This window comes from Podarcis muralis, chromosome 2 (assembly GCF_964188315.1).
Source record: "Podarcis muralis chromosome 2, rPodMur119.hap1.1, whole genome shotgun sequence".
NCBI classification, from domain to species: domain Eukaryota; kingdom Metazoa; phylum Chordata; class Lepidosauria; order Squamata; family Lacertidae; genus Podarcis; species Podarcis muralis.
In genome coordinates, this window is record NC_135656.1 from 86,394,730 (window position 1) to 86,504,449 (window position 109,720).

General features: G+C 43.7%; 3 protein-coding genes across 6 annotated transcripts; 1 reads left to right on the plus strand and 2 right to left on the minus strand.

The window, feature by feature from the left end:
* Positions 1-14,711: 14,711 nt before the first annotated feature.
* Positions 14,712-36,768, plus strand: CFAP100 (cilia and flagella associated protein 100). Of its 2 annotated transcripts, XM_028719232.2 has the most exons (16): positions 14,712-14,942; positions 16,740-16,892; positions 17,298-17,372; positions 19,355-19,461; positions 21,164-21,356; positions 22,412-22,479; positions 23,881-24,044; positions 25,489-25,569; positions 26,541-26,707; positions 27,932-28,112; positions 28,790-28,850; positions 30,421-30,572; positions 31,468-31,603; positions 32,436-32,638; positions 34,206-34,299; positions 36,446-36,768. In XM_028719232.2, exons 2-16 carry the CDS (start codon positions 16,826-16,828, stop codon positions 36,557-36,559), a joined length of 1,863 nt encoding a protein of 620 aa, XP_028575065.2. In that variant the 5' UTR covers positions 14,712-14,942; positions 16,740-16,825; the 3' UTR covers positions 36,560-36,768. The 2 variants fall into 2 exon arrangements, with proteins under 2 accessions (XP_028575065.2, XP_028575067.2); XM_028719234.2 differs by lacking the exons at positions 14,712-14,942; positions 16,740-16,892; positions 19,355-19,461.
* A 197-nt stretch (positions 36,769-36,965) lies between these two features.
* ZXDC (ZXD family zinc finger C) lies at positions 36,966-54,405 on the minus strand. 3 transcript variants are annotated; one of them, XM_028719230.2, is made up of 10 exons: positions 51,277-52,583; positions 49,688-49,840; positions 47,993-48,071; positions 47,458-47,588; positions 46,721-46,891; positions 45,196-45,881; positions 44,273-44,357; positions 41,831-41,985; positions 40,352-40,453; positions 36,966-40,037 (listed from the first exon to the last, which is right to left on the minus strand). In XM_028719230.2, the coding sequence occupies exons 1-10, from the start codon at positions 52,535-52,537 to the stop codon at positions 39,951-39,953; spliced, it is 2,910 nt and encodes a 969-aa protein (XP_028575063.2). In that variant the 5' UTR covers positions 52,538-52,583; the 3' UTR covers positions 36,966-39,950. The 3 variants fall into 3 exon arrangements, 2 of the variants coding, with proteins under 2 accessions (XP_028575063.2, XP_028575064.2); XM_028719231.2 differs by lacking the exon at positions 46,721-46,891 and having other exon boundaries at positions 51,277-54,398; XR_003705348.2 differs by lacking the exons at positions 36,966-40,037; positions 40,352-40,453 and having other exon boundaries at positions 41,845-41,985; positions 45,047-45,881; positions 51,277-54,405.
* Positions 54,406-57,440: 3,035 nt separating this feature from the next.
* On the minus strand, positions 57,441-107,081 carry UROC1 (urocanate hydratase 1). Its single transcript, XM_028719235.2, has 20 exons — positions 106,596-107,081; positions 98,997-99,127; positions 96,439-96,532; positions 93,989-94,048; positions 91,211-91,339; positions 89,953-90,014; positions 89,483-89,549; positions 88,349-88,492; positions 86,753-86,841; positions 85,131-85,193; positions 84,621-84,800; positions 80,957-81,054; positions 80,361-80,433; positions 78,385-78,506; positions 72,548-72,618; positions 70,077-70,175; positions 67,679-67,778; positions 65,280-65,361; positions 58,942-59,041; positions 57,441-57,711 (listed from the first exon to the last, which is right to left on the minus strand). The coding sequence occupies exons 1-20, from the start codon at positions 106,719-106,721 to the stop codon at positions 57,571-57,573; spliced, it is 2,031 nt and encodes a 676-aa protein (XP_028575068.2). The 5' UTR covers positions 106,722-107,081; the 3' UTR covers positions 57,441-57,570.
* Between the last annotated feature and the right edge of the window lie 2,639 nt (positions 107,082-109,720).

Here is a 109,720-nt window from a genome sequence, read left to right on the forward strand (position 1 = left end):
ACCTGAAGCGTACGTAACCCGAGGTACCACTGTACTAGTGGCTCACCAACCCCTCTGTCTCTCCCCCCCCCCCCGCCACTAACACTATTCCTACCCCATGGAACTACTAAATTTGCTTTTCACCTTCCCAGTCCCATTGCTGATGCCACTTCTCTCATCTATTCTTCAGCCCTGCTTTGCACCCCTGTTTTCACCTTCTCTCCATGTCTATTTCTCTCCCCCCCCTTCTTTTTTTACAATTCCCCTTGCACACAAATCACCCCCAAGGCAACCTCTGCATCTTCCTCCACCCACACATTGCAACTATTACAAATCCTTTTCACCTTCTCCCCAGTTATGAAGTCACAATCCCCTCTCTAAATCTTCCAGGGCAGGATTACAGCTTTACATTTTTATGTATCTAGGAAGAAACAAAACAAATCCTTCTGCCTAATCTACCTCATAAGGCTGTTGTGAAGGTATAATGACTTGACTCCATATATATGTCACCTTTGAAGGAAGGGCTTAGAAGTTAGGGTCTGGTTTTTGTCTAGGGCACTCAAATGATTTTCGGAGATTGACTTGCAGAATCCCTTTCCAATGGGCTAAGGGGTTTGCAGGCTTCAGCATCCTTCTGATAGGAAAACTCTCTGCTCTGGGTCCACAAGGAAGATTGCAGGCAGGTCCCTTGGCTATTACGCAAGACTGAAATAACAGATCTGTCCAGGCAGGTTATTAATCAACTTTCACTTGCTTGAAAGGAGAAATGTAACTACAATTGCATGCACTTTTGTATAGTGCAAGTTAATGCTATGCACCTGGTTTTATGGGCTTGGAAATCCCATTTGGCCCCCTGATAACAAGGCCTAGAATAGATGACGGAAATCCTCAGTCTGGCACCTCAGAAGTAAATGACATATATGTGGAGGCACACCTTGCAGTAATTCAGTTCAGCTCTCAACAGCCTTGCAGAGAAGGCCTTATTCCCCCACTCTTGCATAACATCGCTGTTGTTTTAAGACATCTGCCTGCAATCCCCACTTTGGACAAACACACCCGAGTGTTCTTCTATTGGGATGACGTCAAAACCTGCAATCTCCCCCACATATGTCATTTCAACACCAGCAGAGATCACAGCTTGCCTGGCAAGCTCTCCCTTGCTGTCACCGAATGACAGAAATCCCATAAAGGCAGCTTCGATCCAGGCAGCATGGTTAATCGGTTACCAAATGGCAGCACGTGCGGTCCAGATCGCTTTGCCAGAGGAATCATATCTGCTTGCATTGTTAGCTGTCCCTGGTAGATTCTTTCAGCAGCAGGGGTCAGAAAACCTGTGGTCAAAAGAGAAAATTGCTTCCAAGCAGGAACATGTTCTGAACAGGGCAACTAAAAGATCAAGGGGATGGAGCAGCTCCCCGATGAAGAAAGGATGCAATGTTTGGGGGGGGGGTTAGCTTAGATCAGGCTAATGGCCCATCTCTACAGTATCCTGTTCACACAGTCGCGAGCTAGATGCTTGTGGGAGACAGCAAGCAGGATTCAAGTACAAGAGCAGCTTCCCTTCCTGTGGGTTCCAGCAACTGCTATTCAGAAGCCCTGCGCTTTCAATTGTGGAGGACAGAGCTGGTGGCCATGGACAGACCTGTAGTTCTCCAGCCAGGCAATGTGAGCAAAAATACACATACTAGAGTAAGAATGCACAGATTCATGAAAAATGCGCACAAAAGGCATTTTATTAGGGGAAATGACTTTGGGGGGGTGTCCCTATTAGGGGAAAATGCACACAAAAAGTGTGCACTGGGAGAGATTTGCTCTAAAGTGCTGGTGCATTTTCACGAGGACCTTAAAAAAGAAAAAATTGCACTGAAGTTATCATATTCACCCATCTCTACCTGTCACCCATCAGCCAGGACTGATGGGAGAGGGAGTCCAATAACAACTGGAGGGCAGCAGGTTCCCCATCTCTGCTGCAAGTTATACTTTTTCTCAGCTTCTAATAAGTTACTGGGTTGGGGGCTGCGGGACGATGACGGTGGCACAACTCTGCATCCTCTCCTGGTAATGGTTCCGTGACAGTTTGATATCAAGCATTTACAACAGCCTTTCTTTTTCAAAACCAACATATCGACTGAATATAAGGAACTTGCTTGGTGCCCAGTTGCCCAAGGGCAAACCCAGATTCCACAAAATCAGTAAAGACCCAGTTCCCAGCTCTCAGGCATCCATATTTTGGTACTGTGTTGAAGGACAACATTGCAGAACTGAATATCAGACTAGACAAAACTTTTTTGCGGCATCCCATCCCTAAGCAAAGTCTAACGCTTTAAGGACATTTTGCTGCAGCCAGTGGAGCTGCAGGACTACAGCAGGTGCTGCCATTCTATTTATAGGCTTATCAGATGTCAGCTAAAACTGTTTGCACTTTCTATAGATTATACATCAAGTACAACAAGAAAACACTTCAGAGTCCGTGCTGTTGGAGGGGCAGGTGCATTAGCCCAGGTTAAAGGCATCTGCTTAATTGAATGCATCTGGGAAAGGACACATGCTCTGGCCCTCTGCCCAGAACTTCTCTCAAGCTCCCAGAAAGCCAAGCTGATTGCTTTACAAACAATATTGTGTCGGGAGGAAAATTGGAGGTATGTGTGTGCACACTTTTAAAAAAGAGGTGACATTATTGGGCAGAAAGTCGTTTTCAGGCCCAAGTCCATTTACAGATGCCTTAAAATAATACCCTCTTACACGTGGATTTTGCTGAAGATATTCCAACAGCAGCCTATTGCAGTCTTGCATGTGACTCAACAACACCTCTGAATTTTGGAGCTTGCACCTGTGTGGCTATTCTGAAACCCAATCTGAGTCTGTTATTTCCAAGCAGCAGAATGAATGAGCTGAAATATGTGAGCTTCTCAATACGTTCAGCTCCATAGGGGTAGTTTTTCTTCATTACATACGCATAAGATATTCAAGTGTGCATATTATCCCTGATACTGAATACGCATGAGCTCAGTGTTAACAGGGCTGGAAGCATCCACAGATTTATTTCAGTTGTCAAACCACTACCAGCTCCCTGTCAATGGATCCAGTTTCTCCCTGACATTCTGAGTGACCATTTTATGACAAAGGAAAGAAGAATGGGAGACTCTGCCATATAATCAGGGGCAATTTTGCTCAGCTACCTGCAATGGCCAGTAGAAATGATTGTGTCTAGATCAGGGGTATGCAGTAACCACAAGATTCAGTAAAGACCCCAAATTGCTGCTTCAGTCTGAAGCACTGCCTGTTTGCTTCATAAGGCTGCCTGATTTGGCTTGGGCCCCAAGGTCAAATCTGCTTTGGAAGGAAAACACAGCTTCATTTCCCCATCCCATTCATTATTATGGGGAAATCAAAACACCTATTCCCCCCCCCCTTTTGGCAGAAGTAGGTAAAATTTGTGGGCATGGTAACCTCTCTCAGAGTAGACAAATTACAGGCAGATAGGTCCAGTGGTTCTTATGCTGGACACCTTTAAAATATATTGTTTGGTTTAAAAAGGGAATAGTCTATAACTTTATTCTTTGGTGGAGCTTTATGAAATTTGCAAGCCTAGTGCATCCTCCTGATGCGGTGAATTCAGAAAAGTCCATGTAGTGGTTTTCCTACAAGAGCAACTTCTACTGCTGGGATGGTTGGAAAAAGGATTCCCTTAAATCTCCCCTGGTGTTTAATTATCGGCATGACCTGTCAGCCATAGCCAGCATGGTGTAGTGGTTAAGAGCGGTAGACTCGTAATCTGGGGAATCAGGTTCGGGTCTCCGCTCCTCCACATGCAGCTGTTGGGTGACCTTGGGCTAGTCACACTTCTTTGAATCCAAACTCTTCTTCTTCTTCTCTCTCAGGGGTACTCTGGCATTTGTTCTATTTCCCTTCTCCTTCCCTTCTTCCCCTCACAGTTTCCTTAAACGATGAGATGAAATACAGTGGCTTAGCTTTCCGCAGACTCTTACCTGGAGGGATTTTTTGGCACCTGAGTCGCCAAGGCACCATGAGATGCTTCAGCGGGCCCCCATTTTGAATGAAGGCACCTCAGGTGCAGATCCCTCTTTGCCTCAGACAAGCTGAGAATCCCACTGAAGCACTCCACATTCGGTTGGGAGTCATCAAAATCTGCTGCACACCTTTATTCAGTACTATTTTTCTTGACAAAGAGGTGCTGAAACTCCCCATGAACATCACCCTCATTCTCTTAGAATGGCAATGGCGCCTACCTGAGAGGTGCCAGAACTGAGTTCCGGCGAGTTCCATCTGGAAAAAAAAAGTCCTGTATGTATACCCTCCAGAATCTGAGGCAGTGTGCTTCTGAATATCAATTGCTGAGGGGCAATAGCAGGAGAGAGCTATTATGCTCATGTCCTGTTTGTTGGCTTCCCACAGGCCTCTAGTTGGCCTCTGTGAAAGCAGGATGCTGGACTAGCCTTTGTTATGATCCACCAAGACCCTTCTCATGTTTGTAAGCAGCACACAAGTCCATAGACATGTATATTTTCTGCAGCGATGCCTAGTGGTCCACCATCAATCCTAGTTGCAGGGGTTTTTTTTAATTAATCTGCATTTGCCACCATAAACCTAATGAATAGAGTTGTAAATCACACCCCAACATGGGTTGGGCGGGGAAAATGCTCCCCTCAAATATAGGATGGCTATTTTTAAAATCACATCTTCCCCACCAAGAAGCGCTGGATAATGGTAGGTAGGATTTAGTGCAACCACATTTGGGATATATTGAGGATTAGTCTGTCAAAGAGATTCTGCGATGCTGAGAGACAAAGATCCTTATAGGTATAAGAATTATTAAACTACAAATGAGAAGGGAGGACAGATTAAAGTTATAGTGGCAAAACCCTCTCTGGTAGCAATTATTCCTCTTATCACTATCCAGGGCGATGACCTGCTGTACAAGCTGCAGATAGGGAAAACTCAGGCAGAGCAATGCTAAATGCAATATTGACACAAGAGGCCGTTTTTTCTGGAAAACAGCCTTCAGGGTTTGCTGACATCCTGGTTCACGGAACTCTGTACTTCTAAGCAGGTGTGGCCTTGAGGAGTTCAAACAATTGGCCATGGAGTTGTATCCTTCCCACTAAATATTACTTCAGATCGAATCAAGGTTTTTGGCTGCTTAGAGGTCTGTGTAAAGAAACAGGGGGGGAAACACCTCATTTATTCCTGAGCAAATGACCCAAAGAACCAGCATAGGCTGTTCTTGTGCTTCTAGCATCACCTTGATCTGCCGAAATCAGCAGATGACACTATCCTGCAAGGAGATAAATATTAGCACCTGCAAATATTTGAACTTGGAGGATAACTGAGTGCAGAGCTGGCAAGTTAATTATATAGATGCTCCTGAAAAATAATCTAATCATGGAATCTGAAGGTGGGGTGCAAAGGCCTCCTCCCACAACCCCTAAAAGGTGCCTCTTAAATGGAGCTTCTCTAACTCAGCTTCCCACATGGCTAAGAAATTAGGATTCAATGTTTTCCCAGCATTCCATATTTCACTGCACAGACATACTGCCCTTATATTTACCACTTTAAGCATTTTACTCATTCCAGCAATGAGCCTACAAGGAATTAAGAAAGAACAGAACAAATTAAAGGTAAGTTACATTCTCTTTCAGGGTGCCAACTTGACTAAAATATGGGGGGCAGATAAGCCCTGCCCCACATGGTGGGGTGCACACACACCATTTGAATGACAATGTCCATCAACTGGGGGGCAGGGGCAAAGAAAGAAGAAGAGTTTGGATTTGATATCCCACTTTATCAATACCCTAAGGAGTCTCAAAGCGGCTAACATTCTCCTTTCCCTTCCTCCCCCACAACAAACACTCTGTGAGGTGAGTGGGGCTGAGAGACTTCAGAGAAGTGTGACTGGCCCAAGGTCACCCAGCAGCTGCCTGTGGAGGAGCAGAGACGCGAACCCGGTTCCCCAGATTATAGATTTCTTAAGTTTCCACAAATCCTAACATCACTGGATGCAAGAATTTTGACCTATGGCAAGAAGAGATAATTCAGCACGTATTATCTTCGTGAAGCCACTATGAGCATACAGGATAGCAGAGGTTTTTTCTTGTTTCATCACATCTGCAGAACACTGAGGGTTCCACAAAACAATTAAAAAACCCCATAGTTCAGTGGAACCTTTAAAAACCTTTAAAAACCTTTAAAAACTAATAAATGTTTGCTGCATCAGGATTTGTAAGCCAAAGCCCTCTGCATCAGATGCATGGAATATTATAGTCACCTGGCTTTTCCATCTTTGTGTGTATCTTAATAGACAGAAGGGGAATGTTATTATGAAGGAAAAGCAGAAGATCCAGCAATTCAACAGATAGGTGTCCCAACACTACACTGAGCAGAAATACAAACAAGAGTAAAAGATTTATTCAGAGTGGTGAGTGTAGCCCACTTCCAATTGACGTTGCTTTAACCCTAGCCCTTTCCCCTGGAATTTAGATATTTTGTTTTCTCACTTTCTACTGAGAATTCAGAAAACATTGCCAAATTGTTGCCTTTCTGTGTTTTGCTTTGTTTTAGCTGACTTGTGTGACCTTTCTTCCAAAAGTAAAAGAAATGTGATTGCAGCACCAGCCTTCCCATTGTGGAGTGACAATGTGCTTTTGAGGCTTTTAAGGGCTACTATACTTTTACAAAAACCTACTAGTTCTGCCTCTTTTAGTCTTTCTGTTCACTTCAGCTGGGATGAGTGATTAACGATACCACACCTCTGTGTTACTTCCAGGTGTTAATCAGGAAGGGGAGGACATATTTCCTAAAATAAAAAATAAAAAATTGAAAAGCACCCTTTGCTACAAAGGAAATAAAAAATGGAGGGGGCTCATAATTAAAGCACCATTTTCTTGTGGGAAGCAGGAGTTGGTTGATAACGGGACATTTCATTTGTATTTCCCCAACCATACCAAACAGAGAACTATGAAAAGAGATGAAGCTGCAAGAGAAAACATTTAATTAACATAGTAGTAGGGTTTTCTGAGAAGGCATCCTTGTGAGTAAATGCAGAAGGATCTTGGCTGGTGCTAGAAGGATTGATATAGCACTATATCAAGTGTTGAGAGTAATCCCTGTTTTACTTCCCTTTGCAGATAATTGTGGGGAAATGCCCCTTAATTGTGAAAAGCCTTTAAGTAAGGAAGCAACCCAATTATCAATTGGCAAAGCAATATGATTAATGCCCAAGACATAACCTTAAGAAGGGACAATAGCTTTCTGTGGGGAGCGTGCCACTATTAGCTGAAAGGCATTACTTATGGTTTGCAAGGGGGGCGGGACAAGAGCTGTTAAAATAATAATTATGTCATATAAGGCGTCTTGGTTCTCACTGACTCACTCATTTGGTCTGATTATTAGGAAGAGGAATGACATTTTTGTACAGCTCATAATCAGAAAATAGAAGATTCCTGCTTAGTGTGTGTGTCTATTTTTTTAAAAAAAAAAGATACCTTAAATGTTTAAGATAACCTTTGTGGAAAAAAACCGAGGCTTTTTTATTAGGAATTATAGGTGCAGAAATACCAAAGGAGCAGAAAAGACTATTTAAGTACGCAGTGATGGCTACGCAGATGCTTTTTGCCCAGAGATGGAAGAAAGATAAAGTTCCAACCAGAGAAGAATGGATAATAAAGGACTACACCAAAATGGCAAAAATGACCGGGAAGATCAGAAACCAAGAAGATATAAACTTTAATAAGGAATGGGGAAAATTTACAGAATATTTAGGAGAACACTGTAAACAATTAAAAACTTTGCAGGGTTTTAATAACACTTGTAATGTAACAAAAACTAGGGTATAAAAAGGAAGTTAAAGAAAAGATAGATGACATTATGTGATGCAGTTGACAATGATAAACCATGGAAACCATGGAGTGGCATAGGGAAGTCCAAGGATTCAGGGAATCCTATATAATATGTATGATTTTGATTTATATTTGAATGCAAATGTTATTTGTAAAGCTGAATAAAGATATATATTAAACATGCAATAAATGAATAGTAGAAGAAATTTTAAAAAGGAACCGTAATTGCATACTCATTATCTCTGCTGCCTTATACAAGTCAGACCATTGGTCCATCTAGCTCAGTATTGTCTACATGGGACTGGCAGTGGCTTTCCAGGGATTCAGGCAGGAAATCTTTCCCAGCCCTACCTGGAGACAACAGAGATTGAACCCAGGACCTTTGACATGCAAAGCAGATGCCCTACCTCTGAACTACAACCCTTCCACAGTGAGCTATGGCCACCCTAACCCTTAGGAAGATACAGGTGAAACTTGAAAAATTAGAATATCATGGAAAAGTTCATTTATTTCAGTAATTGAACTTAAAAGGTGAAAAACTTAAAAGGTGAAACTAATATATGAGATAGACTTATGACATGCAAAGCGAGATATGTCAAGCCTTTATTTGTTATAATTGTGATGATTATGGCATACAGCTGATTTAAACTCCAAATTAACAATCTCAGAAAACTAGAATATTGTGAAAAGGTGCAGTAGCTATTCAATCCATAACACCTGCAATGGGTTCCTGAGCCTTTAAATGGTCTCTCGGTCTGGTTCAGTAGGAAGCACAATCATGGGGAAGGCTGCTGACCTGACAGTTGTGCAGAAAGCCATCATTGAGACCCTCCATAAGTAGGGAAAGCCTCAAAAGGTAATTGCAGAAGTTGGATGTTCCCAAAGTGCTGTATCGAAGCACATTAATGGAAAGTTATGCGGAAGGGGAAAGTGTGGAAGAGAAAGGTGCACAAGCAGCAGGGGAGGATTGTCAGGAAAAGACCATTCAAATGTGTTGGGGACTTTCACAAGGAGTGGACTGCGGCTGGAGTTAGTGCATCAAGAGCCACCACACACAGACGGATCCTGGAGATGGGCTTCAAATGTCTGAATTACTGAAATAAATGAACTTTTCCACGATATTCTAATTTTTTGAGTTTCACCTGTAGGAAGCTGCCCTATGCTGAGTCTGACCATTGGTCCATCTAGCCTCAGTATTGCCTACACTGGCTGGCAGCAGCTCTCCAGGGTTTCAGGCTGGGTTCTCTGCGGGATTGAGCCTGGGATCTGATGCATGCAAAGGAGATGCTCTACTGTTTGGCTATGGCTGTTCCCCTAAAATAGGAGGCTGCCTTATACCAAGTCAGGCCTGTGCTCCATCCAGTTCAGTGTTGTCTGGGGTTTGATGCAGGTAATAATTCCCAGCCCTGCCTGGAAATACTGGGGATTGAAACTGGGACCTTCTGTGTGCAAAGCAGATGTATCTTACTTTTGAACTTGTCTCCTTTACAGATCTTCTTTAATGAGATTTTAACTTCCATGATGATGATGATGATGATGATGATGATGCCGCCTTACTGGATCAGGCCAATGGCCCATCCTGTCCAGCACCTTGTCAGCGCTTGTCAAATTCAGCCTAAGGAATAAGAAGCCACAGAAGCAGCCCTAGCCTGGCCTCACTGAACTCCCTTGAAGCTTACGAAGAATACACTCTTATGTGGGCTCAGTGCAGTCAGGAGCCTGGGCTGTTCACAGTTATGTTCAGCAGCATCCCTGTCCATTTAGGTCCCCAAAATTCTGTAAATTAGATTCCAGCCCAGAATAGTCTGGCCTGGCCTGAACCCTACAAGAGTCAAAGTGTCCTGTGTAACCTCTAGAGAGGACAATCGAGCATAGGAGCGTGCAGTTAGTAGTCCTTTCAGCCCAGTTCTCTGTTTATTTTTAACTGCTGAAAAATGGCTGGAAGAAAATAAACACCCAGAGTGTTCATTGGAAGAGATGCGGTAATTCACTGACAACCATCTCAAGCTCACACTCTCTACCCTACCAGCTTAGTGGGCTGTTCTATACACAGAAAAGAGAGGAGAGGAGTTCTGTTCTATTCCAGGTATACAAGCTGGGTTTGCAACAAGCAGCTGCTTTGTGGAGTGCTCCTGAACATGTTTTTTTAGCCAGACATGCCCTTTTCCAGAATACTCCATTCCGTCCCTAATAGCCATGATGGCTGTGCACTGTTATCCACTGCCAGAGGCAGTAATGCATGCCAGATTTAGGGCAGTGCCGGCACTTCCCCTGCACAGGGTGCTGAGCTGAGGGGACACAAAATAATAAAACCTATATTTATAAGGGTACCTACTGAGAAGATCCACAAGAAAGCCATTGTACCAAAAGAATTATTGTGAAAATGAGAAATATTGGGGGGGGGGGTGGCAGGCACCAAATTTTGTCCTCATTCAGGGCGCCATATTACCAAAGTCCACCCCCCGTGCAATAATCTTTCTGAATACCAGTTGCTGGAAGAGAAGGCTCTTGTGGTCAGATCCTGCTTGTGGGTTTCCTACAAGCATCAATGCTGGAATAATAATAATACCTTTATTGTCAATGTACAACCTGTGTACAATGAAATTAACCAAGCCTAAGCGAGCCTCCCTCCCTCCCCACCCAAACACTCAATCTCATTGCACTCTGTGTGCTTATCACACAACACACCACCTCGCAAGTCAGCTGCACTATGTTATTTTCCGTTCAACATCCTAACAGCCCACGGACAGAAGCTATTTTTTAGCCTGCTGGTACAACTGATTATACTTCTATATCTCCTGCCCGAGGGTAGAAGATTAAAGAGGTGATGTCCGGGGTGTGAGTCATCCCTGAGAATTTTTCTCACTCTCCTAAGGCAACGATCCGTTGAGATGTCATCTAGCGGACTCAAGGGACAGGCTATGATATCATCTGCTGTATTCACCACCCTCTGTAGAGACTTTCTGTCCGTGGCCGTCAAGTCAGCATATGCAATGCTGGAGAGCCACTGCCAGTCGGTTTAGAGTCCAGGCATGGCCACACTTGGCCCTCCAGCTGTTTGGGGACTACAATTCCCATCATCCCTGACCACTGGTCCTGTTAGCTAGGGATGATGGGAGTTGTAGTCCCAAAACATCTGGAGGGCTGAGCTTGGCCATGAGTGGTTAGACAATAGTGAGCAGCGGCTCTCCAGGATTTCCCACCTCTACCTGCCGAAGCCGGGGATCGAACCTGCAACCTTCTGCTTGCAAAGCAGATGCTCCCACACTGAGCTCTGGCCCTTCCCTGTGGACCAGAAGTCAAAAGCCTGCGAGAGACTCCCTACATGACTAAGTATATCACCAGAAAGGATGCTTCTAGCAGGGCCGCATGCCACTTCTCTGTGGTGACATGAAGCAGGACCTTTCATGTAGCAGCACAAGTGTTACTGAATGCCATCCCAGCAGATACCACACAAGCCTTCGGGATTTTGGTGCCTGTTGAATGTATTTTTTTTTTTATCCCATCATTTTTATTCCACCTGACTTGGTCACTGTTCATTTTGGAACAGTAGAAAGTTAGTGAAAGTGTTTTTTGTCTGATGGCGATATTGCATTGTATTGAGATTCTTTTTAATACAAAACTATTAAGACGTTTTGAATTAAGACGATTGAATATAGAGTTGCCTCATCATGCAGAAACTCAATCCAGAGTAACTAAGCTGTGGCCCTCCAGAGGCGGCTGGACTCCCAACTCCTTCAGCCCCGGCCAGCATGCCCAATGGTAGGAAATAATGGGAGCTGTAGTTCAGCAATACTGGGAGCGCCACAACTTAGCCACCCTGATCTAAATCTTTAAATGTCCACACACACACCAAACAAAACACCGAGCTAATGTTCTCTCCGCCTCTCTCTTTCCTCATCTCTCTCCTTTTCTCTCTCCCCCTCTCTCTGCTAAGAGGAGACTACATCCCAACATCAGATGACATCCTGTGGCAAATTTTGGCAGTGCACTTGTTAGATGTGGAACAGCTTTTCTGAAATCCACTGAGGGAGGTTTCCGCAACAAAACAGCAAGGTCCCTTCCTGTGTCACACACCCCTATTGACATTTCAGGAACAAAGTTTAGGAAGCTGCCAGAAAATGACTTTGAACCAAGGACAGGGATTGTTTTTGGTGCCTACTGAAGACCTTTCTCTCCCAACAAGACTTTTAGGTGGGCATCTTTCTCAGTCTGCATCTATACTTGAATTGTTTTTAGATTTTAAAAAAATTGTTTAGTTTTGTGTGTTTGCTGCCCTGGGCTCCTTCAAGAGGAAAGGTGGGGTATTATTTTTAATGATGATTAAGCTGTCCAAAGGGTCAGATGTCAGTATGAGATACACCCCACGTCACCATGGTTTTTATGCATTTATTCTATTTTTGTTAAGCTTATCTGATGTTATAAATATGCACACTTGGTCAGTTTGCTTGCCCACCCTTCAATATTGCCCTGGCCCCTGCCTTATGCACACATTGGGGGTAAATCTTTATTTAAATAAACATTCCTAATTTGACCCTTAAAGATATTTCAGACTTTAGTGCCCTATCAAAGGACTGATGTCACTGAAGATTTATTCCCATGTTATGATAAATGGTTTATTTATACATATATAGCATACCTGGAGGTTTCACAGTTTAAACCCATTCCAACAAATACTGCTACCCCATTATGTTTCAGAGGCAGCACACAGCGCCTCCTTCAGACCTCCCAGAAAACCCTACAGTCTTCTGACCTTGTTCTCAAACCATCTCAAGTGGTAACTACCAACTGCCTGCTTTGTTCATATCGTCTATAGACCAAATTAGCACATTCCTTAGGATGTGCTGGGGCATCCCATTTTCCTGGCCATGGATGCAGTCCATCAATAATCTTCATAACAGAAGAGAATCTATCAGGCTAACCGTGTGACCAGTTTGGCCATTTTAGCAGTCTTGTCTTAAACACACAAGAATCACTGGATGAGAAGGGAGCCTGGGAGTCATTTAGATCTACCCCCAAACCCATAACAATATTGTGTTGGCCTTGTTTTTTGTTTTTTAAAGCTAAGATTCCCAACAATCTTCATCAGATTTCAGAGCGTCCATCATCCGTCAGGAACTGCAGCTTTATACTATTATTCTTCAATTCCTAGTCCTCTTGAGTTTAAACATTTTTAAAGCATTTCCTACATTTATAGGATCATTTTTTTATTGTTATTTCTGCATTGGAAACCCTCACCATGACAAAGTAGTGATGTATGTGCACTTGGATGAATCTCTTTAATTCTCACTGATGAATGCCACGGGACGTCTGTGCAGCCTAAACAGATGTTTGGTGTGTTGTTGTTTTCAGAGTTCCACAATCAGCCTCTTTTCTCTCCTTGTGTGTTCCATTCACTCGCTTCACAGTTTGCTGGCTCTAGTATCTGAGTAACCAGCAATTACAGGAAGCGATGCCTCTGTGACAACTAAATGGAAGCTTAGAGTTTTGTTTTGATTTTTCAAAGAACAAATTGTGCCATTTATTTTATACCATACTGAGCTTCTGCAGGGTCTCCACAAAATCATCTGGAACATAATTGGCATATGACAGGAAGTGTTGTTTTGAAAAGCTCAGGCACCAGCCTCCGCAATATGAAGGGGGAGGAATGCGGGGCTAGGAATAAATAACAAGGACTTGGGGCTTCAAATACATAGATCTAGCAGCACAGCCAGACTTCTGTTTCCTCTCCTCACTCACACCGCAAATTTGTTCCAGAGAGTCCCCCAACTCTCTAAAACTGAATTTGACAGCACACAGGAGAGGGGCTGGAAGGGACAGGAAAGTCATCGCCAACATGCGCATGGGTATCTGCTGCACCACTGAATATGGCTCACAATTACTGCCTTGAACTTGAGCCCTTTCTTTGTGCCATTTATTGCAGGACTTTAAAGGTAAAGGATCCCTGGATGGTTGTTGTTGTTGTTTAGTCGTGTCTGACTCTTTGTGACCCCATGGACCAGAGCACGCCAGGCACTCCTGTCTTCCACTGCCTCCCGCAGTTTGGTCAAACTCATGCTGGTAACCTCGAGAACACTATCCAACCATCTCGTCCTCTGTCATCCCCTTCTCCTTGTGCCCTCCATCTTTCCCAGCATCAGGGTCTTCTCCAGGGAGTCTTCTCTTCTCATGAGGTGGCCATGGTCCATGGGGTCACGAAGAGTCGGACATGACTAAACAACAACAACAAATATGCTATATGGTAATTTATGGACCTAATAGGTATCTAAAGCCATTTGCACATGGAGAATGTAGGCACCCTATATATAGAAATGAGCAAACCATTGATATTTTAGGGAGCAGGCCTGCAGGCGGGGCCCATTACTTACATCAAAGGAGCCTACACAACACAAAAAACTGTTGCTATATGTAGGTTTTATTTTATTTCTTTTTTATCTTATATTTTGGAAATGTACACCCATTTTTTCCCTTTAATTTTTTTGAGGGGCCCCAAGAGAGTGGGGCTCTAAGCTACAGACTGTTTAGCTTATACGTAAATCCGGCTCTCATTGCATCTTCTGGGGGACCGGATTTCACAGGTTACGTACCTATTGAATAAAAAGGTAGCTTTGTTTTGTCTAGCCTGCGTCTACCGCCCCTCTCAATTCACTGAATGACACACACAGAGACCGAGTTCTAGTATTACCAGTTTATTATTATAACAAAAAAGGGGCTGTTAAAATTCGAAGCAAGGAAAGCCTGCCTCTCCACTGCTGCGCCCCTCTGCGCAGTGCCCAGGTTGGCCAACCATCCCTCCGGAACGACGCGGCGCTTCTTCCTTTTATGACGTCAGCATCTCCCGGCAACGGGAGAGAATGGTTGCCTTGGCGACGTAAACAATATAGGAGAACAATGGCAAAGGCAGAACGTCGAGACACCAAATCGTGTCTCTGGTGCAGAAGTGCAGCTGCGTTTGAACGCAGGTGGCCGAAGGGGCTTTCCAGACGCCGAGATTCTTGCTTGCAGTTAAATGAAGCGTTTAAATGGGGCACATCTGAACTTTGTTTTCCTTCCTTGTATTTTTCACTTACGGTGTTGTTGTTTTCCAGTCGCAACTGAGAATTCAGGGTGAGCTATGCGCTTTGTTAAACCTTATATGCATTGGTGAGAGATAGGTCTCTGAGTTGTCTGAAAGCAGGGAAGTCGACAGGCTAAATGGATGTTTTTTAGGGGAGAATTACTGTGACTTTCGCGGAAGCATACCATATCCTCAAAAGAAACTAAAGTCTTGTGGACTTTACTCAGCGGTAGCATTACACAGGCACACACATCCGCAAATATTTAAAGTTGAAGATCCAGCTGCCTGTGGAATAAGTTTCCCTTCCAAAATATTTACATCTATGGTCATTCATCTGCCTCTTAAATTCCCGTCAGGGGGTTTAAAAATATTTCCAGTGTTTTCTCAGCCCAGTTGCTGTTTTTGCTCTTGACAGCTGATTTATATATTTGTACTTTTAAGGACAATCTGCTCATTCAAAGCACCAATATTTTAATGTTTATGTTTTGTGTGTGTAACCTTTCTGAGGGAGGGAGAAATTATAGACCTCGGGGGTTCAGGTTGCTCTTGACATTTGTCAGTTTGGCCTTTAGAAGGCAATGCAATCTGTTTCATTTCTTAAGATTTTTACATTGTAACCTGGGCTCAGCTTTTGGGAAAGAGCAGGCCATACTGAATAAGCATCTTTAATCTCTCTGCTCTGCAACTGGTTACGGTAAATATAATTAGTTTCCTTTTTTAAAAAGGAAGTTAGCAGGCTGTGACTGTATACGGACTTAACTTGCAAGAAAAGCTGCACCCTATGCACATTTACTTAGCAGTATGCCCTAAGTGACATTTGTGGAGAAGGGCTGTAGCTCAATGGTAGATTAAATCCTTTACCTGTAGAAAATCCCCAATTCTATCTTCTGCATTTCCAGGTAGGGCTGCGAATATCCCTCGCCTGAAAACCTAGAGAGCTGCTGCCAGTCACTGTCAACCATACTGAACTAGCTGGATCAATTTTCTCACTCAGCATAAGGCAGCTTCTATGATCGCATGCCTAATGAACATGACTACCCATGGCCCCTACCTAACCATTGAAACCAAATCTCTGTTGCAGTGCATCAGGTCCTTTTAAGCTTGTCATTAACATGTCTAAAATGATTATTCAGGCTTTTTGTGATTAATGTTTTTGGGTGCTTCCAGACAGTCACTATTTTGGGGTGGGATTCAATCACATATCTGCAAATTCAGGCTGCACAATTGTAGTTGTTTGGGAGGTCTTGGGCGACAAACCCTCTTACCCAAAAGATCAGACATGTTGAAATAAGAGAAGCAATGAGGAAATGCACAGAAATATGAGGGATAATACATGCTTCCATGCAATGCCATCTAACTTCCCCACAAACTCATCCAAATGAATGCTCCTTAAATAGCCAATGCCATTTAATCTCCCTGCAAACTAATTAGGGTGAATGCTCAATAAGCAGATTGTCTGGAAGTGCCCTTGTGTAAGTTATGTACCTTTAAAGCACATTAAAAAACATTTTCTCTCTCAAGAAACTGGGCACTAAAGTTTGTAAAGGGTTCTTGTTGTTGTTCATTTCATTTCTAGACCGCTTTATATTTTTAAAGGCTGCTTGGAATTGCAATTCTCTGAGAGGTAAGCTGCAGTGGCCAGAATTCTTTGATGTGGGAAAATGAGCTTTGAATAAGCTTTAAATGTATAGTGTGCACACAGCCTCAGTAGTAGTTTTTACTTGTCCCTCTGAATATTTATATATCAATTTTATTTTATTTTCCTACAGAGACTGAGCAACATAGGTGCAGTTGGCTCTTCCCCACTCGCCTGGCGCATCAATTCTGTTTTTCTGCTTATGTTCTAGGAAGTGAACGCAGCATACGGTTTGGGGGAAGCCAACGTCCAGTGTAAGCCTTACCCTGTATTTTATTAAGGCAGAACGTCGCCAACATGTCTGTAGTCTCTTTTGCTCATTCAGATACATCTCTGAATGCAGAGAGCTCTGAAGCAACTTACAGTAAGTTTTCTCTTTCTTTCTCACCACCTTAGTTAACTGGCTTGGCCCGTTTGGTTTGAAAACTCATGTCGTAATCTGAGGAGCTTCTGAAGAATACAGAAATCTCCAGGACGTAGACATTTGTGGGATATATATTTTTATATGTCTGTACATTTTGCCTCATATCTAAGGTTCTATCGAGGCTTACTTAAAAAAAAAGAGACGGAATAGAAAGTAAGCTGGAAATCTGGGGCACTAAATAAAGCCCACGGGGACTTGGTTGGCCATTCCTGATCTGAACAGTCCTCATGGTGCAGGTCCTATCACTTGAGCATTAGTTCCAAAATGTGAAGCATTGCCCTCGCTTCCTGAAACCTCAAGTCTTTTTTCCATGACTAAGAGTGGGATTGATTTTTATTGTTCCAGGAGAAAGACTGACATCTCGGCAAGTTGGGGATGTGTTTACAATTCCCTCAGTTCAGTCAGGTGAATCAAAACTAGGTAAGACAATCTTGCAGATTTTTATTATTTCTGTTTTATAATTGCATATATGTTCCAGTTTTCCTATTAAGTTATTCAAGCTGGCGTAGCTCCCCTTCTGCCTTTTATCCCAGGGAACTCTGGGAACTGTAGCTCTGGGAGGTGGACATAAGGGTCTACTAAGAACTCTTAGCACCCTTAACAAACTACAGCTCCCAGAGTTCTTTGCAGGAAGCCATGGCCATTTAAAGCAACACCACAGTGCTTTAAATGCATGGTGTGAGTGTGACCTTTGATTACACAACCTGAATCCCATCTGCAAAATGGAGACAAGTCCGGAAGCAGCCTGGAGAGAAAGAGAGAGTGAAGGTGGAGATACCCTAATGCAGGTGTGTCCAACCTCAAGTAGGCTGCGATCTATTATTCAGCATTAAAAACTGGCAGCAATCTACCACACTCTCCCATTGTCATTGGGGGCAAGGGGTAAGCTGTTGGTGGCCAGAAAAAAACCCTTTCTTTCATTAGCACGGATTCACGATTGATTCCATCACCGCCTTCTATGTATTGCCCAAATGGAGGCGACAGCTGATTAAGCCACAGGTCGCTCTATATTGAGGAGGAAGAAAAGGTGCTCTCATTTTATCCAGCCTCATCTCGAATTCAGAACATCACCACCCCGCACCCCAATTTCCGTTGCTCTCTAGGGGGAACGCTGCACCCTCTCCCTGTCACACAGTGCAGTCCTGCAGGGCCGCCCAGCCGAAGGCGGCCTCCTTAGTAGAGTGACATGAGAGAGGCGCATGCTCCAGAGCTCATGGGACCGCAAACGAAGGCACAAGTCTGGCCTGGGAGTGCTGAGTGCTGACTGACTCCAGCTACAAAAACAGAGGCAGTTGAACATTGATATTATTGTTGTATCTTTGGTCTTAGATCTTGTGATTTATGTGGAAATTGTTTCCATTTGGTTGTGTACTTTTTGATATGTTTTATTTATTGTTTAGGACTTATGTTTGTAATTATGTAAATCTTGTCATGTTGTAAGCCGCCTTGGGCATGGTCCAACTATGGAAAGTTGGCATACAAATAAAATGATGATGAAGAAGAAGAAGTCTCTCCCTCCTGCCGCAGCTTTGCAAGCCCCATTCAGCCCGCCGGCTCATGGGATCACAGAAGCAGAGGCACAGCTTATTCCCTCCCACAGCCGAGCCCCGGCTGTGAGGGAGGAGCAAAGGCTGCCTCCCCATTCAAGGATCGATCTGTTGATCCCGATTGACGCCTTGAACATGTCTGCCCTAATGCATCTCCATCAGCATGCCTGATGTGGTCCTGAATTGCACTGGACTTGAGGACGGTCAGGATCAATCTCATTCTGGCCTGCAAAGAAAGCTTAGGCACCAACTTTGCAGCAAATATAAAGCAAAACAAGAACACTACTCAGTTGCCTTAAAAGGGATGATGGGAATTGTAGTTCCGAAACAGCTGGAGGGCCAAGTTTGGCCATGCCTGCAAAGAGCCATTAATAATTTTGGGGTTTTTTGTTGTTTTTTTAAAAAAGATTAATCTTCCTGAAATGGGGAGAAACAATACTTGTGAAGGGGGGAAATACTTTGTTTTTATATGCTACATGCATATAAAATACAAATATTAGAATGTTGTATGTGAGAGAAGGGGAAGTCTCTTCTCAGGTGGTTCTTACCACCTGATATTCTTATATTTTTTAAAGTTGCCATTTTAAAATAAAACCTGCTGCTTTGTTAATTGGGGGTGTATGCAGTTCTACTCCATCAAATGTTGCTGTGTTTAAATTGATTTAATCCAAGCAATCGATCAGCTAAACATTGCAGCATTGCAATTAAATACAGAATCTTTCAGGTGTTGGGGTGCCATCCATCTGTGGTGGCTGTTCCACACATGCAGATCACCAATTAGCACCATGCAAACTTTCCCCCCCTGAAGGGCAGCTGTTCCCCCCGCCCCCGCTTATAACTTCCTGTTTCTTGCAGCTTCTAGTCGCGCCACAGACTTTCAGTTAGACAAGAACCCGTTTAAAATCCCTTCGGATATTGATATCTTCTTGCTGCGAGACAGGCAGAAGGAAAAGGCAAAAGCGGTATGTACCAATCACAGGAGGTTCCTGGAGGAAATCTTTCTTGACCACAAGCAGTGTAGCATTATTGTTATTGTTTATTACATTTCTGTCTCGCCCAGAGGCAGCAAGGAGCAAAGCAATGCATTTTTAAAAAATTAAAATAAATTAACACAATTATAGACCATAGGGTCAGGAAGCAAGTTGCGGGAACAATGCGTTCACATGCTGCGATTTTGCATATATCCAGGGAAATCTCTAAAATGAGGCTCTGAGCTCCTTGGAAAGTGAGCTGGACACAAATGTTATAAATAAAAAGTGCTCATAAAAATACAGAAAAGAGCAATCCAACTGATGAAATACTCTTCTTTTTTTAGGGCAGATAAAATAAAGTACCTCTCTGTGCAGTACGAAATTAGATTCTAGAATATGCTGCCCTAAAATGTAGCGATAGCCATTCATTTATAGTACTTTTAAAAAGGGCATTAGCTGAATTCATTGAGGATAAATCTCTCATCAATTAGCCGTGAGAGCCAAGTAGAACCTCCATGTTCAAAAGCAGTATACCTCAGAATACCCAACATGTTGGGGAGAAACTATGGGAGAGGGCTGTTTCCGAATCTGGAAGTCAACAGCGCTGAGGTAGCCTGAAGTGCTGGTCTTGGGACTAGAAGCTCAGTGCTGAGTTCTGAGATCATCTTTGGGCTTGCTGGATGACTTTAGGAGATGGACTGTGGCTCTGTGTCTTGGATGCAAAAGATCTCAAGGTTCGATCCCCAGAATCTCCAGGTAGGACTAGAAAAGCCCCTGGTAAGCAGCTGCCATTCAGTGCTGACATTATTCTGGCTTATTATAAGACAGCTTCCCACGTCCCTATGACTTTGCAAGTAGAGCTATAGGCATGTGAGAATCCATATGAGCCATCACCTCTGGGACATCTTTCCTCCTTTACATTGTCACAATCGGCTCAGGCTTGAGCCCACAACCAATTTATGCTGTCTGGACATTCCTTTCCCCTCCGTAAATAGTTTTTAATTTAATTTTAGAAGTATAAAATTATAACAATATCAAATACATACTCAGATTTAGAGATTTCTATGAATCTCCAGACTTCCCACCATCCCCTGCAAGGGTTTTATTGTCACCATTTTATTATTTCATCATATTATTTCATCATCCATATTTTAGGTCTATCCACATTATCCAAAGTCTTTGGTACATTACGAGTGGTGCTAAAATCCTGCTAATGTTTTCATTTGTTTACAGTGGTCTCTTAGATAAATTATAAATCTTTCCTGTTCTTTCTTGAAGCTTTTGTCTTCTTGGTTCCTGAACTTTCCGGTCAGTTTTGCCATTTCGTCATATTCCAACAGCTTAATTTGCCTTTCTTCTCTGGTAGGGACTCTTATCTTCTTTCCATCTCTGGGCTAACAGCATCCGTTAGGTGGTCGTTGCATACATAAAGAGTCTTTTCTGCTCCTTTGGAATCTCGGTACTTACAGTTCCTAATAAAATTTGCTGTCTGGACATTCCTTATCAAAATAGGCATTGGCTGTTAGAGGATGGGCAGTCAGATCTGATTTCAGCAGAGGGTCCATTCATACCTGTCCCCCTAGTTGGTCACCATTGGCCACCACCACCCATTCAATATATATATATTCGAAGCAATCTTGGAGGTTTCTGAAAACTGGATGGAGCTATAAGCCTACCCCCTTTTTACCCTTAGGAGCGAGAGCGAAGGAAGACTTTGAAGGTTCACGAGAAGATGACCTGCTCCACCCTGCAAGGTGCCAAACAATCTGGGTTCAAGAAAGAAATCCAAATGGAAGAGGAAGCGGAAGACAAAGAGTTGGCTGCAGAAGCAGAGCGCCTGAAAGCTCTCCGAGAAAGCATCTCTTGGAAGATAGCAGTCACTAAAGGTAGGGATCTTTACAGAAAGTGTCCAGATCAGGACACAACCAAGAGACTGACAGCAGTTTGAGTTACAGAACACACACTGCTTCAGGCTCCAGGCTCAGTTGCTGACACATCTCCAGTAATAAAAGACCTCAGGCAAAAACAACCCATGATGTGCAATTGTGTGCATGTTTCTCCAGTATGTTTCATTTTTCAAACCGAAAGCAGCCATAGGATGTTGCAGTCTTTTGTAAAGGAGTGCCCCAGGGTTTGGGCGTGCGTACACACATGTGCTTGACCCTTTCCCTTCCAGCTTTTTTTCCATTCAGAATTGTGGGCACCTGCTTCCACAGAGAGAAAAGCAACAGTGGGTTAGGGGGCAGACGCTCTGTGGGGGAAATATCCATGAAGCTCAGGGGTGAGGAACTTTTGTTTTAATTCCGAGGGCCACATTCCTTTCTGGGCAACCTTTGGGGGGCCACATGAGGGTGGGCAGGGCTAGATGTCAAAGCAGGCAGAATGCTGAATGTGTGTTTAATCCAGGCATCCCCAACCTGTGGCCCTCCAGATGTTTTGGCCTACAGCTCCCATGATCCCTAGCTAACAGGACCAGTGGTCAGGGATGATGGGAATTGTAGTCCAAAACATCTGGAGGGCCCAAGGTTGGGGGTGCCTGGTTTAATGTTTACGCAGCAAGCTGATTTAAACGGGTACTTACCCACAACCCTCTCTGTCCTCCATCCAGAAAGAAGCAGGTTCAGAGTTCAAGGGCATATTCCCACCTTGGCAAAAATACTCATGGAGGTTGTGAAGCTGCTCCAGTGAGGGGTGTAGCCTTGGGAAATTCTCAAAGGTCAAATCTAGAGGCCAGGGCCTGAGTTCCTCCACCTCTGATGTAGCTGGTTGTAGACTCTTAGTTGGAAGTACATCTCAACTTCTTGGGGAATTGATACTGATTCTTGAAACTCTCTGAACACAGCTTTTTTTTAACATGGTCTGCCTTTGCTTCGCAGCTGCTTGTTCTGTCTCTACTTTGCACAATTGTCTCTCTCCCTCCTGCCTTTTTTTCTTTTTCTAGACCAGGTCGTCGAAAGAGAGACCATGCACGACTACATCAATCAGAAACGGCAAATGTTCTTGCTGCAGGTATATGGCTTCAGCTTGGGTGGAATTTGATTCTGAGCCAGTGGAGGGCAGCAGTCGAAGCAATGGGCTTGGCTCGGGACAGCTGGCTTCAGGTCCCTGCTCAGTCATGGCGCTCAGTGAGTGGACCTGGACAGGCCAACTTTAGAATGTTGTGAAGGTATAATGGAGGGAGACTGCATACATCATTGTAGGAGGAAGAGCAGGTTACAGTTGGGATCATACATGTTCTTGCTAGCTTTTTTCCTACAGGGAGACTTTCATGAGAGAATAGAGTTAGATATAGTGGCTACTGCTGGCATCTTATAGTGGTACGATCCCGAAAGGACTGTAAGGTAAAGGTAAAGGTACCCCTGCCTGTACAGGCCAGTCTTGACAGACTCTAGGGTTGTGCGCCCATCTCACTTAAGAGGCCGAGGGCCAGCGCTGTCCGGAGACACTTCCGGGTCACGTGGCCAGCGTGACATCGCTACTCTGGCGAGCCAGAGCTGCACACGGAAACGCCGTTTACCTTTCCGCCAGTAAGCGGTCCCTATTTATCTACTTGCACCCGGGGGTGCTTTCGAACTACTAGGTTGGCAGGCGCTGGGACCGAACAACGGGAGCGCACCCCGCCGCGGGGAATCGAACTGCCGACCTTTCGATCGGCAAGCCCTAGGCGCTGAGGCTTTTACCCACAGCACCACCCGCGTCCCGAAAGGACTGTACCGTGTGCTTATTTAATTAGCTAGGGTTGTCATACACCCGGAATTTCCCAGACATATCTGGAATACTGCAGTTGGAATTAGTGTCAAGATGGAAATCGCTAAAAAAAATGTCTGGGGAAATCCGGACATATGGCAACCACTGTCGGAGGAATAGGGGTGCGAGGGGATACGCCTGCTCTGGATGCCATCCCGGGGAGGTGTGACATTTGATTTATTTTGCATGTATATGCCGCCTTTATCTTCCAAGAATCTCAAGGCGGTGTATATGGTTCTCCTCCTTCCCATTTCATCCTCACAACAACCCTGTGAGGTAGGTTAGGCTAAGAGATGGTGACTGACCCAAAGTCACCCAGTGAGCTTCATGCCTAAGTGTTGTTTCGAACCCTATCCTATGTCATTATCTGCTGTTCCCTATGACCTCTCCTTTGCAGGCCCAGACAGAATTGATCCAGCTCTAGGAAGCAATTATTTTATCTTGAAGAAAATGTATTTGATTGGGACTCAGTAGACTTGGGGTATAGACTATGGACTCCCTACATGACTTTGGGGAAGATAATGCAATCTTTTTGCATTGCATTTCTTTTCATATGCGACTTTAAAGGGTTGCTGAGCTGAGTCAAGAATCGTAGCAAACACAATTCAGCAAGTCTCCAGTGTGGGCCAGTAATTTTTCTCTTCTTTTTGGCCTAAATTGCAGTATGCTGTAACGGTAAAGAAAGATGAGATCCAGAAGCTGGAAAACTTGGCCATTGAAGAAGAAGCAAAGCTGGAAAGAGCTGAGGAAGACCTTGAGAAGGATGCCGCCATGTTTGATGAGTTCCTGAAGGAGAATGATAGGAATTCTGCACAAGCCTTGAAAATGTAATGCTGGAATTTGGACTCCATTAGATTGTGTGTGTGTGTGTGTGTGTGTGTGTGTTTTCCAATATACCCCCAGTGTTTCCCTCCCCAGAATAATATGGGAGAATGGTGGGAATCAAATTGGGATTTAGAAACTGAGGAAGACGTATGGAATAGACTGTGGATCAAAGCCCCGTATAAATCTATTCCGGCATTGACAAGAGAAAGAGCCCTCAAAATTGCACATGGCTGGTATTTAACACCTAGATGTCTAGCTTGTATAAAACCCAGCAGCTCTCCTTTGTGTTGGAGAAGGTGTCCCACTATTGGGACATACAGAAATATGTGGTGGGAGTGTTCAAAAATAGAAAAATTCTGGGAAAATGTCTTTGCAGAGATATCTTTGATTACATGGCAGACAGTTCCTATGTCTCCAGGACTGGCATTGCTTAATTTGTACAGCCAGGACTCACCAAGAACTAGAAATAAATATCTTATAACCCATTTACTGACCACGGGAAGAATGACCATAGCCAGAACATGGAAAACATTGCAATGTTGACCATGGATAAGTGGTATGATGCGGTCTGGCAGACAGCTTTGTTGGAAAATCTAACATGGAAACTGCAGGTAGAAAGAGGCTAAAAGAAAAACTCCTACACAGTAGGGGACAATTTTATTGAACACACAGCAAGTGAGGAACATGGGGGGGGGGGGTAGTGTTTGGGGTGGGTAACATAGTTTGGAATACTTGACGTATACAATTTAACCTTTCAAATCGTTGCAGATATAATGTTTTCCGTCCTTTCAATGAGATTAGAGCACATGGTGTGTTTTTTTACGGTTTTTTAAGATCATGAGAATGTTTGAAATATATGCTGTGGCAAATAAACTATTTTTAAATGAAAACAAAGAAACCAAAAACCAGGGACTAAACTACACATCAAGACTGAAGATGCCTGGAAAGGTGCATGTGGGTGGGATTTTAAAAGGCCCCCAATGACTGCACACTCAATGGCAGCACAAGCTTATTATGGACTCCGTCCTGCTCATGCCTGCACGTTTTTTCACAGTGTCCACATGACAGCATTCTCATGCAAATGCCACCCCATTCCCACCCTACCCCACAATTTAATCCAGATTTATCAGATTTCCTGTGGAAACTAAATCTGAATTAAATGGAGACTATGGGGTGAGATTCTGAAGATGCAACTGCAAACTTACATACATGAGGAGTGCTGAGTCCAGATAAGGCTGCCATGCAGAAGAGCCCTGTATGGACAAGGCTGAGCTGGGAGGTCACAGAGGCAAGGAAGCTGGAAGAAGCTTCTCCCTCTGTCTCTCTGTCTCTCTCTCTGAGCAGCTGCATCTGGCTTTTAAGGGAGAAGGACCTTTAGTCCCACTGCTTGCGTCATCCCCTGCTGCTGTTCTTCAGGTAACTGTTGTTTTGATGCCTTTTTCTTAGCGCCGAAAAGGAAACCAAAGCCAAGCTGGAAAAGATCCTTGAGATCCGAGAACTGACCGCGCAAATGATGAACATCCAAAGGTCAGAATTGTTTGGAAAATATTTGGAATTATTGTCAGTTATAGTAATTTTTTGTAATACTCCAGAGGCTATTTCTCCAATCCTGCAAAGAGTTCTGCACTGGTTGCTGATTTGCTACCAGGCCGAGGTGTTACTATCACTATACATACTTGGGGACCATCTTACCTGTGCGATCGCCTTGCCCTCTCAACCACTACAGTCTGTGGAACTGGTACCACGTAATACCCATTCCACATCTGTGAGAAATCAACTTTGACATGACACGAGGCAGACAATAATTTGATTAATCTGAAAAACTTTATTTAGGGAGAGTTTTGTTCCCCCGCCTTTATACGCGGGAGGTCCAACTCTGGCTGTTCCACAGCTTTCCCTGTTGGGAAACAGCAGCAGTGTGATGTAACAGTCTTCTTTTGAGGTAGAAAGTTTAGTAGTTGCTGAAATGAAGCAGACCCCTCTGTGGCTTTGCCTCTGCCAAGAGACAAAATACATGGGTTGAAATGGTCCAACCCTGGAAGCTTTTCCTCTGGGCAGTGGTGGAGCAAGCTGATTGGGTGCTTGGGGCGGGGTGCATGCCCTGTGCCCAGGGGCAGGGCCAGCCGTCCATGGGGTTGGGTCCAGCCGCCCACAGGGCAGGGCGAGCTGGGGCAGGACATTCCACGGGGCCTCTGAGGAGACTGCCTGCCTCCTCCCACTAGCTGCCCTACTGCTGAGGGGGAGGCAGAGGGAGGACTGTTTGGGGCAGCATGGAGCCTGTGGGTGCCCAAGCCACTGCGTCACTCCCAGGAGAGACGAGTGGCTCAGGTGCGCTGCAGGCCCTGCGGTGAGTGCCGCCCACCATTTTGTCACCCCCCTCAGTGGTGACACCCGGGGCGGCCCACCCCCCCTTCCTCCGCCCCTGCCTCTGGGCAGAGAAGACTGCAAATGACTCTGTTCACGGTGACTGGAACCTGATGGAACTTCTCCTCCTCTAGCGAGATCGCCAGGTTTGAAGACACTATGCAGGAGTACGTGGTATTCAAGGACTTCCTCTTCCAGCTGTCCCCCAAAGAGTGGCGGGAGGAATATGAAAGAAAGCGAATGAAGGACAAAGAAAAAACGGTGAAACTTGTACCTGACAAAGATTTCGCACCTTCCAAAAGTAAGAGCTCCCAGCAAAGGACTGTCCATTGTTTGGGCACATGTGCACCTCCCATTTTATGGTTGTTTATGACAGATTAGCATAAAGGAATTGGGGAATAAGGAAAATAATCAAGCCAAGGCTAGATACTTCTCTGCTTTTCTTTGAGGGGGTTCTTATTTTATGCTGGCAGTTTTAAATTGGTAACACTTCCTTTTCTAATTAAATACTAAATGCTGCATTTTAGCTGTCTGAAAGCCTTTTGTTAGAGACCAATATTGTCAGGAGAAGCACCGCTGTCTTCAGTGGTGCTTTCCCCCATCTTTTTCTGCAGAGAATTTAATAAATGATACATGGTTGATTAAGGATGTAGAAGCAGCTCTCCTGATCCCATGCTATCCACAAGACCACCCTTTGCTAGTCTGCTATCCTTATATGGTCAGATGATCCGAATAAATTTGGTATTATTTAGTACTCTTCTTGTGGGCATGGCTGTAGGAGCCCTTTTGCTGAGCTCCTGTACTTCAACATTTACCACCACTGCACATAGCAGAACAAGGAGGATTTAACAGCAGACGGAAACCAGTAAAGGAGAGTCGATTTGCTATCCAGGGGCAGGCAGTTTCACAGTCTGGGTGCCACAACTGGTGAGGCACTGGCAGGGCTGGTGTGTACATTGAACAACAGGGACATAGGTGGCACTGTGGTCTAAACCACTGAGCCTCTTGGGCTTGCCGATTGGAAGGTCGGCGGTTCGAATCCGCATGATAGGGTGAGCTCCCATTGCTCTGTCCCAGCTCCTGCCAACCAAGCAGTTCAGAAGCAAGCCAGTGCAAGTAGATAAATAGGTACTGCTGCGGCAGGAAGGTAAACAGCATTTCCGTGCGCTCTGGTTTCCGTCACGGTGTTCAGTTGCGCCAGAAGCGGTTTAGTCATGCTGACCACATGACCCAGAAAGCTGTCTGTGGACAAATACCGGCTCCCTTGGCCTGAAGTGAGATGAGTGCTGCAACTCCATAGTCACCTTTGACTGGACTTAACCATCAAGGGGTCCTTTTTACCTTTACCTACATAAAAGCTCTCTCATGACACACCATTAGGCTCACCTACCTGTCAGAAAGTCCTGTGAACTGTAGGGGTAAAATATGTATACACCTCTACTCAGAAGGAATCCCCATTGAGTTCAATTGCATGAAATGTATTTGTCTGTATAACTTAAGGCGCATTTTCCCTTCTCCTGCTCAGGCCGGGATTGGCAGCAAAGGAGGAAAAGCCGATCACTGCCAAAGCATTCCAGTTTTGACCTGTCTGGAACAGATTTGAGCTCCTCCAGGACTCAAAGCCAAGTTTTTGCTAGAAGGGACTCTATTAGGCTCAGCCAGGTGTCTTCAAGGCAGAACCTCAGATCCCAGCTTGGCAAAAGATCGTAAGTGCAAAAGGGGAAAGAATTATAAAGGCAACATCATTGGCCCACATACAATCATGCCTGTGATTTTAAAAAGAAATTAAAAAATAAAGCTCAGTCTGGAGGCCCTGCCCAGAGGTGCCAGGTTGGCAACTCTTGGTGAAGTGATGAGGCTGGTAAAAAGTGGCACGCAGGACAAAAGAGAACTTCTGTAGTGACAAAATAGCTAAGGGATCTAACCAATTTACTCTACAATCCTACACTCACTTACCTGTAAGTCTAATTGAACTTAATGAGACTTACTTTTGAGTAAGCTAGTATAGGCTTGCAGTTAATTGTGACACAGTAGAACCTCGACTTACATTACCCTCGGGTAACGTAAACTTTGGGTTGCGAAAGTGGCAAACCCGGAAGTATTTTTATGGGTTTCACCTCTCGCGCATGTGCAGAAGCGCTCTACCGCCATGCATGCACAGAAGTGAGATGCAGCTGGACCTCTGGAACGGATCCTGCCCGCAACCGTAGGTACCCCTGTATTTTGTTTTCATTGTGTACTTTATTTTCCGCTGTTATCGCTTGCCACAAGCTCTTGAAAGGGACAGGGCTAGAAACTGATTTCTATTGTATTTTTAAATCTCAAGTTATCCATTGTTATGGTCACGTTGTGCAAGCATCTAACTTAGAAATAACCTTTGCAGGAGCATTGCAGGAGACAGGGAAACTCCAGAGATTCCATCTGATGACGATGACGACGACGAGGTTAGTAACCTTTAAACCAACATATTGAACGTATTCTTTTTGATTTACAAAATGGGGGTTTGTTGCTTGTGGTTTGTTTGGCTTACTCAAAAGTAAGTCTCATTAAGCTCAGTTAGACTTACTCACAGGTAAGTAAGTGAGCGTAGGATTGTAGTGTAAATCAGTGTTCCCCAACCTTGGGCCTCCAGCTGTTTTTGGACTACAACTCCCATCATCCCTTGCTAGCAAGACCAGTGGTCAAGGATGATGGGAATTGTAGTCCAAAAACAGCTGGAGGCCCAAGGTTGGGGAACACTGGTGTAAATTAATTAGAGCCCTGAACTATTTTGTCCTTGAGCTAAATAAAGCCTAGCGAGACTAAATAAGGCATAATACTACAGTCTGTATTACTTGGTAAAGAGTTAAGCACAGTAAAGAATAAGGTTACCAAGCAAGACCCTTGGACAACAATGGACACGGCCTCTGACAGCCCAGGTGCAGCATCGCAGGTCTGAGTTTCAGGGTCTGAGCTTGCGGGGGGCCAGACTATATTTGGGGGGGGGGGATGAACCAATTCCTATGCCCCACAAATAACCCAGAAATGCATTTTAACTGGCCTTAACATTCCTTGACTATCCTGATGACCGTGGCACAAAAGCAGCAGTGTGAGAAATGGACTCGGCCTATTTTAAAAGGATATTCAGCCAGCTGGTCAGCTTCTCATTTTGGTCAGCTTCTTATTTTGATCCTCCCTTTTAGCCCACCACTCGTTTCTGCTAATTACCGTATTTTTCGCTCTGTAAGACGCATCAGACCATAAGGCGCACCTAGTTTTTGGAGGGGGAAACCAGAAAAAAATATTCTGAATCTCAGAAGCCAGAACAACAAGAGGGATCGCTGCGCAGTGAAAGCAGCGATCCATCTTGCTGTTCTGGCTTCTGGGATAGCTATGCAGCCTGCATTCACTCCATAAGACGCACACACATTTCCCCTTACTTTTTAGGAGAGAAAAAGTGAGTCTTATAGAGCAAAAAATACGGTAAATGCTGACTACAAAGAAGCCATACTAACTCCTGCAAGGGTAGATTACAATAGGATAATAGCAATGCAAGACTAGGGCCCAGGCCTAGGCATCAGACCGAAGCAGGCATCAGTGTAATTCAGGGGTCAGCAAACTTTTTCAGCAGGGGGTCCCTCAGACCTTGTGGGGGGCCAGACTGTATTTTTTTTTGGGGGGGGGGAATGGACGAATTCCTATGCCCCATAAATAACCCAGAGATGCATTTTAAATAAAAGCACACATTCTACTCATGTAAAAACACGCTGATTCCCAGACCGTCCACGGGCCGGATTTAGAAGGTGAGTGGGCCAGATCCGGCCCCTGGGCCTTTGTTTGCCTACCCCTGATGTAACTCCTCAATATATCAAAGGTGTATTGGGATACACGTTTTATTTGCAGCAAAGGAGAACATGCATGCTGTAGTTAACCGTATAGTATCAAGGTATCAATACACTCAATCTCTCCTGCCGTGCATATTCTCCTGTGTGCGTAACAGAAAGGACTCCTTGATGCTAACACTTTCCTTTGCAGGAGCCGGTGTTGTACTTCACAGATCCACACCAACTGCTGAATCTGTTCACTGAGTTGGAAGAACAAAACTTGTCCCTAATTCAGAATTCTCAGGAAACAGAGGAAACCCTGGATGAACTTCGGCATACCTTGGCTAATACGCGGAATAAAATGTAAGTGATGAAAGGACACTGCCCACAGTGAATTTGCACAATACATAGATGTTTTTGCATCGTGAGTGGTTTCCAATTTATATCATCAAAATCTATTCTGAGAAGCATAGACAGGAAAAAGAGACATTTCATAGGACATATGACCAGTTTCCCCATTAAACTTTGGAGAGGGGGTGTTTCTCTATGATAGAATCCACGCAACATTCATTCATCCAGTGCCGGATTTATGTATAAGCTAAACAAGCTAGGGCCCCACTCTCTTGGGGGCCCCCAAAAAAATTAAAGAAAAAAACAACGTACATTTCCAAAATATAAGATTAAAAAAACCCAAATAAAATAAAACCTACATACACCAACAGTGTTTTGTGTTGTGTAGGCTCCTATGATGCAAGTAATGGGCCCCGCCTGCTAGCCTGCTCCCTAAAATATCACTGGTGTGCTCATTTCTATATATAGGGTGCCTACATTCTGCATGGACTGGTTGCATGGCAACATGGGCAAATGGCTTTAGATACCTATTAGGTCCATAAATTACCATATAGTGTATATTCAACAACAAGAAACAGCAACAATTTGTTGTTGACAAAGGACAGCTGGACATATGAAGGGCCCCATTACTTTCAGTAGCTTAGGGCCTCATCAAACCTAAATCTGGATCTGCATTCATCTCATGAAGACCTTGTATTAGGATTCCCATGCTTGAATAATAGAGACGTCATTTCCCCATGCCAAAAGAATCCAGATTATCTAATACCTGTTTGCTAGGAAGCTGAATGTAAGTGAAGTTTCATAGTTAACCTGCCTACAGTTGTTGCACATGATTAGCACATGGTGTGAAAATAAAACATATCAAAACTCCTTTTTTTTATAAAAAAAATGTTTTCTTCTGGACCAGGGACCGTGAAATAGAGCAACTGAAGCAGCTTACAGTCACTCTTCAAGCCAACATTGTCAAAGAGGAGGAGACTGCAGCAGACCTCGAACTCAAATCCCGAGTCTTTTCCTTTGGAGAATACAAAGCTGACGTTCAGGTATGTATCTGAATGAAATCGATGACTAAACAACCTTGGCCAGGAGAAGAACAGATAACATGTGCCTGGAGATTGTCGCTGACAGGAGCTTGACACGGCAGCTAAAAAAGCCAATGCAATTCTGGGCTGCATCAATAGGAGTATAGCATCTAGATCAAGGGAAGTAATAGTGCCACTGTATTCTGCTCTGGTCAGACCTCACCTGGAGTACTGTGTCCAGTTCTGGGCACCACAGTTCAAGAAGGACACTGACAAACTGGAACGTGTCCAGAGGAGGGCAACCAAAATGGTCAAAGGCCTGGAAACGATGCCTTATGAGGAACGGCTAAGGGAGCTGGGCATGTTTAGCCTGGAGAAGAGGAGGTTAAGGGGTGATATGATAGCCATGTTCAAATATATAAAAGGATGTCATATAGAGGAGGGAGAAAGGTTGTTTTCTGCTGCTCCAGAGAAGCGGACACAGAGCAATGGATCCAAACTACAAGAAAGAAGATTCCACCTAAACATTAGGAAGAACTTCCTGACAGTAAGAGCTGTTCGACAGTGGAATTTGCTGCCAGGGAGTGTGGTGGAGTCTCCTTCTTTGGAGGTCTTTAAGCAGAGGCTTGACAACCATATGTCAGGAGTGCTCTGATGGTGTTTCCTGCTTGGCAGGGGGTTGGACTCGATGGCCCTTGTGGTCTATTCCAACTCTATGATTCTATGATTCTACCTTTTTCTCTGGTGTGGGGGGAATAATACCGGAAGTGTCACTCCGGAGGAATTGCTGCGGAAGGAATGTGGTTGTTCCAGTCCCAGGTTCGTGGAGGTTAATACTGACTCCTGCCCGCAGGACAAAATGTTGGTGAGCTTGCATCGAAAGGTGCTGGAAGTCTACCGGCGCTGCATTGGGGAAAACGAGGCCAACCTGGGAACCCTGCAGATGCTAACTGTGATTGAGCACCAGCTGGACGACTTACTGGAGTGCCTGGAGAGGATCCCTCCGGCCAAGATAGAACAAGCTGAGAAGGCCAAGGAGAAGGAGCGAAGGATGAGGTCTGACAGGGGCCGCCCACTTCTTCGGGGAAGGGGCAGAGGGCACATTTGGAGGTTGGGGGAGGAAAGTGCTGTGGGCACCAGTCACAAAATGGCTGCCAAGGCATAATACAAAACAGCTGGGGAAACAAACCCAGCCAGATGGGCGGGGTATAAGTAATAAATTATTATTACTGTTATTTAAAGAAGAGAGACAGCACCATCACTTCCAAGGGGAAAAGGGCACCTCATCACCATGCTCACTCGAGAGAGAGAAGCTCTTTGTTCTTCAGAACAGGAGCGTAGCTGATGGTGGTGGTGGTATTATTATTATTAATAATTATTATTATTGACCCAGCCACTCTGAGCGGCTCCCAACATATATAAAAACATAAGAAAACATGAAATATTAAAATGCTACCCTGTACAGAGTTGCCTTCAGTTGTCTTCTAAAGGTTTTTTAGTTATTCATCTCCTTGACATCTGATGGGAGGGTATTCCACAGGGCGGGCGCCACTACTGAGAAGGCCCTCTGCCTGGTTCCCTGTAGCTCCACTTCTCACAATAAATATGGGCATGTTTAAGGAGGTGGGTTCAATGTAGGAGAAACTGAGCCAGTGCAAATAAGATCTGAGCAGGAATAGCACACCTTCAGTCTTCTGCATTGTGGATTTACGAGGGCGTATTTCCTGGGTACCATTCACGGATGCTATTGCAGGTACTAGTGAGCACCCTGGCACCTGCAGGCACCATACTGCCTTATTGTCTCCAGTCCAAGTGAGAACATATAGAAAACTTGACCTGTGATGGAACCTGTGCTGTCTCTGCAAAGGAGGCAAGGCCTGCCAGATACTGTTAGTTGCTTGTCAGTCCTACTGTTTAAACAGTAAAACTAAATCAGTTGATTAATTGCACCAATTTATTAAAAAAATGCAACCTGAAAAATAAAATTAAGGCACAGAGAAAAAGTTCACCCCATTTTTGAAGGCTGAACCACAGCTGCACAGCTCAGAAACTTGTGGCAGATTCTGACTTAAAACTTTGAACTACCTCTGTTCAATTTACTTGGACAAGAGAATGTGCTAATGCCCAGTTTTAAACTGGGATTCAAAGCACAGGTGCATAGAACATTGTTCGCTTTCTCTTTCTGGTAGCAGCTGTCTTCCTCTGATAGACAGGGGCTTTTGTCACAGAACCCCATAAAGAGGCAATGGGCTGTGGCTCAATGGGAGAGCATCTGCTTTGCATGCAGGTCAGTTTTGATGCCCAGTGCCTCCAGTTAGGGCTAGCAGAGAAGCCGTGTCTGAAATTCTAGGAGAGCTGCTGCCAGTCAGTGTAGACAGTACCAAGCCAGATAGGCCAATGGTCTGACTTAGTAGAAGACAGCTTCTTATATTCTTAAGGGGCTGCCAGCAAAAAAAAGGGGGAAAAATTGGTCCTGTTTTTGTGTGTACATGGAAGCACATGGCATGGAAACGCCCGAGTCCCAGTCCTTGTGCTAATTCAACTTAATAGAAATCTAATCAGATAAAGTTGGCTTACATGACGTGTACTTCTAGCCCTTAATCTGTTTCATTTATTTTGCCAGGATGAGAGAAGAAAAGATAAGGCAGCAGAGGCTATTACAGGAAGAGAGGCTGCAGCGTGCACTGGCAAGAGCACAAGCTGATGTTAAGAGAAAGGTAAATCCAGCAATTCCAGACAACTGGTCCTTGTGCACTTCCTTGATTTCAGAATTGCAGCCGGCGCACAAACCTTTCTGCTCAGTCTCCTTCTGTAAGCCCAGTTCCACTAAGCGGTGGCTATAAAAAAGACAGGGCTTTTACTGAAACGCTGCCTACACCTGCCCATTGCTTGGAAGAACAAGGGATGTTTGCCCAAAGAAACTTGATGGGCAGCTTCACTTGCTACAAGTGCACTTAAACTTACTAAGAGGTCGAGCACTCAGCAATTCAACAAGTTTTCTTTAGGCTTGCTGAGAAAAGCGTGGCTTGTTGCACAGGGTAGTGGAACAGCCTGAGAAGGCCCTTGGGCATCTCCGCTATGGGCTATCCCACTTCCTTTCAAGGAGCGTGTAAAATACAGAGATTGCAGTTGCCCATGCCTGGGATGGACTCAAGCAGCAGTGGTGATGGTGAGAGTAGGTGGAGTAGTAGGACAGTAGGTGGAGCCTGAGCCAAATGAGATTCCTGCATTGCAAGGGGTTGGACTAGATGACCCTTGGGTCCCTGCCAACTCTACAATTATATGGCTATGCTCTGCCTCCATATTCAGAGCTCCTGTATTTGCGAAGATGAACAATAGAAATCTGCCTGACTGGGTGTTACATATTTTACTTTGTAATGCAGAACAAGCTGTGCTGACCAGGCAAAGCTATTTTTAGCAATTTGGGAACCAATAAGAAAGGAAGGGGTGAACTTCATAGAAATGTTCTGGGAACAGCTGATCTTACTGTTTTTATAAGGCGACCAAATGTTTGTCCTCCTTCCAGTTGTTTTTAAGCACCTGGTAGCAGACAGGTTATCTTCTCTTAGCACCTCAGCCATTTACTGGGGCCTATGCTGCAAAAATGTGTGTGGGAACCTGCTGTGAACTTATAGCTTCTCTCTGGTGCCTGCTCCTTTATCAGTTATTAATCCTTTAGAGACCTATCATCTTTCACCATTACTGCTAAGCTTACACAGCTTTTGGGGCTCTTTATTGAAAACTCCAGAAGTCAAAGTATACAATGCCCACTGAATCACCCTATGATGTGCTAGTTGAAAACCCTGTGTGGTTTTAAGAACAGTAGGATCTTTGAGGTTGAAAAAAGCAGGAGCTTATCACATCCACTTAAGAGCAGTCTCACCTTTCACTTTCCACCTGCTGTTGTGGTTTGTAAGGCGCTTTCATGAGAAGCTGCCTCTTGAGCCAGAGTAATAGGAATGCAAAGCTGGACATGCTGATTTGGCAACCCTTCCCTCCCCCAATAAACCATGGCTGTAAGGTGGTGTAGTGCCAAACCAGCTTGGGCATATGGCTGAATGGTGCCATTATGGCAGCAACAAACTCAAAGAACCCACTGTGGTGCTCCGAGTTCCTATCTGCTCCTATCTGCCCTTAGCTTGTTATTGTGTGGTGTTTTCCATTACAAAAGATGTGGTTGTAGCACAAGGACAATTTTGTCAACTTTCTCTTGCAAGAGTTGCTACCTCAAAGATAACTTCTGATAGCACTATGCTAGTGCCAGACCTCCTCCTCCCTTTCACATGCCTCCTAAATCAGGTGCACTCAAGAATAGCAGCAGCATCTTAAATTGCAGCCAAGTGCTAACAGGATAATGAACCATCTACAGAGGGTTATTGGGTGGTTAGGAGGCAGTTGCACCACACACTCCGGGAGAGGGGAACATAGAATTAAGACAATGCAGCATCCTGCAGATGTTGCTGGACTCCAACACACAACATCCCTGCCTGTTCATCATACTAGCTAAAGCTGGTAGGAGTTGGAGTCCACCAACATTTGCAGGGCCACAGGTTAGCCACCCCAAGAATAAAGGTGCAGCCGTGCATCCTTTCTAGAACTGCCACATGCGTTAGCCCTTTTGTTTCTGCTCTTTCAGAGAACCATAGGAAGAAACTACACTGGTGGTGGTTCATCTTTTTCTTCTGCAAAAAAAGCAAATACCGCAGTTGGCTCTGCTTTTGCAGATGTACTTTTTAAATGTTTTTGTTTTTTTAAGTACACTTAGAGCTTATAGTTTCGGTAGTTTTAAATATCGCCATTTGCACACCACACATGAAAATTGCTAAGGGTTCTTCTGATGCCTGTCTTTAATGTGTCTTTTAGTCTGGCAGAAGGTTGATATTCCGGTCTGAGCCTCCTGCCTACAAAGAGAAGGAAGATGAGGATCAAGGACTCATAGACAAGGAAAAGGAAGAACTACTCTACTACTTTACTTAACAGCCCTAAAACTGTAAGAAATGCTGGAGAAATGTTTTGGTAGTTAGTACACTTTATCAATAATTTGTTCACTACTTTCATCCCATTTCCTCATTCTGGTTACATGTACCAGTAATCCAGGACAGACTACAAGTCAGCTTGTACACTGCTTTTAGTTGGACAATTCAGTTTTGCCTTTTTGTAAATAAAACTGCTTTTTTAAAATCTAACAGGCCACCATGGTTAGCAAGAGCAAGCAGTCTGATGCTTTGATTTCAGTCTTGAGTCCTGGAGATAGAAAAATGAAAGGATTTCTGCTATTCAGAGATTTCAAGTCTCCAAAATTAGAAAGGTGTTTACAACTTTGCTTCTCTTGCAGTTAAGCAGCATCCTGATTGGAAACAACAAAAAACAACTGAAATGGAGAAACTGGACATTAGGTTTTTTTTTATTAGTCTCTTTGTCTCACCAGTTCTTTAGATGTCCACTGCCAGCAATGGACTTAGGCAGAATAAATCTGATGTTGACCTTTAAGCCCTTACCCTTCAATGTTTACTACAAATTCCATTGTAGGAATTTACAAAGCCAAGTAAATGATTTTTAAAAAGTAGACATGTTTACAAGTCTCAGGGGAAAAACAACCCACATGTGACTTATTCATAACTCTGCAAAACAGAAGCACCACGTTTTGATGGGCTCAGTTCATACTCTTACCTAGGCTGTGATCCTTTCAGCAGTAAATGAATGGGTGTGCTGTCCCCACCCTCCCTGCATCAAAGGTAACTGCTTACCAGGCACTCTATGTAAAAAGCTGTAGAGGAATTCTTCTTGTTCAAGAAAGGGGTGAGGGAGTAGAAAGAACAGGAAATTAAAAGGCCTCACCACAGAGCAGCCCAGGTTACCTCTGAGGATCACTGCCAAAATGAAGTGTATGAACCAACCCCACAGAATAAAGAATTTGAGGTGACTTTTTCTGGGGGGGGGGGGGTGCAAGCCTCCAATACTCTTTTAAGCAAAGTCATACATCTGCAGACCACTCAGAGTTTTAGTTTCTCTTAAACTGAACTTTAGTGATATAAAAAAAAGGTTGAATGAGTTAGCAGTTTCTTCACTCGGTTCATCTAAGGCAGTGGTGGAAAACCATAGTCTCTTCTGGGCAAGCTGCTAAGTGCCACCTGCCAGCCATGAGTGGAATCAGAGGCAAAAGTGGGTGGGGGAATGAATATTCATTTCACCTTTCTACAGTAAGCCAGTTTCCACACACTACGAGTACTCATAGCAGATTCACTGAAATTAATAGACATGACGTGACTTAAGGTTATTAGTGTCAGTGCTGCTTCTTGGGAGTAAAACTTAGCTGAATACAGCCTGCTCCTCTCAGTCATCCACCTGGGGAAGCAAGAGGCATTGTCAGAATTCAAGGATACATTCCAGCCATGCAAAGACTCAAGGAGGGGTGGCGAGGAATGTGGCCTAGAGCCAGTCCCAAGGGCCAGAGAAAGAGGCAGGCAGGCAGGGCAGTATTTGGCCACATGGTTCCCCATTCTGATCTAAAGGAAACAAAAATTAACTATAGTTCTTCATTTAGTGAACTTAGTATACCAGGGCAAGGCGGTAATCAGGTAAGTTACACCACTGACAATTAAGAAATAAAGCAGTTAAGAATTTTTTTAAAATACCCATAAATTAAATCTGAAGTGATGTATAATCAGTATAAAAATGCCTTTACAATTTCAGGGAAAGTAAGTAAAAAGGCACAGGAATCAGTACATTTCTAATTACTTATGGGCAAGCCCCCTCTCAATCTTATTTTGGAATGAGCTTATTGAAGTGATGCATGGTCCAATAATAGCAGAAAATCATTTCCAGGGCCATTCTAGTCAAGTTGTGCTCTCGATTACATGCTATGGAGTAAGGATAGGTCCAAGCAACACATCCCCAGGCATTAGGGATGTACCAGGAAAATCTTCTGAAAGGATGACAGAAATCCTGGTATACAGAATGCTACCATCAGAGACACTTGGACCAGCTCACCTCATTGCCATTGTTGCCAGGTAAGTCTGGGTGGCTGCAGAATTAGTCCATTCCAAACTGTGCATGAGCTTCAGAGGCATATGGGCCTGGAGAAGGGTCCAGTCTGGGGAACTCTGTTTCTTACCACCACCACCACTCATGCTTTTCAGCTAGCTACCCTCTTATTAGTGCATTCCATGACTTCAAATAAATATACACAAGGTCAGATCACATGTGTTCATCTGCAGGATATCATACTTTGTAAAAAATAGAACTGCATATGCACGCTCACACTGCAGGAATAAAAATTCATACATACACACGCTGTTTTTTAACAAAGTCCTATATATAGATACATATATATAATTTTACATCCTTGTGGCACATCATGAAAAAAGTATGTTTAAAATTCCAGCCTTGATGTTTGTTGTTGGAACACCAAGTTCTTATATTCTATGTTCAACTGAAATCTTGACATTTGCTTTTTAAAAGTCTACAGAACTGCTTTCCTATCAACTAAAGTAAAAAAGGCAGGTTCCTATTTAAATTAAATATGCACTTTCCTTCTGGGTCAAGTAACTCACCTGCATCTCAAATCCTATGACACTAGCTGGAAGCTCTTTGCTCAAGTATATAGTCTGTGTAAATGGCACATGGACCAAGAATGCAATCCTATGCACATTAACTTGGGAATAAATTTATTTCCAAGAAAACATGCATGGGACTGGGCTATACATACTGAAAGTGGCAACTTCACAGGAATTGGCAATACTGTTTTGTATTACTGTAAACATATTCAAGGGGTAAGAATTAGCATCTGCTAGGCAGCCTCCTAAAAGGTAGAAAGTGTATACTGCACCATATCAGGGATGGAAGGAGCAAGGAACAACAAGGTTCAACTTCTGCTACCCCCAAGAACTGTATTATCATTCTGCAATTATTTCCTTAAAATTATATTCAATGCCATCAGAGAAAACAGTCCGATAATAAACACTTCAATGGCCTTAACTGCCAAGTCCAATATTCAACTAGGGGCACTAATTATGTGTATGGGTTTTACACTGCTAAGTGTAACTGTTGATATTGCAGCACTGTCCTTGAAGACAACAGTATGGAGTACAATCACAGCATGTCCATTCTAAGATAGGGTTTCAAAACATCCACTGCATAATCTAAATAATGCTTCCATAATCACATTTTTCTGACCACAAGACAGAACATACCAAGATCTCCAAAGCCTTATCAAATAAAATTTACTGAACAGGTTTCCATTGCACGATAACCATCAAGCCACGAAGTAGCACTGATGTGTGCCCACTCCTATTTTTTTCCTTCAGAAGTAGGAACAAGTTTCTACTTCTCAAGATGCTGTACTTGAATGTTTCTGTCCGCAGCACAATCATTCAAGGTCTTGTAGGTTAATGGTGCTTCCTGTAAACTGAGAATTATCAGAACTGGCATCCTCTTCGGTAGAGTTGTGTGGCTCCTGTACAAAAGCACAGAAAAAAAATTCACAAAGTGACATAGGCATTCCAAGTTTCACAGATACATATGGCTGATTTAATAAGCTTCCAAATTCCATCTCTGGGAAGATCACACACAATGGATGATTAAAGAAAATCATACTCTTCTACGGCCTGCTTTTGGTCTTTTACCATTTATCCATCAAATTTTAAACAAGCAAAAAAAGCATACAGAAAAGGCATCTTTTAAAAACTTATAGCAGCTGTCAATTTGTATCACGCAGGGCAACCGGAATTTGTGTTGATGTCCAATTTTAAAACACAAAAGGGGTTGTACCTGAAGGATATGAACAGGCAAGTCTACTGTCAGCTGAGAATGTGAAGACGATGACTGAGAACTGAGCTGAAATGGCAAATCTCCCTCTCCTGGGGAATCATCCTAAAGAGAAATGAGACAAGATCAGTTTCTAGCCACAGAAAAATCCCAATGGAAACCTAATCTTCTGCTATAAACATATGGAAACATTTGGAAGTGGCAACATGTCTAATTAGCTATGCATATTTAAGGCTCTCCATCCTGAAAGTAGAAATCTTAAATCATTTCTATGAAATATTTAAATATATAAATCATGCTGCCACCCAATTATGGAATGAAAAATATTTACAGTCATACCTTGGTTGACGAACGCCTTGCGACTCAAATGTTTTGGCTCCCAAATGGCGCAAACTCGGAAGAGAGTGTTCCGGTTTACGACCGTTCTTTGGAACTTGAACATCTGATGTGGCTTTCATGGCTTCCAATTGACTGCAGGAGCTTCCTGCAACCAATTGGAAGTCACACCTTGGTTTCCAAACGTTTTGGAAGTCAAACAGATTTCTGGAACGGATTCCGTTCTACTTCCAAAATACCACTGTACTTAGTTACTTTATTCACTATAAGCAGACAGTTATTAAATGGTAATATTCATCTAGCTTATTGTTCCATGGACACCATCCTCTGCATATACTAAATGCAAAAACAAGAGAGTACTTCATACAACCAAGTACTGATCTAAATGGTATCCCTTTGCTAAAGGAAGGCTTTTTGACCCAGTGGAGCTTTCAGACAGCAGAACAAGAATAAAGGGAATCTTCAGGTACCTCCCCCTCCCTACACCACCACTTCCTATGCTGTTCCAAAGGGCCCAACCCTCCAGAGCACATCAAACCTGTTTTTATTAACTGCCATTTGCAAATTGGTTACACTTGTTTTAGACAAAGGGGTCACTTCACCTGGGACACCTGCCAGTCTACTGTATACCAGCTCATCTTCCCCCCTCCACCCTGACTTTACCACCAACTGTTTGTTTGAATGTGTTGCTGCCCGTTTACTGTTTTGTTTTAACATATTCCCAATCCATTTCACATATATATTTCAACAGTTTTCGTTTTCAGTAAACAAGCGAGGGAATGAGTTATCATGTGATGGGTAGAGAAGAGAGCTGAAAGGTTGAGTTTAATAATAATAAACATAAACAACTTTTATTTGTATCCCACCTTCCCCGGCCAAGACTGGGCTCAGGGCGGCTAACATCAAATATATAACATTGGTATAAAATCAAACAATAATTAAATTACCTCCTAAGAACAAGTTGGGATAGTTTGCAAGTTATTTTGTAAATGCCCTCCAGGGATGTTGCATCTGAACTATATGATGGATCATCATGCACACCAAGAACCACTTACCAGTTGCATAAAAGTAGATGTAGGGTGTACATTTCTAAATACATAATTTAAAAATGAAGTGTGTAAATAAAGTCAGGTAGTGAATTCTTACCTGAAGTAGCTGGATTTGAACAAACTGTGTGCCAGCTGAGGAATCTCTTACTGTTAGGTTTCCATTTGGCAAAACACTACTGCATGACCGATTCCCATGGTTAGAAGAACTAACTTTATCACTTTTGCCTTTTCTTATGCCAGAGTTAGGGCTTCCTGAAATAAAGTAATTGACGTGTGTAATACAAAGTCATGTTCCAAGGAATTGAACATATGTGCTTCTAAATAATGTATTTCAAAAAAGCTTTTAATATAACAATATATGCTTTTCACCAAAGAAAGTAGGTAACTCGGTAGTAGATAATACTACACATGGCATATAAAAACATGGAGCTGAATCCTGATATCCCATTAGTGGAACTCAGCTCACAGAATCCTGTACCTCATAGCAGTGTTTGAAACTCCCATTGTTCTAGGTGCATTTTGTGACAGGGAATTTCATTAGTGCAAGCAGTTTCTGAGCTCTGGGTGCAGCACTGCACCTAAGATTTAAGATTAAAATTGCAGAGTGGAAGGAAAGGAGGACTTTTTTTCTGTCTCCCCACTTCCAGCTACTCTCTGAAGACTGGAGAAGAGATCCTCGTAAGAATATTAGGGGGGTGGGCACGGAAAGAACTAGATCATGTGAAAAATGAACATAGTATTTTAGCTGCAGTTCTTTCTTTTTCAGCTTTGTATTCTTGTTATAAAAGAGTGTGCCTAGACATTCCATTCTAGTGACTATAACCTAGGTTTAAGGTGCCATTTAGCTCCTAGCTTTCATATCTCTGTTTCTAACACTGCCTCATAGGGGAAAAAGAGGGGGTTTCCTCCAATGCCATCTTCAGGAACCAGTCTCTATCCCCCATATACTCCAAAACAGTGAGGGAACCTCGGGAACAACAGTGGGAAATTGGAGAAAGTTACCTCCCTTTCAGTGAGCTATAGTTTCTGAAGGATCAGCAGTCCATTCACTCACAAAAGAACTAAAGAACTAGTCCTGATCAAAGCGTGGTGAATGGTAAGACTAAGTTGCAACAATTTCTAAGGTACATGAGATTACACACACTTTATGTATCAATCTTCCTATAAACATAAAAAGTCAGGTTGTAAGGTGCACCAAATAAGGCCAGACATGCTGGAAGGTCTCCCTCTTTATACAGTCAGAGAATTGGTCATCCAGCCCAATATCACATTACAGGCTTTAGATGAGCCATTAAATAGGGGAATAGGTAATACAGACTTTCAGCTACCCCTGCTTATGCCTCATCAAAAATCAATCTGGCATGTATACATACAGCAAGCTTTTACTGGGGGATGGGAGGACGACAACAATTTCTCTTTTTCTTACTAGTGAAAAATTAATTTCAGATAAGTACTGGAAGCAAGGAGGGAAAGTCAACTGTGTTTTTATCTCTCTGCTCATTGTCATATCATAAATAGCTCTGAATTCCTAACTATGCACAAGTAAGTTGCATTTATTTAAAATGGTGAAAGGCATTCCATGTGACTGAAGCAACTTGGACCTCTAGTGACAAAGATGCGTCCAAGAGAAACTGGACCACAAACACACAGGTCTAACGGTAGAAGGGGGTAAGGCCAAGAATCCAGAGAGATAAAGGTACCGGTAAGTACACCTCTGTCTCAGGTGAGGCAAAGACTTAAACTGAAAGAGTGACCAACCACTGGAAGATGAACTATAAAAGCTGTTGATGTAGTTCCTCGCCTTTTCTGGAGCAGCAGGAGGAACAATAGTTAGGATGATTCACCAGACCTGAAGGTCTCCATCTTAAGGAGCAGTTTCACCATTGTCCACTTCAAAGGTGGTGGGAACAGACCCTCTTCAAATACATTAATTACCTCCTAGACCAACCCAGTTACTTCACTTCTCCAAATATAATTACTAATGAACAGCATGGACTGAGCACACAAGAGTATGACCAAACTTCTCTTAACACCATGTTTACATCCTTAAGTCACAATAACTGAAAAAACCAATCCAACAAAACTGGACCACTCTTGTGTCCTAGACAAAGCAACAAACTGCTTCACACGCAACATTAAGGTCAGAGCAGATATGATTATAATCAATGTGTACATGCCTAAGGAAGGATTAGTAAACATGGTTAGGATTGGGTGATAAGAGTATTTTACAATTACCATTTCATACAAAAGCAAACATTTAAGAAACAGGGAAAGAGCTTCATTAAGCAATATTTCATTGTACTTCAGTGTTCTATCATCCATGGGTGTTGTAGAGAATACCCACTACTAGAACATAGCAAAATTACCCTAATTTGAGCAAGTCTTCTAAGAAGTGAGGCTCTATTCACACAAATAGCCCCAAACTAACCATGATACTACCTTAGTAATCTATGATGGCTTGTACCAGGCACACACACAAGTCTTCAAAACAATTTCACTCGGTAAATGGCATCCTGTGCTGGAACAATTATATACTCACCTATGTCATTCCCATTTTCTTTCTGTTTTCTTTTCTTGGCAAGCTGAATGGCTCGATAATCTGTTCTTGCAGACCCACCACTCTCCTAATGAGAGAAGGAGGTTTATGCATGTCATCAATACAACAGGATTATTAGGTTCACATTTTAGACAATATGCTTTTCCAAACATCACTGAATAGATCCCTAGAAGTCTCCCTGCATGGCCTGAACTTTTTCTATGCTAATCAGCTTAACAGTTTAATGGGATAGTGATGCAAGCATAGGGAAATTCAATATTGAGGTCACCCACTTATCTGACTCGCAGGGGATTGGAAGTACTGCATTAAGAAGACTACCACCGAAACACGTTTTGGAAATGCAGCTCAAGACTATGGTCCTCTGTCTTCCTCAAACTAACGCAAGTGTTTAATTCAACTACCACTCAGAAAACCTGTTTTTGCTGCATGTGGGATAATAATAATGATAATAATAATAATAATAATAATAATAATAATAATAATAATAATGATAATATTAAGACAAGGATCAGAAGAGAAGGAACTCTTCAAGATATTGCATTCCATTTTCCTTGTTCTATAAGCAGCGAACAGGGCACTCCTTTTTATTTAGTCAGTTCCAAAGTCAACCATCACTCACTTTTGAGTACTTACAACAACTTGGGAAAAGAGGTTAATAGCACTAAGCTCCAGCTGGGAAAACAAAAAGCAAACTTTCCTCCGAATGTGTAACTGGGTGTAATACTTTCACAGGCAACCACAACTTATACCACTTACGTTGTACAAAACATACGACGACTTCGTTCGTGGCAGACATTCCACAAACCCATTTGATCTGGTAGAAAGGATGGCTCATATACGGCAATATAATATCCTCAAAGCTAAGATACTAATGAAAACTACAGTTATTGAGAGCTACTGCATACCAGAAAGGAGCTGCCAGTCACCGTGCTCAGATCAGTTTCTTTCTGTGCACTGTAACTTCCTGGAGGGTTGGAGAACACAAACTGAGTCACCACTTTACTGCCTTCTTGCTGTCCCACAACATCCAGGCTAGGAAGTAAAGTTTGCTCTGCTTTACTTGGAACCAGTAATTCAGATGCATTATTTCCACCAAGGCTGCTTGAAGGGGTTAAAGTGGCTGTGTCTACTGACAGGTTATTACTGGAAGTCAAACCATGCAGGTCTTGACTGGAACTCCTTGTGGACAACGATGCTAGGGAGCCTAAGGCTTCTGCATTCACAGTCTGTACATCATCCAAATTTAAAGTGCTTTGCTGTAAAACTGTGGCAGTGGTTCCCAGCAGAAGAGAGCTGTCCAGGCTGTGTGGAATGTCACTGCTAGCCACTAAAATCAGTGGGTCAACTGTCTGACCAAGAGAACTGCTACCAACAGAAAGATTGCCCCCAAGCGTGGAGCCAACGGAAGCAACATCTATTGTGAGAATTCCAGAGTTTATCAGAGCCATGTCTGTTGAAATTCCAGAGGTGTTCCCAGAAACACTGGAAAAAAGGGACACAAGGTCTACATTGCTGAGGTCACTTTGTCCTGAACTGGCAAGTTCGCTGCTAGGCGTGAGGGAACCGATAGTTTCCATCTGATTTAAGAGATCTGAAACAAAGATTTAGCATGTTAGTACCACCGTGCCCATGGAACATGGGAATCAAAGGCCAACAATAAACCCCACCTGCTGCCTCTACTTCCAACTTGGCTGCCCTGCCATTCCTCCAAACATCCTGCTGTCTAAATCACTCCAGCCAACATCCTTCTCTCCTTGCAGAAGCCAATGTTAGCTAGGAGCCTATTTCTGCTTGTCACTATTCTAGTCTGTCCTTTCGGATCATTTTCAAACCCTGCCTCCCTGATATGCACACACAGTGGCATGGCTGCTGTTCAATGTCATTTTCATGTGGTCAGGGTGCCACATACTATGAGAATGGCTTGAATCAGTTTCCTGTATGTTATGCAGACTGAGAGGTACACGCTGCATTTCCCCAGATTCTGGCACCATTACTTACCACTCAGTTTGGCTAAACCACATAGGAAACAAATTCATGCAGTTCTCACAACCACGTAGAGCTTCTATCATACAGAAGCAATTTTCAGTGGCAAACAAGCCACTACTGTAGTTATATGGAATTGATCATAAAGTGTCTGGAAGCATGAGATCAATGTCTGAGAAAACCACAAGTTGACACCAGTATCACTCAGTCACTGCTCCTGCTATAAGTTAGGAAATACTATTATAAATTAATGCCCTCCTTTTAAAAGGATACAACACCCCATAGTAATTAAATGGCAAGGACTTAGGAGATAAGCATTTGAAACCACAACTTATTGGGCTTTCTAAAATAACCAGTGTTTCAATACCAAAAATAAATATATTCTGTTTTAGATACAACACATACCAGCCTTGACTTATTGCCAAGCAGTAAGTCAATGGGTCATACCTGCACTAAAATTGTGTTGCTTGACCATGTGTGTTTTCATACTATGCTTGGAAGTGAACAATTTATTACAGCTGGATACAGGGCAACGCGTCTTCAGTGAGTCCACATCCTGAAGGTGTTTTTTGGAGTGAATATACAGACTACTACGTGCAGAGAACTTTGCACAACAACCTGAAATAAGATATCAAAGTTTAGATACTGTCCCTTAATTTACATTTTTAAATTATATCCTCTTTTCATTTGGATGCCAAAGGCAATTATCAGGATTCCCATTCCACAAAATTATCTGTCTCATGATTTTTTTGTATGTATTGTCATAAAAAATGTGGAAATGTTATTAATACAAAGTAATATAATATGGAAAATCCATTTAGATTGCAATCCTATACTCACTACAGTACTTGGGAATAAACTCCAATATGGGAATTACTTCTCATCAGACATAGGCTGTTAGTGTGGAAAACTTAAAATGTCACAAACAAGCATGTATAGGGTATCCAAAAGTGCCAGAACAAAACCGAAAACACCTTTTTAAAAAGTAGTTGTGGAGAGGAAAACACTAAAGGGTTTCTCCTATCCATGCTGTGCTATGAACGTGCTTTTCTCCCCATTGTATGATTCAGCAACAATTCAAATCTGATGCATAGAGCAGCTGCCATCTTCATTTAACCCTCTCTGCATGACTAGGAACAAAGGAGATAAACACAAGCATACAAGAGCACATATACAAATAATACCTTCTACTGGGCATTCGAATGGCTTTGTGCCAAGATGAGTTATACTATGGCCTTTCAAGTGTTCGGCTCTTGTGAAGGATTTTCCACAGCCTTCTACAGAACATGTAAACCTTCTGTCATCTTCATGTTTCCTACAATAAGAATTAAATAAATTCAATATAAAATGCTAAGGGCACAGGCATCAATGATTATAGGTTGGATCCTAATCATTTTAGCTGAACATGTGCATATTGCTATACTGTATCTGGAACACTTAAACCAGAATTCCACAATCTGGAACCCTTCAGCTGTTTTAGACAACAACTCAGATCAACCCCAGCCAGAGGGGCCATGCTGGCTGGGGCCCAACAGCACCAAAAATAATATTTCAGATAAAATGCATATGCCTTTCCCATGGGAAGCAAAGCTCATTTATCTTCTTGTATTCATCTCTTTCCCTTTGCGCACCCTCCCGATTTATTTCCCCCAATGTAAATGTTTAAAGTGCAAGCTCTTTGAGGACCTCTAAACAACCATGTACAGTCAGGTAATTTACCTTTTGTGCCTTAATAGCTTGGACATGCTAGTGAAAGACCAGCCACAACCTTCAAAGTCACAGATGAAAGGTCTTTCACCTGGAGGAAAGCAAAAGCAAAAATATTTTTTTAAAAAACCGAATGCAATTACCCGACATTTCTGATAAAAAAAAACCACAACTGCTCACACTCACATGTTATTCAGGAAGTCTAATAATTTTATGTTTACTACTGATTTAATTGTTCTGTTTTGTACAGCTTATGAGCTATTTGAGAACCTTAGCTAAAACCAGTTCATTAAATTTTAAAATAAATAGAAGAAACATTCTCACCCATCCAATGACCCTTCTGCCTGATTCCTCTCTTGAGTTAAATAGCTATTGGTTCTATAACACCACAAGATTCAGAGCAAGTCATGCATATAGCTTACATTGCTCAAAATGCTGCTGACCCCAGGCAAGCAATATGCACAGTTGTTTAGGACACTCTCCCTATAAATCTGAAAATACTATTTCAAGTCTACCAAATCCAAGGAAGCCTTACTTTTATCAATCAGTTAAACATTAAGTTCTATTTGCTTCCACCTCCCACTCACTTAAGCTCAGGTTTGCTGGTTTTATTTAAGTAGAAGTTAACTTCTACAGTGGTGCCCCGCAAGACGAACGCCTCGCAAGACGGAAAACCCGCTAGACGAAAGGGTTTTCCGTTTTGGAGGCGCTTCGCAAAACGAATTTCCCTATGGGCTTCCTTCGCAAGACGAAAGCCCATAGGGAAATCTCCGGGACAGCGGGGAAGCGCAGCGCGTCTTCCCCACTGTCCTCGGACCTCCTCCGAAGCCGGGCGGCGGGGCAGGAACACCTCCTCCCGCCGCCCGGCTTCGGAAGGCTCCTCCGAAGCCGGGCGGTGGGGCGGAAACACCTTCTGAAGGCCGGCGGGGGGCAAAAGTCTTTGTTCCCCCCTGCCTGCCTTCCCGGGAGAGCGGAGAAACGCAGTGCGTTTCTCCGCTGTCCCGGAAGGCTTTTGAAGGCAGGCGGGGGGGAGCAAAGACTTTCGCCCCCCGCCCGCCTTCAGAAGAGGTCCTGGACCTCTTCTGAAGGCGGGCGGGGGGCAAAAGTCTTTGTCCCCCCTGCCTGCCTTCCCAGGGGCTTTTAAATCGCCCCGGACAGCGGAGAAGTCCTCCGCTGTCCCGGGGCGATTTTAAAATGCCGCCCGCCAGCATTTTAAGATCGCCCCGGACAGCGGAGAAGTCCTCTGCTGTCCCGGGGTTTTTTAAAATGCTAGGGGTGGGAAGAAAAGCCCTTGTCCCCCCCCCCCCCCCAGCCTTCAGAAGAGGTCGGGGGCAGACTGTCCCCGGACCTGGTCTGAAGGCGGTTTCCATAGGAACGCATTAATTGATTTTCAATGCATTCCTATGGGAAACCGTGCATCGCAAGACGAAAAACTCGCAAGACAAAGAGACTTGCGGAACGAATTAATTTCGTCTTGCGAGGCACCACTGTACTTAAGATAGCAAGCTAGCAGTGCACCCAAGAACACAGAACAACATCAGGATTCAAGTAAATCAAATAGATTGGGGGAGGGAAACCCACACACAAAACTGTGTTTATTCCTTAGTACCACAACTCCATCTAAGAATCAAGGACACATTTCAATTCAACATAATCAGTTTATCTAATAATGACAAACCAACTTTAACTAATGCCCTAGCTTCACACCTGTGTGACTTCTCATGTGGATTTTCAGTCGGCAGGCTTTGTCGTACTGCTTGTTGCAGCCGGGGAAGGAGCAGGAGAACAGTTCTTGTTCCCTGAAGTGGATTCGATTATGAGAAAATAATGCACTCACTGTTATGAAGGTCCTCTCACAACCTAGAGAAAGAAGGAAGAACCAAACTCTGCTTCAGTGGAAAACAAAACAATTGGGCATTACCATGAACTAGAATATTATTATTACCGCGATCTAGAAAAGTACATGGTAATAATATTATCATTTAAAATTGTTTTAATGGTGTATCGTACTGTGTATATTACATTGGCATATCATTTCTAAGTACTATGGGGGGAATTGCCTGAAAAGTGGTTTACAACCCCATTAAATAACAGTAAATAACTAACTAGATAGATAGATAGGTAGATAGATAGATAGATAGATAGATAGATAGATAGATATCTCATTAAACTATGAAGACCTTTCTGGTAAATTGCTCTGGACTAAGTTTATTTCCAATACTGCAATGTACTGCAGTATAATGTTACAGCTGAAGTTAGTTTTTTGCATCTCCTTTTCACTAGCACACTGTCATTCTTATACATCACTCTGCAATTTCCCTTTCTTCTAAACTGGAGTGCAAATTTTCTGGTTGTTTCGCTAACCTTTATTTTCCACATCTAATATTGTAGCATTCCAGCATGGTAAGCATTCAAATGTACAGAGACAATGTACATGATAGCTAATCTATTAGATTATCTCAGAGTACCAAATGCAGAAAACAAACAACAGATGAAGGCCTGCATGTCTGCCTTCTGTGCTTCTTCCTTGGAAACAGAATGCTGAAAGTTATGCACAAGTCTAAATATTACAGTGCACTTATATTGAACCCCACTACAGGGTCATTCCATATCAAGTGATCCAATTTTTTTACCTCATCCAATTTTCTTAATATTTTGTACACTTGTTGTATGATCAAAACTAAGTTTATATCTAACATTTTATTTTTTTAAAAAAAGTGTACAAAATATTAAGAAAACCGGATGACATGAGGTAAAAAATATATATGAATCATTTGATATGGAATGACCCTACAGCATTGTGGATGTTCTGGCTTGGATTCAAACCCTCACTTACCTAAAAAGCTCAACGAGTAATTTCGGGTCTTATCACTATCTCTATTCTATCCCACAAGGTGCCGAAAACACCTAATGAAGAGGGCAGGGCAAAGTATTTTTTCTTAGAGAGATTAGTACTGCAAGTGGGTACTGGGATTGCGATTCAACTCTCTTCCGCTTTTTCCACTGTGCAAAACAAATCCACATTGCACATTTAAAGTGCACGACTTCTCCCCAAAGAATACGGGGAGCCGCAGTTTGTTGAGGGTACTGGAACTGGAAGCTGGTTTCCAAGGATTCTCTATTGGAATTCGTGCGCTTTAAATGTGCAATGGATGCAGCCAGCAATCCGGGGGTGCTGCCTACCTACAAGTCCAAACGGATTTTGAGGCGGGGCTCTTATCAAAGTCCGAAAGGCCGAGACTTGTTGACCTTTGTAAAAATAAGAAGAGGGAGAGTCAGAGCTGCCGGCTGCTTACCTGGATACTCGCAGCGGTAAGGCCGGTCGGGCTCCAGGTGGCTCCTCCGCTGGTGAGCGCCGAGGCGGGCGGCGCTGGGGAAGCGCTGCCCACACGCCTCGCACTTGTGCGTCGCCTCCTGCTCGTGGGCCCGGCCGTGCGCCCGCAGGTTGTAGATGGTGGTGAAGCGCTTCGAGCAGCCGGGCGCCGAGCAGGCGAAAGGCCGCAGCTTGTCGTGCGAGTGCAGGTGGCGCCGCAGCTTGTAGGCCGTGGCGAAGGCCCAAGAGCAGCCGGGGACCGGGCAGGAGAAGGGCCGCGCCGCCCGCCCGGAGCCCCCCGACGCCGCTTCTTCTCCCGCTCCTCCGCCGCCATCCTGCGCCGTAACAGCAGCGCCGCCGCCGCCCCCTCCGTGCGCGGACAGGCGGTGTAGCCGCAGCAGCTGCTTGCGGGAGAAGACCTCTTCGCAGCGGGGCTCGGGGCAAGAATAAGGCGCGGGAGTCCGAGACGGGCCTCCTGCCGAGGCCTCGTCGGCAGCGCCGGAGGAGCGCAGCGCCTGAGGAGGAGGAAGGAGCGGCGCGGGAGGTGGAGGCGGCTGCGCGGGCCCGCCGAGGCTGAGCAGCCCGTTCTCGAAGCGCACCAGCAGGCTTTGGTTGTTGATGGTGAGCGTGCCCGAGAACGAGGAGCCGGCGGCGCCGGGGTCGTCGTCCTCTGCCGCCGCCTGTCCGCTCCCCTCAGCCACGGGCCCGGAAGCCTCGGCCTCGAGTGCACCTTCCCCCCCGCCGTCGCCGGGCTTCTCCTCTCGCGGAGGCGGCGGCTGCTGCGTCGTCGTGGTGGCGGCGGGTTCCTGCGAGGGGCTTCCGGAGGCTCCGCCCCGCACCAAGTTGAGCACCAGCAGCAGAGCGTCGCTGTCGTGCGGCTGCCCGGGGCCCGCGGGCGGCAGGGCCAAGGCGCTGCTCGCGGAAGGCCCTTGCGGAGGTTGCTGAGGGGCGGGCGGCGGAGGAAGAGGGGGAGGAGGCGGCAATGGCGGCGGCGGTTGCTGCTGCTGAGGCGGTTCCGGCGGCTTCTTGCCCTCCAGGAGCAGCAGCACCGGAAATGTCACGTCCAGGCCCCAGGCTCCCGCTGCCGCTCCCGCCCCAGAGTCCCGCGGCTGCGGGGGTCGGCGGGCGGGCCCTGAGGAAGAAGCCCCCTCTCCAACGGCCGCGGCGCCGCTGCCGCCATGTTGGTGGGTGCCGGGCTCGGGCCGGGCCGCCTCCACCGCGGCAGGCAGCCCCTGCGTTTCCATCTTGGGGGTCCCTGTAGCAGCGGCTGAAACCGGAGCCGCGGGGCGGGGCCGGCGGGGCGGGCGGAGAAACCCGGAATGCGGATCGCTCAGCGAGAGAGAGACAACAGCTCAGAGAGGGGATCCGGAGCTAACGCGGCTGGGTGGAAAACCCGGACACGGGATTGCTATGTGGAGTGTGCAATAGCGCAGGAAGGTGCGCCTCGCGGAGCGGAATTGGGAAATTGGAGAGAAGTCGGGGGAAAGGGTATGCAAAAATTAGAGCAGTCGTCTTGGATCAGGCCAGTGGCCCATCCCGTCTTAACACCCTGCTCTCACAGTGGCCAATCGGATGCCCGTGGGAAACCTGCAAGCAGGGTTGACGCGCAAGAGCCGTCTTCCCTCTCCTGTGGTTTCCAGCAACTGGAATTCAGAAAATTGCTGCTTTCGACTGTGGAGGCAGGGCTATAGCCATCGTGGAGCTATTGATAGCCCCTCTCCTCCATGAAGTTGCCTAATCCTCTTTTAAAGCCATCCACGTCCTGCTTTTCATGTGCAGGACGAACCTAAGTGTCAGAAATAACAAGGTTTCCGCCTCCTCTGTTGAAAGAGGCTTACACCTAGATTGGATCTTTCTTGTTTACATTTATTTATTACTTTATTTGGGAATTGCCTTTCACATACACCTTAAGGTGATTTAAATCATACCAATGAAAGCAACAAAAGCAGGTTTAAAAAACAGTGCAAAAAGCAACTAAAGATACTGTTACCCGCCACCGCAATCTCCAAGCAGTGCAAAATCCCAGGGGTTCAAGGCACATACCCCGGGGTTCAGGTTTCCTTGCAGTGAGGGCCTGCCAAGATTGTGATGTCTTTAGGATATTTGGTTTATTTACACATATATACAACCTGAGCCTGGGATGGAGAGGTTCACAGCATTAGCACTCCAAGAGACTCTTGCTTCTCCCATAGCCACAGCCTTGGATTCAAGCAGAAATAAGGCATAGCTCTGTCCCCCAGCTTACCAGCTTCTAGCTCACATAACTCAACTCTCCACTCTGGCCTTTATCTTGTGAACTACCAGCGAGCTGAGGGAGGGGGGCTCACCCATTTGTTTTCTGGCACAGAGCTACTTCCTTTGTTACCTTAATGGCCAACACTTAGAGGGTCTTTAGCTCCCCAGGAAGCTAGTCTAGCTATTCAATGAATTGAATCCATCTGTATCCAGGAATTAGAAGGGGGCTGAAGCATACAGCCTATCCCCAACAACTCATAACAATACAATACATAAGTTGTAAAGAAACGTGATGTATTCCCACTATGTACAGATGACTCCCCACTTTACACGGGTTCAGGCACCCTACACACAGTGAAAATCGTGTAAGTGGGGAGCACCCTTTAAAAGCCTCCTTCCTCTCTCTTCAAATTACTACTCTCCAAAAATCAAAAATACTGCACCCAAAATATCCACAACTGGAATTGCTACAATATCATTTAAGCAGCAGGTGGTGCTATACCACCTTGGGAAAAATTTGCATGCTGGTCCTAACTTTTGACACACCCATTGTGATTTTTTGAACTTTTTTTTAAAAAAAAAATCACAACACATCTTTGTTGTTATGAAATGGACAATCTCCTCATGCTTAGCCAACTGCATTATTTCTAAAGCTTTCTGAAACTGCCCTTTTTCTGTATTGCTAGGGTATTTCATACACCTGCTACACTATGAGTGTGGCACAATCAAGTCCCTTTCCCCTGCACCAGGGCAGTGGAGAGAAATTCAATTCAGTTCACATTTAAAGGTTTCTCTGCTAAATTGGCACTTCCTGAAATGGTGTGTGAACCGAACACTCAGCCATCCTTCAAGATTCAAACATTTCTGAATTCTGCAATGAATTAATGAGTACAAAAATTCATATACTAGGTATAGGGTTCAAAAAATTCATCTGTCTATCATTTGTTAGTCACTTTTTTCAAAAAGTGTCCCAAAGCAACCTGGAAGCCAGCTAAAAGCATCCAATAAAAATCTGAAAACACAGCTATATAGATAAAAGGCAGATCTTACAGATCCCACTCCACTAAGAAAGTGCCACCCTTCAAATTAAGGGCCAGAAGCCCAGGTAAAGATAAACCTTTAGCACCTAAAAACAGATGAAGGTGGAACTACACATGCCTCCCTGAGGGAAGCATTCCACACGCAGGGAGCCACCACTGAAAAGGCCCAATCTTGTGTTGCCAGCCTCTGCACCTCCCATGGAGAGGGCACACAAAGAAGGACCTCAGATATATATTAGTGGACATAGTACCCAAATATTCACTGGTGAAAATTGCTTGCAAATTTGCCCTATAATGCTGAATAATATTCATGAAGACTCTTAAAAGAAAATCTGCAAACTGATGTGGGAATGTGGAGAACTGAAATTAAGACTGGAAAAATGAGAAACCATAACTGACACATTTGCACGTTCCTAGCCACAACTTTGCTAATCCAAGCAACTGCTAAGCATAACAAGTATCTAAAACCGCCATGAGGAAAAGCTAAGTGATGCTGAGCATTTTCTGTTGGAATTCCATATGCTTCATGATGGACCTGCATATTATAACATGGTAAACTCAAACATTAATCTGGCCTTGTCACAATGGATCATCTGTCATTGTATTCAGTGCTGTAATTTGTTAAATTAAGAGACTTAAAGGCCTGATTCGGATGTCGTAACAAACCATGCCACCATATGATCTTGGTTTGATATTTTAGTTTGTGAAGAAACAATTTGCAGTATCAACATATGTACACAACCCCATTTCTGCTCATTAATTTATCTGCCTTTATAATGAATATATATTGGCCACAAACATGTTTACTCTATTATGTCTTGTCAAAATATTGTCTTTATATTTATATAAAATCTTTATAAGCGTCTTTTTAAAAAGCAACAACCCATTATTGGGAACAGAGTGTCCTTAAGTCTCTATTGTAGAGCTCGCTTAGGCTATTCAGTGAGATACGATTCATTGACAGCTTAAATTGAACTGCATTCCACTGGCACAAAACCATGAAAGGAGGAAAAAACCTTGCAATGAATCGCAGTTATGAAGGAACCAAAAGTCATCTAGTTCAGCCTCTTCTACCCATAGCTGTCAACTTACAGATTTGAAAATAAGGGACCAGCAGCCAAAATAAGGGACCTGCAGCCTCACCTGTTCCAGGCACTACAGTCTTCCTGCTGTCCTGCAGTCTGGTCAAACTGGAAGCTCGGGCTTCCCCCACCCCAGCCTCGTGCCTGGGGGGGGACGACGACATTTTTTTCTTTATTCCCCCCCCCCCAAAAAAACCCTAGGTGCGCCTTATGGGCCGGTATGCCCTATGGGGCGAAAAATACGGTACTTTATGAAAAGCAGTTTGAGCTATTTAGTTAAACTGTTGTTGTTGATGGTTAACTATTCTAGATTAACAATTAATAATTACATTACTCTTTGGGGGGGTGATTATTTACATCTCATTATTAGCACATTGAAATAGCAACAGAAAAGTGTCTTTCCTCACCTAGGTTGCGGAAACGAAGAAAGCTAATCTGGTTCTTGTACTGATCAGTTCTTGTACTGAAAACAGATTCCTAGGCTCAGAATGTGCTCAGAGGCATGCTGTTCTTTAATTCTGACTGTTTGTCTGTTGTACCAGGCTCTGGTTACTGGATCTTGGGGTTCGACTAACATAATAATAGTAATAATAATAATAATAATCCAACAAGGAAGGAGCCCTCCCTTCTCTGATGTCACTGATGAAGCTAAATATCTGGCTTTACAATCTATGGCCAAAAACTTTTAAGTGAGATGTTGAAATATTTGGCATTGTCTGCATGCAAACTGGGTGTGGGTAAACTCCAATAGAACCGGGAGCTTTAAAATTTATTGGCAAATTCCAAAATCAAAAGCACATGAAGATAATATATCACTGTGTGTGTGTGTGTGTGATCTGGCATCTAGTCAGGAATGTTCTGAACGGAGAAGTAGCTTTTGTGACCTAAGAGATACAACTGTGAGCAATTTTCACATTGGATATATCAGCACCGAGTGTGATTCATCACTGCAGCTCTGTCAGCCTGAAAAGATCTCGACCACCAGCAGCCGAGGCCCATTCCTGCCTCCATTCCAGCTCGCAGCCACAACCCCATCAAAACTGTGGCATTGTGCAGCACCAAAAGGCACCAACTCTTCTGTAGGCCATTTGCAAACTGTGGTGCAAAATGGTGGCATGTTCTTTCTTTTTTTATGGCTGGAGATGATGTTGCAGAGGAGATGAATGATGCTATGAGACAGGATGACAAGGAATGCAATGTGGTGGTGATGGTGAGTTCTCACATCCCAGATAGATAGATAGATAGATAGATAGATAGATAGATAGATAGAGATATAAGAAAGGGGATGGACAAACAGTAGAATTCAGGGGAGGTGAGTGAAGAATGGGTTGTGGGACAACTCTGATCCATCCATCCATAGTGCTTGGTTGGCAAATCATCCAGGCAAACAATTAAGTGAATGCTTCACCCTTGTTGTGTATATAATTTAGCTAAGGAATCGGGTATCCAAATCAACAAATAAATGGATTTCCAATGGGGGCCTGTGTCAGACCCTCCTGAGCAGTTGAAGTGCTGACACATAGGCATAAATATTCTCATAATAACAATGCTGGATTTTGACTACAAACATGAAAAATGGGTTGCTTAAAAGAGCATTAGAAATGGAACATGTGTGTCCTTATTTCTTGTGCTTGGATTTCTAGACTGACAAACAACCATAGATGTTGACAATACAACTCATGCTGGATAGATTCTTTGGTTGGGAAACATTCACTGTGATGCGATGGAAATACTGTTGAATGTTAAGTAGGTTGGAGTTTCCAAAAAATGAAAATAAAAAGGGTCCACTGTCCTGGAAGACAAACTCAAAGGCGTGTTTATTATGCCAACTTAACTAAGGCTTGTTGAAGACCAGAAGGGCATTGTTCAAAGCCTGTTGTTGTTGTTTAAAAAAGGCAGAGTAAAAATTTTAGTATAAGGTTAGCAACTCAAGGCTTGTTCCAGGATGTTATCATCCACCACCTTATGTGGAAGAGTCACCTTCAGCTTCTTGTCTTTCTGCATGGCTTGGCAGATGGTTTCATATGCATTGTTGTTGCCGGACCAACAGCGTCTAGCGACCTGTCCATAGGGAACAAAAATAAATGGGTATATATTAAGAAAAGAGTCATTTCTCTCAGCTATGTCAATCGTAGGAGAACACTTCTAATCAAATGGTTCTCATTTTTAACACATTTGATTTCTCAGTACAGTATCTAGCTCCTTCACCCCCTTGGCCAGGCATAGGCAAACTCGGCCCTCTAGATGTTTTGGGACTACTATTCCCATCATCCCTGACCACTGGTCCTGTTAGCTAGGGATCATGGGAGTTGTACGCCACAAACATCTGGAGGGCCAAGTTTGCCTATGCCTGCCCATGGCTGTCGTCCCCCCCCCCTTAAAGTAAACCTGGTATGTTTTAGTTCCAGTTACAAGATTATTGGCCAGCACTAACCACAGGCAGTCACAGTATCAACAGGGCGCTTCACAAGGTTCCCTCTGAGGTAATGGAAATACTAAGGTGATCTGTAATATGTTCCATTTTAGATACAGGCATTTCTTGAGCAATCGCTGCTCGTTATATGGGGAGGTGTTACACGGAGCTAAGCACTCCTAAAACTGACTGGGAACAGTGATAAAGCCTTCCCCACATTTAAAGAGGCTAGGAAAACACTGTGCTTTGAGGGTCTGAAAATCAGATTTGAAGTGTTCAAATTTGAGGAAAGCGCCTGGAGGAATCCTGCAGTTATCGCATCAGTTCAAGCTTTGTTTACAGGCTGCTGCTTTTATCATCTGCCTCTGATAAACGAGGCTTATTAAGAGTGTTCCTCAGTGGGTCAAGCCTAAAGATTAACTTCCTATACGGCATACCCACATCTCTTTCAGAAATGATAAAGGGAGTTACATGCAGAGCAAATCCCTTTTGAGTCCTGCATGATAAATTGACTATGTCCACTAAAGCTGGATGGTTTTCAGTTGCTCAAAATTAAAGACCCAGAATCCAAGACCCAGTAACACTGACCTGCCTCCACAAGAAAAAACCTTCAGCTACTGGAGCTAAACGGGAGCCATATTCCTCACTGCACAGGACTATGGCTGTTTTCTAGAATGTTGTACAGGACAAACTCCTGGAGACCTTACTAAAGCTGCAAGTGCTACATTTCATTAGAAAAAAGCTAGCCGAGGAAATGACGCTTCGTGATTTCACGTGAACTTACTAAGACATTTACGGAATTCTGTAGTTTTCAATACATTTATAAACAAACACCCAAGCAGTATTTCAGAAAAAGCAGATCAAGCATATTGGCTTACTCCATTGGAAACATCCCAGCTTAGCATCATCTTCGCACGTTCTTCTGCATCTGCTGAGCCATCCAGGACAAGGCCAAATCCTCCGTTTATCACTTCTCCCCTTTAAAATGAATTTATTTTTTATTATCACTTTTTTGGAGTCGAATAAATCACATGCCAGTGCACTACAATCAGACACACATTTGGGAGGGATGAAAGATACGTATTAGACCTAAAACAGTGCTGTAATTGGGCACATTTAACTGATGGCAAATGGCCAGTTCAAGTAATGGACTCTGAGAATCCTGGTGCAGGATAAGGATTTTGACTTTTCCCACACTGTGCCCAGCCAGCAAGACCCATTCTTATTAAAGTGCCAGTGCCAAGGGTTGAGCTTGCTGTAATTCTCCTGAGTACAAGACAGTCCAAACAAGTACTTGTTTAAACAAATAATGAAAATGCCTGCATGTCTGATGATTAAGTGGCTAAAGTTACTGGGTTTCTCAAAGGCTATTGAAGTCGATTACACTGCAGCGTGGAATTCAGTTGCTGTGGTGGCGATGACCACTTTGGAATATGAATAATGACCTTGGAATAGGGTCCTAATGGAATTATGAGAAAGTATTCTTTCATTAATTATTTAATTAATAGGTTGTCGTCGTCGTCGTCCCCCCCCCCCCAGTTCCTCCAGGCTTTGTTATTGGGGGATTTGTTTTCATGTTACCTTGCTGACAAGTCATAAGAGCATGACGTTTGCCCTTTGCAAGTGTCAATCTAGACCAGTACAGTGGTAACTCGGTTTAAGAACAGCCCTGTTTACGAACTATTTGGTATAGGAACTCCGCAAAACCGGAAGTAGTGTTCTGGTTAGCAAACTTTACCTCGGTCTACGAACGGAAGCCAAACGGTCAAAGGGCACTGGCGGCAGGAGGCCTCGTTAGGGAAAGCGAGCCTCAGTTTAAGAACGGCTTTGGTTTAAGAACGGACTTCCGGAACGGATTAAGTTCATAAACCGAGGTACCACTGCACTCTGCATGCAGATGCTCCTGGAAGTTCACAAGTAAGGCGTGAAAAGGATGGTCACTGCCTGTTCTTTACCCCAGGTAGCTGGTACTCAACGTCTACCTGGTACTTAAATGTACAGTGGTACCTCGGGTTAAGTACTTAATTCGTTCTGGAGGTCCGTTCTTAACCAGAAACTGTTCTTAACCTGAAGCAAACTTTAGCTAATTGGGCTTCCCGCTGCAACCCTGCCGCCTGAAGCGTATGCAACCTGAAGCGTATGTAACCCGAGGTACCACTGTATATCACGTCATATCTGGATGTTCCTATTTTAGTTATCGTGGATAACGGGGACAAAGCAGAACTCAATGGACTCTAGAATCTGTAACACATGCTGTAAATGTGGCTGAAGGCCTTCAAATGTCTTTAAAGCCGAGATGATAACAGATTAAACAGAGCAGAAGCTGATACTTTAAGGGTGCCTTCATATGTAGAGACTGCAGCTGGGAAAAAATTAATTAAAGACTGTGCTACTTTTCTTAGATGCCCAGGTGCGAGTCAAACACAGAAAACAGTTAGCTGGAAAGCTCTGTAAAATGCCACCCCACTGTTCATTAAAGAAAGTTTTAGACTACAACCACAATAAACTAGTTTCAACTTTATTTAACTGCTATATTTATTTAAAGGTATGCCTCCTTTAAAAAAAAGGGAACTTAGAAGGGAGGCATAGTTCTACAATTCTGTGTTGAAAGAAGCCATGGCAGTTAAACCCATTTCCAAAAATTCTAATTTTTTCTCCAGATATGGCAGCAAGTCAGAATTTGACCAAGGCTGAAGCCTAAGTTGTGTAAGCATTCTAAAATATATAGGTTTGTATCTAAAAAAGTATCCAAGGAGCAGAATGACTTCCACTCAGCCAACAAAAGATTCTCTCCCTCTCCTCCCCTGCTTGTATCCTGTGTGCACACACCCCACCACTGCTCTGGGGTCCCCCAACTCTCTGGAGCAGGTTTGGGGTGGGACAAGAGGGAGGTGAATTCTACTCCAGAGGAAAACTGGATATACCTTAAAATACTGGATATACCTGAAATAGACAGAATGGATGACAAGGTTATGTGTAAAGGGTTAGATTTTACAATGGCAAACAAAGAAGGAGTCTTGTTGCATTTTAAAGACTAAGAAATTCATTATGACATGAGCTTCCACCATCAGATGCAATCCACAAAAGTGTTTGCTTGTCTTTTGTTGGTGTTCTACAAGACTTTCCCCTATTTTTGTTGCAGTAGGCTAACATGGCTGGATCCATTTTAATCTTAAAATGGATTAAAGTAGCCACACAGTGAACTGAGATTCAACTAATGTTGCTGGGGGAATGTCTTCAGGGACCAAATCAGTATTGCCACAGAGGCCAGCATGATATGAGTAAAAAATAGTTAGATGTTCAGGCAATGCTGAGATTAAGCACCAATGTGAAATGCTTTTCCAAGTGCTGTAGTTCCTCCACCTATCTCTGTGTGATGTCTGGTCAGAATCACTTTCTAAGTTTTTCATAATGGAGTCAAATCTAGAATTCTGCCATGCAGTTCAATAGCTAAGACAGTGAGGTCCAGGTTTGCCCCACTCCACATGCCTAAAAATGCTCATAAATTAAACTTACAACAAGTCATGTTTGTTAAGCTGAATTTTCCAACAAGTCTTCTCACTTTTATTGGAGAGCGCTTTGCCCTCATTAGTACTGGGTCATATATTCAAATAATTAAAGAAAGATGTGGCATTTTGACCTAAGCTACCTCCTATAATTTCCAGATGTCTCCATCCAAGGTGATCAAAGAACTCCAGGCCCCTCTCGCAATCAAGACATCACACTGTTGACTGTGTACTTCATTTGGTAAATTGCCTCTGTCTCTTTGTTGCTACAAGTCACTTTGGCCTCCTGCTAATAAATGGGCTTTCAGAACTGAGCTGCCCTAACAATGGCCAACCCTAATGTAACTCCCTATATGCTCCAGCTAATAGTAAAAGGATTCCGATTCATGTGAGTAAGTAATTAATGTTCAGCTCTGTTTAGGCGGCATGATTATCAGCCTAGAAACAAAAATATCACTTCGGTCTCTGAAGGAAGAATAAAAATTTGCGGAAAGGGAACTAAAACATGCATAGTAGAAGTGGCTGATAAATCCATGTGTTTATCCATTGGTAAAAACACTGCAGTTCAGATCTGTCGGTTCTCTAGCCAGCAGTATTGACAATGGAATGCTCAGCCTCACAGACATAAGACAGCACACACATTTTATCATGAACTGATGAAAGATTGAAAAAAAGCATGTCTGAATGATGGAGTTTTCAAGGACCAGATGTATGGATCCAATGCAGCCAATCCCAGTGCTGGGCATGAACTAATTCACTGATTAATTCACTGAATTAATTCTAAATTCTCTGACTCACACCTGAAAATAGTTCCCGTAATTCCCAGGTGAGTTGAACGTGATTTTATTTTAGTTTATATAGGTTTCATCACACAGCTCTGCATCTGATTGTGGTCACTGCATTTTCCATTTGTACATATCTGAAAAGTGATTTTGTTTTAGCTTAAAGATCATAATTGTTGGGGGGAACAAATAAAGCAATTCTTCACATTGTACTGTGTGTGAATGTTTTGATGTTTTCTTAGTCTTATTACTTATATGTAAAACATCAGCAGAGCAGCTTGTAAAAATTTTGAAGGCTGAAAAAAATGTGAGGACCACATGAATGCATTGTGTCTTGAACTGTAATGGAATTAGCTCCATTTTGGAGGGGCTGAACTGGAACTGGTACTAATCCCTTCTAAAAAATGAACTTTCCGAGCACTGCAGTCCCCGCCAACCTCAAACTTCAGATCACCTTGATTCCTTCTAATGGGCAATGCAGACAGCCACCATGGAGGGTGGAGTATTATCACTAGCGCTTTTTTACCCTTCCTATTTAGTGCAAAATAGCCAATGGAAAGTATGAGCTTAAATTGCATATTTACTGCATTGAAATCAGACCCTGTTATCTTTTGACTGGGGCAGAATTACAAGTTAGAAACACAAGAGGGCAGAAGCCTCATTGTACAGGTGGAAGTCCTTGTGCTAACAGGCCAGCTTCATTGGATACAATCCACAGAAAGGTGCCTGATTCTGAATAAGGCAATTGGTCCATCTAGCTCAGTATAGTCTGGACCAGAGGCGTAGGAAGGGGGTTGCGGTGGGTGCGGTCTGCCCTGGGTGTCATGACTGAGGTGGGTGACAAAATGACAGGCTAGTGGCCTGCACACCTTGCACCCGGCGGCAGCAGCTCTTCTGATCCGGCGGCAGAGAGCAGTCCTCCTCAGCCATGGCAAGGCGCACCCGGCCACAGCAGCTCTGTTGCTGGGTCATGTCTGACCTGGCTGCGGAGAGCAGGAGAGTAAGCAGCAGCTGTCCTGCCCCTCTCCTACCTTGAACTGTGGCGAGTGGGAGGGCACCCTCTGCCCCCTGCCCCCTTTGGGAGCACGCCCGCCCTGGGCAGTATGTGCATATGTTCCACCACCGGTATGGAGAAGGGGTGGGGGAATCTATGGCACTTCAGATGTTGAACTACAACTTCCACAACAACCCATTACCATTCCAGGAAGCTAGCTGTACTAGCTGAATACAGACTGCATGGTTCCTGTGATCATTTATGTCTGCCAGCGGGAACAACAGGAATCAGGATAGCAGAATGGGTGAAAACCTCAATGGACAAGCGCTGCAAGGTTGAGGCAAAGGAAAGGAGCAGGGACTGTTGTGCCTAACTAAGAGCTTGGGGAGGATATCTTGCTCTAAGTAATCTTCCAGGTTCAGTGCCCACAGAAAAAAAAGGTTTAATTTGCTCCTTAAAAAAGAAAGAAAAAAAGCTGAAACTAATTGGAGTGAGAGCGGAGGAAAAAGCAGACTGGCACCTGACCTGTTTTGTATCAGCGATCCCTTGCTGCATTTTAGCATATGGACATGTTATATTGGGGTCCAAAGGTCACAGGTTTAAATGCAGCTTGCGGGGAATCAAAATGCATCTCATCCACTGGCACCCTGAAGAACTAGGCAAGTTAATATGGTGTTGGAAGTAAGTTCTATTTAGAAAGAGAAAGAAAGAAAGAAAGAAAGAAAGAAAGAAAGAAAGAAAGAAAGAAAGAAAGAAAGAAAGAAAGAAAGCCTCGAAACTACCGTAATAGTAGTGAGTTTTCCACTAAATGCAGTGGTCATTGTCTTAACATCTGGGACTTTTTTAAAGATCTGGGAATGAATTAGAAGAGAATCTTGCAACATTAGTCAATAAAAAGAAACCTCAAACTCCGGCAGAGTCTACTTAAACCATTCTTACCCTGGTTTTGCACTCTGAAGGCAGCTAATACTGTAACTTCATTTAAAGGCAGCCCACAATAATGGGCCGTGCTGCATGAATCCCATTGGAGCTGTATAAAAGCACAACTGTTCCCCAGTTTTCATTAACTTGCATAGAGATTGTGTTTCTAAAGCACAGATGGAGAGCCTGTGGTCCTCTGCATGTTCCTGGACTTCCATCCCCCATTATCCCTGACTACTGGCTATTGCTGGCTAAGGGAGTTGGAACCCCACAACATCTGGAGGGCCACAGGTTCCCCTTCGCTGTTTTAAAGTCTTTCCAGAGGAGTAACTATGTTAGGCTGCTTCAGCAAAAAAACTAAATGTGACATATTAATTTGTCACAGCATAAGCTTTCATGAGTCCACATCAGACTGTCATCAACGAAAGCTTATGCCACACTACGCATGTTAACATGCCACACTAAAGGTAAAGGTAAAGGGACCCCTGACCATTAGGTCCAGTCATGACCGACTCTGGGGTTGTGGCGCTCATCTCACTTTATTGGCCGAGGGAGCCGGCTAACAGCTTCCGGGTCATGTGGCCAGAATGACTAAGCCGCTTCTGGCGAACCAGAGCAGTGCACGGAAACGCCGTTTACCTTCCCGCCAGAGCGGTACCTATTTATCTACTTGCACTTTGACATGATTTTGAACTTCTAGGTTGGCAGGAGCAGGGACTGAGCAATGGGAGCTCACCCCGTCATGGGGATTCGAACCACTGACCTCCTGATCGGCAAGTCCTAGGCTCTGTGGTTTAACCCACAGTGCCACCCATGTCCCCTCACATGCCACACTACCCTTTGTCATTTATAAAGTTTGAAACAGAAGCAATGGAGACTCCCATGAAGGCATGCCCTTCAGCAGCTCAATCCTGTTGCCCTACAACCATGGCTGCTTTTTGCTGCAGCCGCATGGCACTTCCTTTACTCAGGAAACGACGTCTCCCTTCCTTTTGAAGACAAATTCTCCTTACCAGCCAACGCCACCACCGTTGTGCAAGGCAACCCAGGTGGCTCCTCTGAATGAGTCTCCCACAAAATTCTGAACAGCCATATCTGTGGAGTGAGAAAGCAGATGAATTACCGAAGCATGGGGATTCTTAGGTTAAGGTGGGGGAAGGCGCATAATATACGTGCAGCTGTGAACCCAAAGCTTTCCTTTCTGTCTTCATTTCATTGACTGTTTCCATTCCAACTATCGCATTGCCCTAACATTGTTGCCAGAGGGCTAAAGCAAATGCGATGGTAGCAGATCTGTGTGGCAAACATGAGATTGCTGCCAGATGCCATAGGAATTTAAAGCACAGCCAGTGCTAATTCCGGAACTCAAGACATCCTTAGTGAGTCACCTGAACTATGAGGAATAGGCCTGACCAGGGCAGGCAGCCCAAGGAGTGTCTGCTTCTGCTTCTGCTTCTCCTCTTTATGAGCATCACTATGCTGGCTCATGACCTGTCCTTCCCTCAGACAGGTGAGCAGGCAGGCAGTGCCAGCCAGCATGACTAATGGCCAGGGATTATGAGCGCTGAAGTCTAGCAACATCTAGGAGGTAACAGACTCCCCAACCCAGGCATAACAGAACACAATCTTCTCCAGAGCCTGTTGAAATCCTTGGAAATATCACGTCTCTGAAGGCCTTTCCTTGAGAATGGACTTCACTTTGTGATAGATTGTAGGCATTGCTGATGCATTTTAGTATGTCTCTGAGTTATTCAGTTTGGGGCAGGCTGGATGTTTCTTGTTTAATTTAACTGGCTTCAAGTAAGTATGTTTACAGTGGCTGTAAATTGCCTTGGGAGGGCTTTTGCCCTGAAAGGCTGCCTTTAAATAAAAATACAATCCTTTAAATAAAAAATATAAATGCATTTTCTCATGTTATGTGTACTTATAAAACTGATAAACACTTCTCAAGTAACTTCAGCTTATCTGAAATTCAACCATATAAAAATGGAATGTTATTATTTACAAGCAAATTCCTCATCCTGGAAAATATCTAAGGGCGTTTCCAGAATGTTGTTTTTGGGGGATGGAGGGCGAGATTCAGCCACACACTAGCAAATACAGGCTGCACAATTAAAGTTGATTTTGTGGTCTTGCACAAACATTCCCAATAAGGGAATTGATGGGGAAATGCACTGAAAAAGGTGAGATAATGCAACATCCCCACAAATAAGACTGAATGTTCAACAAACAGCTGGTATCATCTAAGCTCCTCACAAACTTTGTGCAAACAAATCAGGAAGAGTGTGCAATAAACAGGTCATCCAGGGCAACTGAAGGCATTACAAAGATGTCTGCAAACATGACATGAATGCTGGCAACATCAGCCCTGCCATGTGGGAACCCCTTGCAGGCGACCACAGTGCTTGGAGATAGGCAGTCAAGGCGTGTACCCATAGCAGTAACCAGAGGAGAAATGACTGCTGGGAGGAGCGCAGAGAGAAGAAACACCATGGTGCGTCATGACGCTTTCATCTGCCCCAGCTGCAACAAAACATATCTCTCCAGTATCAGTCTCTACAGCCACAGCAAGCACCGTAACCCTCCAATGGTTTGACTTCACCCCTGAAGGTGCACTCCTCCGTGGTCTCCCAAGACAGACAGATGCCAACCATTAAATGTGCAGAATCTTGGGAGGGAGGAGAATTTCCACAGTGATTTAATCATCGGCCTTTCTTCCCCTTCCCTCCACTAGGCAGGATATCTGCATTTTTATGTTTTGAACTGCCACAAATGTATTCATTGAACTGACACCTGACATTTTGCTTAATTTCTAGTAGTCCGCCTATCAGATGCTGGGATCGTGGTTAGCTGGGTAGAGATGGGAATACCAGCGGGTTCAGCTTGTCATTCAGGGGCGAGAATAGCTGTAGATTCTGAAATTCTCTCTTTTATTCAGGGACAGGTACTTTGTCCTTCTTTGAATTAGCTCCCTGTGTATTGATGGGGTAATGGCCATTTACATTATAAATAGTTAGAATATAATGTTTACAGTATCCTGGTCTATGTGTTTAAGTTGTGCACTCAAGTTCTGTACTCTAGCTGCAAAGGATGTGATATTTTTACAATTCCTTTTTTTTTTTTAACCTCGCCCTATGTGTGCTTATGCCATCTGTGTCTACTTACTGCCTCAGAAAAAGTAGGATATTCCCTATGGAAGTTCAGACTACCATAACCTAGTTAACCTTCCAAGCCAAGGATGTTTCAGCATCTCCCTCACCCCCTATTTTGACATCACTGAATTGTGGGCAACCTGTGTAGCAAGAAATCTTACCTACCAGACTAAAATTCTCCATGCTATTCAGCAAAATTATTTTTCGCATCTTAATCAATTCTGATCACTCAAAAGAGACTATGCACCTATTCAGCTGACCTGCACAAAATGCTGATCCATCATAGATGTTTGACGTTTCTCTGTAAGGACTGTCTGTCCCACTTACATCATGGTGATCTCGACTAAGGACAACTGGTGCCTGCAATATAAAATAATAGCTGAGGAGAGAGCATCAGTTGACACATGTACACTAAAACAAACTATGGCATAGCTCTAGGTAACATGGCAGCAGAAAGACCAGGGAAGGAGTGAAGCAGCTGCCATTTTTGCTCTGTGTCCCCACACACTTGCTTGTTAGCTATGGTTTGGCTTATGGTTATGTATGAACCAGGCCACGCTTGGTACAGGATTTAGGGTGACTTTGTAACATAGGGAGCCAGCAGAGTCCCACCCAGACCAGAACACCCATCAGCTCCAACCAGCATGGTCAATGGTCAAGGATGATGGTACATGCAGTCCAACAACATCTGAAGGGCACTATGTTTGAAGTCCTTAATTATATGTTTGTTTGTGGCAGCTTCCAGAAATGGCCATGGGGTGGCTTTCCCTGGATATCTTTACATATGGTTCCCCAAATGAACAACTCTGTCAGACTCCATTTTAAATACAGATCTGACTGCATGAAGAACATACACAGAAAAGCTTTGCCATGAAAAAAAGAGACTGGGGAGAGTGATCACAAAATCCACCCTTTTAGCCAGTGTGGTGTAGTGGTTAAGAGCGGTAGTCACGTAATCTGGGTAACCGGGTTCGCGTCTCCGCTCCTCCACATGCAGCTGCTGGGTGACCTTGGGCCAGTCACACTTCCTTGAAGTCTCTCAGCCCCACTCACCTCACAGAGTGTTTGTTGTGGGGGAGGAAGGGAAAGGAGAATGTTAGCCGCTTTGAGACTCCTGAAGGGGAGTGAAAGGCGGGATATCAAATCCAAACTCTTCTTCTTCTTCTTCTTCTTTAGATTCCAAAAATGCTTGCTCCAAAATAAGGCCCATTGAGTTCAATGGGGCTTGCTCCTAGTTAAGTTGGCATAGGGTTTCAAACCTAAATCACTCCCAGAATCCCCTATTGCCATCTGGCATGGATCTCTAATGGGATGGGTCAGAAATGGCAGACCTGGTGAGGAAAACAAATTTTTGTTTCTGATCTTCTGGCAAGATTAAAGGATTATCTTCATCCTCAATCCCTGCTGTAAATTATTTTAGCATGGAGACCAGTCCAGATGGAGGTACCAGCTGACATCTTCTCAGGGAAAGACTTTAGCAGTGAGTGCTTGTGTTTGATAAAAAGCTTAAACTTATTGAAGTGGAAAGATATGGAGCATGGCCCTGTTTTAGGCTGCTAGCAGATTATGTGGTCTGCTTGTAGTGCGCTTATAAAGATGGAAACCATGACATTAGATCATGCAGAGAGAGAGAGAGATGATAGTTCGGCATGAGGGTTAGACCTCGCCCTACATTTTTCATTTATAGTCAATCTTGATTGATAAAAGTATCTTATATTAATGGGTCGTTCTGGAGTTCCCAAGAAAGATCCTGGGGTCCAATACTGGAAGCTGATATGCACGGTCATTTCCTATTGTATGCCCCCTGGATAGAAAAAATACTTTAGCCACATTTCTCTGCCATGAATCGTTGTACTGAAATAAGTAGGAAGGAATATCCGTGAAAACCACTGGTCATTCCTAACAGGTTTTAAAAGAGGAGTTGGGTTCAGAAATAAATTTTAAAAACCCCATATTTTATACAAAAACTTATCACAACATATTGTTGGTGTTAGAGCCAACTTCATTTCTGTGGAAATGTTCAAGGAGGCAGGAGAGGATATATTGTTAAATTATATCCTTCCCAACTTGTGTTAACAAGTTCTACAATTTAACACAGTAACATTCCCCTTTTAAAACTTGTACAGCAGATAATGTCTTTGCCAGGCTTGTTTAAGCCTCTAAAATAAGTTTCTTGGTAATTCCCCCTTATTCCCTCATAAAAAGATTAGACACAACACAGTCTTCTTCGAGGAATGGAGTCAGAGAAAGATATGGCTGTTACCTGCATAGGTGAGGTCATGCCCACCTCTGGTCACATGTAGAGGAAGTCTGTCCCAGCCCAGGAGGAAACAGGAAGTTCCGACTGGCTGGTCCAGACACCCCCTTTTATGTCCACTCTGGGAATGTTGTATTTGACTGCTCTGTGTTTCACATCCCACAATTTCAACCTGATATTCTTTGTTATTCTGCTGCACATTCATTTGCTTCAGGTGGTTTGCATTTTTAAAGGAAATATCCTTGTCCCAATGTTTTACCTTATCCTGCCAATGTGGGTGGTGTTCAACGTGTATTTACTAGATAGCTGAACCATATGGCTTTTCCCATCACAGGCCAATCTTGTATGCTAGAGGAAAAGAAGCAGGTCACACCAAAGTGATATATGCAAAGAGAATGTACCTTAATTTTTCCTTCGGCGATGCTTCGGTTAATAGCCAGTGCAATAGCAACGCGACCCTTCTGATCTGAGTACAAAATTCTGGCTTGGGAACCCACAACCTAGAAAATAGAAATAATAGAAATATCTCCAATGCTCCAGATGTGAGCCAGCGACATTTCTCTTCCTCACAATACCCATCTTCAATGATTACGTTATGATGATGCCATTAGGCTTGAAATAAATTATTATTATTATTATTATTATTATTATTATTATTATTATTATTATTAATATGCTGCCCATCTGACTGGGTTTCCCCAGCCACTCTGGGTGGCTTCAAGCAAATTATAAAACCACAGCAAAACAACACACATTAAAAGCTTCCCTATACAGTACAGGGCTGCCATCATATGTCTATCAAAGAAGCCTTTTATTGTTTCTGGGTGCACAGTTGTGGTGTGTGTGTGGCCCCAGCAACAGTTTATCTGGTTTGCAAATGTGCCTCCCAGGCTCCCAGAGTTTGGCAACACCTGGTTCATCCCAATCCTAGAGCTTTAGCACTTAAGCTCTTCACGTTTAGGTCATTTGTACCGATAGGGTGTCATTTGAAACATTTCTAATGTTGGACAAACATAGCAGTGGGCAATTTACCCATGCTTTGGGATTCATGCTTGGCTTTTGGTGCTGAAGGACTAATGCTCACCATAAGAATAAATCACACATTGGCTGCCTTGGACTGCCTGAAAGCACTTTTTTTAAAAAAGGTCTGCCTGCCAGAAATGAAAATATTCCCTGAAAGTCCTGTTAGCTTGGAAATTTCCCAAAGCCCCTTCCAATTTACATGACCCAGTTAGTGCAGCAACTATGGCCTAGTTTTTGCTAAAGTAATAAATCTGTGTCTGAGCTGGGCTACTTCAGATTGCAGATGGGGCGCCTCAAATGTTTTAATGCTTCTCTGTGCAAAGGAAAATAGGTGTCAGCGACAAGGGTTCAAACTTAACTCTGGTGCTTAGTTTTCTAAGAGCAGAGAATTTTCGTATAAAAAAGCAATCCTTCATGAAAGGTCCACCCTGCATGCATGTTTATCACCTCAATGAGAACTAGTGACCTGAATAGAACTAGGCTGGATTCTGCATACAGCCAAGTTTGCAACCAGGGCTACTTAGATAATCCACCTCTGCAGGGTTCCAACCCAGATTTTGAGGTTCCACTGAGTCAGATATGTTTAATGGAGCAAAAATTAAAATCTGTTATTGTTCGGGAGGTACATTTCCAGAATTTGGCAAGCCAACAAGAGGAAATTCCTCTCTTTTCTGCAACTTTTCTTTAACATAATGTGTGTATGCTTATTTGGAAATAAAACCTGTAAACTGCTTTCAAACCTTATATCTTTGTAGTAAAAAGAATTGCAAATTTGAAAAATGAACTCCCTGCAAAAGGCACCTCAATTTTAATTTCTCCCCCCCAAATTAGCAATTGTACTTGTCTACAAATTGTGATATTGCAAACATTAAAAACAACAACAATAAAAACACAAGCAATGGCTTAGACCCTAACTTGCCTTTGAAACAGAATTTGTGTTCATAGTATGGGACTTTCCTGCTCCCCCCCCCCCTTTCCACAGCCCACTGTGATCCCAAAGATTTGATCCCATGGGTTGTTGTTGGTTCTTGGGAATGGTGTGGGAATGCAGCTTGGAGCAGCTGCATATGGAGGTGGACTTGGCAGAAATCACACACACCCTTAAGTGAATTAGAGGTGCAATTCTGGCCAGTTTGTTTTTACTTTTTTTAAAAAAGAGAGAGAGAGACGGATTTATTTATTTTTTTAGGAAAAGGTTTGTGTATTTCTTCATTTTGGACACATGCACAAAATCCATTCTATTCCAAAAACTGGGAGTGCTATTATTACTCAACTGGAATGGAACCAAAAGGAATGTCATAATTTCAGATGTTTCATGGAGCAGAACTGAGAGAATTAGTTTATTCCTCCTTGCAACCCACATCATTGCTCAGCCCAATGATGGCAGCTTTGCAATGATGTGGCAAATGTGATTCAAAATGCAGAAGGCAGCATAGCCACATGGCCATTTTATTGCATGCTGTCTGATCCACTCAAGCCACAAATGAATGAGGAAAATGTGATAGTGTGAACTGGGATGCTCATGAATGTAGGGATGTGAGACGCCTCTGTATCCAGAAGGTGATTTATTTATTTTTCAGAGGCCTGGAGGCCAAGGCAAATGTCACATACACAAACCTGCATACTATAACCCCACTCTGTTTTTTTTCCTGCCTATACGTAAATTGCTTTAGGAAGGTGCCAGTGAGATTCTGGCACTGAGAACGCAGAGACAACCATTTTCCAAGACAACAGTTTTAGGTTTTTGATTGGGCTCAGTCTTCCATTTGGAAACTATGCCCTTTAAAATGATGACACTGAATCTGAGCAGCGCACACAGTCATTCTCTTAGTTGGCTGGATCCACATACCAAATTATGCTTCCTGGCTTCCTGGATCCAGCGGATGTTATCGGAGTATTGCTGCTTCACAGATGCAGTCACTGGACAAGAGGAGGGGAGAGGGGACAAAATGGCTCATAAAGTGAGTACATTGCAGCCTAAGCCGTGTGGTAACTCCAGAGGCCAGCACCTAGACACACTATATAGAGAATAAGATACAGGGAATGAAAAAGGCATGAGCACCTTTAAGATGACAAGTTAAATAGGAATGGAGGGTGGATAAATGATTGATTGATTGATTGATTGATTGACGATTGATTGATTGCCACTAGGCTTGGCTTGCACATAAACATGCACGGTCTAGAGGCAAAGGAAATAATTTACCGTTCTTAACCTGAGGTACCACGTTAGCTAATGGGGCCTGCCACTGCGCCACCGCCACGTGATTTCTGTTCTCATCCTGAGGTAAAGTACTTAACCCAAGGTACTACTTCTGTGTTAGCGGGGACTGTAACCTGAAGTGTTTGTAACCCGAGGTGTTTGTAACCTGAGGTACCACTGTACTTTATCTATTTAGCAAATTAATAAACCACCCTTCATCACACTGTAATCCCAAAGCGGTTTCCAATAAAATAACAAAAGCAAGATAACATGTTCATGACCAACTATAACCAGCTGCCAGAGATAAATGTCAAATATGTGCACCAGTACTGAGGAGACATTATTTTAAGCCTGCCCAGGCATCATCTCTTCCATGATGCTTGCAGTTCAGCTACAATATCCTTTAATTAAGCGTTGAGGATTAATATGCCAGTCTTTTTAATAACCATGAATAAGACATCTGCTTCCTTGGGAGAATTATACTGCATTTTAAATTCCATAGGGAACTATCCTATAAAAGGACATTGGGAGACTTGAATGAAAAAATGTGTTTAATGGGCTTTTGCAAAATATGACAGAACAAATACAAAAGGGAGTATGAATATCTCTGAAAGGCTTTAGATCACCCTGGAAAACAAACATGGTAAATCTGGGGTGCAAAACAGCTCAAGGAACAAGCATGGACTCCCCACTTCTATTCTGTCCAAGTGCGGCAATTCATTCACCCTTCCTAGGTAGAATCACTGACCTTTCATTAGCTTGACTTTGAAAATCCTTCCTGAATTGCTGAATCTCACATTTAAAATAAAAAGGGGGGAAAGTTGCCTCTTTTCTCATGAAACCAATCCTTTATCAATGTACTTTGTTGCCTCTGCTGCTTGCTGATCTTAATTTAGGTTCCAGAAGATACTAAAAGTATGTTGTGATCTCAGCCACATTATTTGTGTCAGCAAGGAAACTGACTCCCTAGCCTTAGAGTTATTTTGTATTTTATTTTTACATCATCCAAGCTTCTCCAAATATACACAGGAAAGCACATTCTTCACATAAAACCGGTAAAGACAATTTCACTCCCACCCCAGCCTTGATGCAGAGAGGTCATCATTTCTCAGCAGATATTCCAATTTTTACAGAGTGTCACTTCAACGGAATAACCTTGGACATACTAATTTTGACTTTAAGAACGTTGCAGGAAGCAACCATAATCACATTTGAGTGTGTGTGGTGCAAAACACCAGCATTAGACTATGATTCAGTCTAACACTTTATATATCGTATTTTTTTCTCTATAAGACTCACTTTTTCCCTCCTAAAAAGTAAGGGGAAATGTGTGTGCGTCTTATGGAGCGAATGCAGGCTGCACAGCTCTCCCAGAAGCCAGAACAGCAAGAGGGATTGCTGCTTTCACTGCGTAGCGATCCCTCTTGCTGTTCTGGCTTCTGAGATTCAGAATATTTTTTTTCTTGTTTTCCTCCTCCAAAAACGAGGTGCGTCTTGTGGTCTGGTGCGTCTTATAGAGCGAAAAATACGGTAGGTTAATGCACAACAACCAAAGTATCCTGGGCATTCTGTTTCACAGAAGCCTATTTGCTTGTAGTAGCTATAGTTCTGAGGCACCAAGAATTAGTCTAGTCCTTTCAATAGCACACCTGAAGCTTCCATTGCTATTTATCTATTGACTGCCCATAGCAGAGAGCTGGAAGTAACAGCTAACAAAAGGAGTGGTACCAGCACCACCATCAACGCTGGTGAGAAAGATGGAACAGCTCTCCATGTACACATAAAAAATCACTGGAACTGACAGCTGATACAGCCACGCAGAGGCTTCTGTACACCTGAGGTGGGTGGGTTAACAAGTTTCTTAGCTGAAGACTGGTCTTGCTCCTCATATCTTTTCCTTCTGCTTCACATTGTGTGGTAGTCCTTCTCTCTGCTTCATAGCATGGTGTGGCAAATAGCATCAAAGGCTATAAAGTTTAAGGGCTTGCTCACCGTGCATGAGAATCACTTGGCTACTCATCAGTTGCCACAGCTGACTGTGACCTCACAGGAAAACTTTTCATTTGATGTGATTAGAGCAGATCTAAAAGTTCTCCCTATGGTGGCCTTTCTGCACATTCTGTGAAAAATATATTATATAGCTGTTTGCGACTGTTAAAGCCCCAAATGGCTTAGGACTGGGACACCTTTTCTATGGCTGCATAACTCTCCACCTAAGGAAGCTCACTTTGCCCCCTCTTTGGTTGCTTTCTGTCCTCACTATGCGAGGGTCTTCTTTTGCAGTAGGCATCTAACCTGCCAAGTCATTAGTGATAATCTCTCCTGAAATATCCAATACTTGAAGTGCTTTACCTGCTGCAACTACTTTATCTGTCTACAGGGTGCCAATGTGGTGCCCCCTAGATGGTTTTGAACTCCAGTTTGCATCACAACCAGCTATTGTTATGGCCAATGATCAGGGATGATAGGAGATGTAGTTCAGCAGCATCTGGAAAAAGCACCATGTTGGTTACCCCTCGTCTATTAGTTTGCATTTTTAACTGATTATTTAAATGCTTCTTCTGTCATGTGGCAAACCACCTTGAGTGTCTTAAAGGAAAAAGCAAGGTAAAAACATTTTTTTATAATAATAAATAAATAATGTGACAGGTTTCTGTCTCTACAGTTTTTGGCATTCCTTTTCAATTCTACTTGATAAAATTAATTTTTTTATTATTATTATTTAAAACAGAGGCAGCTTCCCTTCTTCAGAATGACAGTGTATGGGCTAGGAGCCTGAATGTGGAATGTCCCAAATTCAAAGAATTGGAATTTTGTTTTGGTCATTATACTAATGATATGCACATTCCACAAGAGGAGTGTTTGACTGGCCCAACAAAGGAGCGACTGTAGCTATTAACCAGCCACTCAATGGCCAGCTTGATCTAAAGTTGCTGACTTGGTGTGTCAAAAATGGATCCCATGAGGCCATGTTCTGTACCTATCTGTGGAAGACAAAGAGGCAATTCAAATGTCCATATGGAGAATATGGGTTGACTGGAACCAGGAGGAATTTGGTTCACAGTGAAACCACTGTGTGTTTGCTTCACCACAGGCACAGTTTTTGCCACTCAGCTCACATTGACCACACCATAATCCCTCCACTTCTGGAACTTTTCCAAAAGAATGGTAAATGTGGTTTGGGTTGCCAGCTAGGTCCGGGGTAAAGCAATCACACACTTCCCCATGTTAACAAACCCTGCAGAGATCCATTCACCTGGCTTTCTCAACCTTCCAATATGTCCCTCTTGAGGATGAGGACTGTAGCTAAAGTTCTGCTTCTAGCTATAGCATAGCTGAACGGCAAGCACAGCATTCAGTAACGAAGAGGTCAAAGGGGATTCCTAGAAAGGTTCATTTTATTAGACATCCACTCCACTGAAATTCAGTAGTTGGTTCTCTCTGAATTCCTCTGTCCATTGCTCTGCCAAGCACAACAACAAATTCAATAATGGAGATGCGACCTAATCTCCTTCAGTCAGCTGGATTTTAAAAATGTCTATATATATACACATATACACACACACACACAATTCTGATGGGCACTTTCTTGTGAGACACAGCCTTACAGCTTTATCTTGCATTAAAATAGTTTGGGTCTCTATCCCCCTTGAACGGTGGGAAAGTCAAGGCAGCCTTTCTAGGGTCAGATGCCATACCTTCCGGGAATATCTGCACTGTGAGAATGAGAGCGTTCCAGCTTGTCACTGTGTTTGTCATCACCCAATCGCACAAAACAAAATAGTCTTTTGCAGGCCCCCTTTGGTTCCATATGGGCAGGGGGAAGAGGTACCTTTGCAGAAGGACCATAGCTCAGTGGTAGAACAGGCTCCTTGCATTCAAAAAATCCCAGGTTCAAGCAGGTATGAGCTAGGAAAGACTCTCTATGAAACCAGGTAGGGCTGGGAGATACCCCTGTCTGAAACTCTGGCGCTATTGCCAGTTACTACAAGCCATATTGAGCTAGTTGAACTATGGTCTGCCTTCACAGCTTTCTATGTGTGTTATTAGGCAAAGGTGCTCTTTTTTAAATTCCAAAGTTTGGGGCCATTGCCAGCAACGTGCTCACATCTACTCATTTCCTTAAAAATAAATAAATTAAAATCATATTTAAAGTATTGTAGTGGGGTTAGCAAACTTTGTTAATATTGAGGGGCACATTTTCTCAGGTGTCAGGGGCTGTGTGCTGGCAGGGGGCAGGACTAGAACTATATGTGGGTGGGTCTACACCTTCTCTCTCATCCTCTCTCATTCTCTCTCTCTGGCACTCCTTTTTCTCTTTCACTCCCTCCTCCATTCTACCAAACAGGTTGCTGGCACAAGAACAAACCACTCTTGCCAGAAGTCTAAAACTATCCCTTGCAGAGGGATTTTGAAATTAGGCCGAGGGCCACATTAAATCAGGCTGAGGGCCACGTGCAGCCACTGGTTGCCCACTCCCATCTTACAGGAAGCCTTCAATCCTTTGCCAGCAAACCAGCCAAGAGATGTCAAGATCAGAAAGCCAAGTAATTAAGACTTCATATGGCGAAACCGCTGTTCATTCCTTAAGCATGAAAACATGAATTATTTTGCTTCCAGTGTGTCATCAGGTATATGACCTCATTGTATGAAAATATTATATTTAATTCAGTCTGACGTATCTGCGTCCCATCTTATTCCCCAAAAGCTCAGTTGCATAGATGGGGTGGTATTCAACTAAATAACTGAACTCATGCAAGGATTACCACTAGTGCAATTTCCTCCCCTCCTCCCCCTGCGCTTGCCATCTTCAGATCCTCCCTGGACGGTTGGTGGAACCCCCAGAGCAGATTTAGGAGGCACACAGTGGTTGCGGGGGGAGAGGAGAACATTATATTGTGCAAATAGAAATCCTTGTGCTGATGGAGAATTAGCCTTAATGCTACGTTAAATACAACCTCACATTTTACCCCAGACCTCCCACTCCGAGCCCTACACTTTGTCAGTCACTCTGGCCTCCTCTTGATGTTTCTACTCAAGATTTACTTGGTTTTGTTGCCTGTAATAGAGGAAGGGGTTGCAGGTGTCAATGACCTTGCAAATAGACGTGGAAATGGCGAGAAGTTCCAATGGCTATAAAAGACATCTGTGAACTCCGCTGTCAGAGGCAGCATGCCTTAGAACACCGGTTGCTGGGAATCACAGATGGGGAGAGTGCCATTTTGCTTGTGTCCTGCATGAGGGCTTCTCAAAGGCCTCTGGTTGGCCTCTGTGAGAACAGAGCGTTGGGCTGGATGTGTCCTTGGCCTGATCCAGCAGGGCACTTCTGACATTTCACACCCAGGAGATGTGTCTGTCTGGGAAATTTACCTTGAATTGGATAATAATTTGGTATTTATGGTCTTAGTTGCAAGACACAATAAACTGCAGGTAGGTTTAGCCATACCCCAGATTCACCTCCCATACTAGAAAATGGGTCGTCTTACCTCCCTGAAGCACAGCTTTCTCAAGCACTGATTTTGCAATGAAGTCGGTGGTTGCCAAATCTTCTGGGTTGCCTGAGGTACAAACCCAACGGAATGGTCCAAATCCCAAAGAAAAAATGTCACTGGGAAGGGAATATGTTTCACGATTAGAAGATAGCTGAAATTCCTGCCATATTTATCCTGGCAGTTAGCAATGCTTTTCTTTCATTAACTGAAGATGAAAGAATTCCAGCTATTTTTAAAAAACACACACTAATCCAAACACTAAGTTCTTTGGGGCATTATTTTTGAATTTCCACCAAGGCTTTACAGATGTAAGCTACTGTTTCTGTCTGTGGGTATCGCACCTGCCATAAGCACGTTCCGACAGAAGAACAGGGAGGTTTATGTGAAGAAGCAACCAGCAAATTTCTTCTACTCAGAGTAGACCCATTGAAATTACAGGCAACAACCATTTCCTGCAGGGCTTCTCTTCCCAGCCCCTGCATATGTTGGCAGGGCATGCATAAGCACGTTTAAGTGAATTTATCCCCCATTTCACCCTCTTCCCAGTCCAAAAGGACCCACACATCTGCAATTATGCATCAGTTGGACGCACCTAAAATGGTTGTCACCTGTAATGGACCTAGGTTAGTCATGTCCATTCATTTCAATGGGTAGAAGAACTCGGTTGGATACAACACATATTTTATACTTCAACTACATCCACAGTTAGCAGCTAGGGTGGGTTTAGTAATTCCTGGTTTAGTAATGTAGCATGAAACCAGGAGCGCAGGAAAGGAATGCAGAAAAGGCAGGGATTTCCCTCTTGGAATGCCCTATGATTTACATTTAAGCTGAGTTAGCTGGTCTATATTCTCTGGGGTGTAAAAAGAAAAAAGAAAAGTGGGGGAGTAAGTTCAGTCTTGGAACACACTGCGTTTCGTCTCTCAGGTGTTTCATCTCTCTTGCCTGATTCTCTCATTACACTGGTACCTCGGGTTACAGATGCTTCAGGTTACAGACGTTTCAGGTTACAGACTCCGCTAACCAAAAATAGTACCTCAGGTTAAGAACTTTGCTTCAGGATGTGAACAGAAATCGCGCAGCAGCAGCGTGGCAGCAGCAGGATGCCCCATTAGCTAAAGTGGTACCTCAGGTTAAGAACAGTTTCAGGTTAAGAATGGACCTCCAGAATGAATTAAGTTCTTAACCTGAGGTACCACTATACTTTCCTCCAGCTCAGAATTTGTCTGATAAATCCCCACCAGCTCTCTATACCTGTTCATATCCACATGACAGAGTGGCAAACGTGACGAGCTTCTCTATTCAAGGAGCTCACATTAGTGTTTAAAGCCCTATAGCAACTTAGGTCCCAAATATCTGAAAGACCACCTTCACTCCTACTGACGTTCTTGGGTGTTAAGATCTGCAGAGAGGGTTTCCCTTGGTAGTACCTTCACCCTCAAAAGTACAGGGAAGTAAAGCCCCCAAATTGTGGAAGACCCTTTTCACTGACATGCATTTAGCATCTTCACTTAACAGTTTTCTCCGTGTGCTGAAGATGCACTCTGGACTTTGACAACTAAGGAATTTTGTTTTATGGGACCGACCTCTTTCACTGAATTTATACTGTTCTGTTCTATCTGGAATGGTTTCATTTAGTTTTTATAACTCTGGTGGTTTTATCTGTTTTCATTATTGTATATTCTATTGTAATCTTCCCTGGGACTGTATGGTGAAGGGCAGCTAAGAAACCTTTTGTGAACTGCAGCTTTTAAGAACCCATCTTATAGCTTCTGGTCTACCGACAGATTACTTAATCACAAAAGACAATTCAGTTTTTATGAATATACAGGAATGACAAAAAATGGTCCCAAACAGGAAAACTCATTCAGTGTCTTTCTCTTTCTCTTCCTAATCCCCACCCAAAGCACAAGGCACCTTCACGTCTTCTTTCCACATTGGTGTTCCACATTTTATTCTCTCCTACATACCCCATAATGTGTTGGACGTAAGAAGGGTATCGAAATTCAGCTTTGTTGGCACCTCTTTTCTCGATGTCAGCACCTTTGGAACAATTTTAATACAGGTTTCAATTTAAAGTGTTGGGGTTTTTTTTACCTTTAAAGCCCTACACACTTCTTGTTGTTATTGGCTATGGAATTATGCTGCTTTGCATGTTGTGCTGGATATGACTGCCGAAAAATAGGATATAAATGGGATGATAAGGATGATGATGATTCAACCTTTTTGCCAGAGTTTCACAGACAGGGTTTGGGTGAGCAGGATTGGATAGCTCTCCAACTGGCTGACAGTGGAGCGTATTGGAAAAAGTTATACATTTTAAGTGCCACACAGTAGGTATTGCATGCGGGAGAAATTAACATGAAACTCACATGTGATTCTTCTTGAATGTGAGATCATCATATACCAATGGTTACATGCTTTTTCCTACACAGAAAAGTGCCCCCCTTTCCTGTAGAAAATGTGCAACATGGGGAGCACCCCTGTTCTTGGGATATGTTATCTGCTGTACTCGGCCAAATGCACTACTTGCTTAACTTATGCAAAAAGGAAAAGAGCTACTTACCAGCTCTCTGAGCTTCTAGAAGGAAAGCATTTCCATAATCCCAGAAAAACATTCCTTGATCAGAGAGCCTGTTGATGGCAGCCACTTGTCTCCTCAGACTGAAAATGGAAAGTTATAACGTTCTCTCAACACTATATGAATTTCCAGAAAGAAAAATTATGAGCATGCACTAGGCCCTGAAATGAATGAACCAAAGTCTGCCATGTCTTAATTGCAATGGGTCTACTCTGAGTAGGACTAGCATTGAATACCACCCGTTATTTACAGTCCTGTGTTTGATTTGCTTATTCTTTAAAGCACCCTGGGATCTTACGGGATAAAGGGCAGTTAAAAAGTGCAATTCATTAATTAAGACTGAGACTAGTCTAATTAACACTGTTATTGTGAGGATAACATGAGCCAAGGATACACTGCAAACTTGGAAGAAGGTAGGAAAGAGATCATCACAGTAAAATATTGAAATGGGTTTATTTATTTATTTGCATTGAAATTTATGAGGCACTTTTCCATCCGAAAGGGACCCTCAGAGTGGAATATTGGAGGGTGAAGGATAAGAGTTATAAAAGTAATGCAGTAAAAAGTCAATCAAAATAAATACTGAAAGAATAATGTATAAAATCCTAAGCTGCAAAAACAAAGAAAAATCCCCAAGCAATCCATCAATATAGTCAATACTGCATGCACATAAATAAAATAGTAGGGGGTAGTTTTCATCAGACATATAAAGGTCATTAAGGAAAGGGCCAGGTAAACTTCCCAGAGAGAATTCCAGAGAAGGCCCTTTCCTACATTCCCAACAGCCTCTGAAACTGTTGGTGGGACATGGATCAAGGTCTCCCATGAAGATCTCGGTAGATGGGTATGCAGCCCTGGCAAAATAATTTGTGTTCCTAAAAAGGTAACTATTAATTGACATAGGCTGACAGCAAGTGTGAGAGTGGGCAACCATGGTTTGGGGGCAATGACTGCCCCTATCATGTACAAAGTGATTATGTAGACTCGAAGTCTTCCCCATCTTGCTGTTTACCTTCATGCAGTCTGATATTTGAATGTCTTTTGAACCCAGAGAAGCTCTGATACTGGAAGTAAACCCAGGTGGGGAAGGAGGTGCTGGGACAATGGGAGCGGGGATGGTTTGCCCGATGTTGAATGCAACTTTATACTATTGAACTGTGGCATCTGAATATAGACTGCATTTTTAATCAAGACTTATATTGGCTTATATCTTGATCAGGTTCATAAAGTCTAAAATGGGCTTGAATTCACAAATGTTTCATGCCAGGCAGAGAAAACCTTGGCCATTCTCCTAAGACAAGGGGCCCCCCTTGATTTATAGCAGAAAACAATTCTCAAAGTCGTAAAAGCTGGAATTACAGACTAAGAGCGAGGACATTGACCTTACATGTTACAGAAGATAAAAACGCAGAGATAAACATAATTAGGAATGAGTAAATAGTAAAATGATACCATGGGCCTCTCTTAAACCTTGAGCTGTATTTTCTAAGGCCAGAGGCAAATGGGAAAAAAAAAACATCTAGCTGACAGAAAAAGAGAGCATTTTTAGGAAATCTTCTAAAAGCAGTTTCTTTCTTAAACTGAGAGAGTTAAAAAGAGCAATAAATGTTGGGAAAGGCAACTGGCTTGGCTGGGGAAGAAGAAGCTTCTTCCTATTTTATTTTGAGGCTGGAAAGGAAGGTGAAAGGGGGAGGTGTGAACTGAAGAGGTTTCTTTTAAAAGCTGTTTTTTACTGAGTTCCTTCCTTTCTACTTTGAGAAGCTTTATTCTTTTAAAAGGTTACCTATGATAATGTATGAAATATATTAGCTTAAATATATTGGCTTAAATGTAATTATGCAAAGGATTTAAGAAATGCTAGATTCTTATTTCATATAGTTGTAAGAGTTGTATTTATCCTGAAATTAAGTCAGCCACCAGCCTAGCCCCCCTGCCAGACAAGAAGACGCCATCCAAGCAGTCCTGATATATAGTTGCCAGACATTTGTTTAGAAACCTTCAAATGAAGGAGATCTTTCAATGTTGATGTGAAACTCAAGATCCTTGACATATGTTTAAGATAAAAATTTAAGATTAACCATTTGTTTTAGAAGGCAATAGGGCAAAGAGGGCAAGAGGTGAGCTGGTAATTAAGATTCCATGTAAGATATATTATTACTTATTTGTCATTTATAGATGTAACAATATATAGCTCTTTGTCTCCCTTATAAGGATAGAAGGAAATGGGTGTATCTTTTGTGATTGGATATAGCAGGCAGCCAATAGGAATTTCAACCAGGCTGATTGGACAGATGCAGCCACAGGAGGAGCAAAGGGGGCTGGATTAAGGGAATATAAGTGCTGGCCATAATGGCAGGAGGCCAGGCCAGAGCTTGGTAACCATATACCACTGTGCCTCTCATTTATTTGTCTGACAAATAAATTATTATTTTAATTTCTCTATTGCTGCGTTGAATATTTCATTCCAGCTAAGCGTTAACCACAAGCAGGGTGCTACAGAACCAGCTTCCTTGAGTGGCCTTCTCATCCCTGGAAAATTTGAAGTCAGAAATACCACTGGCCTCCCACATTCTAGAGAAGAATGGTTATCATTCAGGTAGGACATTTCAGTTTCTGACAACTCAGCTCTCCTCACGCACATGCTCTTTTTGTTCTTTAAGTCAAACCCTTTTCTCACTTCTGATTTGGGCAGACAAATGGATCTGCTGCCATGTTGCGTCTAATTTAAACCGTCAAATCTGTTTGACCTAGCATCAGTCGATCGGAGTGACTCCTGGCTCCCAAACCATCTTTTATGAAAATGAGACCTAACAGGAACAAGCTACAGGAAGAGAATCATTACCGCTAATCTATAGAGCCTAATTCCCTAATTCCCAGCTCCTGTGAGTATGCATTGGAAAAACAAGCAGCTGGCAATGGCTCAAAATCAATGCAGCTGGGTCACTTAACATTTGCAGCATTCTCAGAAATAAAACTCCTCTTCCTGCACAGTCATTTGCAGATTTGATTTTAGAACAAGGCTGAAGAAATGAATGACATTTCTGTAGCCTGCTTCGACCTTCAGCAAGGAGGATTCTTCTTTCTGGTGCATAGTTGTGCCCCTGAGTTTGTCATAAGTGTATGATGCTGATGAAGAGATATTCTTTCAGACTGAATTTGATATCCCAGTGTGCAGTTTCTGGTGTTCGGATTTTATGAATGTCATTCCAAAATCAATTCCACCCCCCTATAGCTAGCTAGCTAGCTAGCTAGACAGATAGATAGACCCCAAACTTAACTGTGTCTATAGAAGGAAAGTGAATATTACAAGAGACATTTGACCTCACAACAGAAGAAGAAGAGTTTGGATTTGATATCCCGCTTTATCACTACCCTAGGGAGTCTCAAAGCGGCTAACATTCTCCTTTCCCTTCCTCCCCCACAACAAACACTCTGTGAGGTGAGAGAGGCTGAGAGACTTCAAAGAAGCGTGACTGGCCCAAGGACACCCAGCAGCTGCATGTGGAGGAGCGGAGACGCGAACCCGGTTCACCAGATTACGAGTCCACCGCTCTTAACCACTACACCACACTGGCTCTCACACCACACTGGCTCTCACAATTTGTCTAACAAATTGTCACAAGAAAACTTGTGCAAATTATTGAAGTACCTCTCTTGCACTAGGGTTCGGAATTTCACAGGATTGCTGGACATGAGCTGGTTAGCCTCCTTAAAGCTCAGCTGTACCGGGTAGTAGCCTCCATTAAAAGGATTGTGACAAGATGTTTGGTCAGACCCCAAATCAGCTAGCAGTTCTCCAGTGGAATTGAATTCCTCTGCAAGCCTCTCCCTGCACACAGAAAAAGGAAAAAGTGGACAACTATAGGCCAGATTTTGGTATGGAAATAGAAAAGTAGATACCAGGAGCACCTAGACGAAACTTTGGTAAATTAGCCCCTTTGTATTGCTAAGGGATGGACTCATTGTAGGGAATGGCACAACCAACACTTCAAGCAGTTGTAAATCACAATGATGTCAATGACAAATACTTCAATCTCCCATTAAAATCAATGTGGCTGAAGTTGCGGGGAGAAATTTCATGACACATTTTTTATCAGAACTGCAACATGGTTTCCCCGCTGCTCCCCTGCTATCACAAGGTTCATTATTAGCTACTTACCAAAGATCTACCACATTCCCATGATATCCCAGACTAAGAGGCATTTTCTTCTTCTTTGCTTCTCTGTGTACAAGTCAAAAGGGATTAACTTTTAACAATTCAAAAGCAACTTAATTTTTAAAAATTCCATGTCATGATAGTTTTAGGTTTAAAAGATACTGAACAATGTTGCGGGGGGGGGGGAATGTTCAGATGAAGACTTTCAAGCAAATAACAATGTCTAAAATCCTCTTGAAGTTATAAAGTGAGATAAAACTACTCTCCTGACATGCTGCATTTTTCTCATCTACATCCAGGGACCTCTTTGTTCTTACAATCCCCTCCTTGACATCTGACCTGACTGCCTGCCCCATTTCTCTGTATGTCATTGGCTGATCTTCTCTGATGTCAAAGTGAGTATTCAGGCAGGGATGTCACAGATGTCCTGTAGGTACCAGAAACTGTTCTGGTCTTGAGGGCTTGGATTATTACCTTTAAGACTCTGAAGTGTTTGAAATTCCAAAAATGCAGGAATAACTCTTTTTAACAAATTAAACATGTACGAATCAAGACGGTACTATGCGTTATTGGATAGTATCTGGCTGATGCGAATCAGGTGAGAGGTTTGAAAGCAGGCAGACAGTTCTTGTTGTTACGTGATATTATGTTATGTGATATTTATGTTAATAGTGTGGTCGTTAGCAGTGATCTGTTTGAGCACTGGTGGAGGAAGAGGAGTGCGGGGGGAGTGCACCGCCCCCAGCAGTGCAACCCCGGTGGGGTGCCATCGCGGTTGCCCCCCCTTGCCTGTGCTGGGTGCCACGCCCCCGCTCCGACCCAACATCACCCTGGGCTACAGCATCTATGAGACCCTTTTTGATGGCAGAACGACTTCGGACGCTCGTCATGCCCCTGTGGGCGGTGAGCCACGCCCCCGGGATACACATCAGCTGCTCCCCCACCTGCTCTCCGCCCCCTGGCACCAGAGCATGAAGCTCCGCCACTGAGTGGGAGATCAAAGCAGTAAAGAATTCATTTATGTTCTGCTCCAAAGTGGAAAAATTATTCACACTAAGGCAGGTATGGGGAACCTGTGACACACACACCGTGTTGTTTTTCTCTAACTCCAATCAGCCTCAGTCAACATGGTAAATGCTCAGGGTTGATGGGAGATGTAGTTCAACACCTCTCAGAATGCCACAGGTTCCACACACCTGCACTAAGGCGGACATGGCAGAAGACGTGAGCCTTGATTGTGCTGAAAAAACAGGACAAGAATGTTACACATGCAAGTTCCTACTTCAAGGAATGTGGCAAGTTGCATGTGTCATGTTTTTCACCATTGCAAAGTCTTAAATTGTTAGCCAGTTTCTGCCCCTCTTCACTACACACCTTTAAAACAAATAGGGGAAACAGATGTCAGGACCAGCCCCAAGAGAGTTTTTTATTTTAGTGAGGAGCACTGACCTGGTAGTCACTCACTTCTGAGAAATGTGAGGTTAAGCACTAGAAATAAACCATAGCAGAGATAGGGCAGAGAGGGTTGCCTGCCCCAGACCTTTTCTCCACACTGCAGAAAAGTCCTTTGGTGGGATGTGGAGTTAATTAGCAAAACGCTAAGGAATGTGTTTATTGAGCCATACCTGAGCTGAGCAATACAGTGGTCCAGACTGCTAGTGATTTCCATCAACCATCCCTGCTGGTGGCGTTTTAAGAGGGCCGCTTCATCAACCTGAGAGGTTCCATTAGATAAAATTGAATAGAATTAAACAAGCAACTACTGAACTTTAGAATAATTTGCCTTTAATTGTTTATCTGATTCATTTCCTACCCTTTACCATAAGTCTCCGGGGCAGGTCACAGCAATTTAAAAATACAATATTAAAAACACTTGAAAACAAATTACAGTTGCAAGGATAGAATGGGTCTTAAATATATATATATATCCCAAGTGTCAAAGGCCAGGGTAAAGAGGTGCATATTCAGCATACAATGGAAACTATATAATAAAGATGCCATGTGGAGAGGGAATTCCTCAACCTAAGGGTTTCCACAGGGAATGCTCTTGCCCAGATCACCCTCCACCCCGAACTTCTGAGGGAAGGGGAACTAAAGACTGCTCTCTTTGCTGATCTTAACACCTGAGAGGGTCTGTAGGGAATGAAGCAGCCTTTCAGATTTAAGGGTCCTAAGTCATTTAGGGCTTTAAACTCTATTGTGAGCACCTTGAATGTGGTCCAGAAATGATCTGGCAACCAACGTGAACAGCAGGTGACTGAGACCAGCGGTGTGTAGATCTGAGGCCTAGCCTGGGACAGGCCACTCCTAGCTGAAGAACCACAGATGATCAATCAGTGAGATTTCTGACCCAAGCAAATTTAGAAACAAGATTTTCTCTCCATCATCAGTGGTAAAATTACACGGGTCACTGAAGTCCTTTATTACCCTGTTTAACAGCATAGCTATAAAGCTGTTATTATAGTAAGGCCTGTTTCACATGAGAACATTTCAACTCCATGGGGAAACCTTTTATTGAGTGAGCATGATGTGCATGTCTGCCAACCACCATATAGCTTGAATTACAATCTGCCCAACAAAATTCTTGTTTGGTTAAGAAAAACAAATTCACATTAGCAAATCCTTTCATTATTGTTCGACCTCTTTTTGTTGTTGTTTTAAAGCCCAGCTGCTGGTTTAAATGGATGGAAGCATTTTTTTTCAGCCAGTCAAGGTCTAGGGCTGGAGTGGGTAAGTTAGTGCGCAGTTCACTTAAGACCACAATCCAAAAGAGAATAAAATGCATGTAACCCCACTGAAAATCAATGGGTTTAAGCACACTTAAATCAGTTTGGGGTTGTGGCCTAATGTTCTGTGTCAGTTTTCACTGAGGGGTTCATAACCTTTAGATAAAATGATGAATTGTTTAACAGTGCGATCCTAAACTTATCTCTTCAGGTGTAAACCCCATTAAGTTCAATAGGGTTTACTCCCAGGCAAGTGGGTACAATACTGTAGCTCGAGGCATTTGCCCCTCTCTAAGCTACTGAAACCTTAACTTTTGCTAGAGTTTCCTTGTAAGCTCTATCTTCTTAAAACCCAGTTGTTCATTAAAATGCCTTAACAAAATCACAAATGAGAGGGAAGTACAGGGAGTGGCCACATAAGAAAGGACCTTTTCAGGGGAGGTTGATTTTTTAAAAAAAAACTAAGCAGAAGCATGCAAATAAACATACACTTACCTCAGCAATAATTCCCACACAGCCAGCAATGACTGCAGCCTTGGCTTGAGCGCCACTCATTCCTCCAAGGCCAGATGTGACAAAGACTTTCCCAGCCAGATTCTCCACTCCCAAGTAGCGACGGCCTGCATTGAGCACTGTTAGCTAAGGCACATTGCAAAAAAGGGTGGTGACTGTGCATGGTACCCTATGGTGTCATTTACCAATGGCAATACTTCTATCGTATCTCCATTTGTTTATAATTTGCACTTCTCATTTCATCTACTTAACAGAACTTTACATGCTCAAGAGTGAGCATGTAAAGGCCTGAAACAAAGCAAAGGAGGCTTCAGTCCAACCACTCAGGATCAATTACAGGCAATTAAAACAGGAGAATACATTTCATTTTCTCCTACGCTTCTGTGTGAGCTACTGCTCTGGTTGTCCTTCCCATTTGGAAGGTGACAGTTCTGCTGTATTAGTAGTGCTTTGGTGGCGGTGGAAAAATTCTACTCTCATGCACCTGATGCAGAGATAGGGCAGAATTGCCTGCCCCCAATGGGCCTTATAGAAGCCTATATCAGGTAATGGTTTTTTTCACAAAGCAGTTCCCTTGCAGCACCCAGCTTGAGAGTTGGTGGCTTATATACGTTACAATGAGCAATGTGTCGCATGGGGCTTGTTATGCATTCAGTGGTCTGTGTTTGCCTGAGCTTGAGTCTGGACTAAGGATGCTGAGCCCCTGTGTTCTGATTTGATACATTATATCCAATCACAGAACATTTCAGGATTGGGGCCTCTGCCATTGGCCCTTAAACTCTGACTCATGATTCGCAGCTAGGTAGTTTAGACAGCCAATCACGTTGGGAGTGGGAGTGGCCCAGGCCTTGAGAAATGTATATAAACAGTTGTTTTGCCCCTGTTGTCCAGTTCAGTAGTTTAATAAAGGTTCTTGCTGTTATCACTGTGTCTTGCCGGAATGCACCTACACTTCAGCACTTTAGAGCAGAGAATGGAGCAGTGGGTCAGCTCTGCATTTGTTGTTGTTGTTGTTTGTTAGAAATACTAAATAGATCTTTATTCAGAAGAGAACTGATGCTTCCTTTTTCTACAAATGATACATTCTGCCCAACAGTGATAGTGAGCAGTTCTTACCACAGTTCCATGGACTATTCCCTGTGGTCCAATGTAGCAGTAGCTACCTGCTGTCATCTGTCCATACCTGTCAATAGGAGTGAATGCAAGGCAGTTTTTTCAGTCAACTATGGATGTTGTTTTATTTTTATATATTCTGCCCCTATATTACTCTGTTAGTCTAGTAGTGCAACATTTCCTAAGTAACGGTACCCTTTGACACATTTCGCCATATTTCTCTTTTTCTCCATGTAGCTTCCTATGGTGTGATTCTATAAATTACTCAGAAATAAGCCCCACTGAATTACACATATATAAGCCCCACTTCCCCAAGGAAGTGAATGCATGGTTTCAGCCTTTGGGTTATATTTCTGCATGTATACATATAATGTTCTATCCCTTCACCTGCCACAAAAAGTTCCCAATTCAGAACTAAAAAGCAGACATCAGAAATTAATTGGGAAAATTAATTAGGACAATGGATAACTTACATTGTAACCCCCATTGCAAACAGTTTCTCATATTCATCTCTAGAAGAATAGTTAGGAATCACCTAAACAAAGCAAGGAAATGTGTCTTATTTAGAGCATTTTGACAGCACTTTTCAGCTGACCAGGCAGCCAGAGAACTTTATACAGGTAACTAAAATCAAGCCAGTCCCTGTCATCAGAACTGCAATCTAAAAGACATGACACAGAAGGAAAAAGGGAGGAGAGGGGCAAGCAGACATCAGTTCATAGTATTACAAGAATTAAAATAGAAGTCCTGAGGCAGGGAGGAAGGTGAAAAGAGAGAGAGGTCTCTGATTAACACTGTGATTCTACCACCTTGCCAGCACAATACAACCAACCTATTATGGGTGCTCCCCAGCCAAAGGAATGCACACAGCAGATAGTTAACTGTATTGTCAAAAGTGGACACTTACAGAAGTTCCTACGGCTCTGAACACCTACACATACCAGTCTAGCATCTAGGCAGCTAGGTCCTGGTCTGTGCTCTATGGAGCAGTTGCAGCAACAGGGGGCACCACACCCCTCCACCAGTTTATGTGCCTGTGTGAAAACTGCCTCTGCTCTTCCCTCTTCAATCCTCTCCTGGTTCCAAGAGACAGTGGTACAGGAGAGGGTGGGGAGACACCCAGCCCTTCACTTGCCTGACCTGCCTCATCCTCCAATCCCTTCTGAGCTCCATTCTCCAACTCTGGAGCTTCCCCTGGCTCTCGCCTCTGGCTGGTACAGGTCCCCACAAATCACTAGCCCCCTCTCCTGAGCCAGACTCCAGCCCCTCTTTTCCCTGTGTACACTCATCAGTGTCCTGCCATTCCCCGACACAACCTTACTAATGCTGAAAGTGTGAGGGAACCCATTTGAACAAGCAACGAGATCTAGTTTTAGATGCTCCAATTATAACTAATAAAGTTTGACCCTATAGTAATTTGGAAAGTCAGAGAATATTCAAGAACACCCAGATCTTTTCCTCTCTCTGTCTCTCTTTTCCAAGGCCGCAGGGAAAGGACAGCAGGAAAAACAACAGGATGTTATTGGATGTAGTGGTGGAGGACAAACTCGATTCAGTTTGCATTTAAAGGTGACCCTATCCGATTCACACTTTCTGAAACAAACAGTACGTGAACCGAAACACAGCCAACCTTTGATCAATGAGGCAAAGCACAGTGCATACCAGAAAACACTGTGGGTCGTGACAAATGATAGTAAGCAAAGAGAGGACAAGGTGACAGCAGCTATTTACCATGCCGTTGGTTATGACTAATCGAGGAGCGTTGCGGTGGCTGGGGAAGAGTCCCAAGGGATGCCCACTGTACATGACCAAGGTCTGGTCTTCAGTCATCTCAGACAAATAGTGCATCACCAGCCAGAACTGAAAGAGAGAGAGAGAATGGGAGAAAGGAGCAGGCTAAGCTTCCTTCTTATACTGATCTGTGTTTGTAAGGCTTTTAAAGGGCAAACTAGGCAAGCTGGTAACAGGCCACCATTTTAGATGAACTGGGTGGGTCACTAGCCAATTCTTACAAAGTGACTTAAAGTGCAACATTGTCAGGTGGAAAGCCAGGTAATGTATCACACACAAACACACACGCCTTCCCCCTGAAACCACCTTCTCCCCACCCATTCCACCCCCTTCCAGTTGGATTCTGAAACTAGAAGTAATGCACATGGAGGGGTGGTGGAGAGCAGTGTTTGGGGGGAAACATGAGCCCTGGGCTTATACTGAGTAGTCCATCTAGCTCAGCATCGCTTGGCGAGGCCCTGGGCCCCACAGTTCCCTTAGATAATAGACACATGGACACAAATGTTTAGGTTGATGGGATAAAATAGGCCACAACTTTATTGGTCACAGATGTGAGTGGTTTGGCTTAGGCATTGGGTGAAACCAGACTATATCCTGATACAGCCTGTCTGCAGGGAGTCTCATAAGGGTAAGCCACTGGTAGGGGGAGCCCTAAGATATACATCAAATCGGGACACCCCGGGGTCCACGATGGGGTCTTGGCATCACCCTAGCCCATGCCCAGGCTTCGGACAGGATCCACCCCCCCAGATCCCTTTAACGGGATACCCTTAACGAGGAGGGGCAGGCGGAGGCTACAACCTCCTATCCCATAAACAAGGCCTACCCAATGCCTAACCTTACAAAGTTGTGACGATTGCTACAAGGTAGGGGGAAACCAAATGGCTGGTGCCAATTTGCCAAGTGGAAAAACTCCTACCTGGCCCCCACAATAAGGCGGCCTACATTAGTCCATGGCAAGGCTGATGTCAAGCAATACATAAAAAAGAGGGGGGGTGGAGAGCAGTGTTGGGGGTAGACATGAGCCCTGGGCATATACTGAGCCAGTTCATCTAGCACAGCATTGTCAACACCAGCCTTCCACGCCCTGGTGCCTTCCAGAGGTCATTGGACTACAGCTCCCTCCATCCCTGTCCATTGACTGTCCTGGTTGGACAGATACTGGGAGTTGTAGTCAAATGACTTCTGCAGAACACCAGGTTAGGGTGCCTGGTCTACAGCGATTGGCAGCAGCTTTCCAGGGTTTCAGACAGGGAATCTTTCCTAGTCCTCCGTGGGGATTGCACCAGAGGCCATTTGCATGCAAGGGATGTGCTCTGCCTACTAAGCTCGGGCCCTTCCCCTGAACTAAGTGGGTAACGGCTCAGCACCCCTTCACATGCCATGTTTTCAATTGCCTCTCCTCCCTGCACCAGAAATAACACTTCCAGGAATAACGTTGCTACAACATCTTTACAAACGGTCTCGTTTTTCATGAAACAAAACACCGAGAACAAACTGTCCTTATCGCAGTGAAAGAAAATCATTCATCCGACTGCTATTCTTAAGTAACCAGTGACAAAGGCATATTGTTTTGCTCTGCTGTGAAACTCTTGTTAGACATCACAGTCATATCGAAGCTGGACATGGCTGCCGGTGCAAAGGAAGAGATAGCAAGTTTCCAAATGTTGTGTTTTCTGCATGTCACCTTGCTAGACGCGAGGTGCAGAATCATGTTCTTTCCCTCTTTTTCAGAACATCATGGTTGTTTCAGGAAAGAAAGCTGAAAGAGCTTAGCTCTGCCTGGGGACCTGGGAGTCCTAATCCCAGATACAGCAGGGGATTCTTGTGGTTCCCGAATGATGAACCTAAAGCACTCTGCATCTGCTCAGAAAACATTCAGACTAAATGATATTTAGGGTGCTTCCAGATTCGTGTTTCTTGTTTATGTATGGTGTGTTCAGCATCCAAACAATGGCATAAAAATGCCAGCCCATATCTACCCCCACCCCCATTTAACCTGGATTTACCCTTTTCATGAAAAAAATCTGTCAAGTTAAAGTTATTTTAACCAAATAATGACCCCCCCCAACCTTGTAAAAAGGTAAAGGTTAAGGACCCCTGGCAGTTAAGTCCAGTCGTGAACGACTCTTGGGTTGTGGCGCTCATCTTGCTTTACTGGCCGAGGGAGCCGACGTTTTCCGCAGACAGTTTTTCCAGATCTTGTGGCCAGCATGACTAAGCCGCTTCTGGTGAAACCAGAGCAGCGCACAGAAACGCTGTTTACCTTCCCGCCGGAGCGGTACCTGTTTATCTACTTGCACTTTGACGTGCTTTCGAACTGCTAGGTTGGCAGGAGATGGGACTGAGCAACTGGATCTCACCCCATTGCAGGGATTCAAACTGCCGACCTTCCGATCAGCAAGCCCAAGAGGCTCAGTGGTTTAGACCACAGTGCCACCCGCGTCCCACAAACCTTGTAGCCTTCTATAATTAGCAGCAAAGAAAGCAGCCACAACAGGTAAAACAGCTGTCACCCCACCCCCAAGCCGCCATAATTCAAGCACTGGATTGCTCTTTCGATATTTCTTAAAGTCAAAAGCCCCAACAACTGCATGGATTCATTGTCAATGACAGCCAACAACTTAGTCACATCTTCCACCAAGCAAAATATGGATGTGATGGATTAAATAAGAGCATGGTCAAGCAAAGCAAGCAACAAATGTATCAACACCATACCTGTGCCCAGTTGCTGAAGACTTGTCCATTCCCTCCATAAGTTACAAGTTCCTGGGGAAACTGCAAAGAGCACATTTTAAAGCATGTTTAAAACAGCGTCCCTTATTCCAGTCTCAAATATGATTAAACCCAGTTTAATCAAAACACTGCTTAATGAGCACATAGGTAAAGGTAAAGGTACCCCTGCCCATACGGGCCAGTCTTGCCAGACTCTAGGGTTGTGCGCTCATCTCACTCTATAGGCCGGGAGCCAGCGCCGTCCGAAGACACTTCTGGGTCACGTGGCCAGCGTGACGAAGCTGCAGCTGGCGAGCCAACACCAGCACAGCACATGGAACGCCGTTTACCTTCCCGCTGGTAAGCGGTCCCTATTTATCTACTTGCACCCGGGGGTGCTTTCGAACTGCTAGGTTGGCAGGCGCTGGGACCGAACGACGGGAGCGCACCCCGCCGCGGGGATTCGAACCGCCAACCTTATGATTGGCAAGTCCTAGGCTCTGTGGTTTAACCCACAGCGCCACCCGTGTCCCTAATGAGCACATAGCAGAGCTTAAATCTGACCAGGGGCATTCTAGACTGTGGCCTATTCAATTATCCTCTATGCTGCACAAACTCCAGAACACCAGGAGATAATAGCTTTTACAGGGTTGTGCCTATGGCTTCTATTAGCACCAGCCACTTCTTAGGATGCCTCTAACCTCCACCGATTCACAAATTGTTGAGTCATTCACCTCCCCGTGTCTCCAAGCTATCTAAGCTCCAGACAATAAGCAGCAGAACCAGCGTGTTGATATAGCTTGCATTTCAGTAGAAATGAATGTTGGTGGAGGGACAGGGCTGGCTCAATACATTTTGCTGCCTGAGGCGAAGGACAAGATGGCACACTCTTCCAAGGCCCAGACATAGGCTACCTGGACTGGGTGTGGAATCTTACTCAAATACAGTGGTACCTCGGGTTACAGATGCTTCAGGTTACAGACTCCGCTAATCCAGAAATATTACCTCGGGTTAAGAACTTTGCTTCAGGATGAGAACAGAAATTGTGCAGTGGCGGCGCGGCAGCAGCAGGAGGTCCCATTAGCTAGAGTGGTGCTTCAGGTTAAGAATAGTTTCAGGTTAAGAACAGACCTCCAGAACGAATTAAGTTCTTAACCCGAGGTACCACTATACTAGTGAAAGGACTGTATCTTCAATTTATTGTCACATGACTGTTTCGTGCATTTTAACTGCCTGTTTTATTACCATTCCTTGAGGCATCCAAGCAAAAAAATAAAAATTACGTAACTTCCCTATTAATGTGGTATTTGTTGAAATATTTATAGTGCTAACAACATTATTCATATTTTTGTTTATGGGAATGAAAGAACACCAACCATCTGATTGCAGGAAATTGCTTCATAAGCTATGAAAATGTATTCTAAAAACAGTCACACAAGCTGTGTTAGATATAACAAACTATGAATATTTCTAATAGTTTTATTCGCAATAAAATCCTTTTTGGCAAGTATCAGTGGGATGGTCGAGCTTGCATTTTGCCAATGATTTGATGACTGTCAGAAATAGTATCAGATCGTTGTTGATACATAGCTTGCCTTTGTATTTTGTCTTCATAGCATAGGGTAACATATTCTTATTTTGACTAAGCAAACTTCAAATCACTCTTGGATTAGCTATTCGCTATACCTGGTGGCAGATTAGGTGATATTTTTCCACAAGGTGCTTAAACAAGGAGTTGTTTTGAGTGATTCTTACAGCAAGTTCTCACATAACTTTGACTGAAACTTTAAGAGGGGAAGGCTGGAAAGAGTAGGGGTCAAGTCCATGGCTTCCTTCAAGAATATTAAAAATAAAAACAATATTCAAACCGGATCCATAGCTGTGCTGAAAATTCATGGATGGCAAAACTTAGAAAGCCATTTTGCTGGATAGTCTTCAGAGGAGGACTAAAACCTCCAACGGTTTTAGGAAGAGCTCAAAAAAGCAAAAGAAGAAAGTCAAAAATTGGCTGGAAATTATTTTCTGAGAAATGTCAGCTTAGCCATGTTTGTTTTTAAGCATCACATGCTCTACCTCAGAGTGGCATGCTAATTTTGCACCTCCACTGTTCTCCTGGTGGTGCAGCAATAAAACAGCTAGCACATTTGCAAGGGTAAGCAGGGTTCGGTATGGCCTCAAATTGGATGGAGGACTGTCTGTTGGGGTTCCTACATTGCAGGGGATTGGATTTAGATGACTCTAGGGAGTCCTTCCAACTATGATTCATTAAAATTAATGGGGGAAAGTGGCAATGCATTGATTTTTTAAAAAATAATTAACCCATTTCATCCTTTGTTCCATTTCAGAACGATCCAAGCAGAACTGGTATGTGTCAATTCACAAAAATCAATGCAATGTCACTGCTATCAGTTTGCTTTCCAAGACTAAGTCTTCCACTGAGGAATGTTCATTACCTGTGCCACTGCAGGGTCAAGATTATTCATAATCATGTGCATTATTGCAGCAGCTTCGATGGTTTTGCAGGGATATTCCTGGATGGGGTAAGCTCTGAAATTAAAATACACCAGTGAGGAAATGAAAGAATTATCTTCAACCTTCTACAAGTGCATACTTGGATTTATCACAAGCAAATCGTAATACAACCAAAACGAGAATAAAATGTTTGATATGATGGTAGAATCAAACGGCATCATTCTTCTTCTTTTCCCCCCTAGAGTAATCAATATTTTCAGAGATTTCTCTGTGTATTCAAAGCACTTTGAGTGTCCCTAGCAAAACGCACCCCCACTACAAAAGCTAACGCTGTGCCAAAAATTACTTCCATCTCCTCCCCCCCCCCCCCCCCGTCATGGTCCATCAGTTAATGAGAAAATAAATTGCAACAATTTCTGGGATATTCCTGTGGCCAGGGCACAGGTCTTTGTTTTGCTTACTGTGTTTTCAATGGCCACTGAGTTTGTAAGTGTCCTTACTTTCATTCTACACATTATCTCTCCAGAGGTTTGCATTATGCAGCCTTTCTGGTGGCATCCTTCCTGAAAACCCATTACATACTTGCCTGGGCTTTCACAAAAAGGCAGGAAGGTATGTCTCACAGCTGTTTGGTGCTATTTTTTTAAAAGGTGAAGTCTTTTTACTTTTAAAGAATCAGGTAGGTAGCCATGTTGGTCTGACACAGTCGAAATAAAAAAATAAAATAAAAAAATTGTCCAGTAGCACCTTAGAGACCAACTAAGTTTGTGCTGGGTATAAGCTTTCGTGTGTATCTGAAGAAGTGTGCATGCACACGAAAGCTTATACCCAGAACAAACTTAGTTGGTTTCTAAGGTGCTACTTTTAAAGAAGTTAGTGTGCAATCATGTTGTTGTTGGGGTTTTTTTTTAAAAAAAAGAAAGTAAAAAAGACTTCCCTTAGAAACAAAACCAACAAGTGCATCAGTCTCAGGCAGTCAGTTGCCAGCCTCTCTGGCTTCCCACGCTTGAATTAAAGCCCAATTAAAGACTCAATGAGCCCCTCATGGGGGAGTATCAGGAAGTATGGGTAGCCAGGGAGGATTCAGAGCACTGGAGAAATCATCAGTGGAGAGAGAAACACGAATGCCTTCCTTGGTCACCTCACAACAAGGAGGTAAACTCAACCCCAAACCCACTGAAATTCTAAATAAATTCTAAACTGCTGTGCAAATGAAGCAGAAAAATGGAAGCCTCTTTCACAGGGGAAGAAAACTTTTAAGAAATTGGAGGATGCTGCACTAGCATAAACTGATCAGGTACAAAATGATGTCCATAATTTCCAAGATTCATAGACCTGGAAGATGCTTAATACTTGTGCTTAATATTTGTAACAGGTCCCATTTCTAGATAAGAACTCCCTTATTTGCGTATGGATTTTACACGGATTCTCTCTCTTTCTCTCTCTCTCTGCATATGGAAACTCATTTAAGCTGGGGGAATTAGGGCAGCCAGCTGTGCTCATCAGAAATCCATCAACTAATTTCAAACCCTGCATCTGAACGATATGTGTCTATATAGCTTTAGCAGCTGGACTCACCCCCATGGACAAATACATATCAGGATGAAAATGAAAGTTTGTAGCCTTTGCAAGGTTAGGAAGTCATTTTCGTTTTGTTTTTAAAATACTGGTGCTCAGTTTTATAGCAATGAATGGACTGGAATTAGCGCTGCCTGTCTAATATTATTAGCTGAGTTGAACAATATATAGAGCAGATGGGGGGGGGGGAATCTTCTCATTTGCTGCTGGTACCACCAAGTTAGCTCCCAAGAAGTGGGCACTGCTGTATGCTGTGCTGTTCTTGGCTGCCCCCGGTGAAGTAGGCCACAAAGAGGTAAAGGTATCCCTGACCATTAGGTCCAGTCACAGACGACTCTGGGGTTGAGGCGCTCATCTCGCTCTATAGGCTGAGGGAGCCGGCGTTTGTCTACAGACAGCTTCCAAGTCATGTGGCCAGCATGACTAAGCCGCTTCTGGTGAACCAGAGCAGTGCATGGAAACACCGTTTACCTTCCCGCCAGAGCGGTACCTATTTATCTACTTGCACTTTGACGTGCTTATGAACTGCTAGGTGGGCAGGAGCCGGGACCGAGCAACAGGAGCTCACCCCGTCACAGGGATTCGAACCACTGACCTTCTGATCAGCAAGCCCTAGCACCACCCGTGTCCCCACAAAGAGGTACTACACTGTAACTACAGAACCAGCGATTGCCCAGCAACACAAAGAGCCAACAGGAGCCTGATTAAAATCACAGACTCTGGCCTACTTCCTTGGTCTGAGCGACACCTTTAGCACAAAGACCAAACTACTGTCAGATTCAGCAATGGGCCAATTTACCTGCCTATTTGGAGACAAGTGGCCTTCTGTCTGTTCAGTTTGGTTCATGGGTTGTGCCTCCACATCAACTCACTCTGACGGAATTTAGGTACAACTCTAAACAGACAAATGGCTTTCACTCCCGACATGCCATTCCACGTAGAGCCCTCCTCAAGCCTTTACCTCATCTCAATGCGGGGGCAGAACCTGTACATGTAGATATGTCCATAGTCTCTCAGCTCCTTGGCAAATTCTGGCGCCAGGACTTCGTGGAAGCTGGAAGGGAAATAACGCAAGGCATTCTTCAAAGCCAGCTGCACAGAGAGAGAGGGAGAGAAGGAAGCCAGAAGAAAGTGACCAAGTGGGTGGTTATCACAGCTAATTAAACACATGCATTTTTATCAGCCTGAACGGGAAATGTGCCCAGATGCTGCAAGCGTATTCAAGGGCACTGACCGTTAATAAGTATGAGGCTCCAACAAACAAGGTAGCACAGCATTTTGAATGGGATCTTCCCACCCTAACCTTTGCATAAACAAGAGGCTGTCCTGGCACAGGCTGTGGGCTGCACCCGTTCTCCAGAGGAGATGGAACAGCAAGCAGAATCAGCTGTAGATAACAGACATGCCAGGAACTCCATTGTACCATTATACCCAAGCACAACATGATGCAGGACACCCCTGGCGCCTGTCTGACAGCAGCACTTTGCCAAGTCAGGTTTGTAGCTCCATTGTCACACTGAAATGGCACAGAAGGTTCAGTGCATGCTAATCTAATGGACCAAGATCACCCAGTGCTGTGCCAAAGAAAGCACAAGACTTCTGTGCTCAAATGTGCTAGCATTGCCAAATGCTAGGTGGGTGATCTTGTATCAGGAGCAATCAAAAGAGTGAGGAGACTGGAACCAAGTTCTATGAGAAACGGTTGCGCGATGATAAGATTAGTCTAGAGAAGAGAAATGTCTTCTTCAAATATCTGAGGACTGTCACACAGAAGATGCAGCATACCTCTTCTCTGTTATTCCAGAGGGCAGAACTGGAACAAATGAGTGGAAATTGCAGGAGAGCAGAGTTTAGTTAAACATTAAGAGAAACTTCCTAACAGTAAGAGCTAATTGACAGTACAGTGGTACCTTGGGTTACATATGCTTCAGGTTACAGATTCCGCTAACCCAGAAATAGTACCTCAGGTTAAGAACTTTGCTTCAGGATGAGAACAGAAATCATGTAGCGGTGGTGCGGCGGCAGCTGGAGGCCCCATTAGCTAGAGTGGTGCTTCAGGTTAAGAACAGTTTCAGGTTAAGAACCGACCTTCAGAACGAATTAAGTACTTAACCTGAGGTACCACTGTAGAATAGACTAGCTCAGGAGACTGTTCATTTGACAGTCATCTGCCAAGGATGCTGCAATCATATTCTGTGTTGCAGATCCTGCAATGAAGCAGGATTCAGAGTAGATGATCTCCAAGGTCCCTTCCAACTCAGCCCCACCCTGCCACTTTGTGGTGGCACCTGGCATATGCCCTGAAAGGGATTCACCGAAGCCTTTTCTTGCTTTGGACATTTCTGCAGTTGTTGCAGTTTTAATATTTTCTGAGAACCATATAAGGTTCATCAAAACGTGCTGTTTGTTACCTTCACCTCAATCTCCAGGGAAGGAGCAAAGTCTGAATATTTTAAATAAGTAAAATATGCCAGCAGGAACCCCAACAATACTTCAAAGGATAGTTGTTCCTCCAGCAGGCAAATCAGATAAAATCTTTCCTATCCTCCTCAGTAGGGTCCTCCTCATGTCATTGTCATTAACTTTTTTAAAAAAAAACAACCCAACAAACTACCATATGGGATATGAAACAAGGAAATGTTTGTTCACTTCTCAAGTTCATTCCCTGCTTTGGAAATTGTGCATGCTATTAAATGTGTGGGAGCCCCAGCCCACCTGGGTGGAATAAAAAAACTAAAACCATAAAGCAGACCCTTCTACATCCAAACTTCAGTTACCGTATGTAGAAATTTCATTGCTTCCACCATGAAAATGCTAAAGGGTATAGTTATCTGCTCTTCTTTGTGAAATCAAATAAGCAGGCAGTGGAGAAGGGAGCTGACTTTAGCCTTTGGCTTGCATGGTATACGAGGCCAGGAAGCCGTGGTGAGATCAGGGCTGTACAGGCACATTGAATTGGCTCTGCCAGCGTATTTGCACAGCCCTGACCTCACCGCTGCCTTACCTCCCACTCCTAATCAGTGACAATGCTGCTGCCAGAAAGCTATTGCTCCCATATGGAAAGGAAGCTCCACAGATGGCGGTGCCTTCAGACTATGCAAAAATATGATGAGCTAGCCCAGTGTCTCCTTGCTGACAAGATTCAAGCTCAACTTGAGCAGCATTTTAAATATTCAATCGGCATTTTAAAAATACTGTTTGCAGCTCTAGGCTCAGTTTTTAGGAAGAATGGGTTACAAATCACAATCTGCTATATATTTTGCAAATGGGCTTGTCCATCAGCTCTCTTTGTTTCCAGGCACCTCTTGAGATATTGTCTCCCAATTTGGCACAACATTTCCTGAGATGGTGGAATGGTCCTGAACCAGATCAGTGATCCTCCAGAGCTGCTATCTTTCCTGGGAGGGGAGTTTCCATTGGTACCAAGTCAGAAGAACACAAGGAAAGCCTTGCTGGACCAAGCCAAAGGCACATTCATTTCAGCATCCTGTTCACATTGTGGCCAACCAAATGCCAGGACCCCCACACAAGAACACTCTTCCCACTTGTGATTCCCCACAACTGGTGTTCAGAGGAATACTGCTTCTGACCGAGGAGATGCTACACATAATGGCCAGCAGCCACTGACAGCCCTATTCTCCATAATGCTCTAAACTACTACTCAAGTAGTGGTAGCAGCCTAGCAGTAGAATAGTCTTTAGAAAGCCATATCCATTATTTTGGCACACTGTGTGGAAACAGGCTGTGATGCATTTCAGACACTGAATGAACCCAATTCCCTTGTTGTTTGTGGCTTAACATCTAGTCATCTGGAATTGACAATGCTGTGCCCTTTTCCAGGTGAAGACTTTTGCATTGAGCGCAATGACCTTCATGTGCAAACTAACATGGCCATTTGTCCTAATTTACACAACCAAGTACCGCAGACAGCTACATTTTAGAGACAAAAGACTCTTGTCTGCAACTGACAGTTCTAGATGGACTCTACTTAAGAGGCTAGCACAAAGAAGATGAAATGTGTTTGTGTTCTACTAATGAAAGTAATTGGATAACGATGGGCTATTTGTTGGGCAAATGTCTTTGTTGAATTGGCAGGTGAAGCCACACGATGAAGAGACATCAACTGGCAGGTGGAACAATAGATGCTAAAGCAACAATCTGGAGAGCTGGCGAGGTGTTGAATTTTGATAGGCTGCAAATTGTACAAATAAGCATCTGCTTTGTGTATCCAAACAAGTTAATTCAGTGAGGCTCCAGTTTTCCATGTGCAAACAGGAGTGGCCAATAGGGATGGATGGATCTGATCTCCTAGCAGCAGTGCCACCGTCTAATACTGGGACAGAATAGTGGCGGTGTCATCAGACCAGTGTGCCAATTGAGTGTGCCCAAACTGCCTCAACCTTGATGCTGCCCTGCTCTACATCTGCATCACTGTGGTATGCAGTAGTGGCACTGCTGCCAGGTCCACAGTGGCACCTCTCTTCACTGCTGTCTCCTGTGTGGAAATGTTTCAAAGCATATCCTTTTGGGGAGGGGTGGACCACTGCTCAATAACAGAGCACATGCTTTGCATGCAGAAGGTCCCCGGCATCTCCAGGTAGGGCTGGGTTGGAGGACATGCTGCCTGAAACCTCAGAGAGCTGCTGCTAAGTCAGTGTAGACCAGAGGTTCCCAAACTGTGGTCCACGGACCACTTCATTCAGGTGGCATGTCTGGATTTGAAGGCGGGAGATGGTATATTCAACATTCATATTGATTTCATTTCTTACACTGTATTACAATTTGAATGCTAAGGAATTAAAATCACAATGCAATGAAACACACTGTGTAAGAAATAAAAGAAACCCATTAAAAATACTGTTAAAAACCATACAGCACCTAGCACATGGGTAGGCAAACTGAGGCCCGGGGGCCGGATCTGGCCCAATTGCCTTCTAAATCCAGCCTGTGGAATCAGCGTGTTTTTACATGGGTACAATGTGTCCTTTTATTTAAAATGCATCTCTGGGTTATTTGTGGGGCATAGGAATTCATTCATCCCCCCCCAATACAACCCGGCCCCCAGAAGCTCTGAGGGGCAGTGGACCGGCCCCCTAATGAAAAGGTTTGCTGACCCCTGACCTAGCACAATGCATTATAATTGCTACAACAGGCAGAGAAACCATCAAGTGGTCCGCTAAGATGCTCAACCATTTTCATGTCGTTCAAGGGGATGGGGGAGTGTGGGGGCCACTGGAGTAAATGATACTGCCCTAGATGGAGCCATGGTCTGGCTCAGAATAAGGCAGTTTCCTAAGTTCTTATGTAAGGCAAGTTTACTCTTTAACAGGGGCACAATGAAGCAATGCAGGCAGACAAAGGAAACGCAGCAGAGAGTCCTATGGCATTGTAGGATAGCAGAGTAATACATTTAACAAAAAAATGTTGTTTTTGCTGCATCAGGCCAACACAGCAACCCTTCTGTAATTTGCCAAAGGAAGACACTGTCTTTCTTAGGATAAAGCACAGAGACTTCTGCCTCTGGGCAGGGAAAAGGAGGAGACAGAGGATGTTGCGGCTTCAAGTCCCGAGCAACAAAGGGGCTTGGAAGAAAGAGAAGTCAGGAACCATATATGGAAAGAGCCTTGCAGATATGGTTTGGTTTGTCCAAGGAGATTAAAGATGATATGGTGGAAAGAGCCATGTAGCTCTTCCGAAGGACCCCGAAGCACATGGCTAAAGCTCTCATAAAGGCTTTATATTATTGCCAGAAATAAAGATGCATGAAAACAAAACATGAGAACAGTTTTGGGTTAATACTGCAAATATAAATTGAAAATACACAGGCCTGATCCTCAGCTTATATTAACTGGCATTGTTCCCTCAGCTTTGGAACACATTACGGTTACACTGCCGATTCTACTTCTAATACTGCTACTACTATTCCAATGAATTATATTATCATGGCTGATATTATTAATAGTCACAGCAAAAAAAATCATTTATATTAATTGCAAACTTGTTCTCAAAGTGCTGGTCTTGGGATGGAGCAACTGCCCTATGAGGAAAGATTACAGCATTTAGGGTTTTTTAGTTTAGAGAAAAGGACAGTACCGTAACAGCTTGTCTACATTTCCACTGTCCCGTGCCTAGAAAGCATGGCTTTGAGCAGTTTTGTCTTTGCCTCACTTCTTTCCCCCAGAAAACTCACTCTTTAGTGCTAAATCAGAGCAGACATCATTCTGGAGAAAACCCAATTGATGTTTGCTCTGATTCAGCAGTAAAGATTGGGTTTTCCTGGGGGAAAGTAGCAGGGCAAGCAAAAGTGGATGAGCCCAGAGAGCCAACAGGATAGAAGTTTATAAAATTAGGCATGGCCTGGGGAAAGTGGTCTGATGCCAGATCCTATAGAGAAAGTAGCAAGGCTAACAGGCTGTTGCAGGACCACAGACAGCTCCCAGTGAGCAACTTGCTCCCACAAAAGTTGGGAGCAGACTAAAGCCTTTTAAGCTTCTGTGTCCAGACTCCCTCTTCCAGACTCCACTGCCTTGTAGACAGCTTCAGAGTCTTAAAGGGGCAGCTCTCTGGTCTGAAGACAGGCACTCTGGCCCTGCTCCCTAGTTTCTCTCCTGGTGTGCTCCCTGCACCATTGAACCAAGAATGTGTGGTGGGAGGCGTCCGGTTTCTCAGGGGAAGGAGCCTGTGATGGTCCAGGCTCTGGCCCTATAGGCCCTGGTGGTCGACTCTAGGAGATTCTTCTGGAGGCTGCTGTCCAGCGGCCTCAGTTGTAGTCATCTCCTGCTCTCCAGCAGTCAGTTCAGGGCTCTTAATCTGACCTGGCTCCTTAGTACGTGCCTCTGCAGCCTCTGACTCTGGGCCTGGATTGCTGTGGCTTGATTCAGGGGTCAGGACAATGCAAACTTGGTGCAAAACCATCTAGAATCAGCTCAACCCCTCTCTGGACAGAGAGCCTTTCCACCCACTGTACCTTTGTCTTGTGTGGGTTATCTCTGATCTAGTCGGAGGCAGTAGGCCTCTGAATACCAGTGTTTGGAAACCACAGGAGGAGAGACTGCTCTGGTGCTCAGATGCTTCTTGTGGGTTTCCCACAGGCTTCTAGCTGGCCTCCACGAGAACAGAATGCTGGTTGAGATGATCTATTGGTCTGATCCAACTGGCTATTTCCCTCATGAAAGCCCCCATTGGTCCTAATTGCCCTCTGTCAATGCAAGGGACACACTAATGGATACAAACCCATGAGGTTAGACCCGCTTTGGAGGATGATGCTATCTAGGAATAAAAGCCTGTTACATTGAATAGATACATAACATTTAAATTACCTGCTAAATACGCTTGGAGAAAGTGACTCACAAATATATTATGTGCCAAGACTTTTGAGCCAGCTACCACCTCTCAGCCTAATACAATAATGCAGGGTGAGTCCTATAAAAGAGGCCCGTGGATACAGAGCACACATGTTCCACGGGGCCTCTTTTAAAAGGCTCACCCTGTGCAAAGATGCCACAAGTCCTCTCTGATTCAAGGTAAAACAATCCTGGAAGCACTCTCCTGGGAATTTCTCACTGGTTGGCGAAGCGGTGGGCATGTAACAATACTTAAGAACCCAGCAGGCAACTCAGTTACTGCTTAGTTAAACAATTATTTATTTTTTGGTTGCCCAACCAAAGAACAAATCATTAACTCAACTCACTCAAGGATGAGTCTCAGTTTGAATATGCCAGGCCAATCGATTTCCCCCAAATGTCCGTCACCACCATATCATCATAGCAGTTTCTTTTTAAAGGCTTGAAAAACTAAGTCAGTCTCCTGCACAGACTGTTTTTGTTGAAAATTGAGAACCTATAGCCCTGTAGACAACAATTCACTTAGTTAGTTAGTTAGTTAGTTAGTTACCGTAGTTAATTAGTTTGTTTGTTTGTTTATATTCTGCTTTTCCTCCAAAAGGAGCCTAGGACTGAAAACAAGTGATAGAATTATTTTTAAATCTCAAAAACAATTTCAGTATGAATGCAGACTTGGATAATAGGTCAGTATCCATGGCCATTGGTCATTTTGTCTGGGGGTGATGTGCATTGGAGTCCTACATCTGGAAAGTAACAAGTGGCCTTACAGAAACACATATCTCTGTATACATAAATACAGTGTATTCTTACACTCTTATGTTAAAGGGCAAGTGTATCCATTCCTTTAAGTTTACAAAGCTAAGCACACTTACTAGAAAATGTTCCCCTAGAACATGCACAAGCGTTATTTAGGACTGGGCTCTACTTGTGGAAAGACATGTTTAAAAATAAGCAACTAAATCTATTGTCTAATGACTAAGCAGACAAAAGTACTTCACGCTTTATTTGCTTCACTGAGGGACAACAGAAGGACCATGATGATTGCTTATGGTCTCCTCTTTTGTCTAGGCAACATGTGTCTCTATAACCAGTTTCTGTGAATATTTTTATTCCTGTGCATTTGGGGAACCAGGATGCCACAGACCAGCAAACGCTGAAGTTCTGGTGGGTTTAAACTGGTGTGGGCACCCAAAGAGATCCCATGCAAATGTTCTTACCTTTTCTTCATGAGAATCCAGGTTAGGAGTCCTCACGGGAGCATGAGGGATTCCACTCTTTCGGCCCCTGTTCTCTGGAAGAGGGTTCAAGGGAAGCCCGCCACAAATTTCTTTCAGGCTGGACATGGCTTGTGAGGGGATGTAATTAGAGGAAGAAGATCATTCACAGAGAGCTATTGCCTGAGGGGCAAGACAGAAGATAGAGGCTCTCTTTGGAGAGTCCTGGGGGATCTTCAGCAACTTTGAGGTGACCCCTGATGAAAGCAAGCTGCTCACTGGCTTTTGTATGTGCACCTCCAGTTCTCTGGAGAAAAGACACCATGCCTGTCAAACACACCTATTCAGTCTCCACAATCCTATTGGCTTCTCCTGCCTCCTCCTCCTAAAGAATAATTCACAGGCCTACTGATTATTCTCTGGCCGTTCTTTGCGCATGCTTTTGGCCCTGTTACTTTGAACCACATTCAGCCAGCTTATGTACTTTGCACATACACACATTCACTACTCTGAGGGGCCTGGTGGTTTTTGCAAGGTTTTGAACCAACTGAAAGACACAGCAGTGTGTGTCAAGTTTAAAAGATTCTACAATCTGACAAAAAATTCAAATCTTCGTATTTGCGTGTTTTCCTTTGTGGGCCTTAATGTAGATCACCTTTGAGACTCCCCTATCTGATTATAGTAGCAGTAGTAGTAGTAGTAGTAGTAGTAGGAAATTTTGCCTCTGAATATGTCCCACCCTGCCCATCTGACTGGGTGACTTCCAACAAATATAAAAGCATAACGAAACATCACACATTAAAAACTTCCCTATACAGGGCTGCCTTCAGGTGTCTTCTAAAAGTTGTATATTTATTTATCTCCTTGACATCTTATGGGAGGGAGTTCCACAGGATGGGCTCCACTAGTTATTAAATCCTCTGTTTACCACCTTTGGGTTCCAGTAATCACTAGGAGAGCTTTACAACAGGTAAAATTCACAATAAGGTGATGAAACATACATATATATGTTTTAAAATTACAGCAACAAAATGTCCTATAAAACTGACACCAACATGTAAGTCTACAAAGAATCATGGGAGCCATACAGCAGTAGCATAACATAATGACAAAAGCTCCAAACTGCTCTAAAACAAGGCAGCCCTTTCCAGGGATTTGAAGGAGCAATGTGAACTCTCCTCAGGAGAGATTTCTATAATGTTGGGGCCACCTTTGAGAAGCCCCTGTCCTAAGGCAAGCCCCTTGTTTCTCTGATCATGAGGAGGGGGAGGGACTCTGAAGAGGATCTCAATATGTGCCTGGCTTCATAGAGGAGAACGGCACAACTATCCTATTCCATTCATTTGGCTGCCTCAGTCAGTCAATTTGGGGTGTCAAATTGCTGATTATTTAACTTATTCTTATCAGGCACTTCCAGACCATCATGTTTTAGTACAGATCTCTCACACTTCTGGGTACATGCTAGAATAATATGCCTTTTACACAGTAAGAGCACACCTTCCTAATTCACCCCCACCAGCCCCAGTGATGAAAACATGCATAATGGGGTGGGCAGGGGGGGGGGGAGAACTCAGATGAACCAAAGCAGAAGTGAAGTGCTTCTTACTATCTTAGGTCTTACACACATGGCCCACAAATGCCTTGGGGAAGAGAAAGAAAAGAATGAAATATTTTTGCAGATCAGGGAATTAAGTCAAAGGCACATTTGCCGAGGGTGGGGACAATAAGCCTGTTATCAGAGGGCTGCAGGCCTGGAAATCTGGCTGGAAGAAAGGAATGAAGAAAGGAAAGAAAGGAATGGCTGGTGGAAATTTTGCCCCTGAATATGTCCCACTCATGCAGTCAGTCAGAACTATTGCAGAAAGAGATTAGAAAATCCACTTTATGGCTCCAGTCAGTAGGCAGCAATCAGTTCTGGTGATACAGACACCCAGGGGCTAAAAACAGAGAGTTGTGGAAATCGTAATGTGACCCAATAAACAGACTGCTTGGGAAGATATAGAAACTAGGGTTCAAACCCCACCTAATCTGCAGATTCGTTGGGTGGCCTTAATGAAATTCCTGCCGTTCAGCATTGAGACACCTTCTGTAAAATGGGTATAACGCAGTGATGTGTTTTGTGGTGTTGCCGCAAGAAGACGGGAAAGGACCACAGCAGGGAACAGTGATCAGTATGTGTGTACGCAACATGCAAACATAACCACACACATAGTTGTGGAAACATTTTGTGACTGTGGGTAAGCTAGGGGTGGGGGAACCTCAAGTCAGCAGGGCATGGTAGTGTCCCTCTAGGGCCTCTGTATCTGACCCTAGATACTCTTCCCAGGCCACACCCTCTCTCCTCAGGCTACACTCATCACTAGCCTGCTTCCCACCCCAAATATTTGTGCCCAGCAGGAAGGTGACCTTGAGCTCTCATAATGCCTTCTGCTTATCTGGGTGAAGGCTAGAGAGGGTGAGTGTGAAAATCAGATAACTGCTCTCCCACTTTTGCCTCTGGCCACACAGACTTGGTGCCTGCTAAGATCCCCTGCCCCTTATTTATTTATTTGTAATAAAAAAATAAAGGTTGGCCATTGTTGTTGTTCATTGCTTGGAAGGGGCTTCTCTGTTCAGTGTGAGCCTTTTGTTGTTGTTGCCTGTGTTGGTACATATGAACAGCCTGCTGAATCAGGCCGATGACCCATCCAGTCCAACATCCTTTTTGTCACAGTGGCAGAAGAGTTTTATCACTTTGCAGGGGTACGGGGAGGTATTTTTGAAAGCAGTTCTGAGCACCACCAGTTTGTTGGAAAGGAGTACGGCAAGGCTGTATATTGTCTCCCTGCTTATTTAACTTCTATGCAGAATTCATCATGCGAAAGGCTGGGCTGGATTAATCCCAAGCCGGAATTAAGATCGCCAAAAGAAATATCAACAACCTCAGATATGCAGATGACACAACCTTGATGGCAGAAAGTGAGGAGGAATTAAAGAACCTTTTAATGAGGGTGAAAGAGGAGAGCGCAAAATATGGTCTGAAGCTCAACATCAAAAAACGAAGATCATGGCCACTGGTCCCATCACCTCCTGGCAAATAGAAGTGAGAGATTTTACTTTCTTGGGCTCCATGATCACTGCAGATGGTG

What these genes read in the sequence shown, in the direction of transcription:
- ZXDC (XM_028719230.2), bottom strand. Translation starts at nt 52,537, where the DNA reads ATGGAAACGCAGGGGCTGCCTGCCGCGGTGGAGGCGGCCCGGCCCGAG. An exon ending in TTACCGCTGCGAGTATCCAG is followed by an intron (nt 49,841 to 51,276) that starts GTAAGCAGCCGG and finishes TTCTTTCTCTAG; the next exon opens with GTTGTGAGAGGACCTTCATA. An exon ending in ATTCGAATGCCCAGTAGAAG is followed by an intron (nt 46,892 to 47,457) that starts GTATTATTTGTA and finishes ATCTTATTTCAG; the next exon opens with GTTGTTGTGCAAAGTTCTCT.
- UROC1 (XM_028719235.2), bottom strand. Translation starts at nt 106,721, where the DNA reads ATGTCCAGCCTGAAAGAAATTTGTGGCGGGCTTCCCTTGAACCCTCTT. An exon ending in TTGACCCTGCAGTGGCACAG is followed by an intron (nt 94,049 to 96,438) that starts GTAATGAACATT and finishes TGCTCTTTGCAG; the next exon opens with TTTCCCCAGGAACTTGTAAC. An exon ending in TCTAGAAGCTCAGAGAGCTG is followed by an intron (nt 80,434 to 80,956) that starts GTAAGTAGCTCT and finishes ATTGTTCCAAAG; the next exon opens with GTGCTGACATCGAGAAAAGA.
- CFAP100 (XM_028719232.2), top strand. Translation starts at nt 16,826, where the DNA reads ATGTCTGTAGTCTCTTTTGCTCATTCAGATACATCTCTGAATGCAGAG. An exon ending in GAGCTCTGAAGCAACTTACA is followed by an intron (nt 16,893 to 17,297) that starts GTAAGTTTTCTC and finishes TTATTGTTCCAG; the next exon opens with GAGAAAGACTGACATCTCGG. An exon ending in GAAGATAGCAGTCACTAAAG is followed by an intron (nt 21,357 to 22,411) that starts GTAGGGATCTTT and finishes TTCTTTTTCTAG; the next exon opens with ACCAGGTCGTCGAAAGAGAG.